At 40.4% G+C, this 144,179-nt stretch overlaps 4 protein-coding genes across 11 annotated transcripts; 3 read left to right on the top strand and 1 right to left on the bottom strand.

Annotated features, from left to right (window-relative positions):
• The first annotated feature begins 5,499 nt into the window (after nt 1-5,499).
• Nucleotides 5,500-21,765, top strand: PLP1 (proteolipid protein 1). Of its 2 annotated transcripts, none has more exons than XM_012436828.3 (7): nt 5,500-5,674; nt 14,354-14,540; nt 15,260-15,416; nt 16,595-16,763; nt 17,234-17,307; nt 18,417-18,482; nt 19,604-21,765. In XM_012436828.3, the coding sequence occupies exons 1-7, from the start codon at nt 5,671-5,673 to the stop codon at nt 19,673-19,675; spliced, it is 729 nt and encodes a 242-aa protein (XP_012292251.1). In that variant the 5' UTR covers nt 5,500-5,670; the 3' UTR covers nt 19,676-21,765. The 2 variants fall into 2 exon arrangements, with proteins under 2 accessions (XP_012292251.1, XP_012292250.1); XM_012436827.3 differs by having other exon boundaries at nt 5,501-5,674; nt 15,260-15,521.
• A 27,661-nt stretch (nt 21,766-49,426) lies between these two features.
• On the bottom strand, nt 49,427-116,937 carry RAB9B (RAB9B, member RAS oncogene family). 7 transcript variants are annotated; one of them, XM_012436870.2, is made up of 7 exons: nt 99,449-99,573; nt 89,026-89,165; nt 88,377-88,468; nt 87,942-88,009; nt 59,900-60,039; nt 54,078-54,153; nt 49,427-52,899 (listed from the first exon to the last, which is right to left on the bottom strand). In XM_012436870.2, exon 7 carries the CDS (start codon nt 52,855-52,857, stop codon nt 52,252-52,254), a length of 606 nt encoding a protein of 201 aa, XP_012292293.1. In that variant the 5' UTR covers nt 52,858-52,899; nt 54,078-54,153; nt 59,900-60,039; nt 87,942-88,009; nt 88,377-88,468; nt 89,026-89,165; nt 99,449-99,573; the 3' UTR covers nt 49,427-52,251. The 7 variants fall into 7 exon arrangements, with proteins under 7 accessions (XP_012292293.1, XP_064218131.1, XP_064218128.1 ...); XM_064362061.1 differs by lacking the exon at nt 99,449-99,573 and adding an exon at nt 116,801-116,937 and having other exon boundaries at nt 49,427-54,153; XM_064362058.1 differs by having other exon boundaries at nt 49,427-54,153.
• Nucleotides 86,515-87,494, top strand: LOC135268171 (histone-lysine N-methyltransferase SETDB1-like). The gene has a single exon (XM_064360133.1). It carries the CDS (start codon nt 86,515-86,517, stop codon nt 87,124-87,126), a length of 612 nt encoding a protein of 203 aa, XP_064216203.1. The 3' UTR covers nt 87,127-87,494.
• A 19,583-nt stretch (nt 116,938-136,520) lies between the features above and the next one.
• On the top strand, nt 136,521-140,007 carry LOC135268169 (thymosin beta-15A-like). Its single transcript, XM_064360127.1, has 3 exons — nt 136,521-136,718; nt 138,513-138,629; nt 139,536-140,007. The coding sequence occupies exons 2-3, from the start codon at nt 138,530-138,532 to the stop codon at nt 139,571-139,573; spliced, it is 138 nt and encodes a 45-aa protein (XP_064216197.1). The 5' UTR covers nt 136,521-136,718; nt 138,513-138,529; the 3' UTR covers nt 139,574-140,007.
• Nucleotides 140,008-144,179: the final 4,172 nt, after the last annotated feature.

Genomic DNA, 144,179 nt, shown 5'->3' with positions numbered 1-144,179 from the left:
GGAAGGTACCCCAGCCTCAATGTTAGACAATCTGCTCCATACGTGCCCAGCTTTGGGTTGAAGTGTCACCCACAGCCCACAGTGACACCTTTCAACCACGAAAGCAACCAGAGATGAAGGGGTTGGCCTGGTTTCTCTGAAAGGGACAGCATATGATGGTTACGATGATCATCATCATGATGATGTTGGAGGGGGTGGAATCACATCTCTAAAAGGCTGCTCTGGGCAGTGGCCTTGAAAGAAGGAGGCTTGGGCAGCTGCCAAAGTCAGACCTTTCAGAGACAGATGCAGTTCTCAGTCTTTGTGGGGTCAGTAGATGGGCAAGGAGGGGGCTTGTTCCCCTAGAAGGCTGCCTCTTGGGCTGAGAACCTTTCTGGCTTCCAAGGGCTCATCTGCCCTCCCACAAGGAGCAAAGCAAGAGCAGCAACTCCTCTTTCCCATCCAGCGAGGTTCCTAGGAGTCTTCTCCTTAGGCTAGGGGCAGCCTATATTTCACAATAGATCAGTGTTTCAGAGACACAGGCAGAAGGCGGTAGGCAGAGTGGATGTTTGTGTGAGGACAGTGGAGGCTGGCTAACCTGCCAGGGTGACAGCGTCACTCTCATAATCCACCTGAGGTCAGTGGATGACAATAGTAGACCCTGAGGGGCCTGCGGACTATTGTCACTCAACCCAGTCTGAAGGACTTTTCAAATGAGTTTTCAATAGAATAATCAGAAATTCATAAAATTACAAATTCCAACCATACCAAAGGGCATAGAGTGAAAAGTCTCCCTCCCACTCCACACCCCTAATTCCCTTCTCCAGAGGCAGTCAATCTTACCAGGCTATATGCATCCTTATAGAAATATCAGAGATTTATCTTGGAAATACATATATTTTTTCTTTCTTTCTTTCTTTTTTTTTTTTTTTTTGAGACAGAATCGCCCTCTGTGGTCCAGACTGAAATGCAGTGGCATGATCATAGCTCACTGCAGCCTCAACCTCCTGAGCTCAAGCCATCCTTCCACCTCATCCTCCCAAGTAGCTGGGGCCACAGACATATGCCACCATGCTCAGCTCTAATTTTTAATTTTTTTGTAGAGACAGGGTCTGACTATACTTCCCAGGCTGGTCACAAACTCCTGGACTCAAGCAATCCAGCAGCCTTGGCCTCCCAAAGTGCTTGGATTATAGGTGTGAGTCATTGTGCCCAGCCTTTTTTTTCCCTTCTGGATCAGCCTGATGCATAATTCTGATGGTTCCTCTTTTCTGTTCAATTATGCACAAATTACAAAGTAGGAAAAATAGTATAATAAACCTCCATGTACCCATCTCTCCCCTTCAATAATTAGCAATCTTTGACCAATGTTATTTCATCTAACCTTGTTACACTAAAATTTTCTGGAGTGAGAAAACCTCAGGTGTCATAACATTTTACCTATAAATATTTCTCTGTTCACATCTAGTGGATAATGACCCTTTTAAAAACATAATCACCATGTTATTATCACACCTAACAGATCAAAAATTCCTTAATATCATCTCATCTCCACTAACTTTTGCTGACTGATTTGGAATCCCGCTGATCTATAAACTGCAGGAAGTCTGCCTCTGCGCTGGATTTCAAACATGGGCCTCCTACTTCACCTGAGAAGTGTAGAAGGTTGAAAACTTGGGCTACATCAGCCCAAAGCCTATCCATTCTTCCCTTGGCCCCTGGCTATTCTTGCTCAGAGCAGAAGCTGTCTATTCACACATTCTTTCACAGCGGAACAACCTCCCAAGCAACTTCCAAGCAATTAAGGGTCTGGAGAGAGGCATTCTCTAGAGATGGCTCTGGTCTTTGCCTGCTAGATGCCATTGGGAAAGTTGTCTCAGTATCCCATCAGTCGGATTGAACAAATAACATTGGTTCCCCAGAAATAATACTAGTTTTATTTCTACTTTGCTCAGAAATCACATCAAACACGCATCTTCTCTGCAGGGACAACCCTGCAAAAATTGGCCAAGTTTTTATGGTGGTGGAGGTGGGTTCTGTGGACAGCTTGTTTCTTCACATTACTAGTAGCTATGTGCTAGTCCTCAGGCATTCTTTACCTGAGATTTTTCATGTATATTTTGGCTTCCAGGCTACTCTACTCCATCCCAAGCCACAGGCATCTCCCCCTCACAAATACGCCTCTTGGCCTGCCCCTATCCATCCTTGCACGGCTCCTCGAAGCTTCAGGAAAGGCGGAAGATCACTCTCCACTCTCTGCCCTCTGTCTGCCGTTTCAAAGTATATGACATCTCTGGCCCTCAGCCCTCGGTTCTCTTGGCCAGAAAGGCATGGTCTAGCCAATCGGCATGAAGTTGGGTGTGGAAAGTTCTAACCACAAGTACGTAGGACATAATATACTGCCTGCCAGCCAGCCAGCCTTCTATGCCAGGGCTAGGAAAGCTGTAAGAAACAACCAGTTGTCTTTTAAAATTTGGTCTGGGAAGACATTATCTTGGGAATGAGAAGCAAAGCCTCAGCTCTAGAAGCCCAAATGGTAGCAGGTGATTCCAGGCTTTTACTGGTACTGTACCTTCTCTCTTCCCCTTTACGATCTTCTCTGTGTTCAGGTAGAAGTGAGCCACTAGAGTGGGCACTCGAGCCCTTATTTAGTTTTTCCTGGGAGAAATTCACTGGACTTCCCTGAGTTTCAGACTTCGGTCTACACAGTGGAGCAAAGAGAACCCACTTGCTCTGTGGCCTTCAATAATCAGATACTATGGGATCATAGAGCGGAGAGTGGAGGTAATAGCCAACTGTTTTTGAGTTATTTGCAAGAAAGCTGCACAACCAAACCAAGCTATGATCAAGGGGGCCCAGATTCTCTGAGGTATCATCAGAATTGTATGAAGCAAATTGTTTACAAGTTTCATACAATCCTGCATTGTTCCCACAGGCACCCAGTACAGGCAGCAGGCTGCCACCAAGAAGGCTGGCAGTGCCCTCTTGAGGAATCCCTTGGCACTGCCAGGAGTACAGCTGGACTCTGGAGAATATTTTGCCAAGGGCACCCAGCAGAACCAATGGAAGCAGAATCACAGAAACAGGTTGGGGTGTATAGACAAAAAATGGCCTCTGGAAGACCTGGGAAGATACCCTATGAGATCTGCAGAGAGCTCTCAGGAAAGGTCAGCTGATGAGGTGCTGAGGCAGTGTCGGGGTGTACAGAGCAATGAGAACACACTAGATCCTAGGGAGCTGGGAACCTTAAGGCACTGGGATGAGTGAGACACAGTCACCTGGCTGGGTCCCTTTTCTGTCCCTAGGCATAAGAACAAGGAGAAGACAGGGAACGTGAGAGAAAAAGAAGGGAACAGAGAGAGACAGACACACAGAAATGGAGAAGAGACAGAGATTGAGACTTGGAGAGAAGATAGAATGAATATTAGGGCAGTGGAGATGGAGGAAAGGAGAAGAGACATGTGTGTTGGGGGATGTGGTTGGTAGATTGGCATCTGTGAGTTTATTGGGCACACATATTTTCTTCCCAGTAGCCTTGCCAACCCCAGGACTGCTGCTGAGAATCTAGGGGAAGCTTTGTGAGAGGGCTCAGTCGGAATTATGTCCTCTGTGTGCAGAGCTATCTCATCTATTCGAGCTATGAAGGATCTTTTCTCTCATCCTCTAAATCTGAACTCCCAAAGTTTGGGTTTACTCCTGCCATCTGATGAGCTGAGGGGACATATTTGGTGACTTCTTGCTCTTGGTCCTCCCCCTTCTCCAGAGCCATTCCAACAGTGACCATCCAGAAGTTTATTGCTGGCACAATCCTACAGTTGAGCTTCCAAAGCAGGCATAGTGTATGGCTGGCAAGCAGGGCTGGGGAGGGCAAAGGGTCCTTAGATCCTTTTCCATCAGTCATATGGCCTTAGTCTGATCTGCTCTGGAAAGCTACTATTATACCGTTCTGCAAGGGGCAGCATTTCCAGGGGTCCTTTCTTCTTGGGGCTGATATAAGAGCAAAGGATCTAGAGTTCTAGGATGCTAAGCAAGCCTCAAACAGTGCAGGATTTGGCCCCCAGTGGGCCCACAGGGGAATCTGCAGAAGACTCACCTACTTCCTAACAGCAGAGCCCAAGCCAGTAGCATGTCCAAGGTCACAGCCCAAAGAGAAAACTGTAAGACACAATTTTACCTCTCTCTCGCAACAGGATGGTACTAGTCTCTGCTCAATATCTCCCTCCTCTTCTCTCCTCTCCCAAGGCAAAACCACAGAAAAAGTTCCAGGAGACCATACCTTCCTTCTCCAGAGTCTTCCAACAGGTGCCACTCTTATTATATGCCAGCCACTATTTTTAAAGGCCATCCATGGGAGGACGCTGGCCTCTAGGTCAAGGGAGCTGTGAAGGGAGACACGACACTGACAAGGAGCCCAGACAGACACTGCTTAAGATTCACCTGTTCTGGAAAACCTTCCCAGGCTGGTCCCATCTAGCACTGGGCATTCAAATACCTTCGCAATCTTTAGAAATAACTTATTGCTAAGGCAGGTTTTATATAGTATTTCCCTGTTTTTGCTGCTTAGCCATTTTTGTCTTACTGCTTCTTTCTCTGTGGCAAGGACTATATTTTGTTTCTCCTCTCCACCCTCACTGCCACCTGCTGCTTCACTTCAACCCACTCCCTGCCTCTCGCCTGCCTGGCTTCAGCTCTCTGATGAAGACATTACATTCTCAGGATGGAATGTTGACTACCTGATTCCCTAATCGTGTTCTTGACTTGTCTCAAAGTTGATCATCCTCCTTGGAAATCACCCACATCTTCAAAGCTGGCCGTTTCTTTAGCATAGTCTGCGAACTTGCAAAGGTCTTCTTGTCCACTTCTGGGTCTCCATTATTGTAGCTATAAAATTATTACAATGCTAGCCTTCCCCAGCCTAATCACAATCTGTTCATCGAATCGACAGGCTGCATTTTGTCTGCATGCAGTTGAAACTGAAAAGGATTTGGAGGAAATTATCTTAAAAGACAATTTTTTCTTCTCTATTGTGTTCGTAGAGCTGGGTGAGGGGGAGGAATGCTTATTTTCCAAGAAGTCGGGGGAAGGGAAAGGTGGAGAGGTCCAAGGGCAGCTAGGAGTGAGGTGGGGAGCTGGGGCAGATTTGGAAGGACTTTGGGAGCTAACATCTAGGTTTTTGACTCTGAGCCCCTGTCAGGGCTCCCACTTGATGGCTTCTCACGCTTGTGCTGCACATCCCACACTATTAGACCGAAGGATCAGTTGGAAGTTTCCAGGACCTCTTCATTTTATTTCCACCCTCAATCCACATTTCCAGATGTCTCTGCAGCAAAGTGAAATTCCAGGCAAGCCTTAGGGAAAAAAGGAAAAACAAAGAAAATGAAACAATTGGCAGTGAAAGGCAGAAAGAGAAGATGGAGCCCTTAGAAAAGGGAGTATCCCTGAGGAGGTGGGGACGAGGGGAGGAGAAGGGGAGGAGGAGAGGAGGAGGAAAGCAAGCCTGTCCCTTTAAGGGGGTTGGCTGTCAATCAGAAAGCCCTTTTCATTGCAGGAGAAGAGGACAAAGATACTCAGAGAGAAAAAGTAAAAGACCGAAGAAGGAGACTGGAGAGACCAGGATCCTTCCAGCTGAACAAAGTCAGCCACAAAGCAGACTAGTCAGCCGGCTACAATTGGAGTCAGAGTCCCAAAGACATGGGTAAGTTTCAAAAACTTTAGCACTGAAGATTCAAGCAGACACAGGAATTCGCAAGAGAATTTCCAACTTTGGGGTTCGGGGGTTCCAATGGTTTAAATGAGTCGTGTTTTGGCACTTGTTTTCTTTTTAAATTCCTTAACATTCAGTTAGATTAACTCCTTCTTTGCTGTACTGAGCATGATGCTTTATTACCAAAGAATTCCAGCAGCACGTGGAGAGTCACACAGATCTCTGGAGAGTGCCCAGCCGGATGGATGTGGTCATGTGTCCTCCTACCCCCTCACTTCCCTCTATCTTCTCTTTTCCCTTGGTTCCAAGGCCCTGGTAACGGTTGGGTCAGCTTGCTCTCTTGGTTCTGCTGAAGGCCACTGAGCACTGTCTAGACCTCAGATGTACAAAATAACTGCTTGCTTGATGCAATCTTTGAACTACGTTTGACATCAGTAGGAAGCTGGGGGTCGGACGAGCTGGACTCAGGCTTGGCCATGGCTGAGGAGGCCATTGCCAGGTTCAGGAAATGAAATAAAGTCCTCAATGGCTTGACCATGGGAAACAAATATGGGTAGGAGTGTGTGTGTATGTGCTTTTGTGTGTGTGTGCACATATAGGGGTGACCATTTCTAACAAATATCACAGACATAGCTTTCCTAAGGGCTCTCTGCTGTGACAAGGAGGCTGCTGGGATATTAGGGCTCTTGCTAAGTTGGTTGAGTATTGAGGGCTTTTCTAGGTTCCATGAACAAAGACAGAAGCTATGAAGTTCTGGTGTTAGTTTCTACTCAGAGTAAGGTGTGCAGAGCACAAGGGTCTTTGTCCCTATGGGACTCCACAGAGTCATATAGAGATTGCTCACATTCGACAAAACAGATAGCAGCTTAAACACATCCTAAATGAAATGAGACTCAGTTGTCCCATGTATTCCCTGTCAAATGTAGCACCCAGTAGATAGCATCCACAGAGATCAATTTGCAATTAAATTGATCTGGTTCAGCCTTTAGGTGTTTCATCATGAAATACTGAGAGAACACTTTGAAGCATGTGTGAGGTAAAATAGGAGGGCAGAGCACTGGACAAGGAATCAGAAAAATCAGATTCAAATCCCAGATCTGCTACTTATGAACTGCGTGATCTTGGGCAGGTCACTGAATCACCATTTCCTCATCTGGAAAATGGAGATAGCAATAACTACTTTGTCTATTTTCAGGGTTGTAAGAATCAAGTAACAATAATGTGGAAGTCCTTTGAAAATGGGCAAGATCTATAACAATTGTAAATCATGATAACACCTACTATTAGACAATAATGTGTATACAGGCTGACTCTTCCTCTTTCTGGGATGGTTGGGTTTTCTTTGTGTGCTTAGATCAGAATCATTTGACCAATTAAGTGTGGCCAGGTGAGAGGTGAATGTTGGAGGAACTCAATTCCTGCCCTGGGTAACATCAAGAACCCTATCTAATATCAGCCCAGCTGATTGACTAGGTTGTGCATTAAAAACAGAGAGGGAGTAAAGAAGGATGTTGAATATTACTTCCTCAGAGGATGAAATCCCTGAGGAAAGGTAGGAACAAACAAGGTGACCACAGGGACAGTTACCTGTTATGGAGGCTGGGTGATTTCCTCCAGAGGAAGATTGCCACAGATAAGGGCACGATTGAGGATGCACATTGGTTCCCAGCTCCTAAGGGTGGATGATACTTGGGCCAGGTACATATGATGGAGCAGCCACTGAGTTTTCATTTATTCAATAACAGAGTGTCTAAAATACTTTGAATTATAGACCATCTCTAACAAGGTACGGGACTGCCACTACTTCTGAAGTGGAGTGCACTGCTGTTCAACAATTGCAGTAAACACATTGTATCATGGAATCTGAGATTGGAAGGAACTTTAGAAGTTGTCTGAACCAACCTTCAGTATGGGATTCATTTTTACAACAACTAATTAAACGTTTATACAGCCTCTGCTTAATCACCTCCAGAAACAGAGAACTTACTACCTCAACCATATAGAATCCCTTAGGATTGGAAGCAAAGAGGAACACTAATTCAGTAGTGTCTGCGCAAAAGGTTTATGGGGAAAATGATAGCTTATTAAATTTTGCCTTGATTGAAATGGGAATGTTCCAAGTGAGTCTTTGGGATAACGATGGAACCGGAAAGGAGCCAAAGAGCAGTAGCTGATTATTCTCTGTTCAGTAACACAATGCCATTATTGAACAGCAAAACGTTGTCTGTAAGCCTGTTGTCGTCTGAGAACAGTGGCTGTTACCCTGGTAACCAGACTGTGATGCCTTCATCCAAAAGTGGCTGTTTGCCAAGCAGTGTAGTTTTGGCTGGCTTGGAGTAAGTGGGTGTAGCCCAGGCAAAAAGTGTGGCAGCAGAGCGGGGGTCCAGTTTTATAAAATGCCCGAAGACTAAATGAATCCCATCAAAATGGCACAAATGCGCCAAGAATGCCAGGATCCAAAAATAAACCAGATCCAAACCACCATGTTCATGTTCATGTTCATGTTCATGTTCATGTTCATGTTCATGTTCATGTTCACTAGTCTTCCTGGAGACGCTGACTAAAATAATCAAGTGCAGCCTTCCCCACCTCACTTCTCTCTGGCTGTGCAGAGCCAGAGGAGCTCTTGGAGAGCCAGGCAGATTGAAAGATATACCCTGCTTTAGGGGGTCTTTGCCTTGGCTCTGAGCTAGGAAAGCCAAAAGTTTACTTAACAGCCTGACAACTAGAACTGCTCTCTCAGAGTGATCTGAGTAATAACACCCTCAACCCTGGGAGGTGGGTGGGAGGGGAAATATAGTCTTCAAACCCATTAAAGTAGAACTCCAGCCAGTAACATCACTTTTCCCCACTGCTTTTGTCTATCACCCTGAAGCCTTGAAAGCATCCCCTGGGTACAGCTCTTTGTCTTGAAAGAAAGCAACAGTAGAAATGCTTTCTCTGCCCACAGCACTTCAGGTCTAGAGAAGATCAAATGAGGACAGTGACATGATCAGGAAGGGTCACAGCAGTCATGGTAGGTGAATGGAACAGCTTTCCCTTCATTTTCTGCTTTCAGAGCCTACTCAGTGCCAGACCTACTTCAAAAGTGCAGCAAGTGCTGATTGATTAATCCCTCTTAGCTACTGCAAAATGGCCCTGAGGGTTATCTCTCAGCTCTGCACTGGCCTCTGAGCTGTCTGCTAAGCAGGGCTCTAGAAAAGAGTTCCAAGGAAGAGAATAAGGTTCCCCAGATCAGCTTCACACTGTAACCAAGGAGAGAGGGGGAAATGGTGGGAGAATGACCTGAGGAACAAGGTATGGCTACTATTATCTCTAGTACCAGTTACTTCTCTTTCATCTTCCCATTCGTGGGCAAGGTGGAGACAATGTGCCAAGGATAAGTTTTAAGAATCAAAGTCTTACCTCAGCTTCCCAATGCTTGTACATAAATTGGAATGTGTACATCATTCATTCTGTGTGTGTGTGTGTGTGTGTGTGTGTGAGTGTGTGTCTGAAGAGGAGTAGGGAGTATAGGAAACAAGATGGTCCAGATGCTGTTGCCGTGGTAATACTAAAAGGGGACCAAAGAGGAGGCTGAGATTCCTTTTTACTTAACCTTGTCCACATGACTTGACTGTCCAGCAGGCTTGGATTCCCAGGCCACAGAGGCTTTGGGACTCTTTTCCAGCACTTGAATGTGGTATATAAGTGCTGATATCACAAGGGACATGTAGGAAAGACAAGATTATAGGCAGGGCATTGTCTAACCAGGATGAGGCCAGAAGCAAAAGTCTTTGTTTGTCTCTGGCACCTCTTGATGATTATTGTTTTACTCCTAGAATCCACCCACTGATCCCCATCCATCCCTAGTACCAGTCACGGCTGCTCTAGCATTTCGGCCTTATCAACTGCTGTAGGCCCTGATCAAGGAGGCCTCTGTTCATGGGGTGAGGTTAAGGGGTGGGTTCTGGGAGGAGGGTAAGACTGTAGTGCAGATTCGAGACCTAGGGAGATGGGGCCACTTTCTCACTCAATGAGCCTGCCTGTTGTTTAGCTCTATTGTATAGGGTTCTTCTATCTCTCCCTTTGTCAGCTGGATTCAAGGGACAGGCTGGGAATTGTGCAGGGTACAATTGGTCTCTTTCTACCATTTCTTTCGATGAAAGCCCTTCCTCTCCTTCCTTTGATGAGTTCCCAGATTCACATTGAATTTCCATCATGGAGCTGGTACTTGAGGCGGGCCCAGGGCATGAGAAAGGAGGGAGGGAGAGTTGGGAGCTCTTGGCGTCTGTTTAAAGGGACAGCATCAGAATCAACACAGTCCCTTGATGAACGTGGATCTGTGTGAGTCTCATCAGTCCTGTTGATCTCTGTCAGACCCCTGCGAAGAGCACTGGTGAGAAGGGCTTTAAGTTCTGTCACAGATTGATTAGGCTTGTTTTGGAAGTTTGTATACAAATGTAGCCAACCATGATCTGATATTTTCCCTTTGCTTACCTTTTGCCCACACAACTTTATTATATCCATTTTAACACTTGCTTATAGGTAGCTTTGGGTTTTGATTCACAGACATACGTTTGTTCTCCCCAACAGGATTGCAAGTTTTCTAAAGAAAGGGACTGGCCTTTCAATTCCCTTCTGTTTCTCCTAGTGTCTGTGTCACTGCTAGAGTGCTTAATGCTTATACTGAATTCACATAAACAGAAATGAAAGGAAAACACTGGAGGGGATTGTTATTTTTCTCTATGACCTTTCATCAAAGTCAGGCGGTTTAATCTGATTGAGTTGCATTGGGAAATGTTATTACTATATGGTTCTTTTATGCCAACTCTACCATCTCACAGTCTGTACTTAGACTGGAAATGTGAGAATGTCTCTTGAGAGAGCCAAGGAACTTCTTCTCTAGAATCCCTTCCAGCCTTCTTGATCAAACTCACACCCTTTCAACCAGGAGGGGTTCTGAAATGGAGAACCTGTGGCTTTAGGCTACTGTTCACACATACCCAAGGACATTTCTTGGACTGTGAAAAATCAAAGGGAGCCCAATGGACCTTTCTCAGAATGCTTTGATTGCCAACTACTTTGATGAAAAAATAATTTCTTGTAGGCTCTGAGTTTTTCTCAGTTAGAATCTAAAATCTGATTTTTGCTTGGACAGACTGACTGAGACTCTTTACTTCTGCTGAATTTAAATGCCCCCAAAGTAAACATTTCATCTAGGCTGTGAAGAGATGGACATCTGATGCTTATGCTAATATTGCTGAATTGTTTATAGCTCAATAGTGATAGATTTATCTGAAGTCATTTATTTCAGACTCTACATTAGAAACTTATTAAAGCCTACTTCCTTTTTGTCCCTTGCTTTGAGCAGTAGTGGAGCAGAAAAGGGGATGCTAAGTTATTCAAATGCTAAGAAAATAGAGGAAAAATGGATGTAAAAAGAAAGGCTATGATCTGGTGACTCAGAATTGCTCCTAAGGCTTAGCCCTTTATCTTCCAGTAAGAACACAGTCCATGACACTCTCAGGTTATTTGGATGATGACTAAGGGATCAGATACACTCAAGAGGTTGTTTCCCTCTCATCTCTGCAACCCTAGAGGGGGCATCAGCTAAAGCTTAAAGTGGAATTCTCTTTTGACTAGCAAGAGTTCAAGTTCCTCCATCCCAGACCATACCTGCCCAACCACTTAGCCCTTCCCAGATGAAAATGCTGGGGTGAGTGGGTAGCCCCAAGATGGTCACTTGCTAGGGTGGATGGCTCTTCTTACCCTGTGCTAAACAAACAGTCCTGCCATTGTTCCCTGGGTCTGACCCCCTCCCCACCCCCAGGACTGCAGGCCCCTGTGGAATACCAATCAGGCTCCTGAGATCTCAGGAAAGAACAAGGCTTCTTTGTCCGGGGGAGCTATGGAGGGCTCTGTCCAAGCCCTGACCCTGTGCTGGGGAGAAAGGGAACAGTGGGGTCACTGACCTTCCTCCCTTCCTCTCCCCCCATCCCCAGGCTTCAGAGACGTTCTTTACTAGAAGAGTCTAAGAGTTTGGGGGTGGGGAGGAGTTGGATAGGCAGAGAAGGAAAATGGCAGTACTGTTTACTTCCAAGCTCCTTTTCTTGACTTATAGGATGAATCTTGTATCTCAACATATTAAGAAAGAGAAAGATCAATTTCTGGAATGTTTTCTGAGAGCAACAATCAATTTCAGTTATGTTTTTCTCTATGGTACACACGTGTGTATGTGCACATTTGTACACATGCATGCACGTGCATGTGTACACACAGAGACACACGCATGGGCCAGCTCTGAAAAGACACTCTTCCCAAGCACTTTTGCAAAGTTCATGCTGAGTAAACTTGAGTAAAGTCCAGCCTCCACTCACAGCACCACAGCTACAGATTGCTTCTCATAGAGGCCAAGTTTTCTGGCAGCAGTGCTTTAGTTCTTGGAAAAGGAAGTTCTGCTTCAAATGTTAGCTGCTTACTTTGTTTGGCTTGGGCTTCTGAGCCTCATCTCTGGTGTGACACACAAGTGTCTTTGAAGAAGAGGCTCTTTGATGGCCAGGGAAGGGCTGTCATTTCAGGATATGGTGGGTAATAGGACTCACTCCTTTTGTGGCTCTGAGAATAGAGGCAAATGCCTCTGCCTCAGTTTTCCTGTCACAGAGATAATTTGGTCTTTCCAAATCTGTTCACATTGATGCAATTCAGCCACGCAAATCACCAGGTGTTCAAGCTCTTGGGGCTAAAAACAAACTGTACTAATGTTAACAGAATCAAGCAAAGGAGTTCCCCTTCCCTGGTACCCTATAGACAAGTGAGTGTGGCTTGGAGAACTTGAATAAAAAAATCCAAGCCTAAGAAATTAGTACAAGTTATTTTTATTGTACAAGCTGTCACAACATGCTTCTTCAAAAATAGCAGCTTCCCAGCACATTTGCTGAGTATTTGTGTGTGTGCATATGTGTACTATGTTTATAGATATATAAAATCATTGAGCATATATATATACACACATATATATTTATACATATATACATATGCATATATATATATAAACACACACACATACATATGAATTAAGACATTTTTTCTGAAGAGCTTAACATTCTCATTTCTTTTTCATTTTAGGGATCTGGCTGAGAGGCCAGAGGAAGCCATTCTTTTCCCTATCTAGTCAGTCATCTACTTGGCATTTGCTAAGGTGCACTCCATATGACATCTTAGAGCATGGGACTAGTACTTGGAACACAGCTGCTTTCAGAGTCTGTGACTTCTTGTGTGCCTTTCCTGTTTCTCAGCAACACTGGCGTGGGGCCTGGGATACCAGGTCTGGGGATCTCAGGGACTCTTAGCACTTTAAGACACATGTGTTCCCAGGCCCTGGTGTGTTCTCCTAGTGCCAGAAAGATGTTTCATGCTTTGCTGACTTTGTATAAAGTCTGTTTGTAGCTGTTTTGACAGAATCTCAGTGTAGAACTGAGGGTGGGGACGTTAGCCAAGCTGCACTATAGGAGGACAAAACCACCATGCAAAGTGTCCAAAAATCATTAAGCCCATGTTTTTATTATTGTGAGTAAAGCAGTCCTCCCATTTTCATTTCTTGTCCTATGCTAGCTCCCTCTTGTTTGGACTGCTCCTCCCATATGTAAACTAAGAAGAATCAAGCATTCCTTGCAACAAATACACACGATGGCTCAAAAATATCCAGGAGCATGCAATTTCCAGTTTCCTTCACCTGGAATGCTCTTCAGGCTAAAATCCTGTCTGACAATACCAGAATCTCTGGCCTGCACTCATCCCTTCCTGGAACTGCAAGTGCATCTACCCTCTGTTACCACTTAGTTGGCTGCCTAAATTGTTAGTTGAAAATATTAGGTCTATCCAGCTAAATCTTCCTCGGGAAACTAAAGACTGCCATATGGCAGAGTCTGTGTCTTTTCTCTCTTCATATCCCATACAACACCCACCATAATGCTGGGCATATAGTGAGTATTTCATGAATAGTTGATGAATGACTAAAATAAGCAAGCAAACAAACAGACCAGAGCAATAAGAAAGGAGGGACTGATTTCATAATCTCTCTGACTTGCTATTTGAATTGCTGAATTATTATTGTTTGTTAAATATATTTTTTAAAAATTCTGGGAATTAAAGGTAAGGATTTATTTTCTTTCTTTCCTTTTTTTTTTTTCTTGAGACAGAGTCTTGCTCTTGTCACCCAGGCTGGAGTGCAATGGCGCAATCTCGGCTCACTGCAACCTCCACCTCCTGGGTTCAAGTGATTCTCCTGCCTCAGCCCCCTGAGTAGCTGAGATTACAGGCATGCGCCACCATGCCTGGCTAATTTTCATATTTTTAGTAGAGATGGGGTTTCACCATGTTGGCCAAGCTGGTCTCAAACTCCTGACCTCAGGTAATCCACCCTCCTTAGCCTCCCAAAGTGCTGGGATTACAGGTGTGAGGCACTGCGCCCGGCCAAGGATTTATTTTCATGAATGAAACAACATAAGGATTCTGGGTCGATCTCACATGCTGAAAGCCAAAACCCTTAGTTGCTCCTGCTTCTTGACTCTGGGGTGCCCACTATCTCCAAGGCTGTAAGTGCAGAGCCTGGCTGGCCTGGAAGAGAGGTTTGAGTGGCATGAGCTACCTACTGGATGTGCCTGACTGTTTCCCCTTCTTCTTCCCCAGGCTTGTTAGAGTGCTGTGCAAGATGTCTGGTAGGGGCCCCCTTTGCTTCCCTGGTGGCCACTGGATTGTGTTTCTTTGGGGTGGCACTGTTCTGTGGCTGTGGACATGAAGCCCTCACTGGCACAGAAAAGCTAATTGAGACCTATTTCTCCAAAAACTACCAGGACTATGAGTATCTCATCAATGTGTAAGTACTTGCCCTCCCACACAGACCCATCTTTTTTTTTTCCCTCTCTCCATCCTGGAGATACAGTACTCTAATATCTTAGTAACTAGGGGATGTGTGGAGCCAGACAGGATCCCTGAGTCTTCCCTCTGTGCAGATTTCTCCTGTTCCACATTCAAAGCCTCAAATGTGGGGAAATTGCCAGATTCAGAAAGGAGAGGTCTGCCTGCCTGCCTGCCTGCCTGACTGCCAGCCTCTCCCAGCCCCCTTGTTTTCTCACACGTGTTCTGACTTCTGCTACGTGTGGTTAATGTTGCCCAAGTTGGAGCCTCCACAGTGGTAGGTATGGAGAACCCAAGGGAGGCACTAAGCCTCTCCTGTTCCTAGAACAACTTAGGCTCCTATTCCTTCACCCACCTTTCTTCATACCTAGCTCCCCACTCCTGTGAGGTGGCGTGTCTGAAGGGTCAGGCAGGGAGAGTAGGTCCCTGGTTCTCCAGGTCACAGGGTAAGCAAGATGTGGTGGGAAGATCATATGTTTCCAATCACATACACCCTGTCTTCACTTATTTCAACAAAGATAAGGTAAAAGTATGCAGGAGGAACCTGGTGATTCCTCTAGAGAATCCCTAGCTTTGTTAAGGTGCCTGCTCTGGTGTATACCTCATTTATGTGGGTAAAGGAGCTGGGTCTTCAATTAATAAGATTCCTTGGTCTCTTTCATCTCCCTGTTAATGCAGGATCCATGCCTTCCAGTATGTCATCTATGGAACTGCCTCTTTCTTCTTCCTTTATGGGGCCCTTCTGCTGGCTGAGGGCTTCTACACCACCGGTGCAGTCAGGCAGATCTTTGGCGACTACAAGACCACCATCTGCGGCAAGGGCCTGAGCGCAACGGTAACAGGGGGCCAGAAGGGGAGGGGTTCCAGAGGCCAACATCAAGCTCATTCTTTGGAGCGGGTGTGTCATTGTTTGGGAAAATGGCTAGGACATCCCGACAAGGTGATCATCCTCAGGATTTTGTGGCAATAACAAGGGGTGGGGGAAAATTGGGCGTGAGTCTGTGGCCTCGTCCCCACCCAAGGCTGGGTCCTCTCTAGGGGCCTGGCATTTGAGTGAGGAAGCGATGGCTGCAGCCGAACGAGAAGATCAGGAAGAACGTGGTGCCCAGCTGGCTTAGCCTCACCTTTCAAAGGTTCCCTAAGCAAATTTCTTCTCAAAATGGAAAGCATAAGTTTTGTAGGATGCTTTGTACAATCAGACCATTTCTAAGCCACCTGTTGGTATCCCTTTACTCCCTTCCTAGCAGGGGCCACAAGAGTGGATATAACTGGACAAGAGTCTAAAATACTGCTCGTGAGATTGAGACTTGGGCACCTGATCTGAGAAGGAGGATCGATAATAAAAATTAAATAATTGACTCCAAGGTGAAATTTACCATATTCTGGGATCCTGCACTGTTGGAGGTCCCAGAGGAAATTGGAGTAGATCTGCATGTTCAATGTTTTATCGTTGTCTGAGGGTTATCCATGCTTTGAGTGGGGTGCACATTGGTTTTCAGTATCTGGAGTTAAAGATCCTTTGGGGGCTGAACATGTGTGGGTTCTAGCAATGTCTTTTTGTGGCCAGCAGTTAGCTTAGAAAGGTTTTGTATCTGAAATTTTAATCTCCTATTGGCTTTGTTCAATGACTAGGGAACAAAAATGTTCCTGTGGCAAGGAACATTTTCTAAGCTCAGCCTAAGGCATAAAACGGCACGACTTTCTTTCAAGATCTGTTTTGATTTCTTTACACCTTATCTGCCCAGAAACATCCCCTGAAGCCTCTCTAACCCAGGGATCCTCCTCACTCCTCCCCTACCTATTCCCCCCACCCTCCATCACACTTGGGGCCAGTTCTCTAGTAGATACTGCCAATGACCCTTGGCAGAGGTGCCCTGCTCACTAATTTAATTGGGGAGAGCCCTGGAATCTGGTTTTAATGTCTGGCACACGCCAGTCCAGGATCTCCCAGTTTGTGTTTCTACATCTGCAGACTGATACTGATTTCTAACCACCCCATGTCAATCATTTTAGTTTGTGGGCATCACCTATGCCCTGACCGTTGTGTGGCTCCTGGTGTTTGCCTGCTCTGCTATACCTGTGTACATTTACTTCAACACCTGGACCACCTGCCAGTCTATTGCCTTCCCCAGCAAGACCTCTGCCAGTATAGGCAGTCTCTGTGCTGATGCCAGAATGTATGGTGAGTTAGGGCACGGGTGCTTTGCCTCTCCTACCCACTATGGAAGCACAGTATGTTTGGTTATTTTCTTAGTGTAAGGAGGGTGGTGATTATGAGAAAAAGATAAGATGATGAATGCCTGGGTCTTAGTTTATTAATCCTTCCCTACTGAAACCAGAGAGGTTTATTCCCTGGGAAGGGAACTTGGAGGTGATGGGAATTTTCTCGGCCATTCACATTGGCCTACTCTAGTTAATTGCTGTTCTGAACCCCAAAGCAGCAAATTTCAATAACAAACACAAGGTTTAACCAGTGTTCAATACTGTCTTCTCTTTTTTGTAAACCTGTAGAAAAGAGGATCCTGATTGTTGGTAGAATCCAACTTTACAGCCAGGATAATTAGAGATGGAAGAAGGGCTCTGGGGGAAAGTCTCCATGTGGCCCCGTAACTCCATAAAGCTTCCCCTGGTTGATTTTTGTGTCTTACTTAGGTGTTCTCCCATGGAATTCTTTCCCTGGCAAGGTTTGTGGCTCCAACCTTCTGTCCATCTGCAAAACAGCTGAGGTGAGTGGGTTATTTGGGTTATTTTACAACAGAGTGGGTAATACCATAAAATTATACCCATAGCTTTCAATTTCAAAGACTAAAAGTTTCTCTTTGCTGGATTTTGAATTACCAGATTGCCTTCTACAAAATATTGGCTAAGTATGCCTGAGCCAATGATCATAGAAGGTAAAACACTTGTTTTCCCTAGAGCCCCATAGAAAGACTTCCTGTCTTAAAAGAGAAGTTTGTAGCTTTAGGTAAAGATAAAGCCTAATGGCAAAATCCCCTAGATGAAAATTTTCATTCCGTTAGTTAAACACCATATCAAGAAAATGAACTGTGCGCAGAGACATTCATAGGTTTTATAAAAACATTTTCAGTTTGGAACTTTTTTTTATCTCAAATGAGAGGTAAAATAAGTAAATTTGAAAAGGAAAGCACTGTACTGAGAATATATATTATATACAAATGAATCAGGGGCCGGGCGCGGTGGCTCAAGCCTGTAATCCCAGCACTTTGGGAGGCCGAGGCGGGTGGATCACGAGGTCAAGAGATCGAGACCATCCTGGTCGACATGGTGAAACCCCGTCTCTACTAATACAAAAAATTAGCTGGGCACGGTGGCGCGTGCCTGTAATCCCAGCTACTCAGGAGGCTGAGGCAGGAGAATTGCCTGAACCCAGGAGGCGGAGATTGCGGTGAGCCGAGATCGCGCCATTGCGCTCCAGCCTGGGTATCAAGAGCGAAACTCCGTCTCAAAAAAAAAAAAAAGAATCAGGACACTAAAAGTAAGCCCTGGGGAGAAAGACAGTAAATTATTTCTTTGAAAACAAAATGTTGACTTTAAATTTGGGCCCCTAGGCACAACTGTAGGGAACCAGTTAGTTATTGGGGAGCACCATACTATTTCATGAGTATTCTGTGTTCTGGGTGTTATGGGGCCAGGTGCTATGATGTACACTGAAAACTGGGAGGCCCACACTTAGGGAAGTGAAAACTTAGATAGAAATGTAGAATTTGCTTACAAGAAAGGTATCAACACATTCAGAAAGCTGTATTCATGATTTACAGTGGGGCATATTATTACTGTTGCAAGAAACAGTTCTTCCTCTTGCATTTTCCTGCAGTTCCAAATGACCTTCCACCTGTTTATTGCTGCATTTGTGGGGGCTGCAGCTACACTGGTTTCCCTGGTGAGTTGACTTTGAATGATCTTGGCAAGTAAATAGGCCTGAGATAGTGTGGGTACAGCTATTCTGAAAGGCAAGAAGATAGTCTGCTTCCATCCTTGAAATGCTGGAGAGAAGCTTCTGGGAAGATAGCAAAGGGTAGAGCCTCTGTACTTCTAATGGCATTGGCAAGGTGGAAAAACATAACAAATTAGATAGGAACAAGAAAAGTGGTATGAGGAAAGAGGAGGTAAGAGATTCATAGACACGAATGATAATATTTAGTATTTATAGACTGTGTAATGTTGCCAAGTGCTTTGCAGTCATAAATTATAGTTAATTCTGAATACATTGTGATCAGATCAGTGACAAAACACTGAAACATGAAACATGACTTGCTATAGCCTGGAATTCCATATACTATCAATATGAATCTACCTTGGATACTCTCCAATGGATTTGCTTACTCATGTGGAAATGCTGGGGGACCTCCTAACATTATCAGAATTGTTATGACTATAATACAATGCTATGTCCCAGGTCTTGCTGATAGTGTTACACTGACCTGTGAATGTATTGTGCTCATTGTGCAGATCAGAAACCTAAGGCACTGAAGGGTAAAGTGATTTATCTGAAGTCATTGTATAAACAGTGATCAGACAAGATGAGCTCACAGAATTCCTGGCCCCTACTGCTGAGGCTTCTATACAGACTTAAGTAATTTCTCACCTTGTAAAATGAATTGATTCATTAAGCAGGGGAGGGCTATACTGCATGATGTAGCTGTGTGTCTACAGCAAGCACCCTATGACTCCGAGTCACTCAGACATGTGGATATGGCAAAGCCCAAATACTGTTCACTTCCCCGATGAAAACTCAGTGCTAGACCAGAGGTGTGGAATAAATCTTTAGGATTTGATTCTCTGGGCCTGGGCCATCGGAAGGAAATGCCGCAGAGACATCGGACTTCCAGTCAAGTGTATATGGAGAAAGCCAAGCCTGGGACTTACTGCTTTTTGCAGAACATGGGTTTTTCCCTTATTTTGTTATGATTTTATTTCATCCTTCCTCATTCCCAAAGGGATTTGAGGAGGGAGCGTTGTCTTTTCTACTCTCATTAACATTCTCTCTTCTGTTCCCTACAGCTCACCTTCATGATTGCTGCCACTTACAACTTTGCCGTCCTTAAACTCATGGGCCGAGGCACCAAGTTCTGATCCCCCGTAAAAATCCCCCTTTCTCTAATAGCGAGGCTCTAACCACACAGCCAACAATACTGCGTCTCCCATCTTAACTCTTTGCCTTTGCCACTGACTGGCCCTCTTCTTATATGATGAGTGTAACAAGAAAGGAGAGTCTTGCAGTGATTAAGGTCTCTCTGTGGACTCTCCCCTCTTATGTACCTCTTTTAGTCATTTTGCTTCACAGCTGGTTCCTGCTAGAAATGGGAAATGCCTAAGAAGATGACTCCCCAACTGCAAGTCACAAAGGAATGGAGGCTCTAATTGAATTTTCAAGCATCTCCTGAGGATCAGAAAGTAATTTCTTCTCAAAGGGTGCTTCCACTGATGGAAACAAAGTGGAAGGAAAGATGCTCAGGTACAGAGAAGGAATGTCTTTGGTCCCCTTGCCATCTGTAGGGGCCAAATATATTCTCTTTGGTGTACAAAACAGAGAACTCACTCTGGTCTCCCTATTACCACTGAAGATAGAAGAAAAAGGAATGTCAGAAAAACCAGTAAGAGTGTTTGCCCAAATCTGCCTATTGCAGCTGGGAGAAGGGGGTCAAAGCAAGGATCTTTCACCCACAGAAAGAGAGCACTGACCCCGGTGGCGATGGACTACCAAAGCCCTAATTCAGCCAACCTTACTTACAGCATAAGGGAGCGTAGTGTCTGTGTAGACGAAGGGGGCATCTGGCCTTACACCTCGTTAGGGAAGAGAAACAGGGTGTTGTCAGCATCTTTTTACTCCCTTCTCCTTGATAACAGCTACCATGACAACCCCGTGGTTTCCAAGGAGCTGAGAATAGAAGGAAACTAGCTTACATGAAAACAGACTGGCCTAAGGAGCAGCAGTTGCTGGTGGCTAATGGTGTAACCTGAGATGGCCCTCTGGTAGACACAGGATAGATAACTCTTTGGATAGCACGTCTTTTTTTCTGTTAATTAGTTGTGTACTCTGGCCTCTGTCATATCTTCACAATGGTGCTCTTTTCGTGGGGTATTATCCATTTAGTCATCGGAGGTGATTTGAAGATCTTGATGTGTTTTAGAATGTCGCACATTTTGTGTATTCCAATTTGTTTATTACTTATTTGCGGTTGCATCAGAAATGTCTGGAGAATAATTCTTTGATTATGACTTTTTTAAAATAGGAAAATTGGACATTAAGCATTACAAATGATATTAAAAATTGGCTAGTTAGATGAACCTATTGCAATTTTCTACAAGTATTCTGCCTTTGCAGAAACAGATTTGGTGAATTTGAATCTCAATTTGAGTAATCTGTTTGATTGTTCTTTCTAGCTAATGGAAAATGATTTTACTTGCAATGTTATCTTGGTGTGTTAAGAGTTAGGTTTAACATAAAGGTTATTTTCTCCTGATACAGATCGCATAACAGAATGCACCAGTCATCAGCTATTCAGTTGGTAAGCTTCCAGGAAAAAGGACAGGCAGAAAGAGTTTGAAACCTGAATAGCTCCCAGATTTTAGTCTTTTCCTGTTTTTGTTAACTTTGGGTTTAAACAAAAGTCTGATTGGTTTTAATTGAAGGAAAGATTTGTACTACAGCTCTTTTGTTGTAAAGAGTTGTGTTGTTCTTTTCCCCCAAATTGGTTTCAGCAATATTTAAGGAGATGTAAGATCTTTACAAAAAGATACTTGATACTTGTTTTCAAATCAGTGTACAAGATAAGCTTCCAGGCTGCACAGAGGGAGGAGAGGGAAAATGTTTTGTAAGAAACCAATCAAGATCAAGGACAGTGAAGTAATCCGTACCTTGTGTTTTGTTTTGATTTAATAACATAACGAATAACCAACCCTTCCCTGAAAACCTCACATGCATACATACACATATATACACACACAAAGAGAGTTAATCAACTGAAAGTATTTCCTTCATTTCTGATATAGAATTGCAATTTTAACACACATAAAGGATAAACTTTTAGAAACTTATCTTACAAAGTGTATTTTATAAAATTAAAGAAAATAAAATTAAGAATGTTCTCAATCAAATATCGTGTCCTTTGTGTGAATTGTTCTATTTGACTTCACAATAAAAAGGTAATAATTGTACCTTGTTCAAAGAGCTTATTCATTTAACAGGTCATCCAAGTCATTCTCATAACATTTCTCTGAAATAAATAGTAGATGAATAGATTACTTCTATTTTTATAGTTAAAGACACTAAGAAATAGATGCAAAGTAATTTGCCCAAAGAAATCCAGTAAGTACATGTCTGAGCTTGTGTTAGAATGCAGATATTGATACCAATTTATTGCCTACTTAGGTTTCTTTTCTCTTCAAAGTTGGGTTTCAGAGTGTTCAGAGTCAACTATGGCAACTTTGTTAATACCATAGTGGTGCCCTAGTCCCTGGTGCATTTAGATTTAGATTTAGGCTATTGTCACCTTCCCTTTAAGGTGTTTGGATATTCCAGTAATGATCCCTTAGTACTTCATACGTGACTAATATTTAGTTTTATCTGGATAGTACTGGTTGGAAGATTTCATGTTTAAAGGACACAGCAGGTATGAAAAAGGCAATGTAAATGTAACAGGCTGTGGCAGGGCAGTACTAAAATAAATTAGTGACACCTACCACCCTGGATGGCCAGTTCACTAGCCCACTGGAGACAGCAGTAAAGCCCTTTCACAACCCTAGGTTAGAATTTGGCACCCTTGGATAGCACTCTGATGACCAGCCTAAAGAAAGCTGACTTAAAATCAGCTGCAGATTCATTGCCCCATAGTTGCAGCTGGCAAATGATTGGAGAGAAAGAAATCTTTAGTTGGTGGGGTGACAAGTCAGTCATCAGTTAAGAAGCTCCGTTCTAAAGCAGTTTCAATTTAATTTCCTGATTTCTGCTTAACCACAATTAATATTCTGCAAGTGAGTCTGGTTGAATGATTTTAAGACAAAAAGAATAAAAATATGACAAGGACTTATTTTGAGACACTGGCAAACAGGGACACAGCACCATATTTTGGAGAATTGATTCAGGGCGCTACAGAGTGAATGTATTTTTGCTTCAGAGGAACCGAAAGCCAGTTCCCAAGAAAGCTATGTTCTCCATCTGCCCTTATTTGGCTCTGCCCTCTGGGACGGATCTATAGATGGAGTTTCTAGGCTCTCAGAAGCTGAGAGCATCTCCAGTCTATGAATTGAGCCCATTGTTCTTAGCTCTCCCACACACCATAAACCTCCTTTTTTATAACTGAAAGAGCTCTCTTTGTGCTTACATCAGCCAGGGATCAAGATGCAGCAGTATAAACAAGAAACATTTTCTTATAGCACCAGTTGTATTGCTTTTCCTATCTCCAGGGTCAGTACTGAGTGCAGTTACGCAGAATGTGGAAGCTGCAGCTTTGTCCAGAGTAACATTCGTTCATTCCTTAATTCATTCTGTGAACATTCATTGAGAAACTACTAAGTATTGTGTTAAACACCAGGAAGTTCACGTTTGGGGGCTGTGTGTGTAGAAAGGTGATCAAAACTTGATATTACACTCAAGAATCTCTCTCAAATTCAGCCATAGCAGAAAGGTCTCCCAGGGTAAACTGGAGTGGAGGCAAGGAGTGTGCAAAAGGCAGTAGGACCGGCTGACTGAAGTGGGCATCTGAATTCTCCCCTCAGTATGTGGGAGAGGTGGGGGTTAAGGGCCTTGACTTCACATGGCTCTGGATTTTTAGGGCCCTGATACAAACAAAACTTCAATTTAGAGTCCTGACAACTTGTGACTTGCTCTTTCTATGTCACCCTGCTTCTTGCCTCACATGTGACAGCATTTATGCACACATTGGCACAATGCATGTGCGTGCTTCCACCCACTCAATCATTTGGAGAGTCAGAGGGCACATGAATCAAGATTGATATAAACACAAGCTATTCAGACTGGCCTTTTGTCTCTACCCAGGCTAAATCTGAGAAGCCAAGGAAGGATAATATAAGATACAAGGTATCAAAATTGCACTTGTACCCCCTAAATTTATACAACAACAACAACAACAGAAAAGATATAAAGTCTTTCTCTGTTTGGATTTCCTTAACTGTGAACACAGGTAGTGTGTCTATTTTGACATTAACAGTTAACTTGCTGAATATTAAGCAACAAAAGAAATATTCATTATTATATTTACAAAATCAATACTTGGCCATTCATACATCAATAAGCAGGTAAGGACTTCAAGTCAATATCTGTACATTGGGAATGATTTTCCTTGTTCACTCACTTGTTTGAAAGAAGCAAACATGTTTGTTGTATTTGTTGTCTCACAAAGTTTGGTGTCTATGTGCTCCTGTTCTGTCATTCTTGGATTGATTGACTTTATTCTAAAGGGAAAATATCACATAAGGTAATGAGTATTTTACTTGTTATGGATCAGTCCAAGGAAATCTATTCTTAACATTTTACTCAAACTCTCAAAAAATATTTATTTGATAAATTCTCTATGCCAAGTATTATGCTAAGTGTGCTATAGTGGTGAATAAAAGAGCTGGTCTCAGCCCTAATGGAGTTCAACTAAAGACAAAATGGGGTAGGAAGGGTGACAGGGAGCATGGTGAAGAATGAGGTTAACATCCTCCAGAAACAGTGGAAAAGATAGAATCAGGGAGAAACTTGCACAGTCCCATGAGAAACAAAGAGTCATGTTAAAAAAAAAAAAAAAGAAAAGATAGAGACATGCAAGTCTGTATTTAGATAAATGCAATGGTTGAAAAATGTTTAATAGGCTTGGACTATTTTGCTCCCCAATATGGAAAGTGATCCAGCTCCGGGTTCCAAAGGAACTAGCTTCATGGATCTTCTATATATTATGTGAAAACCTACCTTTCAAAAATCAAACAGGCAAACTACAAAGCGGGATGCTGAGGGTTACAATATTAAAACCAATCAAGTCAACTGATATTTGAAAATGTATAGATGGTTTTAATTCTAGTTGATGATGAATTCACATGTAGACCAACTTCAAAAAACAATAGGGAGGCCAGGAGCGGTGACTCACTCCTGTAATCTGAGCATTTTGGGAGGCCAAGGAGGGCAAATCACCTGAGGTCAGAGTTTGAGACAAGCCTGGCCAATGTGGTGAAACCCTGTTTCTGCTAAAAATACAGAAATTAGCCGAGCATGGTGGCAGGCACCTGTAATCCCAGTTACTTGGAGACTGAGGCAGAAGAATCACTTGAATCCGGGAGGCGGAGGTTGCAGTGAGCTGAGATGGCACCACTGCACTCCAGCCTGAGCGACAAGAGCAAAATTCCATCTCAAAAAACAAACAAACGAACAAACAAACAAAAAACCAAAAACAAACCCAATAGAGAAATGTGACTCTTGCAATCAAAGCTTCCTTCCATGTCCTCAACATGTACCAGATAGAAATTTGTTGAAATCTCATTTGACTCAAAATATGAAATCAGCCCACATTATCAAAAAAAAAAAGTGAACAGAAACATAAGAATTCTCCTATATGCAGATGACATTATTATCACAAGCTCAGAGTGGTCTTAGCAAACAAATGGCTCAGCTAATTACTGCTAGGAAGAAAGTATACATATCAGCTTTCCTAAAAAAAAATTAGTCATTTTAAGTAGATGTTCCCAACTTCCTGTTGGTGAATAGTGTGAATAATTCCATAAAGCAGGTACCTCAGGATATATTTTGCAGCTGGCTTATCTGAAAGGACAAAAGTAAATTACATTTCTCAAAGCCAGGTAATATATGTGTGCTTATGGAACTCCTACATGTATATTGTTGTTTGTTTGTCTTTAATAGCTTAGCAGGTTACAACTACTTTAAAATATTTGCAGGTTAAAAAATTTTAAGTCATGCTTTATGCTCTGTTTGTCTTGTTGTTAAAGAAGATCCAAAATAATTGTCTGGGCAGGGTGTGGTGGCTCACGCCTGTAATCCCAACACTTTTTGAGGCCAAAGAGGGCATATCACTTGAGCTTGAGGTCAGGAGTTCAAGACCAGCCTGGCCAACATGGCAAAACTAAAAATACAAAATTAGCCAGGCATGGTGGTTCACGCCTATAATTCCAGCCACTCAGGAGGCTGAGGTACAAGAATGCTTGAGCCCAGGAGGCGGAGGTTGCAGTGTGCCGAGATTGTGCCACTGCACTCCAGTCCAGGCAACAGAGGAGAGACCTTCTCTCAATAATAATAATAATGAAAATAACAAAAATAATTGCCTGAAGAGAATCTTGGTCCAGACCATGGGTGGCCTTTTACCTCCAACAATAATAACTGCACTTTATCAAGCACTTTGTCTGCAAATTACTTTACACATCTTATCTCATTTCATCCTCACATCAGTCTTACGAGGCAGAAGTAACTATTATCCTTCAGTTCCATGCTGGAGCATGTGGCCTTGTTGGTCACATCAGTTTACACATGAGCATGTTAATCCTATCCTGGCTCAGCTGACTAGCAAAGCTGCAGAGATGAGCTGCATTCAGGTATTTGTCAGGGAGCAGAACCACTATCATTGTAGCTCAGTACTGTGAACAAAATTTCTCTGAAAAGGGACTACAAAGTGAGACCTCACCTCTACTAAAAAAAAAAAAAAAATTTACTCCAGCATGGTACCTAGTGCCTGTAGTCCCAGCTACTCTGGAGGCTGAGGTAGGAGTATAGCTATAGCCCTGGAGGTTGCACCTGCAGTGAGCTGTGATTGTACCACTACACTCCATCCTGGGCAACAGATTGAGACCCTGTCTTGAATAAAAAACAAAACAAAATTATTAAAAATAAAAAGGAATTTGGAGAAAAGAGATTTTTCTTTTTTTACTTTTTTTTGAAACAGGGTCTCACTCTGTTGCCCAGGCTGGAGTGCAGTGGCACAATCTTGGCTCACTACAGCCTTGACCTCCTGAGCTCAAGTGATCCTCCCACCTCAGCCTCCAGAGTAGCTGGGACTACAGGCGACTGCCACCATGCTCAGGAATAATTTTTAATTTTTTTTGTAGAGACGATGTTTTGCCATGTTGCCCAGGCTGGTCTTGAATTTCTGGCCCACTTTGCCCTCCCAAAGAGCTGGGATTACAGCATAAGCCACTGCTCCCAGCCCCAAGGAAAGGGACTTTATTTCAGAGAACAGTTTGGACACCAGAGACACATAGACTTAGGTGTAAAATGAAGGTGTGATCCAGAGAGCAAAGGGAGGGTTCTACTTTTATAGCAAACGTTTATGCAAATGAAGTATTCAAACTCTACTAGTTCTGATCAGTTGATAGAACTGAGCTCTGATTGGTCAAGTCAACTGAGCCCTGATTGGTTGAAGGAGCTAAGCCATGATTGGTAAAGGCAGATGATCTCTGATTGGTTGGTTCAGGTGAGCTCTGGAAGTCCCAAAGTTGGACAGAGGTGTGAGAGTTTTGGAGGAACCTGAGACCTCCGACCTTTACTTGGCAGATGGCCACTTGGCTCTATTTAAAATTTAGACACACTTACCCACTCGGGATCCATCTTGAAGCATTGCCTATTTCAGATTCACATTTGTTCATAGTACTGAGAGAAACAGTGGTTAGAGGGGATAACCTGAATGAAGTGTACTCCGTCAATTCCCAGTCATCCCAAGTATTTTTTATTGTGCAATCCTATCAGTAAATCATGTTGGAGCCCATACCCCTCATAATCTTGCTGCTCTAAGTGTGATCTTAGAACAAGGATCACCTGAGAGCTAGCTAGAAATGCCGAATCTCAGCTTGACCTACACACACTGAATCAGAAACTGCACTTTAACAAGATCCCAGGATGATTTGTATGCATATGAAAATTTGAGCAGATTTGCTGTGTGTAATTATATAAAATGTATTAAAAATATATATTAAACATATCCTTTGAATATTGACATTATGTTAATGTACTGCTGTTCTAATATACACATTATAAAGCATGAAAAATAGAACATTTAAAAGTATAAGATAAATATGAAATATTTTAAAATATATTTTATTTGATTATATATACAATTTATATATTATTTGAAACATATTATTAATATTTTAGTGAGAATGATGTGACCGAATATGCCTCATTAATTTTGAAATCACAGTTTAACATTTTAGAATACTGAGTTCAGTTTAAACTGACCCTTGGCTTGAATGGATGTCATAGCTGAAAACAGTAACTTACAAAGAATCATAGATGTAAATGGATGCAGTATGACATTGGCAGTGCTCAATAAATTATGTTAATTTTTCAGTCTCACTTTGCAGTTATGCAAAAGTTTTTGTTGAAATTTGACTGTTAAATTTTCACTCTCCTTGCCATCGTTCAGTGGCCCTTGGAAACTAAAATATATATATATATTTTTGAGACAGAATCTTGCTCTGTCGCCCAGGCATATATATATATGGAAAAGAAGTGACAAACATAGTTTTCAGCAACAAAGTGACAAGCTGATGACGGTGTCTCCACATATCTGTTTTCAAATTCTCTTGGTATGACATATTTCCTTTGAAAGGCACTTACTATCACACTAATTGTTAAAAGGGCATATTTCCTTGACAGATCGATAGAGTGAGAATACCAGAGTCAATCTTTTTAATATTTATTGATATTAGATATTAATAAAACTTTTTTCTTAAGATTAAAAATTAATACAAATACTAGTTCAAATGGATCATGTTTTCATCACCACGGAGTGCACACACATCTCACATTAGAGGTCATACTGTGTAGCAGTTTCTCCAAACCATTTTGAGGATGGAAATCTCTTTCTAAGGTGATAACTTTTTCAGGCCTCTACCATAACAGGTGGAGGGAAGTATTACCCATTGGTTGAGAAAACATTTAAAATGTACGATCAATTCAATAACACTCTTTTAAAACTTTTTCTTACAGAAAATTTCAAACATACACAAGAGTAAAGAGGTTCCTTACATGCAAGGAGCCTCATGTAACCATTACTCAGCTTCAGTAATGATCAATATTCAGTAACATTTTAAAATGAATTTGTATTCTATTGATGTCCACACAGATGAAGACATATCATTCATTCATTTTACTGACAATCCTTGGTGTTCAGATGAATGCGGGGGGACTCCTTGAAGCAACACCTCTGTTTTCTACTCCACCCACAAGAGGACAGAGGACAAAGCTTGGGGATTGCTTTACTTTAGAGTCTAAAACATCTTCCTGATTTATGCCAGACCAATAGGTAGCAACATTTTACTTGAATTGTTTCATAGTGGCCATCTTGGAATTATTTTTACTAAATTGCTGTGTTTTTTCATGTCAATGACCTATATTAAGGGCCATTTTTTAAAACCCGTCCTACACAACTGGCTATATTTACTATGGGCATGTTTTTGTGGGCGTCATTCATTATACTATATTTACCCAGAAGGCTACAGGGGACATATTTCTCTTCAATCTGGTATCAAAACTAGTTGTGTTTTATTTGAGTGTTGAAGTAAGAGCAGACTGTCGTGATTCCTGATGTTTTGTTTTGGATATTTTGGAGGGGCAGAACACATTCATTGCTTTAGTAATTCAATCTTGCTGAGTTGTTGAAACCAAGTAAAGGTTCCAAAACCATCTCTCATTTTGTTGGGTTCTTTTTCTTTCTCTTTCCCCTCTCATTTCTGTGAAAGTGTGAAAGGTGGTCAGAATTGAAAGAAGAAAAAAGAAAACAGATATAGGTCCTTCTTCCATAACCCTCAATTCAAACTCTAGAGTTCAGAAACCCTTAAAACACTGAACTTAAATGTGGTTTTGTCAGTAAGTTAATGTTCAAGTATGGTGAATTAATATCTTCTCTCGATCAGACCTGTATACTCCAGCCCTAATAAGAACTCTAATCTCTTTACTCATTTTAATGTATCTGCATGAAAGAGACCTTGTCTGGCAAAAACTTGGAGAAATAGGTATATATTTGACTTTGAATGGCCCCATGTCAAAAACTTTTACTTTCAAAGGTAAGAAAGGCTTTTGGTATTGTTCACTGTCTTTTTTTCCCCACAATAAATCCTAGGGTAGCTAATTTTCATGGCTGTTTTCAACATGCTAGGACAACTCTAATTGTTTCAAGGAATATTAGGAAAATGATACAAATAAGATTTTAATGCAATTCAATTTTAAATGCATATACCATACAACTTTAGGAAAAGAGGATGAAATAAACTAAAATAAAAGAAGTGATAGTTTTCAATTCTAAAGTATTCGGGGTTTATTGCTTTAAAACAGGGTTACCAGCTAATTTTTTGTATTTTTAGCAGAGATGTGTTTCTCCATGTTGGTCAGGCTGCACTCCAGCCTGGGAAACAAGAGCAAAACTCCATCTCAAAACAAAAACAAAGAAGCAAGCAAACTAACGAAAACACGGTTACCAAAAAACATAGATCCATTGTAGGGTCTGCCTTGTTCTCTCCCCTTCTGCCTTCCTGGGCTTACAGTGGAGTACAGTGATTCTCCAGGACTGGGTTTTACTGTTACTGTGGACACTCATGACCCCTCCTCCACAGCGTTCCAGCATTCCATTCTCCTAGTCTGAGTACCTACCTTGTTTACCATTTATAGTAGGGTTGTCCCTACTTCAAATAACTTTACACTTATTGCTCCAGTCCCCTCTTAGGAGTGGCTTCTAGGCTCCTATCATTTGGTCCCACCACCTTCCCAGGTATGCTGTTCCTGCCAAGTGGTGACAGGCCTCCTAAATACCATGACCTAATGCTCTCTAGATTTGTTTGTCATTGGGCCTAGCATCTGCATTCCGTCCACCTTACTGAATGTGAATAAATTACTGTTTCACCAGAAAATCCTGAGATCCTGGAACTGACAACCTGGGAATTTAACAACGGCAAGCACATATAACTTTGATTATGTACTAGCATTGTTCTTAGTTCTTTGCAGATATTAACTCATAAAAGCCTCATAACAATCCAGAGGTGAGCACTATTATTAGTGTCATTCTAATTTTAAAGATGAAGCAACTGACGCACGGATAGGTCAAATGCATTACCCAAAGTTACAGGCTGATAAGTGGTAGAACTATGATTTAAACTTATGTGGTCACATTCCAGAGTCTCTTTACTTAACCACTGTTCTATGGTTCTCTTAGCACAGGGAAGCATTCTGTCACAGGGGAGGAAGTCTTTATAATGAAAGAAAACATTTTATATAACAAACTGTCCTGTTTGTCCTGGGAGAGGGGCATGTCAAGGACAAAATGAGATTAATGAGAACAGAGCACTCAAGGCCAGAACAGGCTAATCAGAACTTGGAACATGTAGTCTCCACCATGAGGGGAGTCAATGCCACTATGAAAATTACGTAACCACTAAATGGAGAAGAAATTTTATGAAGAAATTAACAGCTAAAAAATACATACTACATAAACACCAGCAGATAGCTTACAAGGATACCAGCATGTTTAAATACTATATTAAATACATCAAAGTGGGTGCCTGACATGGGAGAAGAAAATAGGGGTAGGGATCATAGAACAAGAAAGAGAGAGAGAGAGAATGAGAGAGAGACAGCGAGAGAGAGAGCAAGCGAGCGAGAGAGAGAGCAGGAGGAGAGAGAGAGGGACCTTGCCTGAAATGATAATGAAAATATCCTAAGAACTCAGAAATATGATCAACTCAATTTTCAGTCCAACTTAAACAAGCAAATTGTTGCCCTGGAATGGCATCCTTTGCTCTTGAGGGCACTGATAATTGTCCTAGTTGGATACATAGAGTTTCTGTTACATCTTAAAGGTAAGCAGGACTACAGTTTAGGAAGTGGCTACGTAGGAATGAACCTTGATGTAGCCTTTGCTTTACTGGGAAATGACTAAGTTATTCTTTGGCTCTGCTTTTCTTTGCAGTTACATGTGAAAACAAACTCATATCATGGGCTATCAGTATGTGACAGGCTTCTTTTTTACAACTTTATGGTTATATAATTCATATGCAATTGACCCATTTAAAGTGTGCAATCCAATGGGTTTTATTAATATTATGCTCACAGAGTTGTGCAACTATGACCACAATCAATCTTGGAACATTTTCATCACCCCCAAATGAAGATCCATACCCATTAGCAGTGATTCTCGATTCTCTCACCCCCAAAATCCCTAACACTAGGCAATCACTAATCCACCTTCTGTCTCTGTGGATTTGTTTATTCTGGGAGTTTCATGTATGTTTATTGCGGCACCGTTCAAAATAGTAAAGACCTGGAACCAACCGAAATGCCCGTCAATAATAGACTGGATAAAGAAAATGTGGCACATATACACCATGAAATACTATGCATCCATAAAAAAGGATGCTTTTATGTCCTTTGCAGGGACATGGATAAAACTGGAAACCATCATTCTCAGCAAGCTGACACAAGAACAGAAAAACCAAACACGGCATGTTTTCACTCATAAGTGGGCATTGAACAATGAGAATACATGGACACAGGGAGGGGAACATCACACATTAGGGCCTGTCCGGGGGTGGGGGGTAGGGGAGGGATAGCAGTAAGTGGGGGAATGGGGAGGGATATCATTAGGAGAAATACCTAATGTAGATGACAGGATGATGGATGCAGCAAACTACCATGGCACATGTTTACGTATGTAACAAACCTGCGTGATCCACACATATACTCCTGAACTTAAAGTATAACAATAATAAAAAAATCTTCGTTAACTTGGAAAAATAAATAAATAGCATCATATACTATGTGGTCTTTTGTGACTGGCTTCCTTTCTTTAACAGTATTTTTGAGGTTCGTTCATGTTGTAGCATATATCAGTACTTTGACCCCTTTTACTGCCAAATAATATATATTTCAATTGATGAATAATATATATTCGATTGTATGGATATGCCACTTTTTTTTTTTTGAGACAGTGTCTCACTTTTGTCACCCAGGCTGGAGTGCAGTGGTGCAATTTCGGCCCACTGCAACCTCCGCCTCCCAGAGTCAAGTGATTCTCCTGCCTCAGCCCCCTGAGTAGCTGGGATTACAGGTGCCCACCACCATGCCCAGCTAACTTTTGTACTTTTAGTAGAGACTGGGTTTCGCCATGCTGGCCAGGATGGTCTCAAACTCCTGATCTCAGGTCATCCGCCCGCCTTGGCCTCCCAAAGTTCTGGGATTACAGGTGTGAGTCACCACGCCTGGAGCCACATTTTGTTTATCTATTCTTCACTTAATGAGCACTTGAGGTTTACCCACTTCATTGCTATTATAATAGTGCTGCAAGGAATATTCCTGTATAAGGTTTTGTGTGAACATATGTTTTCAATTCTAATGGATTGATGCCTAGGAGTAGAATTGCTGAGACATATGTTAATTTTATGTTTAACTTTTTGAGGAACTGTCAGACTGTTTTCCATAGTGGCTGCAATAGTCTACATTTCCAACAACAATGTGTGACGGTTCTAATTTCTCCACATCTTTGTCAACACTTGTTATTATCTAGCTTTTTAATTATAGCCATCTTAGTAGGTATAAAGTAAAATCTCATTAAGGTTTTGTTTTGCATTTGCCTGATGACTAATGATGTTAAGCATCTTTTCATGTACTTATAGTCCATTTGTATATCTTTAGAGAAATATCTATTAAGATATTTTGCCCATTTTAATATTATTTGTCTATTATTGTGTTACAAGTACTCTAGATATTTAAGCCACCAGTTCCTTGTCAGATGCATTATTTTCAAATATTTTATTCTATTCTATGTGTTGTCTTAACTTTCTTGATGATGGCTTTGAAGCAAAAAAGTTAAAGTCCAATTTATCTATTTTTTCTTTTGTTGCTCTTGTTTTTGCTATCATATCTAAGAAATCATTACCTAATATAAGGTCACACAGATTTTCACCTATGTTCTCTTCTAAGAGTTTTATAGTTTTAATACTTACATTTACATCTATATTAATTTTGAGTTAATTTTTGTATACACTGTGTGGCAGCAGTCCAATTTCATTCTTTTCCATGTGGATATTCAGGCATTCCAGCACTGTTTCTTGAAAAGACTATTCTTTCCCCATTGAATTGTCCTGGCAGTCTTTTTGAAAATAGATTGATCACAAATGTAAGGATTTATTTCTGGGATCTCAATTCTATCCTGTTGATCTATATGTCTGTTATTATGTCATTACTACACTGTCTTGATTACTGCAGTTTTGTAGTAAGTTTTGAAATTGACAAATGTAAGTCCTCCAACTTGATTCTTTTCCAAGTTTGTATTAGCTATTCTGAGTTATTTGCATTTCCATATCCATTTCAACATCAATTTCAGCATCAGCTTGTCAGGTTTTGCAAAAAAAAAAAAAAAAAAAAAAAAAGGCTAGTTTGGATTTTGTCAGGGATTATATTGATTCTATAGATCAATTTGGGGAGTATTGCCACCTTAACAACATTGAGCCTTTCAATACATGAACACAAGACACCTTTCCATTTGTTTAGGTCTTATTTAACATCTTTCAATGAAGTTTTGTAGTTTTCTGTGCACAAGTCTTGCACTTTTTTGTTACACATTTTTCTAAGTATTTTTGATGCTATTATAAATAAAATTTTATTTTTAATTTTCTTAAAATTTTTAATTGCTCATTGCTAATTTACAGAAATATGACTGATTTTTGTGTGTTGATCTTATGTCCTGCAATGTTGCTGAACTCATTTATTAGCTGTAATAGATTTTTGGGGTTTCTTCACAATTTTTAATATATAAAATCATATCATCTGTGAATAGAGATTATCTTATATCTTCCTTTCCACTTTAGAGGCCTCTTGTTTATTGCCCCTGACTAAGTGACCTGGGTAGAACTTCCATTACAATGTTAAATAAAAGTGGAGAGTGTGGACATCTTGTCTTTTTCTTGATCATAGAAGGAAAGCTTTCAGTCTTTTCCCATTAAGAAGAATGTTGACTGTAGATTTTTCACAAGTGCCCTTTATGAGGTTAGGGAAATTCTCTGTATTTCTAGTCTATTGAGTGTTTTTATCAAGAAAGGGTGTTCAATTTTGTCATCCATTAAGATAATCATACACTTTTTTCTCTTTATTCTAATAATATGGTGTATTCTATTGACTGACGTTCATATGTGAAACAGCCCTGCATTTCTGAGATAAGTACTAGTTGGTCATGGTGTATGATCCTTTTTAGATGTTGCCTGAGTCAGTTTTCTACTATTTTGTTGAGGATGTTTGCACCTATATTTGTAAAAGTTATTGATCTGTATTTTTCTTTTCTCATTGTGTCTTTTACCTGGCTTTGGTATCAGGGTACTACTGGTGTCATAGAATGAGTTGGGAAATGTTCCCTCGATTTTTGGAAGAATTTGTGAAGGATTGGTGTTAATTCTATTTTTAAAAGCCTGGTGGAGTTCACCAGTTAAGCTATCTGGTCCTGGACTTTGTGGGAGGTTTTTTCATTACTAATTTAATCTCTAAGATTTTCTGTTCCTTCTTGAGTCAGGCTTGGCAGTGTCTGCCTGTCTAGAAATGTGTTTATTTCATCTAAATTATTTAATTTGTTTATGAGGTTTTTAAAAAATAGTTTCTTTTATAATTAAAAAAATTCTGTAAGGTGATATTTTATTCCTAATTTTTGTAAGTCAACTTTTGTCTCTTTTCTTGGTATGTATAGCTGAATTTCGTTGATCTTTTCAAAGAACCACCTTTTGATTTTGTTGATTTTTCTCCACGGTTTTTCTATCCTCTATTTCATTTGTTTACCTCTAATCTTTTTGTTTGCTTTTCAGAAACAGGGTCTTACTCTGTCACCCAGGCCAGAGTACAGTGGTGCAATCACAGCTCACTGCAACCTTGAACTCCTGGACTCAAGTGATTTTCCCACCTTAGCCTCCCAAGTAGCTGGGATTACACATGTGACACACTGCATCCCCTCTAATCTTCATTCTTTACTTTTTCTGCTTGCTTTGGATACTCTTATTTTCCTAGTTTTAAGATGAAAAGTTGGTTATTGATTTGAGATCGTTCTTCCTTTTAAATATAAGTGTTTACAGATACAGTATAAATTTCCCCTAAGCACTGCTTTTCCTGCATCCCATAAGTTTGGCATGTTGTAGTTTCATTTTTATTCATTTCATGGCATTTTATAATTTTTCTTATAATTTCTCCTTTTATCTGTTGGTTATTTAGGTGTGTGTTAATTTCCACATATTTGTGAATTTCCCAAATTTCCTGCAGTTGTTAATTTCTTATTTCATTGTACCATGATCAGAGAAAATTCTTTGGATAATATAAGGCTTTTAAAATTTTTTGAGGCTTTTGTTATTGCTTAACATATAAGCTATCCTGGGGAATGTTCATTCTGCACTGGAGAAGCATTTGTACACTGCTGTTTGGGGGTGGAGTTTTCTATAGATGCCTGTTAGGTCTGATTGGTATATAGTGTTATTCAAGTCCTTTCTTTGTTGTTTAGTTGCCTAGTTTTTCTACTCATTATTTCAAGTAAGATATTGAAGTGTTTACCTATTATTATTTTTGAATTGTCTATTTCTCCCTTCCATTCTATCAGCTTTTCGCATTATGTGTTTTGGGCTCTATTGTTATGTGCATATATGGGATAGATTTTTAAAGATTGTTCAGTTCCTGTTTATCCGAAGTGATAAAAGAATGTACTCACACCTCAGGAAGAGATTTAACCAGATTTCTTCATGTTAGTCTCAAGGATAAGACGGAAAAGCATTGACTATTTGATAATATAGTTATGTGTGCCTTAGCAAATAAGATCCTAGGGAAGGAAATGTTAAAAGATGGGGCAGGGAGGGGGAGGTCCTTGTGGCCCAAAGCCTGCCCTGTATTCCACATGCCAGGACATAGGCTGTCACTAGATTCCATGCTGGTGGGAAGAGTGGCTCATGGCTGCATTTTACTCTTTGATGTTCCACTCTTAAAATGACACATTTTAAGAGACAAATGAACAAATGAGAGTTTGCTCAGAAGACTGTGCTCAAAAACCAAAGAATCATTCTAGACTTTTCCTTCATGACACATACCTAGTTCTGTCAGTCCTATCTTTTTCCTGTCATTATAACTAAAACCAGAATGATTGAAACAGCCTCATCTGTGCTCCTCCTGCCCCTCTTCTAGCGCCAAGTCTGATCTATCTCCTGACTGCAGTCAGAGTACTCTTTAAAAAGGCAATTCTGATCTCCAATAACGTTTCTGTTTAAAACTTTTTACTGAAAGCAAGCACTGTCGGTGATTTCTGTGGGGCTTTCCTCCCCCTCATCTCTCTCTACTGCTGTCACCCCAGCCCCCACTCCTCCCATAATAAAAAGTAGACCTTCCTTGCCTCTCCCACTGTCAAAGGACTCTTAGCTGAAAGAATAACATTCCCTGGGCTTCTTCACTGAATTATTCATCTTTGCTGCTTTGGTATGGCAAAACTTCTTATTAAAAGCCCTGGGTGGGAGTGACCTACTCAGCGCAGCCCTCACAACTAGACTGACAGAAGCCAAGAAGAGGAAGAGATTCAGTGGCAGGGGTGGGAGGCTCCCCCAAAGGAGCTGTGACAGGGAGTCCCCAGAACCCAGGGACTTGGGAAGCTGAAGGATACCTCTAAAGACTCATGGTCATGGGGTGACCATGGTGCTCATTTGGGTTGTTGTCCTTCTCCACAGCTGTGGTCCAACCCAGAGGCCCATTTTCCACCATTGTTTCCCAGTTCTGGAATCTTCTGAGCACTAAGCAGTTATGGAAAATCCAGACGTGGGATAGAAGAGACCTCGGCTTTCTGTCTAGGTTGTTGGCATTCTGCTTGGCTGGGTAAAATGGGACGGGTTATCTCTATTGTACCTTGAGTGACTGAGGTCATGTCAGGAGGAGATCCAGAGTGGGGGAGAAGACCTCATTTCTAGTTCTAGCTCTGGTATTAACTGGCTGTGTGACCCCAGGGACATTGCTTGCCTTCTTTTTGAGTCTTTGTTTGCTTGTACACAGAAGGCAGCACACACGCTGCTGCCATGAAGATCATGGGCTCTACTGCCAGCCTGCCAACCTGCCAGCCTCTGCTTCTTCCAAGATATGCAACCCTGAAAAACCATTTAGCTTGACAAAGCCTTAGTCTCCTCATCTGTAAAATGGGGGCAACAATAGTACCTACCTCAAACGATTGTTGAAAATGCATGTAAAACACTCAGCACGTGGCCTTAATAAACACTCAATAAACATCAGTACTGGTCTCTTATCAGAGAGCCTCTTTCTCCAGAGCTTGGTTTGTTAAGCCATAAACTCTCAGGTCTATTTCTGGAAGGGATGTGACACTTTGGCCATATCATCTCCCAGAAGAGGCTGTTTGCAGGTAGCCTGAGCCATCCCTTCAGAATATGTTTAGATCGATACACATCTCACGTGATGTCATGCAACGGCACATGGCCCACCCCTCATTTTTTCTTCACCCTTGAAAACATTGCCTTGGAGCCCAATGGTCCTGAGCTTTAGAAGTCACCTGCCCATGACTCAGCAGTAAGAGAAACTTTGAGAGGCAGGAAGGCTGGGGAGCCAGAGACCAGGTGAGCTGGGGCCAGGGCAAGAGGGCCAGCAAGAACCAGAGCCTCCTTCCCCCTGGGCTTCAGGGATCCAGCTATCTAGCTAGAAATACACCTTTGCCCATGGCCTCTTGCCCAAGACCTGGCTAGCTTGGCTTTCTTGTCTGCTGTACAATTTGTGAGTGACTTCATAATCCTCCTAGAGACTAGAACCCATGAAGGGGCCCAGGCCCTTTCTTTGTCACCTTTCAAGCCTATTAATTGTTGTTATGAACTGAATGTCAATGAAATTCATACGTTGAAGCTCTAACCCCTAATAGGATGGTATTTGGAGAAGGGGCCTTTGGGAGATGATTAGGTTTAGATGAGGTCATGAGGGTGGGGTCCTTATGATGAGATTAGTGTCCTTATAAGAAGAGGGAGAGACCAGAGTATGATTTCTCTCTGTTATGTGAGGATACAATAAGGTGGTGGCCAACTGCAAGCTAGTAACACGGCCGTCTGGAGAGCCTGACCATCCTTGTCTTAGATTTCCAGCCTCCAGAACTGTAAGAAGTAAATTTCTGTTGTTTTTAACCATCTAGCCTGTGATATTTTTTATTGCTGCCTCAGCTAAGACAATGATGCTGCAAGAAACCTTGCCACCAGAGCAGCTAAGACGAGCCCCCATGGAGCCACTGCCACTCAGCACTGTCGTCCAAGCTGGGGCAGGCACCAGTGCCTCCTAATCCATTCTTTCATGTATTCATTCAATTTCTTTTTTTTCTCAGAGGCAGAGTCTCTGCTGCCCAGCTGGTCTCATACTCTTGGGATCAAATGATCCTCCCACCTCGACCTCCCAAGTAGCTGGGAATGCAAGTATGTGCCACTGTACCTGGCTTAATTAACAAATCTTTAGCTAGCACCTACCCTGTGCCTGGCCCTGCACTAGGTGCTGTGGGGTGCATAGCAGGCCCAGGCTGCAACCTCGTGGTGGTGCTTAGGGGCTAGTAGGGAGGAGCATCGCTGAAGAATAACACACATGAAAGTGAGACACAATAGAATTTTTTAAACCCCAAGATGTTGTGAACATCTATATGATTGGGTAAGGGCCCAGGAAAGAACTCCAAGGAAGTGATGTTTAAGTCTGGACACCAAGAAAAAGAAGGCACCAGCTAGGCAAAGAGTGAAGGGGAGATTGGTGCAGGTGGATGGATGAAGTGACTTCCTGCCTCCCAGCCAGGGCATTCCCAAACTCTTGTCTTGGCAGAGTGTGGCTCTCTGAGGTCTGTATGCCAGTTGGCTTCTACTGGCCTAACAAACTCTCTGACTACTGCCATCTGGGTTTTGCATCAGAGTCAACAGAAAAACTTGATAAGAGGCAGATGTCTGGGCTGCACTACCCTTAGAGACTTTAAGAAGCTCATTGTGGGGTCCAGGAACCTGCATTTTGACAGAGCCCCCAGGTGGATCTGCTACAGGTGGTCTGTTGTTCTGTGAACCCTTCCTTGAAGGCATTGGCAAGATAAAGTCTAAAGGCCATGACATAACCTGCGTGGCTCTTCAGCTTTTCCTATCTATTGTTACAGCCGTCTTGCTAGTCACCTTTCTCTAGGCTTCTCATGCCCACTCCCACCATACCTATCCTCCACAACATTTGAGTAATCATTCTCTTACCCAAACCTAAGCTTCCTACCCCTTTGCTTAAAACACCCTCTTTTATAATCCTTTGGATATATGCCCAGTAATGGGATTGCTGGGTCAAATGGAATTTCTATTTCTAGGTCCTTGAGGAATCGCCACACTGTTTTCCACAATGGTTGAACTAATTTACACTCCCACCAACAGTGTAAAAGTGTTCCTATTTCTCCACATCCTCTCCAGCATCTGTTGTCTCCAGATTTTTTAATGATTGCCATTCTAACTGGTGTGAGATGGTATCTCAATGTAGTTTTGATTTGCATTTCTCTAATGGCCAGTGATGATGAGCATTTTTTCATATGCTTGTTGGCCTCATGTATGTCTTCTTTTGTAAAGTATCTGTTCATATCCTTCGCCCACTTTTGAATGGGCTTGTTTGTTTTTTTCTTGTAAATCTTTTTTAGCTCGTTGTAAATTCTGGATATCAGCCCTTTGTCAGATGGGTAGGCTGCAAAAATTTTTTCCCATTCTGTTGGTTGCCGATTCACTCTATTGACTGTTTCTTTTGCTGTGCAGAAGCTGTGTATAAGGACACATACACACGAATGTTCATAGCAGCACAGTTTACAATAGCAAAGACCTGGAACCAACCCAAATGCCCATCGATGATAGACTGGACAGGAAAAATGTGGCACATATACACCATGGAATATTATGCAGCCATTAAAAACGAGGAGTTCGCGTCCTTTGTAGGGACATGGATGAACCTGGAAACCATCATTCTCAGCAAACTGACACAAGAACACAAAATCAAACACCACATGTTCTCACTCATAGGCGGGTGTTGAACAAGGAGATCATATGGACACAGGGAGGGGAGCACTATACATGGGGGTCTGTTGTGGGGGAGTGGGGGGGACAGCAGGGGGGTGGGGAATTGGGGAGGGATAGCATGGGGAGAAATGCCAGATATGGGTGAAGGGGAGGAAGGCAGCAAATCACACTGCCACGTATGCACCTATGCAACAACCTTGCATGTTTTTCACATGTACCCCAAAACCTAAAATGCAATAAATAAAAAAAATAAAAATAAAAATAAAAAAAAAAAAAACACCCTCTTTTATTCCTTGTTCCTTTCATGATAGGTCCCCACTCCTTAACATGGTATCAATCATGCTTCTCCCACTTCCCATTTACTCTCTTGATCTTCATACCTCAAACTGTGCCTGATGCTGAGTAGACACTGAGCAGATATTTATTTAATTGCTACAATAATGAGGGACTTAAATATGTTATATTTCACTGAAGGACATGGGGATATTTCAAGTCATAAAAATCTTGTCCAGGAGGGAAAGAGCTGTCTTTAGATATTGGAAGTCCTGTGTCATGTGGAATCCTTGTTTTGAGTGGCCCTAGGACCAAGCAGTGGAAGTCACAAGAAGTCAGAATTTACTCAATATAAGGGATCATGTGCCATTTTTGCAAGGTGTAATGATCTGCTTCAAAAAATGGTAAGTTTTCTGTCACCTGAGGTATTCCAGCATTGATTCTTTGGTAGGCATTTGGTGAAAATATTCAAGCATTGGATGGAATTTGGACAAAACAATCTACTAGCGAAATCATAGGATTCTATGGGGAAATAAAAGTGAAGAGGAGAAGAAAAGAAAACAATTTCTCCATTCCAGGGAAATAAAGTATTGTGGTTAATTATCATCTCACTACACAACATGCACGAAATGCTTATTCTCCATACCACAAAATAGACCTAATAATAATAACCCTTACTTTATCTTTGATGATCTGGAAATTAATGTGGGCTCTTGCAGTGTCTAGGAGTCCACATTATAAACATTAATTCTCATTATAGTAGAATGAGATTATATTCATTTGGAAATGCTTTTGTTGCCCAGGCTGGAGTGCAATGACGCAATCTCGGCTCTCTGTAATCTTCCCCTCCTGGGTTCAAGCAGTTCTCCTGCCTCAGCCTCCCAAATAGCTGGGATTATAGGCATGCGCCACCATACCTGGCTAATTTTGTATTTTTAGTAGAGACGGGGTTTCACCATGTTGGTCAGGCTGTTCTTGAACTCCTGACCTCAGGTGATCCACCCACCCCAGCCTCCAAAGTGCTGGGATTATAGGCGTGAGCCACCGTGCCCGGCCTTCAGCTGTAACTTTTTGAGACACTAAAAAATTTCATGTAAAATCAGTCGTAGTGTGTTGCTTAGGAAGCCAGAAAGCTATGCATGTTTTATTTTGCCTTTATGAGTAAAATGAAGTTGCTGTCTGGAATTTCCCCCAAGTATTTTGAGGACTATGATTAAGGTCAGTATCTAAACATTTAGCACCATCTCATAGTTTAAATCTATTTGATTCTGTTCAGTTTAAGAAAGTACATAGAATATATTATTATTGTGAAAATGAAAACATTCAAAGTGTGAAGTACTTTGCCCTCACAATCATCTGGAAGATATATATTGGCTTTTTCCATGACGATTTTATAGAACAGGTGTAAACATTCTAAATTCATTGACACCTTAAACAACTTAATTCTTCCTTATGGGTCCAAAGGAAATGGTGTTCTCATCATTTCCCTTGGGTCAGATCCATATCCACCTGGGCATAAATGTTAGCTAGAGGTATATTTAACTAATAATGTCTTCCTACTACTTTGTTCGTAAAAGTTATAGAAACATTGAACAAAGGGCAAATGCTGTAACAAATCTCAAGGTTTTGCTTGCAGCGTAAGACATCCTAAAAAAAGAAAAAAAAATTATCTGCCAGAATGTCATTCTGGCAGAGAATTTTTGACTCTCTCTGCCAGAATGTCAAATAAACATGCTTTTATTACTGCAACTAAACAAATATTCTAGAAAAAAATTAAAAAGTGTATCATGCAGAGACACAATAGCTTTCCAACTCAATTAATTATATACAAAAAAATTGCCTTAGTACAAAGAGCCATACCATCACAAGCTGAAGAATAACACTACAGATTAGAAGACTCATTTGGCTGAAATATAGCTAATAACAAAAGCTAATGTCTTAATCTTCTTAGGTTGCTACAAAAATACCATAGACTGGATGGCTTAATAATAGAAATTTATTTCTCATAGTTCTGAAGTCTGGGAAAGAGCCTTCAAGATCAAGGTCTTGGCAGATTCAATGTCCGGTGGGGCCCTCTTCCTGGTTTGCAGACAGCAACAGTTTTCTTGTGTCTTCAAAGCAGAGAAAGAGAAAGAGCAGAGAAAGAGAGAGAGAAAGAGAGGTCTCCTATCTCTCTCTTTCTCTCTTTTTGGAAAGCGGGAACAAGGAGTCTCTCTGTCACCCAGGCTGGCGTGCAGTGGCGTGATCCACCTCTTGGGTTCAAGTGTTTCTCGTCCTTCAGCCTTCTGAGTAGCTGGCATTACAGGTGCACCACGCCTGGCAAATTTTTGTATTTTTAGTAGAGATGGGGTTTCACCATGTTGGTCAGACTGTTCTTGAACTCCTGATCTCAAGTGATCTGCCTGTCCCAGCCTCCCAAAGTGCTGGGATTACAGGCATGAGCCACTGTGTACGGCTTCAGTTTTATTATCTATAAAAAGAAGGGATTGGATCAAAGTACTTTACAGTCTGTTCCAATATTTGACCTAAAATGGTACACATATCACCATATTTTCTGCACCTCATGCCTACACTGGAATCAGTCTTCCTTTTTTAGAATTCTTTTAAAAAGCCTGTTTGTTTTAAAGAGACCTTTTTGCATCTATTAAATACTGCAGTCTGTTGCCAATGATGTCACAAGAACTGTTTTTATGAAGTTATTTTTAATAATTTTTAAACCCCAAACACACTTAAAGTCTGGTATAAATCATGTCATAATGGTCATGACAAAGGAAATATCTACTCTGACATCTGTTTTTACTCTTATTGTCAAATAAATATATTATTACTACATGGGAGCAGCTGATTAACATCTTGAAAGACAGAAATAATTTATTCCTTATCTATTCTTTGTCAAGCATGTTGCTAGACACTTGTGCATATATTTCTCATAACCTGTAAAATAGCCTGGTGGAAGGCATTATTTTCTCCCTATGCAAACAGAAGAAACTGAGGCACAGCAAGGTTTCATAACTAGCCCAAGGTAACACATCTATTTAGTGGCAGTACTCGAATTTGAATCCATAAAGTAAAAATGTATGTGTTTACAGCATCGTGAATGTACCAGATGCAACTGAATTGTACACTTAAAAATGGCTAATGCCGTATGCGAATCTCACCTCAATTTTTAAAAGTAAAACAATTTAGGCCAGGCGCGGTGGCTCAAGCCTGTAATCCCAGCACTTTGGGAGGCCGAGACGGGTGGATCACGAGGTCAAGAGATCGAGACCGTTCTGGTCAACATGGTGAAACCCCGTCTCTACTAATACAAAAAATTAGCTGGGCATGGTGGCGCGTGCCTGTAATCCCAGCTACTCAGGAGGCTGAGGCGGGAGAATTGCCTGAACCCAGGAGGCGGAGGTTGCGGTGAGCCGTGATCGCGCCATTGCACTCCAGCCTGGGTAACGAGCGAAACTCCGCCTCAAAAAAAAAAAAAAAAAAAAAAAAGTAAAACAATTTAAAAATCAGAAAAAGAATGTGTTTACGGCTTGTGTCAATTTAACTAAATCACATTATGGTAAACCTGAGAGTGCTCATGACACAGCTCTCTGACTAGCCAGCTCTATGGCCTTGAACAAGTTGTTTAACCATTCCAGACTTCAATTTTCCCACATAAAGTAAGGAAGGGGGTTAGGCACCTGGTCAGCTTGAACAGGCTGTAGTCAAAAGGGTTAGGCTACGGCGTAACATTAGCCGGTCTTTATTGCCCCCGTGTGGTTGAAAGTGGAACTGTTTCTATCGCTGTATTTGTATTTAACACAAGGCTTCGGAATAATCTGTTTATTACGTCAATAAACTCAGTTCAAACCAGTCATTTGACATCAAGCAATTAAAGCATCTGGATGAATGAATATTTTTTATTTCTAGTGATTCTTTTATCATGCTGACAAAAGTTTAGATTTATAACCTCTTTGAACAAAAGTAGTCTCAAATATAATCAGGAACAAAGGAAAAATCATATAAGCATTTCTCTTTCTCTGGCCCACCATAGTTTTCCAATTTATCAGAACATAACCTTTTATATAATACCATAAGCAAAATGAAAGGGCAAGAGCTATGGGAGGGAATTGCAGAAAACCAGCAATGTGGATAAGATCAAAGGTTAATATCCACGATATAAAAAAAGATTTCCTTGGAATCAACCAGAAAAAAAACGAATGTTCCCCATCCCCATCTGGGTTCATTCACTAAAGAAAAAATAAAAATGGTTAATAAATAAATATATAAACAACAATTACTCTCAAACTGTTAAATAAATGTAAATGAAAACATGAGATAATTTTTTCACCCGATTGCACAAATGGGGTTAAAAAGGAAGATAATATTCTACACATTTGGGTGTCTGGAAAGATAGGTCTCCTCTTATTCTACTGGTGTTGATGTCATTTGGGATAACTGTCTAGAGGCCAATTTGCCAATATATATTAAAATTAATGAAAAATTCATACTCTTTGACCTAGAAATTTTACCAGTAGGAAATAAACAGAGGTGAGAATTAAGATTGATATTAGACACCTTCACTGCTGCTTTATTTTATGAAAAGAAGGCAGCTGGAAAACAACCTAAATGTCTAGCAATAAGTGTTTTATTAAATGTTTAGCAATATGGGTAATTGTGGTAAATCCTTCAATACAATATTATACCAACAGCAAATATAATCTTAGAAGAATATATGTCTTAGAAAAAAGTTCAGCACTATATACATTAGGTGAAAAAGATTACTACCAGTGTGTGCAGTATGACATCAATTTAAAAAATATGTTAAAATCTACACTAAAATGTTAAAATCTGCTTATCTCAGGGTAATAGGATTACAGATGACTTTAATTTTTTAATCTTGTTTTTCTATTTCTTTCATTCCCTTGTTTTTCTACTGTGGATGTGTATGGCTTTTGTAATCAGAAAAAAAAACAACATTTTTAAGACATTTATTGGTGACTCTAAGTTTTCTAGCAGGGAACAAATGGAAAAAGAGAACTCAGAGGCTACTGGCACTTGTTCACCTATCAACAGACTCTATGTTGAGCGATATATTATATGCCGTTTTTAAGGCAGCCAGGAACAATGTAAGAGAAAAGAGATGATATGAGCCTGTTTCTTGCTTCCTCATGAATGCACCACAGGAAGGCATGATTTGTATTTTTACTCTAATCAATATAGCTAATGTTGAACTAAGAGCTAGTTCTTTTATTAAGGCAGCTTTTCCCAATTCTTTTTATCAATCAATTAACTAGATGCAGCACAGCTTGGCAGGTCTGATTAAAATTCAGGAGCGCTATAGTGAGACCCATTACACATTTACCCATAGTTCATAGAGCACGAAAGGAACTGACAGATTACTTAAAAATACACATGCTTGCACACACAAAACCTACCATTTAAAAAGGCATTTATATATAACTGAATCATCATTCTCTGTGTTTCCTTGGAGAAGGCAAAGAGATTTATGAAGACACACAGATCACTGCGGCAGTTCCTGTATGCCTACAGGTGACGACGCCACATCTTGAGCTGTGAAGATGCTTATTTTCACTGGAAAAATATTAAGTAACTTTTAACCCCCTTAAAAAAAAAACCCTTTCACACACTATCACCACTACCGTCACTAGCAGAGTAAGAGATCCTTGCTCGCCAGTTTTTGCAAGCATATCCTAAGGAAACATTTGGTAATTTCTCTTTTATTCCGTAAACATGCCGAGCTTTTGTCATTATCCCTTCCTTCTCTTAAAGAGAAAGTAGTAAAGAATTAGAGCTCTGGCTGGGCGCGGTGGCTCATGCCTGTAATCTCAGCACTTTGGGAGGCCGAGGTGGGTGGATCACCAGGTCAGGAGTTCAAGACCAGCCTGGCCAAGATGGTGAAACCCCATCTCTACTAAAAGAACAACAACAACAAATTAGCTGAGCGTGGTGGTGGGCGCCTGTAATCCCAACTGCTTGGGATTGCTTGAACCTGGGAGGCGGAGGCCATTGCAGTGAGCCGAGATTGTACTGCTGCGACAGAGCCAGATTCCATCTCAAAAAAAAAAAAAAAAAAAATAGCATGAGAGCTCTATTGGTGATGGAAACTTGAGGAAATTAAAGTGACCAGTTTGGAAAAATAAAACATTAGTGAATATCTGAAATCATGCACATTAACGTTTTATCAAAATGTGTATGCCATGGTCTGAATGTTTGTGTCCCCCCAAAATTCATAGGTTGAAATCCTAACCCCTAAGGGGATGGCATCATAAGGAAACGGGGCCTTTGGGAGGTGATTAGGTCACAAGAGTGAACTCCTCATGAATAGGATTAGTGTCGTTATAAAAGAGGCCCAAGAGAAACCCCTTCCCACTTCCACACAGCTAGAAGGTGCTATCTGTGAACCAGAAATCAGGCCCTCACCAGACACTGAATCTGCTGGTTCCTTGATTTTGTACTTCTCAGCCTCCAGAGCTGAGAAATAAATTTCTGTAGTTTATAAGCTAGCAAGCTTATGGTATTTTGTTAGTCCAGCCCAAATGGATTAAGACAGTATATTACAGTTTATATGTCCTAAAATCAAGTGTAAGGAAAACACTGCACTGTATTAAATTTTACATTTCCACAGGAAGGAGAGAAAAAATCGAAATGATTATCTGGATCACTGAGGAAAAAAATAGCTGCAAGATCTACTTTAGGTAACTCAGATGAAAGTAGAGATGTCCATCCCACCTCCCATCTTGAAATTACTCAAATTGATGCCTCAATTTTTCAGGGTGTTTTAAAAATACAGTTACAGGATGGAAGATCAATCATGTATTGCACACCTTCCTCTTTCTGGAAGGACTATCGCCAAACCATTTCCAAAAAATGAGACCATACTAATTCTTAAGACCATCATGAGGAGATTTCCCATTGGGTTATGAATAAGGCAGAAAAACAGCAAGGAAGTTAGCCATCTGCTTTTAAAATATTGGTTATGGATGGACCCCAGTGTGGTGGCTCACACCTGTAATCCCAGCACTTTGGGAGGCTAGATGGGTGTATCGCTTGAGGTCAGGAGTTTGAGACCAGCCTGGCCAATATGGTGCAACCCTATCTCTACAAAAAATACAAAAATTAGTCAGGTGTGGTGGTGGACTAGGGAGGCTGAGGCATGAGAATCACTTGAACCCGGGAGACAGAGGTTGCAGTGAGTTGAGATCAGGTCACTGCACGCCAGCCTGGGCAACAGAGCAAGAGCCTGTGTCAAACACACACACACACATGTTAAGCTGGGCATGCTGGCGCATGCCTGTAATCCCAGCTACTCAGGAGGCTGAGGTGGGAGGACTGCTTAAGCCCTGGAAGTAGAGGTTGCAGTGAGCCAAAAATGTACCAATGCACTCCAGCCTGGATGACAGAGTGAGACCCTGTCTCAAAAAAAAAAAATCAGTTATGAATGAACAAATCCTTATTAAGTGGCCTATAAATCTATGGCTTTCTATATTCTAAAAGTTGCAACATTATAGACTACTCAAAATGATTTGGGGTGCTGCGTTTGAAGCATAGTCTGATAATTTGTTAAATTATAATCCTCAGAGATGGAAATGGTACATGTGGCAAAAAAAAAAATCTGTTTCCCAACAATTCCCCACCCCCAATTTCAACTGGCCAAAGTTGTATCAGGCGAAAGTAGACAGAGGGGAGAAGAGAGTGAAATCTGTGGCAGATGGAATCAATGTAATGAAACTATATATGCTGTGGAGAGACTTGTGTCCATAATTTTAAAATCACCATTATGTATTCAAGTCATTGGGTGTTAATATATCTTTAAAATCTAATATGTGAGAGGCAAAAGAAGAGAATATTTAACAAAATTATTCTTTGCTTTTCTTGTTTCACCTATATCTTCACATTTTCCTAAGGTCTGTACAATTCACCAGTCAAGAAAATAAAGGGAATATGTCTATTTATATTTTATGATGGTTTAACATTTATTTTATTTTTTATGCAACATTGTTTATTATATTTTTTTCTTCTTTTATTTGTATAGATTTAGGGGGCACAAGTGCAGTTTTGTTACATGGATATATTGTAGAGTGAAGTCTGGGCTTTCAGTTTACTCATCACCAGAATTGTGTATATTTTATCCATTAAGTAATGGTTTTAAATTATAATAAAGAAATAAAGTGGAAAGTTAAGATGCAATTTCCAGTCCCAATATATTTCCTGCACTAGAAAGTGGTTGAGCACCTGAGTTTGAGGCTCCTATGAGCCATGATTGCGCCACTGCACTCCAGCCTGAGCAACCGAGGGACCCTGTGTCTAATAATTAAATAAATAAATAGAAAGAAAGTGGTATAAAATAAAAAGGACCTCCCTGCCCCTATCTTTAAAGTTTGCTTCATAATCAGTACAGCAGTATCTGATCACTAGATAGTGGCTGCTTGGAGTACCACATGAAACGTGATCCAGAGGCCACATCCAGTGCAGCCTGAAAGAGTGACTTGATTGATAAGTACTGTCCATCACACCCACCAATTGCTCAACAAGAGAAAGGGAGGGAAGAAACACAAACGTTGTATGTTGGTTGTTCAAAATGCACTTTTTATTCACTTTAACACAGATGATTTTTTACAGTTGAAAGAAAATATTTGATACACAATTTTGAGTTTTTTTTTTTTTTTTAGCAGCACCTGCAACAAGAGGATTGTGGAATACCTCAGGGTAAAGTAGAGATGGCTGGGGCAGGCACAAATTAACCTGAAATTCATCAATCCACTGAAGACATATGGAATCTGAGGCCCCTGAAAAGTTAGCCAATACATGACAACAAACTAAATAAATATTCTGTATGATATTTTAACAGACCATTGAAAAACAGTATAGTCCTAATTAGAAATATATTATTCCAAAAATCTAGTGTTCTTTAAAAAAAAACCTATTGAAAATATTACACTGCACATTCTAGGGTACACAGTCAATTTCTAAACCTATATGCACAGTTCTTGGTACTCACAGATTTCAGCCTTTGGTGTTTTTTAATCTTACCCAAACTATATGTCAGCACCCCATGGAATGTTGCTTACCAAAATGCCACTGTTTATGTCACTTAATGTTAAGTGCTTTCATTAAGATATTGAGTGGTAATTTGGCAGAAAGCAATGGTATGACTAAGAGGAAAGGGGCTCCAGTTGATGGGTCAATAAAATTAACACTTGTCTTAGATGGACAGGATGTCTATGAATCTGATACCCACATGATTATTTTTACTCAAATGACTACATGCCACTCTAATAGAGACAAGTACTTTAGTGAGTTGATGGAGGTCATTATGATGAAGGCCTGAGATCTACAAATAGAAACTATTATAAGTAGAGTGCAAGTAGAAAGAGAAGGCCCCAGGTCTCATGCACTTAAAAATAATTAGCATTTAACAGTTCTGACGTACAGATTTTCACCCTAACATGATTGTAGCAAAATGATCATAGAACTTGGAAACCAGTGTGGCTGGCTATAGGCATAGGCAGGATAGGGACCAGTACTTAAGAGCTGTGGGGTCCCAGTTCTGGCTTTGACTTCTGGTGTCAAAGTTAATTGAACAGTGGGGTCAGGATTATATCTTAATTGGAAATATTGAGTATGACTGGGTTAAATACTGTCCTCTTCTTTTCTATTTGGTCAAAATGTCCCAGAGCTCTTAAAGCACAAAAGTCCTACATGTAAGTAAGGCTGATTCCATATGCGGCTACAATGGAGAGTTCTAGGCTGTATTCCTATGAAAGTTTCCACCCACTTCCTGGCCTAGGTCTTTTTTTGGGGTAATTTCTATCTGCCACTATTTTTATCATAGATGTTTTAAAGTACAGATTAAAATTTATGCAGGACAAAAAGATAAACCAACAAGAACCAGACTGCATATTCATAATACAGTATATAACTGGAAGTCATGGTAACCAAAATTGTCAAACCACTTTTATATTGTAACATGGGATCTTTAAAATGTTTTTATCAGGGCACATAAAGATTACTCAGAGCTCGAGAATTTTTCCTGCCACAGTGCAAAAGCAAAAGGAAGAGCTATGTAGTTGCCATTAAAGATTGATCACAGAATGGTTTGAGAATTTTTAGCATCCCTCTCCATAGTCTTACCGGTTATCATCAGATGAATCTAACTACAGCATGGCACTGATGTAGTTTATAGATTCATAGAACTTAGAGCCAGAAAGGACTTTATACTGAACATGTAGCCAGTACAGAAAATCTTTTTATGGTATTCTAACAGATGGTCATCCAGTGAATATTTTCAGAGGCAGGGAGCTCACTATTAAGGCAGTCCGTTCCACTGTTGGACAACTCTGATTATGGGAAATTCATTCTAACACTGGGTTAAAATCTGCTCTTCTGTCACTTTCAATGTCCTGATTAGGTCAGTTGAACATACAGTGCAACGTACAAGAAACCAGTTTCTTCTCCCTCAATAAATATTTGAGTTAAGGAACCTTGTGAGAAAAGTTCATTATCCCCCAATGTCTTCTGAAGCCTTCTCCATGAGCCCAGCATGGTGGATCGAAGGACCATCTAAATTATGAGCAGAGAGCACTGCATCCAAATTCATATACTAAGCAGCATTGTTAAATTGGTAAGAGGTTGTCAGAGAAGCAACATCTCTATGCAGCAAAAGTAGATTTAGGAAATAAAAGCAGATCAACCATTTATTTGCAAAGGTGGTTGGCATATTTAAGCATAATCCATTCACTAGTATCCTATGACTTCAAACACAAGAAGTATAATCAATTGCCAGTATCATTAGAGTACCTCTTATTGAGATGGTATTTTCCGAAAAGCTCAGATGGGAGCAAACCATACATAAGGATTTAAACAAGTCAGTGTACATCATTATACTTTTGCATTCCTAATCACTACAACCTCCTTATACTTCAAGCCTAGGAATCCTTGTTTGCATTATTATTTTTATTATAATACGGCTCAAAGTCTGATTTTTTTTCCCTTTGGCAGAAATGTCAGAAACTGCTTGGCAAGTCTGATAGTGACATTTATTAGTTGATTAATGGAACACACTTAAGAAATAGCTGTAGCTCTTTAACTCCTTCATGCGGCTGGGTTCTAGGTTTAAACTGTGATTTTAAAAATATTTAACTCTCTCAGGACTAAAACTTTCTTATATGTTCTGAGACACACAAGATAGCAGAAATCACGCAAAATACACTTGGTTTGATAAAGCTTTTTTTTTTTTGAATCGCTCTACACTTCAATTTGAAAGCCTCTGTTTCACAATTAGAACCTTATCTCTTAACCTCGTGTGTGTGTGTGCACTCTTAGAGGGGCACAGTTATTTTTACACTACTGACTGACCAATTTGGGGCATATTCTTAAAAGGCTACCTATCTTTAACAGCACGAAGACCCTGCTTTGGAGCCACTGTTCAAGTCAATGGTGTGACCCAACATGCAATGCTCCAACTGTTCCTCTACAGCCAACACCTGCCTGACAGCTTCTTCAAAGGCCACCGTCACATTAGTATCATCTTTGGCACTAGTTTCTAGATAAGGGTAATCCCCATTCTCCATGCACCAGGCTTGTGCCTCCTCAGTAGTCACTTGCCTATCCTCTTTGTCTACCTTGTTACCCAGAACTACAAAGGGGAAATGCTCAGGGTCCTTCACATCCGCATAGTAAATAAATTCTTTCTGCCAGTTACCAAGATTCTCGAAGCTCTGCCGATCATCCACGCTGAAGGTCAAGAGGCAGCAGTCTGCTCCCCTGTAGAAGGGTGTCCTAAGGCTCTTGAAACGTTCCTGCCCCGCAGTGTCCCAGATCTGGAGGGTTACAAAGCGTCCATCTACCTCCAGATCTCGATTTAAGAACTCTACCCCTATGGTGTGAAAAGCCTGGGAGTCAAATTTGTTGGTTACATAACGGTTCATAAGCGAACTTTTCCCAACTCCACCATCACCCAAGAGAATGACCTTTAAGAGCAGGGATTTCCCACTCATTTTTGCGGCACCAGAAGGGAAGGAGTTTGTAACCAAGAGAACCTGAAAATAAAAGGAAAAGTAGGAGGGAAAACAGTTAAACCTGAAACTGAAATCAACTTCATAGCAAATTTCTCTGAATTATGAGGACTTCTCATTCAACTTCTCTTGATTTATGGTCGTTAATTGATGTAGTACAGCAGAAGAAATAAAACCCATTTTGCATAAAGGGAAAAATAGGTGTTGTGTTTCTGAGGTCTTTTGTCGTGCCAGAAAAATGGCTGAGTGCCATTGGTAAATGGACTAGCAGATGGTCCTGTAATTTGGTTCAGTTCTGACCCTATTCTAGGAGAGGAAGCCTAGAACAGGAATGCCACTCAAATGTGTGACGACTTTAGCTTCCGGTTTGGACAGTTCAAAATAATAGGCAAATAGTATGAAATTGAATTGGGGTTTGAAGTCTGCTCCTGATGGATACAAGAATTACTGAGAAGAGAAAGCTACATAAACTGGATTCTTGATTCTGTCGGTAGAGGTCTGGGACAGAATCAGACAGGACCCCAGAATTCGAAAGAGAGAACAAAGTTACATTTCTTCAGGCATTTACCCCATTATACTTGCATTGATAGGAACACCCCCTCAAGTAAGGATCTTCTATATTTTTTTCTTCATGGAACAATGGCATTTAAGTTGATGACAACTGACCGATACCAATATAACAGCTGTTGTTAAGGAGAAAATCTTGAATAGCTTATTAGTTTTTGGATTTAGGTTTTAATTTCATAATAGCAACATTTGAAAACATACTGTAAAATTTAAAGTACTAATATTTATACAGTACCTTACTTGTTACCTCCACAACATGTCTACACACGGAATACCTAGAATGTGTCTTAAAATAAAAAGATCAAATGCTTACTGAACAAATACTAACGTTTGCTATATTCTGTTAGGTACTTTCACACTAGGTCTACTGTGGAAACTCAATAATGATAAGGTTAACTGGATGATATTTATACAATAGACCCAAAGGGAGGAAAACTAATTATCAATCAAAGGAATGCATGCAAAATAGTTTCTGGATGTGCACATATTTGAATATAATTTTACAAAATTTAGTAGCCCTTAAAATGATTTTGGAATGCATGTGTACTAGCTATATATTTTTCTAAATATTCACTTTTAAGAGATCAAATATTAAAACATCCCAAATCCACAGTATGCCCCCTTGAAATACCTACCCAGTGGGTTTGTTTTGTCACAATTTAAATATTTTCCTTTTTTCCTGTTGTTGCTTTATTCTTTCTTTTTAGGGTTCTATAAAATAGAATAGAAAACATTATTTTAAAAAATCTACAATTAAATAACGTTAAGGCTATAATTAAAAATACATTCAAGTCAGAAAAAAAAAAGAACCCATAGCAACCTCAGGTAACCTATAGAGGATGCTTTTCACAAATAAAAGTTTAAAATGTTACCAATGCTTAACATAAACAAAATATCTTTATTCCAAAAACTTTATCTTGTCCTAATTTGTACTTTGTATAATTTGTAAGTTTTATATTGCCTCTTCATTGAATTCTCCATTCAAAGTAAAAGCAAATCATAGAAAGTAGATGATATTCACAATAGATGACATTCAGGAAAAGGAAAGTACAGAGCAATCTATGATATGTTGAAATCCTAAGTCAGAGATGAAACTTTTTCCCTTTATACCTACCAACATTCCCATCTCCAAGAAAGTTGTTAGTGCACTCACCAGTCTGTCTCGAGGTTGTCTCTGTAACTGATTCCACATAATCAGAAAGCAGGAAAAAATTGTGTGTGTAGGCTTCCTGTTTACAATAATGTATATTCTCTTGGCTAATGATTTTATTCATTAGTTTGCGTCATCTCTCTTTTATATTTTTTAAAATTTGAGACAGGGTCTCATTCTGTTGCCCAGGCTGCAGTGCAGTGGTGCAATCATGGCTCACTGCAGCCTCCACCTCCTGTGCTCGTGAACCTCCTACCTCAGCCTTCTGAGTACCTGGGACTACGGGTGCATGCCAGCATGCCCGGCTAATTTTTGTATGTTTTGTAGTGATGGGGCTTCACCATGTTGCCCAGGTTGCTCTCAAACTCCTGGGCTCAAACAATCTGCCCGCCTCATGTTCCCACAGTGCTGGGGTAACAGGTATGAACCATCGCACCCGGCAGGTCATTTGTCTTAAACACCAGTTTTAATATTTAGCTGGTGTTGTTAAATGTAAATATACCTTCATTTAATATTATAATTAATTGTGGCAAGAGTCTTATTTAAGCAGCATCAAGAGTACTGGTCTAAGAAGAAAAACAGTTTCCAGATTTGTGTAGTTTTCTTTCTTACTGAGGAAGAAAGAAGCTTTAAAAATATATCTGCTGCTTAATAATCTCATGTTATTTTCTACGTATAGATAAAACTTATAGTAAGAATTTACTAGATATCTAATTCAGTAATTATGAATTTAAATAATATCCCCTAAATGGATAGGCTTTATGCTCCTTCTTGGTTTATATATACTCACAGAATTCTCAAGTTTCCTACAATTCCTGGTTTTTGTCCCCTCTGTTCCCCGCTCCCAAATTGCTGTCTTTAGAACTAGCTCAAGTAACAAACATTTCTTTAAATGGAGATGAAACAAGTGTTAGCACACTTCTTTATTTTTTTTTATACCAGTCTGTAGGATAATGTTACAGAGCAGAACTCTTGAACTCTCATTTTAAAAAGCAACAGAAGTACAAACTTGGGCATGATTCTGATGGCTAGTATTAAGGGTCCATGCCAAATGAGCTTCCTTAAGTTCCTAGCAAACAGGTGTTCACATCATTAAAAGACTCACTGACCCTACTTTCCCAGTTGCAGATAAACTCAGTAGACAGATCAAGGACTGAGTGAATATGGAAACCCAAATGCTCAGCTCCAGGAATAATGATGTTGTATTAATAACTGTCTGAGATAATGCTGCAGTTGCTTGTGCATTTCCTGTTTGGTTATGCGCACACATAACTTCTGGGCCTATAGTTTCTATGCCAAGGAAAAAAAAAACAGGAAAAGCAATGTGATTCAGTGTCAAGAGCACTAAGCTACCTGGCAGCAATCAGGATACCAGGGTCTTCATCACTGTTACACCATTTGTTCATTTTATGAACTTGGGCAGGTCATTTAATCTTTCTGTTTCAGTATCTTCGTACATAAAAATAGAGCAGATATATACCTAAATACCTACCTACCCTACTTAACAGGGTTTGGGGGAGAATGAATAGATTCTGAAGTTTGCAAAGATTCGTAAGCATTTTTTGAAAAATTTGGTTTGAGATTTTTATTCCTCTGGCTCCTCCACCTCCTTTCATGCACTAGTGGGGGCCTTGTGGCTCAGTATTAACCCTTCTCAGACAGGGCTAAGTATAAGAATTCTTCCTTTTGTCTTTCTTCCATATTTGAGAATGCCTTGTTCTTCAACAAGCTTGAACATCTGCATATGGCACAGAATCTCAGCATTGGAGGGACCTTCAGAGTTTTCTGGTCCAATTCTGCTACTGATATTTAAGAAAACACTGTAGTGCCTATTATGTGCTGTGTCCTTACTAAGGAGAGCGTCCACTCTCCTCTGCTGTCTTCAACTCCCATTTTTTTGCTAAAAGTAAAAATGAATACAGTTTAAATTTGTCTCCTTACCTTCTGAATCCTGCTGATTTTCCCTAGAAATAACATTTTCTAGTCCTGTGCTGCCATCCTCATTTTGGCTCACATCTCTTCGAATCTAATCTATTGTGAAAGTTCTTCTTTCCCTGCCTCTGGTTTCTCCCCACCCAATCTACTTAGCAAAACTTCATCACTCAAACATCCACTGGGTGTAGATACTGTTAGAAATTAATAAATGTTTAAAGCAAGGCCTTGCCCTCAGAGAGTGTACAAATTAACATGCAAGCTTAGGATCTCATAGTTTACAGTTGAAATCATATAGTTATACTTCCTTATTTTGTAAACAAACTTTTCCTGTCTTTCTTATATGATCAATTTTAAATTCCTGTATAGTAAGCTCACTGTTTGTGTACATCTTTGAAGTCCCTTCAGCATGCAGCACCAGGATCCTCCATGGAGATAATAAATATTTGTTTACCAATTAACTGATTAGGTAGGTACCCAGAATTAATGTTTCTGAATTAATACCAAGGTACAATAGATCCATAGTTCTGTAAGATGTCCAAGTACTATTATTTATAAGGTGACTAAAGAGCAGAAGTTATGAACTTGACTCGATCGTTTTCTGATTGGGACATAATAGGAATTCTACCTGTTGAAAGTCAAGGGAAATGCTCGAGTTTTCCTCCCCCTACTCTCACATTTTTAAAATAAGTATATACATTTCCTCGTTCCTACAAAAAACAAGAGCAGAATAATTATCTCCACTTGATGTTGTCAGTGGGTGCTGGCATCTCTGCAATCATTCATCATTGTTTGAAAATGAATGTGATGTCCTTTAGTACATACTTAAATTAAAAAGAACCAGTACAGTATAAAAGTAAATGAAATCATTTTTTCCTCCCCCAGAATATGCTAGATTTAATCCAAACCTTTAAACAAAGTACCATTAAGCAGTCAAATGAATTCTTGATGACGCTAAATATGTAAATAGGAAAGTCAAATGCCTTATGCATCCCTTATGGGTCTTCTATCAGGTGAGCATTTGGACCAAAACGCTTATTCTGATCTTGATCCCATTCAGAGAAATATCTGGCTCTAACTCAAATATGCGAGAGATGCAATTCCCCTTTCCTACCCCCACAAACTCATTAATCAGCATTTTCTAAGGATAGTTTATTCACTTTTTATCCCTATCAGGGTCTCAGTCTTGGACAGTGAGGGAAATTAGGAATTCACATAACCAGTACTCCCCAGCTCTTTGTTCTTTAACACACTTGAAATCTTCTGAATCTCCAGTGCTTGCACCCACACAGCCTCATTCAAATTATTACATTTAGTTGGAGATTCTTAGAGGTGAGGGTGGAGGTGGGGGAGGAAACAGTACAATGAAGAAAAAGAAGTTGAACCTTTGCAAATAGTACATTTTAGTATGATGATGGAGAGAAGAGAGGCAGAAAAGCAAATTGGCATCAGTTCGTTGCCGTGGAGTGGAATGATGCTCAAAATCTGTAGTGCAGATTGGTCAGAGGCAAGTCTTGAGAGGGATGTGTACTTCAGGGCTGGGTAGGGGAAGAGCAACTGGGGAGGGCTAGGCAGTGGATGAGAATGACATTGTTGGAAGTCTGTACAGGGGAGAAGCCATGATTGGACCTGTGGGGAAAGCCCATCTTGTGGTGACACAGTGGTAAGGGTTACTCAATTCACTGTTGAATGCTGGCACAATAATTGGAAAGATTGCACTGAAGAATTGGGCGCTGCTATCTTTATGTAAAATTCAACACGAATGAGAAATGATTGAATGTTTGAGCCCCTGTAACTTAAATGGTGTAGGTTGTTTCCTGTACAACCCAATACTTGGCGTTGGTGGTGGTGGTGGGTGCTTCATAGTGGGGAAGCCCTCTGACGCACTGGATTCATTCTGCAGAACTAACAGGTTATTAGCTATATCCATGCCGACTCCAAATGCCACAGCTGTCATGCCACTGAAACGCTATTCCTACATTCATGCCCACATTTATATCCTATATGCAACTCGCAGGGTCCAATGTGGAGTCTCACGTCTAACCTTTCACTCTTCACAACGACAACTCTAGGGCTATGAGCCCAAAGACACACTAGATAGCAATTTGGCAATGTCCCCAGGCCACTTTTCCCCCAGTAGACTGCCCAGAGACATAGGTAGATAAGGTTTGGATGACATCAAGCGAGCTGAACACAAGGAAAACAAGCTGCCTTAGGAGACGACAATGCTGGCATCTCTATGACAGGGGCACTGTTAGCATTAGGGACCTAGAAAGTGAGATGTCACGCATAGTCCCAACTACCTCCGGCCCAGGTCCTCTCACCTCACCTCCATCTCTCAGAGCGAGCGGGCTGTGGCGCATGCGCACTGAGCCACACCCGCTCCCCACGGAGCCCTGCGCCTCTCTGCCAGGCTCTGGCAGCCGCTCGGGATTACTCAGCAACGCCCCCCTCCACTGTCACCTGCCCCCAACTCCGACCCCAAGAGCGGCTCAGTACCTTTACCAAGCTACTAGTGGCCCCGGGGATCAACTAGACTTTCCTTTCTCCCTCTTCTCACAGGCCCCCCACCTCCCGGCCTTCCGGGTCCTCCACCCCCTAGCCCCTGTTCCTGCCCACGCACAGGCACCTTACCCAACACAATGGGAAGGAAACAGGAGAGGGCCGCGGGTGCCAGGCAGGTCAGCTCTGCATGCCAGGAGTCTGGCTCCTCAGCGACACTGTCACCGCTCCTGCTGCCTCCTCGTCCTCAATGGGGCAGCAAGTGCGGCTTGGACCTCGGTGGCCTGCCTGACAGCTGCCGCTCGCGCCCGCCGCTGCCGCCGCGCAGCGTCTCGCGCCCGCGCCCGCGCCCGCCAGGAGAGGGGGCGGGGCTCGCGCCGCCTCCTCGTGCCCCTTTCTTGGCTCTGGGGACCCCGTGTAGCCGCCTCCCGCCCTCTATGTGGCAAGCGCTCCCTGGCTCGCCCACTCTTCTTTCATGCTCATCGTCCAACCCTGGACTCCCTTGTCCTCCTTCTCCTCCCCTAGCGGATTAGTAGGCACCGCGGCAATGGACCGTCCAATATTGCTCTCCCACTTAGCTCCTCTGCAGCCTGGGGCCTAAGCCCTCAAGCAGGACTAGCCACAGCCCCACCTCCTGCAATTACCCTCTGATCTACCTCATTTGTCCTAGCTCAAAATCCTTTACTTTTCCCAAGAGGGTAGTACATACACCCTCTTATTTCAAATAACTCAGGAAAACACATTATCACAACACATTGCTAGGCTCTCTAGCTGGCTACTACTCATGAAATTCTCAAGCAGTCAAAAAAACAAAAAACAAAATGTCCACATCTATAGCACAGACATAGAGGACACACTGCCCTTTACCATTACCAGGTACGATTCCAGAGGGCCACACGGGGGGCATTACTTGAATTTCCCGGAATTGCTGCTGGGGCAGAATTCGATGTTCTCTTTTTGTTGTTTTCTGTAGCCCTCTGGTACCTCCAACTAGTTTTTGATTTTTTTTCCTCCTGGAATTGAAGAAGGACAAAGCTCCTGAGGTTATTTAGCCTGCACTCCACCTCTCGGTCAGGTGGATCCATCTCTGAAGCTTCCCCATTGTCTGAAACCTTGTGGCACAGGCCCTCATTCACCTCATGACCCCTCAAGGCCCTCACACATACCCACTCTCCCTCTATCTCTTGACAAAGCAATCATGCAATCAATTTCTGCAGGCCCCAGCTTAAATGTCACTTCTCAGGATAACCTTTCTAGATAACCCCAGAATAGAGATGGTTGGTGCCCCAGTTTATACTCTTATAGCCTCCTGTAACTTGCTGCATTTTTTCTTCATGACACTTACCCATTTTTGGTGGTATATTTAAACATATGATTATTTGGTTGACAGCTGTCTTCCCTACTAAACTATAGTGGGGAAGGACTATGAGGTCAAGGACAACGTTTATGTTCACTGTCATATGCCCAGAGCCTAGTGCAACGTTTGCTGCATAGGACATGCTCAGAAAATATTTGCTGAATATCAATGAATGCTGAATCACTAATAATTGTTATATTTAAATAAAATAAGTGGATCTAACTGAATCCCTTGTGCTCTTATTTAAACCAACACCATTTCCCACACATACACTCTAAAACACTCTTCTGATGAAGAAGGGATTCCCACAATCCTATAAATCAATTTTTTCTCATCCATTTTAATCTATTAAAAAACTATTGAGCATGGGCCCCAATATATGTATATGGATTTATAGATATACTGGCATCTGTATATCTATATGATATACTGGCATCTGTATATCTGTCTGTATATCTATATATGGCATCAGTATATGCCAATATATGATATGGATTTATAGTATACATGTACTACTGAACATGTATACATTACACATTACTTTATACATTTTAATGAGTAAACATTAAAAATACTCCAGCACAGAAATTTTAAAAGAATGAGAAAAATAAATATATTGATATTTCAATGTTTTCTTTCTGCACTCCAATAAATAGTTTTGTGAATGCTTTAAATAACAGTCCTTCATATCAGAGTATCTCGTCTTTAGGTGTAAGAAATCTAGACTACTTTTTCATTTTCTCATAGATGCTATTTTCCAACAGTTTAATCATCTTTGAGAACCTCCCCAAACCTACTGGCAAGTTTTAAGGACCTTTTAGTTTCTAAGCTACCTTGTTCTGTAGTCAGGATCTCATAACTGCTGAAATCATCACACATTTAGTGAACTTTGGAACACCTAACGGTAAGAAAAATCCTTTCTTAGATCAAAGATTCCTACATATAAATCCTATATTAAAGAGTCTCTAGAGGCCACTTAAAAAGCAACTACTACTGTCTGCCTAGAACGGAAGCAACATGACTAACACTAGTTGTGAGGGATCAGCACAAAATGAACAGCACAAAGATTCAAAGTAACAGCTGTGGATGGTTTTGTGGCTCTCAGATGGGACTATTCCCAATGATCAATCATTGAGATCTGTCAAATCATGCCCTCAACACATAATAAAAAAAATTTCTATCTTTATAACACAGTTACACACACACACACACGCACAAACTCTTCAACATTCAATGAAGAAGATTAATTATCTCCCAAAGTCTCACCCTGATCAGTTTGAAATACATTGACCTTCAGGAAGACATAGTTGGAATGTGATTAATTTAAAAGAATAGCCTGGTCCAGCATTCACAAGATGTCATGTACAAAAGTGTTCCATGAAGCATTGAAATAAGTATATAAACACTGCATACTATTTCCCTTCCTGAAGAGTCATGATGCATATTAAAACACTAACATCTCTGGGAGTCTTGAAGTAAAGAAATCTGTTGTGTTTTTTTTTCAATTCAACATTTCCAAAACTTTTGTGAACATGAATTTCTTTTGTTTATGGAACATCTATTAGCAGGACTGGAATAGCTCAGGACCCAATTTAGCAACTGCTTTCCTAATCATTAATATTGGACATGCTCATAGGCCAATGTATTTGTCATCTTTGGCCTAGAATATTTATGTGGCAACTATACATTTTATATTTTCCAGACAGTCCTGATTTCAAATACTTTGTCTTATTGTCCTCATTTTTACAACAATATTGATGAGATCATCTAATGTTTTACTCAGAAGTTATGGCAGCCATAGGTATGTAAAAAGGAAATTAGACAGTAGGAATTTGTCAACTATTTACCTATCATTGTCCAAGAGCAAGTCACAGTTTCTAGTGGATACAATATTTAAAAAAAAAATCATTTGACACAGAGATAATATTATGGAATAGAACTACTTTGCCAGATTTTTAATAGCCTGAAGGAAAGATCTCTTAAGATTATCCAATTATGGAAGTCATCAGTATAAACTCAGTTTTGTCATTTTAAAAAAGATTTTTAAGCTCTGTCCACTAAAAATACTTAGAAACAATGAAAATCTCAGTGTCAAGGTTCACCTGTAGTGCCCATAGGATGGTTCTAAATGCTATTTCCCAGTAAAAGGACCCAGAAGTACTTAAATAAATAGCTGACTTCAATATGTGGCAAGAAATGTCCAAGAAGAACATAGAATATCTTGTCACACCAAATAGCAAGGAAGCTAAAAACGCTACTAGAGTTGAATCAAAAAAACTTGGGAGCCAACTTGAAGAGGCTGTTATCAGCCAAACATGGGGCAATTTGAGCATTAGTAAAGATCCTTACAATGAATTGAAATATATTAAATATGTTTAAATATACAAATTCATAAAAATACTTAAAAACATAACTGCTCAACTTGGCAAAACCTAGAAAACTACCTCATTATTTGGAAACTGGTAAAGAGAATGGCTCAAGCATTTAACCTGCTTTTTAAATACAAACTCTTCCTTGGTGTAATGAAGGAGTTGGTGAGGAAAGTATTTTAAAAAGATTTCTAGCTAATAAATTATGAAAGTATGTTAAAATTATAACCTTTAATGAATTAATGGATCTAGGTAATAATCATTCATGACTTCTAATATTACAAAAAAAGCATTAACTATATATCATATGCCTCTTGATGGAAAAACACAGTAGCACATAGAAAGTATTTTTTTTTGTCAAAAAATGCAATTTGGATCTGATCAAGCTCCTAGATATAACTATGAATTTTTAGAAAAATACAAGGAAAAAGTTGTTAACATTGTAGGTATGTAAGCAACAACATCCAGACTTAGGTTTAGAGTGCAGGGTGTGTGTGTGTGTGTGTGTGTGTGTGTTGAGGGGGAGAAACTCTGCAGAAAAACAACATGGTTTCTTCAACAAATAAATTTTAAGAGAGAATCCAAAAATGAAAGTTAAAAAGAATGCATTTACAATGATGTCAAAGAGAATGAAGTATTTAGAAGTAAATTTTTAAAAACAAGTGCAAAAGTACACTCTTAAAAACGTGAAACACTGTTGAAAGAAATTTTAAAAAGATCTAAATAAATGGAAAGACATATCATGTTTGTGGATTGAAAGACAATATTTATAAGGTGAAAATACTCTTCAAATTGATCTACAGATTCAATGCAATTCCTTTCAGAACCCTAGCTGGTTTCTTCGTAGAAATTTACAAGTTGATCCTCATATTCTTATGGAAACTCAAGGAACCTAGAATATTCAAAACAATCCTGCAAGAGAACAAAGTTGTAGGACTCATCCTTTTCCATTTCAACACTTACTAAAAAGTTACAGTTACCAAAACAGTGTGGTGTTGGCATAAGGCTAACATGTCTATCAGTAGAATAGAATTGAGATTCCAGAAATAAACCCATGTGTCTGTGGTCAATTGATTTTCAACAGAGGTGCCAAGGCCATTTAATGGGGGAAGAATAGTTTTTTCAACAAAGTGTGCTGGAATAAAAGGATAGCCACATGCAGAAGAATGAAGTTGAACCCTCACCTCACAGCACATACAAAAATTAACTAAAAATGCATTACGCTATAAAATTGTTAGAAGAAAGCAGTATTAAGTCTGGTCTTGAGTTAGACAATTAATTGTTTGATATGACACCAAAGGCAAGGGCAACAAAAGAAAAAATAAATAAATTGGACTTCATGAAAATGATAAACTTCTGTGCTTCAAAGAACACTGAAAAATGTAAAAAGACAACTCACAAAATAAGGGAAAATATTTGTGAATTATATACTTGATAAGGAACTTATCTACAACATATTTTTAAAAATCTTACAACTCAAATATAAAAAGATAACCCAATTAAAAAATGAGCAAAGGATCTGAATAGACTTTTCTTCACAGATGCACAAATGACCAATAAGCACATAAAATGATGCTCAGCATCATTCGTTATCAGGGAAATGCCAATCAGAACCCCAATGAGATACCACTTTACACTTATTAGGATGGCTATAATAAAAAAGTTAGGTAATACCAAGTGTTGGTGAGGATATGGAGGAAACGAGAAGTATGAATTTCAGACATTTCTGATGGGACTGTAAAAATGCTGAGCCACTTTGGAAGAGTCTGGCAGTGTTTTAAAAAGTTAAGCATAGAGTTGCCATAAGATCTAGTAATTGCACTCCCAGTTATATATGCCAAAGAAGTAAAAACATATATCTACACGTAAAAAAAAGTGATTGTTTATTGCAGCATCATTCATAATGTCCAAAAGGCGGAAAAATCCCAAATGTCCATCAACTGATAAATGACTAAATAAGGTGTAATATATATGTACAATGAAATGTTATTCAGCCTTAAAAAGGGATGAAGTATTGATACATGCTATAACATGTATGTATATTCAAAACATTACACTAAGTGAAAGAAGCCAGTCATAAAAAACTATACCTTATGTGATTCCAGGTATATGAAATGTCCAAAATTGGCAAATATATAGAAAGAGAAGTAGATTAGTGGACAGGGGACAGGTAGACAGGGATCCTGGGGGACTGAAAGCTAAAGAGTATGGAGTTTCTTTCTGAGGTAATGAAAATGTTCTAAAATTGATTGTTGTGATGGTTGCATAACTTTGTGAGCATACCAAAACCCATTTAATTATATATTTAAAAGCATCGATGGTACAATATGTGAATTCTATCTCAATAAAGTTGTACTAAAAGAATTGTAAGAAGGAAAATAAAAAATCTGGAAGTGGAGCCTATAGACAAATCTATAGGTGAAAAGAAACCTAAATAATTCCCTAGAGTTCTCATTTAAAGCTAGACTGAACATTGCTTCTCCATTAAACTCTATAAATCATTAAAACAACAACAATAACTATACAACAACCTAAGAGACACATTCACCAATTGCAATGTTATTTCCTTTCCTCAAGAGTTCTAATCCATATTTATGTATGGATCAAACAGGCTTAGAAAAAAGATAGGAAAATTTGAACACTGGGCTGTATATTTTATTATATTAAGTAATTGTTCATTTTCTTTCATTTGTGATGAAGGTATTGTGGTTATGCTTTAGAAATAATTCTTATTTTTCAGAGAAACATACTGAAATGCTTGTGGATTAAGTGATGTGGTATCTTGGATATGGTTAAAATAATCTGGTGACTAGTGATCAGGTAGTAAAGGCAAGCCTGGACAGGTGTCGTGCCAAGTTTGTCCTGCAGACTATGGCTGAGCGATGGATGAACAGAGTATGCAGACACAGGTATCTTGCCTGTCAGCACGGGTAGGGGACTCCTGGCAGAGTGAGCAGCAGCAGCCTCGATAAGCCAGCAACACTTGCATTTATTTAGTACAAATTTAATGACAAAGGCTTTGAGCAAACACAGTTTGTGGGTAACAAACACTATCAACCTTCCAAGGAGAGAGCAGTCCTGCATGTGAATAATCAAAGGTCACTTTTAGGACACGAGTAAGCAAGCGATTTAGATAAACTTCCCTACATTCCTTTGTACCTACTCCTCGCCCTTTGCCCCAGGGTAAGAACAGCTGCCTTCAGCTCATTCTTCCCAAAAGCTTTGCAAAACATCCCAGCCTTCCAAGAAGGTTTGTATCTTTCCTATAATTTCTCCTACCACCCTGATCAGTCTCCTACATCTGCCCCATTTTTGTTTTCTTTTTGCATCAGGTTTTGTTGATTGAAGAATACTGATGTATGCAGCAACAGGTTTGTCAGGCACCACAGTTATAAGTCGTGTTCCAGCTTTGCGTCCTAGAATTAGTAAATAACATAAGACAAACATGAGTATAATCAGTAACATTCTTTTCCAATCAAGGAGTGACCTTTAGTGTTACTTGGCACCTCAGTTCACCATATGCCATTACTGAGGGATCCCACCGGGGTATGTTAATTCCTCCTAGCCATGCAGTTGCTTTGTTAGAGGCTGGGAAGGGAGTGTCTGGCTAAGTAACAGGTGGAAAAAAGGCAATTTAGAAGATGGGCTCAATAGAGTGTAGCAGGTACAGGTAGCAAGCAAAGTGAGAGAATAAAAAAGGAACAAATTATCTGGAGTCAATGGTGTTTGTGTTTGGAGCAGGATTAACTCAGCCACCTTAGTTGTTTTCTTCAGCATCCCCCAGGTAATGTCTGGGGCCTGTGTCATACAAGGAAGCTGCATCACATGGATCTGTGGGTCCTGCAGGATCATTTCCTTCATTTCTGGTACCGGGTTGGGTCCTAGCCACGCCATGGTATGGTTTGATGCATTGTGCTGGAATCCAAAGAGGACCTGAGGGGATGTGAACACAAGCATTTCCTCTTCCCCACGTTAGCAAATCATTTGGACTACACCATACATTACTATCCACATCTTTCCATAAAACTGTGGGTTTTATGTCTTGAGAGGTTTTAGCAAAGTGCTTTTCTATAGCTGATTGAAATTTATCACTTCAATTTTAAAAATTAAGGGCAAATAAGGCTTGTGCTAGTAGTGTTACAGGCTCCTTACTTATATTCCCCTTTTTTGTTTTCTGAGCATATTTTTAAGGGTGGAGTGGGCACATTCTACTATGACCTGTCCTTGGGGATTATATGGGATGCCTGTAGAATGTTGGATGTTCCATGTGTGACAAAATTATTGAAATTGTGAGCTGGCATAAGCCAGGCCATTATCAGTTTTAATTTTTGTGGGCCATCCCATAAATGCAAAAGTTAAAAGAAGATGTTTAATAACATATCAGGTGGACTCTCCAGGAAGAGCATGTGCACTAATTAGGTGAGAATTGGTATCAACAGATACATGTACATATCTTAGTTTTCCAAATTCAGGGACGTGTTTAACATCTCTTTGCCATAACTGATTAGGCTTTAGTCCTCGAGGGTTAACATCTGTTGAAGGAGGGTATGTGCCTGTGAGCTTGCAATCTGGGCATTGCAGGATAATTTGTTTAGCTAGTCTTTAGGTAAGCTGAACTTGTTTAGATAAGTTTCTCCAATTTTGGTGGAAAAATTGATGTGATTGGGTGGCTTGGTCAAGCAGTGATGTCATAACTTGTAGGGTCTGCTTGATCATTGCCATAGCTGGTGGGTCAGGCATTGAGCAGTGGGGCTCAAATATGTGTGATAAAAATAGGATGCATACATTGATCTAGCAATTGCTGAAATTGAAGAAAAAGAGCACACAGGGTGGGCTCAAGAGTAGATTTAATGGAGACTGTCTCAATGTTCTACAGTAAATAAACAGAGTAAGCAGTGTCACTAACAATATTGATGGGCTGAGCGGAAACGGTTTCCAGGACTAATATTAGGGCTCCAACCTCAGTTCTCTGAGTGCTAGTAAATCCAGATCACATAAGGGAATTATGTGGTTTCCAACAGACAGCCGCTTTTCCATTTTTACCAGAGCTACCGATAAAAAGTGTTAAAGCATTAGGTATGGGGGAGTGAACTACTATTGTAGGCAAAACTACAGGAGTACAAGATAAGAACTGAAGTAGTTTGTCAGCAAGAAGGGCATGCTCTATATGGCCTGTATAATCAGAGAGTGCTATCTGAAGATCTACAGTTAGGGGCAATACTACTTTGAATTGTTTTAAAAATTGTGTTGGCTAATATAAAACATACAAAGTAAACTTGTGCAAGTTTTGTTAAAGAAAGGATTGTGTTCAAAGCCTATAAAAGGTCAGTTTATCTAGATACTAAAGTTGAAGTTAAGATAAAATTTCATTTTCCTATTGCCTTGGAAATAAAAATGGTTTTCCTGAATTTTATATACAGTATAAAAGTTTGTTGCTTAATTAATCTTTGACAGTTCCACCTAATTTACCAATTTACATCAATTGATATGTACTGCCTAGATTACAATGGGAAAAATGTTGTGATATCTGCTGTGGGGATAGGAGTGGGATGGGTGCAATCTGTACATCATCTACTAACCAATGCAATCTCTCTACAACATAACAGACCTCCAAATATCTGGGTTGCTCTCACACACCCTCTAAGTTTTCTGTTCCCTAGGTTAAGCATCTGCAAGTCCTTTAACCAGTCTTCATGTGGACCTGGTTTTTAGATAGTTCATTTTTCTCTTCCCCACCAAATACCCACAGTTTTGTCACTCTTCCTTTGGAAATACAGTGCCTAAGCATGAAGGCAATACAAATATGTTTTTACCACATTTATAGTATTAACAATCATTTCTGAAAGGTTACTTGTCTTGCCTTGTCAATGCTTGTTTTGTTTCATTTCCGGTCATTTCTCCCATTTGTCATGGTCACACAAAATTATTACTGTGTTTTTTAAAACGCTAGCCTCCTATCCTAATTTGGTTTTATTCACAAATTTAGTGAGCATTTTGTTTGTTTGTTTTGTTTTGTTTTGTTTTTGAGATGGAGTTTCACTCTTGTTGCCCAGGCTGGAGTGCAATGGCATCATCTTGGCTCACTGCAACCTCCACCTCCTGGACTCAAGTGATTCTCCTGCCTCAGCCTCCTGAGTAGCTGGGATTACAGGCATATGCCACCATGCCAGGCTAATTTTTGTATTTTTAGTAGAGACAGGGTTTCACTATGTTAGCCAGTCTGGTCTCGAACTCCTGACATCAGGTGATCTGCCTGCCTCGGCCTCCCAAAGTGCTTGGATTATAGATATGAGCCACTGCGCCCAACTAAGCATGTTTTTTCCCATCATTTAAGTAACTAATTCATCCACCTAATCAAATTTGAGTACCTATTCTGTGCCTTGCTCTGCTCTAGGATCTAGGAGTATGATGGTGAACAAAAACAGCCATGGCACCTGATCTCCTGAGTTTATAATCTGGTGGATGGAAATCTAAATGCCATAATGTGTATAAGATATCAACAACATCAAATAACATCAATTATTACAATGAGGAAGCTGGGGCAGTGCTGTTTTGGAAAACCATAAGAGTGCTTTAGAGAAGACGCAGTTCTGTTTAGATGGGAAGTGTTTTTATTGACCTGTAATTCACTGTAAAATTTAAACTTGCTGAAAAAAATATTTTACTTCCCCATCAAAGAAAATGTATTCAATCTTCTGTCAGTACAATAATCTAAACACTCAAGCATTCAGTTCCTAGAGTAGGAAATACTATGTACAAATTCTATGCTGTAGATAAACAGCAAATCTACAATACATTAAGCCAGAGACTGGAATGGATGCTGAGGGATTCATAGATATTGTTAGCTAAATTTATTAAAGGGGCTAGGATAGAATATGGGTGAAATTTGTTTTTATTAACTACTTGGAGGAGGCAGTTGACATCATGAAAAGTTCATGGAACCACTTGTCAGCATGCCTGGGTATTGGTGCTGGTTAAGTCTGTCATATAGGATATATGAGAACTCTGCTAAATCACTTGACTTCTTGGCCACAATTTCTTCATTTATAAAATGAGACTAATATTACCTACTCTGACATCATTATTATGTTACTGGGAGCAACTAACTGAGACAAAGTCCACTAAGTACCTTGGAAAATGAAAAGCAGTATGAATATAAATTTTTTACATTAATTAGTCATTGTGTTTTAATTCTAGACAGGGTAGAAAGATGCCGTCCCCATCAAAGAGTTCTTTAATTCTTCCATAAGAAGAATTTCCTATATTACAATTTGTATAATGCTTTAAAGTTTCCAAAGCTATTTTTGAAAAAAATCCTGACCCTCTACCCTCTGAAATCATGCCAACATATGATCAAATGAAGAGCAAGTAGAAATAGTTATTTTTCTAATGAGTTTCATGAAAGGTAAAATAAAGTAATAAAAGACTTTATCTTTTGAAATAGCTCTTACTGTATAATCATTCCAGTTTGTAGGAAAAGTGTATGTCCTGATCTTTTTGTTAGTATTTTATGTTGTCTATACACTTCTGATGCATGTGTTTGAAGGTTTTCTAGGGCCAACATGAACAGAAATATCACATGAGTATTTTTTGAAATAAAAACAAAGTTTAACATAATATCACTGATTAGGGGAGGACACCTGGAGGTACTGAAATTACTGAGGATGAGTAAGCTCATGGAAAAACTGTCTTCAAAAATAATGAAAAGCTTCAAGGTTTAGAAGATATAACCAGTGGCCTTCAAATACATTTCTTTTTTGAGATGATCTGTCTTTAGCATTCTGAGTTATGAGCTCAATGCCTTATCGGTCACTTACAAGGTATCAGACAACAAATTTCAGGAAATATGACATTGTTTTCAACTTGTGCATTATATGGTATTAGTATTGGTGATGATGCCAACAGTTAGAAATACACTTCAGGTGCACCCACTGTCCCCTTCTCTCTTTTATCCCCCACTGCTACCACAAGATAGAAGAACTAGCATACTAAGACAAGCAATGCAGACTTTAAAAAATGATAGCTATAATCTGAGCCAGTGGTCAACATCAGCCTCGCTTAGAAATTAACCAAGGACTTGCATCAATTCACAGAGCATTTATTAGAGAAAATCATCTGAATCTCAGTAAGACCAGGGAGCTTTCTTGCATTTTAACTAATTCTATTCCCATTCTCTCTCCTCACTTCTATGGCAACCTTGAAAACCAGTAACTCACAATCACACTGAAAACTAGCAGTCTTGCAGTCACTGGAGTGGTCAGAATGGGATTAGAACACTTCCAAAGCCTCATCCCCAGAGAATTGTCATTATTTGACTGGTCTGGCAGTTTCCTGGAAACCCCCAGTCACAGAGTTTCTCTTTAATTCACCTGACTTTTCCTCAGAGCATTTGTCTAAAACAACCAGTAGCAATTGTTTAACATTGAAGTTGCCTGTGGCAATGATAACAATGGGCGAAAACAATAAATTCACATAAAAACATGAAAGGAAAAGCTCAGGAGTGAGATGTCTATAGGTGGCATTCATCATTTCAGTAGGCACAGAAAAACTAGTTGGCAAAATCCAACACCTTTTCCTTGATAAAAAAAGTCACAAACTAAAAGCATAAAAGAAATTCCTCAATCTGTTAAAGGACATATGTGAAAAATCCACAGTTAGCATCACACTTGAGGATAAAAGACTAGATTCTTTTCATTTGGGATCAGGAACAAGACAAGTATGTCCACTCTTGTCTCGTATTTAACATTGTATTGGAAGTTGTTGCCAGGGCCATTAAGCAAGAAAATGAAGTAAAAGGCATCCAGATTTGAAAGGAAGAAGTAAAACTATCTTTATTTACAGATTACATGTTCTTAAATATAGAAAATCATAAGGAACCTATTAAAAAATGACTAAATCTTGCAACGAACCTGAACAGACATTTCTCCAAAGAAGAATAGACATTTCTCATAAGAAAACATAAAATACCTAATGTAAATGATGGGGGGATGGGATGCAGCAAACCACCATGACGTGTGTATACCTATGTAACAATCCTGCACAATCTGCAAATGTACCCCAGAACTTAAGGTATAATAAAAAAAACATAAAAATGGTCAACAGGTATATGAAAAATTGCTCAACATCACTAATCATCAAAGAACTGCAAATCCAAAACACTATGAGATATCACCTCATACTCACTAGGATGGCTATAATAAAAAAGATGAGAGATAACAAATTTTGGTGACAGTGTGAAGAAAGGAGAACCCTTGTATACTGTTGGTGAGAATATAGGTTGGTGCAGCCATTATGAGAATTGGTATGGAGATTCCTAAAGAAATTAAAAGCAGAACTACCATGTGACCTAACAATCCTACTCCTGGGTATTAACTCAAAGGAGATGACATCATTACATCAGAAAGATATCTACACTCTCATGTTCATTGCAGCATCTTTTGTAATAGCCAAAATATGAAAACAACCTAAGTGTCTATCAATAGATAAATGAGTAAAGAACATGTGGTGTGGTCGCTTCGGCAGCACATATACTAAAATTGGAACGATACAGAGAAGATCTGGCTAGCCATATGCAGAAAGCAGAAACTGGACCCCCTCCTGACACCTTACACTAAAATTAACTCTAAATGGATTAAAGACTTAAACATAAGACCTAACACCATAAAAACCCTAGAAGGAAACCTAGGCAAAACCATTCAGGACATAGGCGTAGGCAAGGACTCCATGACCAAAACACCAAAAGCATTGGCAACAAAAGCCAAAATAGACAAATGGGACCTAATCAAACTCCACAGCTTCTGCACGGCGAAAGAAACAGTCAATAGAGTGAATCGGCAACCAACAGAATGGGAAAAAATTTTTGCAGCCTACCCATCTGACAAAGGGCTGATATCCAGAATTTACAATGAACTAAAACAGATTTACAAGAAAAAAACAAACAAGCCCATTCAAAAATGGGCGAAGGATATGAACAGATACTTTACAAAAGGAGACATACATGAGGCCAACAAGCATATGAAAAAATGCTCATCATCACTGGTCATTAGAGAAATGCAAATCAAAACTACATTGAGATACCATCTCACGCCAGTTAGAATGGCGATCATTAAAAAATCTGGAGACAACAGATGCTGGAGAGGATGTGGAGAAATAGGAACACTTTTACACTGTTGGTGGGAGTGTAAATTAGTTCAACCATTGTGGAAGACAGTGTGGTGATTCCTCAAGGACCTAGAAATAGAAATTCCATTTGACCCAGCAATCCCATTATTGGGTATATATCCAAAGGATTATAAATCGTTCTACTATAAGGACACATGCACACGAATGTTCATTGCAGCACAGTTTACAATAGCAAAGACCTGGAACCAACCCAAATGCCCATCGATGATAGACTGGACAGGAAAAATGTGGCACATATACACCATGGAATATTATGCAATCATCAAAAACAATGACTTCATGTCCTTTGTAGGGACATGGATGAACCTGGAAACCATCATTCTCAGCAAACTGACACAAGAACACAAAATCAAACATTGCATGTTCTCACTCATAGATGGGTGTTGAACAATGGGAACACATGGACACAGGGAGGGGAGCACTATACACTGGGGTCTGTTGGGGGAAGTGGGGGGGACAGCAGGGGGTGGGGAGTTGGGGAGAGATAGCATGGGGAGAAATGCCACATATAGGTGAAGGGGAGGAAGGCAGCAAATCACACTGCCAAGTATGCACCTATGCAACAATCTTGCATGTTTTTCACATGTACCCCAAAACCTAAAATGCAATAAAAAAAAAATAGAACATGTAGTACACATACACAATGGAGTACTATTCAGCCATAAAAAAGAGACTCTGCCATTTGCCACAATATGGATGGTACTGGAGTACATTATGCTAAGTGAAAGAAGCCAGACATAGAAAGAAAAAATATTGCATGATCTCACTTATATGTGAAATCTTTTTTAAAAAGGTCAAATATATAGTGATAGAGAATAAAACAGTGGTTACCAGGGGTGGGGAGATATAATTCAAAGGATACAAAGTAGCAGACATATAGGATGAACAACTTGAGATAGTGAATATACAATATAAAAACTATAGTTAATAAAATTGTATCATATTAGAGTTTTTATTAAATAAATAGATTTTAGTTGCTCTTGTCACACAAACATAAGAGTAACTACGTGAGATAATAGGTATATTAATTTGCTTCACTATAGTAACTGTTTTTCTATCTATACATATCCCATAACATTATGTTTTATATCTCAAATGTAAGCAATAACATTTATTTAAAAAACTATTAAAACTAATAAGTGAGTTCAGAAAGGTTTTAGAATAAAAGCCAAAATATAAAAATAAATTGTGCTTCCATAGATTAGTAATGAACAATCCAAGAGGAAAATAAAGAAAACAATTCCATTTATAACAGTGTGAAAAGGAATGAAACACTTAGAAATAAATTTAACAAAAGTTCAAGATGTGTACACAGAAAGCAACAACACATCATTGAAAGAAATTAGAGGAAGATCTAAATAAATGGAAAGACATCCCATGTTTATGGATTGGGAGGTTTACTATTGCTAAGATGGTAATACTCCCCCAACTGATCTATGGATTGTACACATTCCCTATGAAAATCACATCTGCCTCCTTTTTTTAAAACAGAAATTGACAAGCTGATCCTAAAATTTATATGGAAATACAAGGGACCAAATTAGTTAAAACACTTCTAAGAAAGAAAAACAAAATCGTAGGACTCATACTTCTTGATTTCAAGGCTTACTACAAAGCTGCAGTAATCAAGATAGCATGGTACTGACATAAAATAGACATATAGACCATATGAAGTAGAATTGAGAGTTCGTACATAAATCATAAGATTTATGGTCAATTAATAATATTCGCCAAACAGAAAACTTGAAAATACCAGGCATGAGGGTTTCCTTTAATATATTTGGCAGTCCAGCTTAACAGAATCTATCAGGAGAGAGAACATGGAAGACATAGGAACTTGTGATAGTAAGCTCAGTCATCTAAGCAAGGAGTATTACTTCCTCGACCCTCCCTACTTCCAAGGAGATTCAGCATTGCTCTATTTAGCCAAGGCCTTTTAAGGCCTGTGGCAGAGGTTTTTAGCTTGGGGTCTATGAATAGGATCAAGTGGTTCATAAAATGTCTACAACACCAAATAATAATTTATGAATATATTAATATCTGCATTTTTATATTCTACAGCTTTCATCAGATTCTCAAAGGAGTTCATGACCAGAAAAGTCATAATCATTCACTGAAGGGTCCTTCTCTGGGATTTGGGTCAGCCAGCAGTCCTGAAGTGCCCTAATTGAAATATAACTGCATAACTTAGTTGAAGCAACTATTTCCTTAGAGCTTTTCTTGGTGCTATGAACAGATGTGCTTGAGCCTCCCCTGGCTTTGGGGCACCTTTTTAGTATTATATAACTTACCTAAATCCTACTTAGTCATGCTTTGCTGCCATGACTTACGCGGACCTGATATTGCCCATTACTATGATGGTTGTTTCCTGCCTCATCCTGGATCCTGACTAGATCTGTGGCAGTATCACTATCATGCTAATGTCACTAGCTCAACCTTTTTCTGACTATTCTGTCAGGACACTTCAGTCATCCTAGATTGATGGATTAGGAGAATTATTATGTCATTGACAAAAAAATATATATATAAAGCAGGAATGGAGTGAGAACTGCTTCAAAAGAAGTTGCTGGGTGGCTGGGCGTGGTGGTTCACGCCTATAATCCCAGCACTTTGAGAGGCTGAGGCGGGTAGATGATGAGGTCAAGAGATTGAGACCATCCTGGTCAACATGGTGAAACCCCGTCTCTACTAAAAATACAAAAAAATTAGCTGGGCACGGTGGCACACACCTGTAGTCTCAGCTACTAGGGAGGCTGAGGCAGGAGAATTGCTTGAACCCAGGAGGCGGAGATTGTGGTGAGCCGAGATTGGGCCATTGCACTCCAGCCTGGTAACAAGAGCTAAACTCCGTTTCAAAAAAAAAAAAAAAAAAGAAGTTGCTGAGTTTCTTTGTAGATGTATTAAATGAAGGTGAGACATATGAGTAGAAACCACCAGCAGATGCTGAGTCATTTATGTCTACTGCCTGGCCCTGTGAGAACTTGAGTTTGTGAGCACTGGCTATAACTGAATCATTGGGAAAACTCCAGTTAGGGGACTGGAGGAGAAAGAGGATTGCTTGAAGAAGATCAAGAAGAAAAAGTTATATAGGTGAGATCCTAAAAAAGGAGACACTGCAATAAATCTTGGATAAGGGTCCTAGAAGTAATGAGATAAGAGCATGAGTGAAACAATTAGCTTTGGATAAGAGGAAGAAAGTTTCCAGTATCTAATTAGATACAGAGACTCTTGGAGTTCCAAAGATGCCTAACTCATCACTGTTATTTTACAAGCTCATGGTATATTAAAAGAAAATAATAAAAACATGTCAAATCACGGACTTAACATTGTGAGATGTTTAAAATGTTTATATTTAACATACTGACACTTCTATCACCATCAAAAGTTCCACATTATGTAATATATTTACAAAATAAAATATTTTTAATGTAACCAGTAACATTTTTTATTGTCTATGGTTTAGTAACAATACACAAGTTTAAAGTTGTCTAATAAATATCATTTTCTTTAATCTTGCCAGTTTATGTATGGAGTTAGGACTATACTTTCTGAATGTACAGTTTTTCTGAAAAAAACAATTAAAAGTCTAAATAGAGGTCTTCAAGAACATGACACTGATCAAAATGGGTTTTCCCTTTTTAGAGATGTGAGACTTCTGAAATAGTAGGAATGAAAGGGATGAGGGAATGAGAATGCTAGTCTTTTTTTCAGATATATGATTTATGAACACAGTATATAGATTTTTTAGATCTTAAAGGAACCTTAAAACATGGTAATCAAAGCTAAATCTGATAATTCAGATTCTCATTTTATTATAGACAAGGAAACTCAGAGAACTTCTATAAATTTTTGTTACTAGCCTAGACTCAAGATGAGAAATCAAGTCCTCTTCAGAGTTTTCCAAACTTGCCTGATCATATGAATCACCTGGGTGCCTTGTGAAATATGGATAAAACAAATTCTATACACCCTGACGTACTAAATCATAATTTTGAGGCTTGGTGCCTGGGAATTCATATTTTAACAAGGCTCCACAGCAACATGAGTGTAGTAATTTTGGGGGACATTGCATCTGGTTTACAACTCACTCATCTTTCCATCTTGACACTTGCCCCTCACAATTGCCACAATTTATGGCATTTTAAAGATCAAAAATATTCACATTTTGTAAAATTAGGCAGAGGGTTTTGAATAGTGAATAAAGGCAAAGTTGTGGACTTAGCCTTAATCATCCAATTTACCCTAATTTATGTTCAATTTGAAACACTTCAACTTTCAGTCTGTGTCAAATTATTCTGAGGCTGATTTTCATAAGAGTTCTTCTTAGCATGGCATTGGGTTTCTTGAAATCTGAGGATCTCTGGGCTGCAGTTAACCCAGTGTATGCTCAAGAACTTATTATTGGAGAATGTAAACATTCCATTATTCGGTCACCTTTGAAAAAAGACCACTTTCACCAAAGTAGAGACTCATAATTCTCATTGTATAGATGATAAAATGGACACCCAAATAAGCTAACTGATTTACCCAAGTTCATATAGCTGTACTGTGGCAGGGCCAAAGCACAAACCTATTCATTTATCTTGTGTTGATTGAGCACCAGCTTCTCCTGGGAAATACACTCACTGATGGGGATACAAAGGTGCAGAAAACTTGGTCCCTGCCCCAAAGGAAGCCTGGGTCTTCAGATTGCTGAGTCAGACAGCCTGAAGATGCTGGGCCATCACTAATGTCACTTGAACTTCATCAGAGCAAGTAGCTTTTAATTTTGAATCCCATATTTATTAAAACAGTCCTTGGGACTGTTGCAGGAGAAAGAGACGTTGCAAACTGTTATCCCAGAGACTTGCTTTGCTTGGTCTGATTATCCTTACATATTTTTAAATTGTCAGCTAAAAATTGGGAAAGCTGACTTTTTAAAAATCTAGATTTCTGGATTATCTTAAAAAAAAAAAAATACCAAAAACCTCAAGATCTGTCCTTACTGGATCAGTGTTCCTTTGCTGTGATAATTCTTTAAAGGTAAGACACTATTGCTTACTTTATTTGGGTTGGTGCTAGCCAATTCAACATAGTTCCTAATCAGCACCTTTTACTCATTCCTACTGCCTACCCAATTCCTAAATTATTTAAGTTTGCTAAGCCTGGCAACTAACTTGTGGGGCCACCAGTTACTGTCTGAACCATGCTTGACAGCAGGTGGCAGCAGTAAGCTGTATTATTACCATTTCTCTTCCAAGTTGGAAGGATGCACTGAAGCACCAATCAGCTCCAGGGATTTTTCTTCTATTCCTCTGGAAACAAAACAAAAAACCCAAGGTCATCAGGTTTTAGTTGAGTCATATTTTGACAAAGTTATGAAAAAGAGATTTAGTGTTAGTAGTGAGAAAAAGCCCTTTGTGTGCAATAGGCATGTACCAGGAAAAAAAGCTGACTGGCTACCAGGAAGAAGAGTCCTAAAGCCGAGAGATAGTGCAAGTTGGCTCGCAGCCGTTAGTTGGGGAATCTCTTTCTCACACTACATAATAAAAATTAACTCAGGTGAGTCATAGACCTAAATGTAAGAGCTGAAACTTTAAAACCTTTAGAAAAAAAACATAGGAGTAAATATTTGTGACCTTGGATTAGAAAATAGTTTCTTAGATATAACACAAAAGTACAAGTAACAAAAGAAAAAAAATTAGGACATCAAAATATAAGACTTTTGTGTTTTAAGGTACATCATCAAGGAAAAGACAGCCTCCAGAATAGGAGAAAATGTCTGCAAATCATTGATTTCATAAAGGACTTGTATACAAAATATATAAAGAACTCTTATAACTGAACAATAAAAAGAAGACTGACCCAATTAAAAATGGTTAAAAGATCTGAATAGACATTTCTCCAAAGTATACAAAAAGCTAATAAGCATATAAAAAGATGTTCAACGTCATTTATCAACAGAGAAATGCAAATCAAACAATAATGAGATACCACTTCACTCCCTGTGGTTAAGGATGGCTATTTAGGATGACTAAAATACAGACAATAACAAGTGCTGACACTGATGTGAAGAGAACCTTCATAACTGCTCATGGAATTATAAATGGAACAACTGCTTTGGAAAACATTTTGGGAATTTCTCAAAATGAATGATCCAGTAATTCCATTCCTTGATATACAGCCAAGAGAAATGAAAACATGTACACACAAAAGAGTCATACATGGAGATTAATAGCAGCTTTATTAACAATAGCCAAAAGATGCAAACAACATGTTTATCAATTGGTGAATGGATAAACAAAATGTGGTAAGCAGTGCCCCCTTATCTGCGATTTTGCTCTCTATGACTGCAGTTACCTGTGTAAACATCAGTCTGAATATATTAAATGGAGAATTCTAGAAATAAGCAATTCATACATTTTAAATTGCATACCATTCTGAGTGTAATGAAATCTGGTGTCATCCCATTCTGTACTGCCTGGGATGTGAATCATCACTTTGTCTAGCATCTCCACACTATATGTTACCTACCTGCTAGTCACTTAGTAGTTGTCTCAGGCATCACAGTGCTTATGTTCAAGTCATCCTTATTTTACTTAATAATGGCTCCAAAATGCAAGAGTAGTGATGCTGATTCAGATATACCAAAGAGAATCCATCAATTGCCTCTTTTAACTGAAAAGGTAAAAGGTATCATTGACTTGATACAGAAAGAAAAAAGGTTGTATGCTGAGATTGCTAAGATTTATGAGAAGAATGAATCTTCTATCCATGAAATTGTGAAGAAGGAAGAAGAAATTTGTGCTAGTTTTGCTGTCACACCTCAAACTGCAAAATTTACGGCCACAGTGCCTGTTAAGTGCTTAGTTAAGGTGGGAAAGGTATTAAATTTGTGGGTAGAAGACATCAATAGAAAAATGTTCTGACTGATGGCAATTGGGTTCGGTACTATTGAGGTTTCAGGCATCCACTTGGAGGCTTGGAACATATTCTCTCCAGATAAGAAAAGTCTACTGTGTATCCATACAATGGAATATTATTCAGCCAGAAAAAAAAAGGAATTTTGATACATGCTACAACATGAATCAACTTTGAAAACATTAAAATAAGTAAAGGAAGCCAGCCATAAAATAATTCTATTGATAGGAAATGTCCAAAATAGGCAATTATGACTGCCACCAAGATGGCCAAATAGGAACAGCTCTGGAGCGCAGTTCCCAGCTAGAGTGACACAGAAGGCAAGTGATCTCCACATTTCCAACCGAGGTACCAGGTTCATCTCAATGGGACTGGTTGGACAGTGGGTGTAGCCCAAGGAGGGCAAACCGAGGCAGGGTGGGGTGCTGCCTCACCCGGGAAGTGCAACGGGCCAAAGGACCCACCCTACCCAGCAGAGGACATCGGGGACTTTTCTGGCCCCTCTGGCACTCTGGTTCAAATACTGCACTTCTCCCATGGTCTTTACAGCCCACAGACCAGGAGATTCCTGCCACACCTGTAAGCGCTATGGGTTTCCAGCACAAATCTGGGCAGCCATTTTAACTGGTGCCTGGAATGCCTGTGAGACAGAGCCACCCATTCCCCTTAAAAAAAAAAGGGGGGCTGAAGGCAGGGAGCAAAGTGATCTGGCTCTGTAACTCCCACCCCCACAAAGACCAGCAAACTGAAACCCACTGTCTTGAGAGTTATGCAGCCAGCACAGCAGTTTTACCTGGGATGTTTGAGCTCGGTGAGGGGAAGTGCATCTGCCATTACTGAGGCAGTCCACCATTACTGAGGCAGTCTGCCATTACTGAGGCATTCTGCCATTACCGAGACAGTCTGCCATTAGGAAGGCAGGTCTAACCTTACCTGTGTAAACAAAATCACAAGGAAGTTTAAACAGCATCTGGGCAGAGCCCATGGCAGCTCAGCAATGCCTCTGCAGGCAGACTGTGACTAGACTCCCTTCTTGCTGTGCAGGGCATCTCTGAAAAAAGGCAGCATCCTGTCAGGGACTTATAAATAAACCCCAACTTCCTGGGATAGAGCACCTGGGAAAAGGGGCGGGTGTGAGTTCCACTGGACCAGACTTAAATGTCCCTGCCCAGCAGCTCTGAAGGGAGCAATGGAGCTCTGAACTCAGCACTTGAGCTCTAATAAGGGGCAGGCTGCCTCCTCAAGCAGCTCCCTGACCCCCATATATCCAAAGAGACACCTTATACAAGAGAGCTCTGGCTGACATCTGATGGATACCCTTCTGGTACAAAGCTACCAGAGGAAGGAACAGGCAGCAATCCTTGCTGTTCTGCAGCCCCGGTGAGTGATTCCCAGGTAAGCAGGGTCTGGACTGGACCTCCAGCAGTCCTGCAGCAGAGGGGCCTTACTGTTAGAAGGAAAACTAAAAAACAGAAAGAAATGGCTTCAACATCAACAGAAAGGACGTCCACTTAGAGACCTCATCCTAAAGTCACCAACTTCAAAGACGAAAGGTAGATAAATCCATGAAGATGGGAAGAAACCAGCGCAAAAACGATGAAATTACCAAAAACCAGAATGCCTCTTCTCCTCCAAGGGATCACAACTCCTCATCAGCAAGGGAACAAAACTGGATGGAGAATGAGTTTGACGAATTGACAGAAGCAGGCTTCAGAAGGTGGGTAATAACAAACTTCTCTGAGCTAAAGGAACATGTTCTAACCCAACACAAAGAAACTAAGAATTTGAAAAAAGGTTAGACAAAATGCTGTCTAGAATAGCCAGCTTAGAGAAGAACATACATGACTTGATGGAGCTGAAAAACACAGCACGAGAACTTTGCGAAGCATACACAACTTTCAATAGCTGAATTAATCAAGCAGAAGAAAGGATATCAGAGACTGAAGATCAACTCAATGAAATAAAACAAGAAGGCAAGATTAAAGAAAAAAAAGTGAAAAGAAAAGAACAAAGTCTCCAAGAAATCTGGGATTATGTGAAAAGACCTAATCTACATTTGATTGTTGTACCTGAATGTGATGAGGAGAATGAATCCAAGCTGTAAAACATTCTTCAGGAAAGTATCTAGGAGAACTTCCCCAATCTATCAAGGCAGGACAACATTCAAATACAGGAAATACAGAGAACACCACAAAGATATTCCTCAAGAAGAGCAACCCCAAGGCACATGATCATCAGATTCACCAGGGTTGAAATAAATGAAAAAATGCTAAGGGCAGCCAGAGAGAAAGGTCAGTTTACCCACAAAGGGAAGCCCATCAGACTTACAGTGGATCTCTTGGCAGAAATCCTACAAGCCAGAAGAGAGTGGGGGCCAATATTCAACATCCTTAAAGAAAAGAACTTTCAACCCAGAATTTCATATCCAGCCAAACTAAACTTCATAAGTGAAGGAAAAATAAAATCTTTTATGAACAAGCAATTGCTGAGAGATTTCGTCACCACCAGGCCTACCTTACAAGAGCTCCTGAAAAAGGCACTAAACATGGAAAGGAACAAAGAGTACCAGCCACTACAAAAACATATCAAATGGTAAAGACCGTCAACACAATGAAGAAACACTGCGTCAACTAACGGGCAAAACAACCACCTTGTATCAAAACGGCAGGATCAGATTCACACATAACAATATTAACCTTAAATGTAAATGGGCTAAATGCCCCAATCAAAAGACACAGTCTGATAAATTGGATAAAAAGTCAAGACCCATCAGTGTGTTGTATTCAGAAGACCCATCTCATGTACAAAGACACACACAGACTCAAAATAAAGGGATGGAGGAAGATTTACCAAGCAAATGGAGAGCAAAAAAAAAAGCAGGGATTGCAATCCTAGTCTCTGATAAAATGGACTTTAAACCAACAAAGATCAAAAGAGGCAAAGAGGGACATTACATCATGGTAAAAGGATCAATGCAACAAGAAGAGCTAACTATCCTACATATATATGCACCCAATACAGGAGCACCCAAATACATAAAGCAAGTTCTTAATGACTTACAAAGAGACTTAGACTCCCACATAATAATAGTGGGAGACTTTAACACCCCACTGTCAATATTAGACAGATTAACAAGACAGAAAATTAACAAGGATATCTAGGACTTGAAGGCAGATCTGGACCAAGTGAATCTAATACACATCTACAGAACTCTCCACCCCAAATCCACAGAATATACATTCTTCTCAGCACCACATTGCACTTGCTCTAAAATTGACCACATAATTGGAAGTAAATCACTCCTCAGCAAATGCAAAAGAACAGATATCATAACAACCAGTCTCTCAGACCAGAGTGCAATCAAATTAGAACTCAGGATTAAGAAACTCACTCAAAACACAACTACATGGAAACTGAATAACCTGCTCCTGAATGACTACCAGATAAATAATGAAAGGAAGACAGAAATAAAGATGTTCTTCGAAATCAATGAGAATGAAGACACAATGTGCCAGAATCTCTGAGCCACATTTAAAGCAGTATCTAGAGGGAAATTTATAGCACTAAATGCCCACATGAGAAGCAAGGAAAGATCTAAAATCAACACTCTATCAACACAATTGAAAAAGCTAGAGGAGTAAGATCAAACAAAATCAAAAGCTAGCAGAAGACAAGAAATAATTAAAATCAGAGCAGAACTGAAGAGATAGAGACACAAAAAAACACTTTAAAAAAATCAATAAATCCAAGAGCTGTTTTTTTGAAAAGATCAACAAAATAGACTGCTAGCTAGACTAATAAAAATGAAAAAAGAGAAGAATCGAATAGTTGCAACAAAAAGTGATAAAGGGGATATCACCACCATTCCCATAGAAATACAAACTACCATCAGAGATTACTACAAACAACTCTATGCACATAAACCAGTAAATCTAGAAAAAAACAGATAAATTCCTGGATACTTACACCTTCCAAAGACTAAACCAGTAAGAAGTTAAATCCCTGAATGGACCAATAACAAGGTTTGAAGTTGAGGCAGCTATTAATAGCCTACCAACCAAAAAAAGTCCACATCCAAACGGGTTCACAGCCGAATTCTACCAGAGATACAAAGAGAAGCTGATACCATTCCTTCTGAATCTATTCCAAACAATACTAAAAGAGGGGAATCCTCCCTAACTCATTTTATGAGGCCAACATCATCCTGATACCAAAACCTGGCAGAGACACAACTAAAAAAGAAAATTTCAGGCCAGTAGCCAGGATGAGCACCAATGCAAAAATCTTCAATAAAATACTGGCAAACCGAATGCGACAGCATATCAAAAAGCTTATCCATCACAATCAAGTCGGCTTCATCCCGGAGATACAAGTCTCATTCAACATATGTAAATCAATCAACATAGCCCATCACATAAACAGAACTAAAGACAAAAACCATATGATTATCTCAATGGATGCAGAGAAGGCCTTTGACAGAATTCAACAGTGCTTTAGGCCAAAAACTCATAATAAACTAGGTATTGATGGAATGTATCTCAAAATAATGAGAGCTATTTATGACAAACCCACAGCCAATATGATATGGAATGGGCAAAAACTGGAAGCATTCCTTTTGAAAACTGGCAACACACAAGGGTGCCCTCTCTCACCATTCTTCTTCAACATAGTATTGGAAGTTCTAGCCAGATCAATCAAGCAAGAAAAAGAAATAAAGGGGTATGTAAAATTGTCTCTATTTGCAGACGACATGACTGTATATTTAGAAGACCCCACTGTCTCAGCCCAAAATTCCCTTAAGATGATAAGCAACTTCAGCAAAGTCTCAGGATACAAAATCAATGTGCAAATATCACAAGCATTCCTATACATCAATAACAGACAGAGAGCCAAATCATCAGCAAACTCCCATTCACAATTGCTACAAAGAGAATAAAATACCTAGGTATACAACTAACAAAGGACGTGAAGGACCTCTTCAAGGAGAACTACAAACCACTGCTCAAGGAAATAAGAGAGGACACAAACAGATGGAAAAACTTTCCATGCTCATGGTTAGGAAGAATCAATATTGTGAAAATGGCCATACTGCCCAAAGTAATTTATAGATTCAATGCTATGTTTATCAAGCTACTATTGACCTCCTTCACAGAACTTAAAAAACCACCTTAAACTTCATATGGAACCAAAAAAGTGCTTGCATAGCCAAGACAATCCTAAGCAAAAAGAACAAGACTGGAGTCATCACGCTATCTGACTTCAAACTATACTACAAGGCTACAGTAATCAAAACAGCATGGTACTGGTACCAAAACAGAGATATATACCAATGGAACAGAACAGAGGCCTCAGAAGTAACACCACACACCTACAACCATCTGATCTTTTCAAACCTGACAAAAACAAGCAATGGGGAAAAGATTCCCTATTTAATAAATTGTGTTGGGAAAACTGGCTAGCCATGTGCAGAAAGCTAAAACTGGACCCCTTCCTTACACATTATACAAAAATTAACTCCAGATGGATTAAAGATTTAAACAGAAGACCTAACACCATGAAAACCCTAGAAGAAAACCTAGGCAATACATTCATGACAAAGGCATAGGAAAGGACTTTATGACTAAAACACCAAAAGCAATGACAACAAAAGCCAAAATAGACAAATGGGATCTAATTAAAGCTAAGAGCTTCTGCACAGCAAAAGAAACAATCATTAGAGTGAACCAGCAACCAACAGAATGGGAAAAAAATCTTTGCAATCTACTCATCTGACAAAGAGCTAATATCCAGAATCTATAAAGAACTAAAACAAATATAAAAGAAAAAAACAACTCCATCAAAAAGTGGGCAAAAGATATGAACAGACGCTTTTCAAAAGAAGACATTTATGTGGCTAACAAACATATGAAAAATTGCTCATCATCACTGATCATTAGAGAAATGCAAATCAAAACCACATTGAGATACCATCTTATGCCAGTTAGAATGCTGATCATTAAAAAATCTGGATACAACAGATGCTGGAGAGGATGTGGAGAAATAGGAATGCTTTTACACTGTTGGTGAGAGTGTAAATTAGTTCAACCATTGTGGAAGACAGTGTGGCGATTTCTCAAGGATCTAGAAATAGAGGTGCCATTTGACCCAGCAATCTTGTTACTGGGTATATACCCAAAGGATTGTAAATCATTCTATTATAAAGACACATGCACATATATGTTTATTGCAGCACTGTTTACAATAGCAAAGACTTGGAACCAACCCAAATGCCCACTAATGATAGACTGGATAAAGAAAATATGGCACATATACACCATGGAATACTATGCAGCCCTAAAAATGGATGAGTTCATGTCATTTGCAGGGACATGGATGAATCTGGAAAACATCATTCTCAGCAAAGTGACACAAGAACAGAAAACCAAACACTGCATGTTCTCACTCACAAGTGGGTGTTGAACAATGAGAAAACATGGACACAGGGAGGGGAACATCACACACTGGGGTCTGTTGGGGGTGGGGGGCTAGGGGAGGGATAGCAGGGGTTGGGGAGATTGGGGAGGGATAACATTGGGATAAATACCTAATGTAGGTGATGGAGGGATCACCTTAATGAAGGGAATAGGTGATGTCATAAAGATTCCTTATGTTTCCATGAGAGATCAGAAACTGGCCTGATAATGATGGCTTCTGCTCAGTCCAACCCTGATGATGTCCTGACACTGTCCAGCAGCACAGAAAGTGAGGGGGAAAGTGGGACCAGCCGAAAGCCCACTGCTGGTCAGACTTCGGCTACGGCGGTTGACAGTGATGATATCCAGACCATCTCCTCTGGCTCTGAAGGGGATGACTTTGAGGACAAGAAGAACATGACTGGTCCAATGAAGCGTCAAGTGGCAGTAAAATCAACCCGAGGCTTTGCTCTTAAATCAACCCATGGGATTGCAATTAAATCAACCAACATGGCCTCTGTGGACAAGGGGGAGAGTGCACCTGTTCGTAAGAACACACGCCAATTCTACGATGGCGAGGAGTCTTGCTACATCATTGATGCCAAGCTTGAGGGCAATCTGGGACGCTACCTCAATCACAGTTGCAGCCCCAACCTGTTTGTCCAGAATGTCTTCGTGGATACCCATGATCTTCGCTTCCCCTGGGTGGCCTTCTTTGCCAGCAAAATCCGGGCTGGGACAGAACTTACTTGGGACTACAACTACGAGGTGGGCAGTGTGGAAGGCAAGGAGCTGCTCTGTTGCTGTGGGGCCATTGAATGCAGAGGACGTCTTCTTTAGAGGACAGCCTTCTTCCCAAACCTTCTTGAACTGTCTTTTCCTCAGGAACTGGGTCTTCCTGTTTGTTGAATCCTGACCCAAAGTCTCTGGTCTAGCTATTCCCCCTAGCTCCTAGTAGATAGAAATGGGGGTTCTGGACCAGATGATACCTTCCAGTGTGGTGCTAGCAGGCAGGATCCCTCCTCCACCTCCAAAGGCCCTAAAGGGTCGGGGAGAGATCACCACTCTAACCTAGGCCTGACATCCCTCCCATACATTTGTGCAAGTGTTCATGCTTCTAACAGACTTTATTCTTGGAATGGAGGCTGTGTATCTACTATCTTGTTTATATTATTTCTTGAAAGTCTTTTAACAATATGATAAAATTTAAAAAAAAAAAAAAAAAAAAAAAAAATGCTGTGTCCCCTTCCAACAGGGACACAGCATTAAAAAGTATGAGTTTCAGCAAGGGAAGGGATAGGCAGGTCTTAGTATTAAGGCTTGCCTGAGCAGAATTTTCTTCATTCATGCTAAATCCACTGAGTACACATGCATGCACACACCCACACACCGCAGAGAGAGAGAGAGAGAGAGAGAGAGAGAGAGAGAGAAACATTTGGCATAATGTTTCATGGTGGTCAAATTAATCACTTGTTGGAGAAAATGATGGCATAACTCTCAGCAGGCTGCAGCAAAGTTAAACCTAAAGCATCAAGACTCAATCACCGAGGCTGCAAACCCTGTTGTCGGATGGCCCTCTTCCTTCTCTTGGGCTCTCATCCACATCTAGATAGTCATGACAGTTTGTTGGTTTGTTTTTTTCTCATCTAATGTACCTCACATGTGTCCCTTTATTTTCAATCCTTTTAGAACTCTATCAGACCAGGAGCTCATCAATTCACGCCTGAAAAGCAACACAAACAAACTAATGGGTAGAAAATAAAAGTGTCAGTTTAAGAGCTAAATAACTATTCATTCCCTCTTACGTGAAGAATCTGTGTTTGTTTAGTTAAACACCTTAATGGGCCATTTTGATTGCTCAGAGATTGTCCTTGGGGCATGGTTGGAATAAACCTAGAGCTAAACTGCTCTGCTTGAGAAATTAGCAGTAATGGTTTGGTCTGGGGATTTGTAATCTGAGAGAAAGTATGGAGAAGATCAAAAAAGAAAGAATGAGAATTGAGCAACATCGGGGAAACTCAAGCCCTAGTATAATGCCTAAGGGACTTTTAAGGTTAGAGATGCCCACTATTTAATTTCAAGTTGTTTACCATTTCATTGCAAGTCCAGTCATCCCTTGGTATTGTGGGGGATTGGTTTCAGGTCCTTCTGTGGATATCAAAATCTGTAGATGCTCAAGTCCCTGATACAAAATGGCATAATATTAGTATATTACCTATGCACATCCTCTTGTATACTTTAGTGCTCACCTCTACATGATTTACAATACCTAATACAATGTAGTTACAACGTAGTTTTTATACTGTATTGTTTAGGGAATAATTACAAGAAAAAGTCTGTACATGTTGAGTACAAAGGTAATATTTTTGAATATTTTTGATCTGCGGTCGATTCATGAACAACAGAATCCACAAGTATGGAGGACTGTACTTTGTCCTTCCGTAAAATCTGTGCACACACAGTTACTGGTAGTAAATGGGGAAGTGGAAGGAACAAGGAGTGAGTGGGAGGCTGACACTGTGCAAAAAGGGACTCACATACCCAGAAGGCATGAGAAGGTAATAAGAACATGATGGAAGTAGAAACTCACAGATAGAAGTAACCAACAGAAATATAAGCATCAAGCCTTCCCCAGAATCTCCTAAATTCTAAGGGGCATGATGACCCCAGCAAGCCAGAAGGCTTGGGGCCAGGCAGGGCCTAAAATCTCAATCACCGCATTGATTATCAGATACTTACCTATTGCTCTTCCACTTTTGTTCTTCATCCTTCTCCATACTTTTCCTCATGCTTTGTGCCCTGGGAAACTGACATCATTAATGGTCTTTCTTATAGCCTGTCTTCCTGTGTTCCACCTTTGAGAAGTCCTGGCAGGAGATCTGTGAGAGGAAGGTGAATGAGGTCAGGGTGTTTATTCACTCAGCTCACTCCCTTCGGGGTCTCTGTGGGATGGCTAAATTCACAGTACTTAATAGATGACTCTCTCAATATCTCCCCCTCCCATCAACTAACTTTGCCCACTTCCTCTCCTCCTTCCTACAGGACTAGGAGTAGTAATAACCTCACCATTATTCATCTGGGGTCCTCTACTAACCCTTGTGATTTTCCTACACCCTACCCACATCTTTCTTAATAATCCTTTTATTAAATTTTTCTAAATTGCCTAATATGAATGTGCCATCTGTTTTTTGCTACCACCCTGACTAATACACTCATTAGCCTTCAAATCGATTATTAATTTGTTAATTCTCACCACAACCTTATGAGGTAGATATTGCTATTAATCCTATCTTACAGATTTGCAAAAATGAGACAAAGAGAGTTTAAGTAACATGCCCAAGGACCTTCTGACTCTAGAGCTTTGGCTTCAATACACTATATGGGTTTGTTTCCTTTTTTTTCCACTCTGGTTGTTCCCCTGCATCCAGATTCCAAGCAATCTGATACACTTTGACTAGTTTATTCTTCCTAAAACATTGATCCAAGGCTCTCTAGGATCTGGCTCCTGTCTATTTTTATCTCCCCCTGCTTCTTCACTGTACAAGTCTTCCAGTCAAGCTAAACTGAGCTATTCAGTTTTCCCTGAACGCACCTTATTAGTCCTACCTCATTCTTGTACTCATAAGGTGCCCCAATCCTGGATTTCCTTCCTCACCCCAATGCCATGTTCTTCTCTGCTGTTTTCAAATTTTCCTTTTACTTTGAGGTCCAACTGAAATCCTCCTTCTTCCATAGAGTCTAACTAATCTTTTTTTTTTTTTTTTTTTTTTTGAGACGGAGTTTCGCTCTTGTTACCCAGGCTGGAGTGCAATGGCGTGATCTCGGCTCACCGCAACCTCCACCTCCTGGTTTCAGGCAATTCTCCTGCCTCAGCCTCCTGAGTAGCTGGGATTACAGGCACGCGCCACCGTGCCCAGCTAATTTTTTGTATTTTTAGTAGAGACCAGGTTTCACCGTGTTGACCAGGATGGTCTCGATCTCTTGACCTCGTGATCCACCCGCCTCGGCCTCCCAAAGTGCTGGGATTACAGGCGTGAGCCACCGTGCCCGGCCTGAGTCTGACTAATCTTATTCTGCTACTTTCTAGTAAGTGACCTTCAGCAAGTCATGCTAACCTCTCTGAGTCTCAGAGTCTTTGAGTGTTAAATTCATATCAGTTGTTGCTCCACTGATCTCAAAATACGGATATTTACTGATCTCAAAATGGCCACCTACCTAGGGACTCCTCTTCAACAATTTGTTTAAGTTTTCACATTGTTTCCTTGTGTTAAATATCTGCATATCTTTTTATGGTTGCATAATATATGAACCCCTTTCCAATTTGAGGGAGTTGTCCATTGCATACATCTTGATGGAAGAAAAGGCCCTGCCTCTCACTTTAGAGGCCAAGAGGAGCCAAACATTCCTACTCCCTGCTCCCAACAGATGGGATACAGGCACGTGACCTAGGTTCAGCCACATGACCTAGGTGTTTAGCTCTTTCCCAGGACTTTGAATATGGAGGAAGTGGATACAGGGGCAATTGGAAATTTCTCACTAGCCATAGTCTCACCATCCTCCCCAGGCTATAGCACGATTTAGTTTTAATAGTTTGAGAACTTTAGTGTGCAACAGAAACTCCTTGGCATGATGGACATGTGTGGGGTGGGGGTATGGGGAGTGTTTTTGTTAAAATACAGAGTCTTGATGATGCTGATACCCACTAAAGTTTGAAGACTACAGCTCTAGGAGATCTGTAGATAATATATTATTTGAGTCATACTCATGCTTTCCTTCTTTACCTGTAGCTGTCCAGTATCTTTCATTATCTGCTTCTACAGAAGACTGGATCTATTTTCTCTTCAGAGTCTTTTGCTTTATTTTTTCTCTAAGAATACTCTGTCCATAACAACCCCCTCAATATACATTAAATACCCTTCCCCACACACACACATCCTGCTCTGACATGGTCAGAGGTAAACAGGGCTTACATGCCATCAATCATTCCTCTTATTTCTAATTCCTCTAAGAGCAGGAATTTTCTCAGCTTACATAAACCTCTTCCAAGTTCCCAGTCTTGTAAGAATTTAATTTACATTCTTGCCACAGCATAATTGGAAATGATGACAACTTTCAGTGCACTTTGCAAAACTTTTGTTATTTCTTTCACATAAATCCTATCGATTTTATGGGCATCTTTAATTTTTTGGTTTAGTGTGAACTGGGTTGATGGTATGAATTTATCTCAATCAGTGCTTCCAATCCTTTATCATACTAATGTTAACCACCTGGTTTCATAGGTCATTCTGATTACTTCTCTTTCCCAAGGCATTTGAAAATCTCTCCACAGTCCCTGATCTTTCTTTATATACTGGAGAAAGACATTACTGTCTCTGCCATAGATATTTTCAGGGGCACATGCATTCTTCATAAATTGGATCGTTTATCACTTTGAATACAAAACCATATTCAGATATCTTCTTGCCACACCTCATGTCTTTTTGACATTTTTATTAGAATCTTGGGTAAGTTAAAAATTAACATGGGTCTCTGTTCCTACTCTAAAAGAAGAAGATTGAAATTAAGGCTCTCTAAAGGACCTTCTAGATCGTTTATCCCTACAAAGCACTGGGTAGTTAGACATCAAAACTCAGCACTGGGAAGCAAATAAGAAAGTTTCAGCAAACCAAAGCATTCTTGAATGTTATAGAGCAAGGTTTATAAAACTTGCCTCATACCAAGGATATGCTTAGAAGATTGATTTTTTAAGTGATGATTCTCTGCACTCCCCCATGCACATAGATTCTGATTCAGCAGGTCTGGGATCAAGACTGGAAATTCACATTTTTAAACAAGGGCACCAAGCAATTCTTATAATCAGGTAAGTTTAGGAGACACTACTAAAAGAACAGAATATGCTGCAGAGTTCTGTTTATAAGCTTTATTTTTTATCGAAGTATGACATACATACAAATTGCATTTTTACGAAGTGAACATACCTGTGTAATCAACACCAAATCAAGAAAAAGAACAGTACCAGCACCCTAGAAGTTCCCCAATGTGCCCATGCGCCTTAACTACTTCATCTAATAGTTGCCACAATCCTCATTTCTTCCATCCAAGTACTAACCAGGTACTAACTATCCAAGTACTAACCGACCTTGCTTAACTTCTGAGATCAGATGAGATTGGGCACATTCAGGGTGGTTCAGGGTGGTATGGCCATAGACAACACAATCTTCATTTCTAACAGTGTTGATTGCTTTTGGCTGTTTTTGGACTTTCTGTAAATGGAATAAAATACCATGTACTCTTTTGTGTTTGATTTCTTTCACTTACTGTTATTTTTGTGAGATTTGTGTTCCTCCCTGAATGACAGTTGGTTATTCTTATTGCTATTTTATTGTGTGAATATACTACCATTAATTTATCCATCCTATTGTTGAATTGTTTCCATTTTGGGGTTACCATGAATAATATGACTATAAACTTTCTTGTACATCTCTTTTGGTGCACAAATCCACTCATTTCTTTTAGGTATATACTCAGGAATGGAATTGCTGGGTCACTGGATATGTGCATTCTTAGCTTTAGTAGATATTGCCAAACAGTTACTCAAAGTGGTTTTTCCAATTTTCACTCCCTTGTGCAGTGTATGAGAGTTCCAGTTTTCCCACCTCTTTGCCAACACACGGTTTTGTCAGTCTTTGATTTTAGGCATTTTATTGACTGTGTAGTGGTATCTAGTCATAGATTTAATTTGCATTTCCTCGATTACTAATGAAGTTGTTACTCCAGGGTTTTAAGGCCTAAAGAAAACTAGCCAAGATAACAGTTTGATGAGCATGTCATTAATCAAATTTTGTTTTCCTGACAGTTAGTAGAGTATATGCCACACATGAGATGTTAAATAAATATTTGTTGGATGAGTGTCCAATGAATAAAAATAAAGAAAAGATGCTTAACTACTGCTTATAGCTCTTCAGTTGCCTTCACCAAGCCTTCAGAGCTTTGTTGAAGGGAACAGTTCTGGAAAACCATTATTTGATGATGTAAATGATCACAGCTCTTCAGCAATTCAGTTATTTATATGAAGGAGGCTATTAGGCTTTAAGGTAAGTTATTAATAATTAAAAGGCCAGATTGGATAGTGAAGGATCAGTCGAGAATTACAGTGGAGAATTATTAAGTAGGGACTAAAATGTAACCTTCTTGTTTACATTTATTTAAATTGTTCCATGTACTGTGTATATTTCATATGTATAATTAGAGGCTAGTGAATACCAGAATTTTAGTCATTTTCAACAGATATTTATTGAACACCTACTACATACCAGATATTGTGTTAAATCACGGTAAAATGGAAAGGGTATAGGCTTTGGACATCAGTACACCTGGGTTTGAATCCCTGATATTCTGCAAGTTATTTAGCCTCTCATAGACTTAACTTCCTCATTTATAAAACAGAATTGTAATGCTTATCATGCAGGTTGTTGTGAGGATTAAATAAAGGAAAGCATGTAAACTGCCCGGTACATGAAAGGCACATAATACCTTAGTTTCCTACAGCACTTATCAGAGTGTGATTTATAGTATCATAGTATGCATTCTTCCTTCCCCTTAAGATTGTGAGTTCCTTAAGAGAAGGGAGAATCTCACTCATCTTTGTAGCTTTCAGGCCCTAACAGAGTGCTTGGCATGTACTATAAATTAAATAAATGTTTGCAGAATTAAAGATCCACTCCCTTCTTCTGTCCAGAAACTTATAAGCCAATAGGAGAGCTAAGAGATTCACATAAAATATAGTAGAAGGCAGAATGTAATGACTAGCATGTGAAAGGTACAAGCAAAGTGCTTTGGAGGTTGAGAAGAGGGAATCAAAAATGTCTGAATGTCTGTGTAGATCAAAGAAAGCTTCATGGAGACACCCTGAAGGATCAGTAGAATTTTTAACAGACAAATATAATAGGAAGGACATTTCAAGCAGAGGGATCACTGTTAGCAAAGATTATGAAGTATGTTAGAATAAAATATAAGCTTTTTATTTTAAAAGTTTTACATTTTCAGAAAAATTGCAAAGCTAGCACAGAGAGTTCCCATAGACTCTGCACCCAGTTTTCCCTATTTTAACATCTTACACTAGTATGATATATTTGTCACAATTAATGAACCAATATTGATACATTATTTTGAAATAAAGTCCATACTTTATTCAGATTTTTATGGTTTTTATTTAATATTGTTTTGCTGTTCCAGGGCCTCATCCAAGAAACCAAAAAACATTGAGTTGCCATGTCTAAATGTTGGGCTCCTCTTGACTGTTTTCTCTTAGGCCCCAGGGATCAAAGAGAAAACCTTCTTTGACTCTGTGGGTATTAAAGACAGTGTCTCTCTTGGGCATTCTACTTGGTCCTTCATATTAGCTACCCTCCAAATCAGCATCCTTTGAGTGGAGCCCAAGCCAAAAGGCTGAATTGGAATCTTTTCATCAAGCTGTGACGTGCTCTCTATCTCTGGGTCCTCACAACCCTAATGACCCCTTTAAGCTACAAGTCTCTGTGACTGATTATTTTTCCAATCTGACCATCTGGGAAAGGGAGGCAACCTCTTACCTCTTGGAGATTTGAACTCACTGTTCCCCTGATAAAGCTACCTCTCATGCTTCTTTCGAAAAGTAGCTATTAGCTTGCTACTGGGCTCTTGTCAAAATTGAACACCTGACTCAAGGAGGCCTTGTGACTATCCTGACTGATATTTCCACTTTGGAGTGAGTCAACTTAGACTCAGTGACTAATAAAATAAGAAAAATTCAATAAGCCTCACTTTTCAAATAGAAAAGGTGAATTCAGGAACACAGCCAGCCTAGCTCCAGCAGCATCATGGCTTTACATGACAGAATGACAGCTATCCCTGAGGGGGAAAATTTATCCCTCACTCTGCCATCTGAAGCAAAGCCACTGGTTCCATGGAACCCTCAATTCACATAACTTTCCCAAATTCCTGGGCCTGATTCACTTACCCTTACACTAATCTGAAACCAATAGTGTCCACTGGTCTGTGACAACTGTTAAACCTCAGGTTCTGCTATGCAGAGCTGAAAATGGACACTGTCACTCTGCTCAAAGGACAGAACTCAGGGTGGAGTCTTTTAAGAATAGGGCTAGGAGAGCGTGTAGCTTCTGGGGCATAGTTGGAAGGCAAAAACGGATTTTGAGAGGGATCTGTCTGTCTCTAATTCTAGGGTTTCTATGAGGAAAATAGAGATTTTTCTCAAAATGGGATCTGTGGTACCTTTTCTGTTTTCTCAAGGAGACTTAGGCCATCACAAGTTATCTTAGGGCCTTTCATGTATGTACCAAGAGTGGCAAGACAGAGTGGAGAAAAGTCACTCAGTCAACTGAGAAAAAAAACTTTTCCAGAAAAAAAAGATTTATGAAGAAAAAACATAAAGACCTTTTGAATATATCTATAGTTTGGATATCCACTTTTAATTGAGTGTTTTTTAAGAAAATATTTCTTATTAATTAAAACTTTACAGATAATATAAACAGTAATTCTTATCATTTCTTCTATCAGTTTGTACCATTACCTGTTCACAATTATGTTCAGGTTCTCTACTTTCTTCTGGGAGAAAGTGGCTCGGTTTAGACAAGGGTAAGTTTTCAATTGGACTGTGGATTTCTTCTTGTAATAAAGTTTGATATTTGAGAAGGTGATTGTTAGAGAGACTTCTTTTAAAGTCCTGTTATATTGTCTGTGGTGTAAGTTATTATTCTTAAGTTGGTGGCTTCTGGCACCAGTAAAGTCACTGTTGTAACTGTTTGGGGGCAGGTTGGCCATCTTTTAGTCATCAAGTCAAGTTTGTTGTTTAAATAGTCTACTGGTTGTCGAACTGGATTTCGGTTTTACTTAAAACTTTTCTTTCTGATATATAGAGATTAAATATCTTCCCTATTGGAAGACTGAGGGCTGATGTTTTAAGTAAGGCTTTTTTAACTGGTTAAGGTTTTTTGAGTTTTAGGGAGTGAGTTTTAGATGTCTGAAGGTTTACTTTTTTATGAGACAGTATAAAGGGTGAGTTATTTCACCATACCCACATACCCATAGTTTGTAAAATCCAGTAATGTCTAAGAATCCCCTGAATTGTTTAAGAGTTTTGGGAAAGGGAAAGGAGGAAATGAGCTTAATTTTTCTCTCACCTGGTGTTCTGGTCCATTCTGATAAGACTAGAACTAGGTATTTTGCTGAAGTTTGACAGAATTGAATTTTAGATTTTGAAACCCTATATTCTCTTTCAGTTAAGAAATGAAAAAGAGTTTCAGTGTTTTTTTGAGACATCTTTGGTTGGGGCACAGAGGAGTGCAATTTATATGCTATGAAGTTTTAACTTGAGGATGAGAAAAATCAGAGAGATTTTTTGACAGGGTCTGTTTCTGTAACTTCTTTATGATATGAGGGGTTGTTTGAGTAATAAATCTGTTCTTCACTGAATTTGTAGACAGGGAGATGTGTTTTATTAAAGCTTTTCTCAGCCTTTCCATAAAGGCTGAGGGATTTTTATCTGGTTTTTGATTTAACATAGACAATTTAGAGTAATTATGATATTTGGTTCTGGTTTTTTGTAAGTCTTTTAATATGTACATTACAAAGTATTTTTTTCTTTCATTTATTTATGGAGTCACTAGGGCTCTAATTAGGGTTTTCAAGGGGCACTGTTTCTCTTCCTATTGGGAATTGGGATCCTGTCTCTTTTTCATCTCTTTATCCTTTTGATTGGATTTTTTTGGACTTGTTATAGGAGACATATTGTTCATCTCTGAATGTTTCTGTTGTCTGTAGGGTTGTCTGTTTCTCAGTAGTAGTTAGGGTTTGGCTTAGGGGTAGTATACTATCTCTCCACGTAAGATTAAACACTTGTGTTGGATTTTGGAAAGCCTTTATATATCTATCATGGTTATCAGAGAACTTATCTTGGTCCCCCTTTATTTGTCTAAGGTCCTGTAATGAGAAGGGAACTTGAACCTTAGTAGTACTATGTCTGCTGGGCATTTCTTGTAGAGATAACAGTGAATTTAGGGGTTTCATGGGTGGCACAACTGGAGGAGCTGATGATATGACTATTGGGGGCCCTGGAAAAGGGGGTCAGGGAGGGTACCTAGAAGTTGTATTTGTCTCTCTGACTTTGGGGAATTATCTTCTGTAAGCTTGTCTGATATGGTTGTTAAGAGGGCAGGGTTAATTTTACTCTGCTTATAAAGATTTGGGTTGTCTTGCAGAGCAAATAAAGTTTGTATATAGGGAAACTTGGACTATTTGTCCTCCCATCTGTAGAAAAGATCTAGTTGGATAGATCTAGTTTTCTGAGGCGGCCAGGTCTCCTGTCTGTCTTGTAGTTGGTAAGATGATCATGCCCTTGTATAATAGAATATAATTTGTTTTTTCTTCCAAGTCTCAGGGTCAAAAGAGTTCCAGTGTTTCAGAATGTACTTGAGAGGAGTGTAGACTGTAGAAGTTTTGTTATACATCTAGCAAGATAAGGGAGACAAAGACATCCTGTAGTCTTCTCTTTCCCTTCTGAGTGACTTAGGGTGGAGAGAAAGAGAGAAAGGGCATCTTCCTTCTCCTCTTCCCTGCCTTGTCCTCTGGGTCTTAATAACCAACATAGGTTCCACCCATGGATGCAAGTGTGATCTTCACCCATGTATCTGGAGGACCTAACTGGGAGCACTAGTCATGTTCACCTGTGTAAGGACCTAGTTTTCTGCCCTGCTGGTTTTCTAGACCCACTCAGCCCAAAAGGCTTCCAGGGTACCCCAGGGGCCTGGGAGAGATTATGTTGTAGTTGGATTTGGGCAAGAGTCTTTAATGGAGAGAGTATCTTAATACTATCTCTGGCTTCCCTTGTTATGGTCCCAGTGAAACACTGGAGTTCCAGAGAATGGAACCAATTGACTTCTAAATGTAAAATCCTTTTTTTTTGTTGTTGTTTAAATTACAATGCAGTTGGATGTAGAACAGGTGCCTCAAGAGAACACAAGGATTGAATAGCTGGTGTTTCTTTGACAGGGACAGTATAAAGGCTAAAATCTGTGTTGCCAGGATGGCTTCCTCCCAGCTATTGAAAGTGGAATTTTGTTAACTACAAATAGGGCATGGGGCCTGATCACTGACTGAAGGACGTAAGAGAGAAAAGAATTGGGGAACTTGAGGTTTGGAGCAAAGGGTTGACAAGGCTCCCCATGGAGAAAAATCCCATCCCTCTGGGTGGAGCTGTAAGGTCTGAAATGTTAGGTAAAAATTCTAACTAAATTCTTTTCAGGCAAAAGTTAAAAAGAGATGTCTGGGGCTTGATAGGCTGTCTCCACAGTATGTCTCTCAGTAGAAGAAAATTAACTTGTTTCATAGAAAGGCTGTCTAGTTCTGTTGAACAGTGTTGGCTATTCATATGGGAAAAGAAAAAGTTTAAATGAAGGGGGGATAACTGTGGGAGAAATAACCCCTCGTCTAACCCCATTAAATATTATCATTGGGAGATGAATAGGTCTCCAGATCCAGGTCTTGGAATTTCCTCATTTCAAGGAAACCACAGAGACCATAATTCATTGAATTGCATTTCTGATTACTAAAGCACTGGCTGACTTTACCCAACAAGACTATATCACCAGGTTGTGAAAACACCCATATCATTGTATACAAAGAAGGGATAGGAGACATGATAGTCGAGAAAAGAAAGGAAGAAAATGCAATAGAAAAGTCTGGAAGTCCTGGCGCTAACACCTGATGGGGTATCAAGGACTGGAGTTAGTCCAGAGGCCTTCAGGTAACACTAAGCTGTAGCCTTGGCTAGAAACCTTCAGTTGCCGCAAGACCTCCTTCCAGCCCCATGTGACAGCTAGGCCCTGTGTGAAAGGAAACTGGATTGGAACAGAGCCAACATTTCCAACACCTGAGAGCAATGAGGATTGACAAAGTTCTCTCCAACAAGTCTGTCCCCTGAGTCTTAAGGTTGGAAGCAACCCCATCAGTCTTTTAACTGGCTGACAGGGACCCAGTGTTTTTTGTTTGTTTGTTTGTTTGTTTTTAATTGAGAGAAGAGGCACTGGCTGACTTTTCTTGAGAGAAAAAAAGCGGAGGACAAGCCTCCAAAATGAAAGTAAAGAGTTAAATGTCCACTCTTACTTACCCTTTAGATGAATCCCTTTCTTTCTCAGCCAATGCACCAAAATATGCTGTAGTCTTGTCATTGTATTAAAATATGTAGTAGTCTTTTGTTGTTTGAAATAGTTTCTGAAGTTTCGTGTCTCACATCTAAGAAAATTAAGGAGTGTGGACCAAGAGTCAGATTGGAGTGAAAGTTTAGTAGGTGAAAGAAATAAGTTCTCCATAGTGGAGATGGGGAGCATATGGGTTGTTCACTATGAGACTGGGGTCTGGGGTTTTTATGGATTGGGAAGGGGAAGGAATGTGTTTAGTCTGTGTGCTGTCTTGGAGAGAGTATGATTCAGTTTGGCCTGGAATCTTGGCCTGGGACCAATCAGGAGTTGAAGTAATGATTCACAGGAGCTACTCAGTTTGACCCAGGACCTATCAGCAATTGAAGTGATGATTCGTAGAGGCTAGGTTCACAGTTCAAAAAGGAAAGGAAAGTGTTTACTGGAACTCACCATGTTCATGCCCACAAAAAAAGAAGAAATATTTTCCTAGGAGCCTATTGATTATATAAAGGACAAAGGCATTTCTATATCAGGCCCTCTTTCTTTATCTGAGTGGGTTGGAAGTTTGTGTAAGTTTTTATCTGAATGGGCTGGAAGTTCTCCTATCTGTGTAGCTATGGGCATGTCTTTAGACACAACCACCTCCCCAACCTTCCCACTCCCCACTGTCCCTCCCATAGCCTCCCCCAACAAACCTCAGTGTGTGATGCTCCCCTCACTGTGTCCATGTGTTCTCACTGTTCAACATCCACCTATAAGTGAGAACATGCAATGTTTGATTTTCTGTTCTTGTGTCAGTTTGCTGAGAATGATGGTTTCCAAATTCATACATGACCCTACAAAGGACATGTCCCTTGGCAGCTTGCTTAATTTCTCTGAGACCTAGTTTCCTCATCTGTAAATTGAAATGGCCCACATTTACCTTAGCAGGACACAGAAAAATAACTTGGGGATTCTCTCTAACCCCACTCCGACAGTCCTTCAAGGAGACCCAGCTTCCATGAGGCCTGTTTTTAATTCTCACTGCAGAGAGGTGCTGGAATTTGCCAGCTCTCTGTGTATGCTGAGCAATTAAATGCTGCCTCTTAATCAAATGCTGATTGTATACTTATTTCTTTCCAGTGCTGGAAATACAAAGCAACATCAATGGGTTACATTTCATGAGAACTTACTAAATTTTGGGAATTGTATAGACATTTATTTTTTATTTTTATTCTTTTCTTGAGACAGGGTTTCACTCTATCACCCAGGCTGGAGTACAGTGGCACAATCATGGCTTACTGCAGCCTCAAACTCCTGTGCTCAAGCAATCACCCTGCCTCAGTTTCCTGAGTAGCCATGACTACAAGTCTGCACTACCACATCTGGCTACTTTTAAAAGACAGGGTCTTGCTATGTTGCCCAGGCCAACCTTGAACTCCTGAGCTCAAACGATCCTCCCACCTTGACCTCCCAAAGTGCTGGGATTATAGGGGTCAGCCACTTTTCAGCCTATTTACTTATTTTAATCTAACAAACACATAACGCTTACACTAGGATTGCTTCCAAGGAACATTTAATATATACTAGAATATTCCTAAGCACTCTAAAGGTATTAACTCATACAACCTTCATAATAAGCCCACTTACAGATGGGGAAATTAAGGCACATGAAGCTTAAGTTGCTTAACATCACTTAGCTGGTAAGTGGTAGAGCATGGATTTGAAACCAGGGCATCTGGCTTTAGATTTTGTGCACCCCATCACTACACTGTAATGCCCCTCACTTAAGCTTAACAACAACCCAGTGAAGCAGGTACTGTTATTATTCTTATTTTTTGCTTAAAGTCACATGGCTAGTAAGTGGTGGATGAGGTTTGAACCAGGTTTGTCTGATTCCTAGGCATTTTGACAGCATGTTAACTAATCATTCCACTAACAGTTTGATCCTTTTTTGTCATATGTGCATATCACATATGCGATTATTTATTTAATAAAGCTATTTTAATTAACTGATTTTAAATAATGTTTTTGTATTTTGTAAGCAATAATATCTATGGATTTGCAGATAACATGTTATTTACATATTTTCAATTCACACTAAACTGCATAACATTTTTTTCTACTACTATACATGAAATATCTTTTTTATTGATTATTTAATCCAAATTTAGGATACTTTTTAAAATACTTTAACTTCTGAGGTACATGTGCAGAATGTGCAGGTTTGTTACACAGATATACATGTGCTATGGTGGTTTGCCACACCCATCGACCCGTTATCTACATCAGGTATTTTTCATAATGCTATCCCTCCCCCCACCCCAACCCCCTGACAGGCCCAAGTATGTGATGTTCCCCTCCCTATGTCCATGAGTTCTCATTGTTCAACTCTCCCCATCAGTGAGAGCATGTGGTGTCTGGTTTTCTGTTCTTGCATTAGTTTGCTGAGAATGATGGTTTCCAGTTTCATCCATGTCCCTGCAAAGGATGTGAACTCATCCTTTTTTATGGTTGCATAGTATTCCATGTGTATATGTGCCACATTTTCTTTATCCAGTCTATCATTGATGGGCATTTGGATCAGTTCCAAGTCTTTGCCATTGTGAACAATGCCACAATAAACTGTTTTTAAACATCTGTGTACCTCCATGGACACAGAGTGTGAAATAATAACATTGGAGATTTGGAAGGGTGGGAGGAGGGTGAGGGATCAGAAATTTCTTAATGGGTACAATGTACACCATCTGGGTGATGGTTACACTGAAGGCTCAGACTTCACCACTGTGCAATATATCCCATAGTGTATATGTGCCACATTTTCTTTATCCAGTCTATCATCGATGGGCATTTGGGTTGGTTCCAAGTCTTTGCTATTGTAAACAGTGCCGCAATGAACATACATGTGCATGTGTCTTTATAATAGAATGATTTATAATCCTTTGGGTATATACCCAGTAATTGGATTGCTGGTTCAAATGGTATTTCTATTTCTAGATCCTTAAGGAATCGCCACATTGTCTTCCACAATGGTTGAACTAATTTACACTCCCACCAACAGTGTAAAAATGTTCCTATTTCTCCACATCCTCTTCAGCATCTGTTGTCTCCAGATTTTTTAATGATCGCCATTCTTACTGGCCTGAGATAATATCTCAATGTGGTTTTGATTTGCATTTCTCTAATGGCCATTGATGAGCCTTAATTTTCTTAATTGCCTACCTTTCTCCTGTTTTGATTTGATGCAAGAGGCAAGACACATGTCTTGTTCCCAGCTCTGGATTCATGTCCTTAAATCACCAGGATTAAAAACAAGTAAGTTAACAGTCATAGTCAAAGAACTGAATCTGTATATCATCAACCTCAAGGCTGAATTGCACAAGTAAGATCTTAATGCTTTAGCCCCAGCAACCGTCCTACATTTTGGGACAATAGCTGTGGTTTAGAGGCTGCAGGTCTCTCATTGGCTGAGCTTGCAAAGACTGGGACTCAGGCTGTTATCATTGGACTGTCCCATCATCCATGCATAATTGCACACCTTACATTTTAATTCTAAACAATGAAAGATTACAGGCTTGAAAAGTCAAGAACTGGACAAACGTGAATGAAACAAAACAGTAATTTGAGACTCTAAATTCCTGTAAAAGAAATGGTTGCTTTGAACAGAAATTGTTTCTTGAAAACTTGATTTACCTATTTCTGTGTTTCTGTCTTCCTGATAAATATAATCTATTACCCTAAGATAAGTTGAAAAGTTCGATTGGGAATTTCGTGATTCTCATATGTGTTTTTGTACTTTATATTTTGCATTCAATGTAAAAAAAAAACCCCTCTGGATAATTATACTGTAAAAGTGTGAAGGACTGACATAGAACAAGTTGAATGACTTTATTATGAAAACAATTGTGACATGACTGATCCTACTAAAGGGTAATTTAGAAATGTAACTGACAGAAATGACCATGCATGTAGTGAAGAGATTAAATGAAAAATCACTAAATGGAATGAATTATTTTCCACAGAAAAACTGCACCACATATATAGACTGAAGCAGAGTTGATAACGTTTAATTCTTGGGGAAAGAATGCATGAAAAATCGTCAGGACGCCACAGGCCACCTGCTATCCTTCCCCACACACAGCCCCCAAGTTGGAAGGGCACCACACACTCCCACCTTCCAGCAGGCCCCTCCCTTGGTGGGCTACACGTCTTTCAAGCCAAGTGTGGTGGCTCTGAAATGAGCCTTTGGGTTTCACTGCTTAGGTGCTCCTTAGGCAGCTCACTTGCTCCTGGCGTAGCAGAGCACAGCCTTGGAGGCCCTGGACTCGGGCATGCTTGCCCATCTCTGCTGCGAGCATCAGGAGAATGGTGGTCTGCATCTTGCAGGAAGCGATGGTCATGTTCTTGGTGTAGTGGGCCAGGTGGCTGGCATTGGTGGCTATGCACTCCAAGATGTCGTGAACGAACAAATCTATGACATCCACTGCCTCCCAGGAAAGGCTGAGGCCCTTGTGAACCTGCTTTAGTGCCTGGGGGTAATAGGTGGCAAAGTTGTCCCCCAGCAGTTGGGGCAATGGCACCGTGCTTCTTCTGCTTGTGAGCTGTCATGACATCAGCCACTTTGGGCTCCTTGGTGCTCTGGCCTTCGTCGGAAGTCATCTCAGAGGAAGGGCTCAGCCATCTTGGAAGCAGCTGCCAGTGGATGGGAGGAACAGACAATGACTGTTGATCACCAGTGTGAGGGCCTTTTGTAGTCACTGCATGGCTGATGTCACAGGCCAGCTTGAGGTCTGACTGGATGAAGTGACAAGCAGCCCAGCCTTCAAGGTGATTGGATGGTCCTGTTGCTTGGCATCCTATCAAACAGTCACAGTGGGCATTGGCTGACCTAAACACCTTGCCTCCTTTTCTCCCTCAGAGAAAGTCACACAGATAGATGCCCCACAGGGCAGAAAGCTCATCTGTCCCCCATGCCCCCAGCTGATCCTTGCTATACCATGATCACTTTGAAGGGTAGCACTGAAAACTCTGAAGGGTAGCACTGAAAACTCCCAAAGAGGCAATTTCAGCTTGTGCTTCTTGAAGAGAGCCTGATCTCCAGAGCCCAAGTCCATTATGCCAGAGGAATGACTATGGCTAAGTGTGAATCATTTCTCACCCATCTCAGAATCTACTTTCATCCTGGGCTAAGCCACCCTGGCTTGAGCAGGAACTCTCTGGCATGGCAGCTGAGGGCTCCTGAGCATAAAAGGACCTGGCTGTCTTCAGTTCTGATCAACCCCTTCAGTGAATAGGGATAAGAAACAATGACCAAACCACAGTCTCCAAGCAGACAACACAAAAAGAAAGGAGCTTTGATTAAAAACAATATAGGAACATTCAACATTTACCAAGATTAAAACTTCATTCTTAACAATATTTAGATGCTTTTTAACAAAATGCCCTAAATGTTAGAATTGGCAAATAGACATAACAGCTACTGTATTATTCAGATTCCTGAATTTTTTACAAAATTAATTCTCAATGCAACCTCCTTAGAAAGTAAAAATATATCAGTAAATGGAAACAACATTCAAATGATTTATAATATTACTTACAAAACATTTCTTAAATATATCTACCTCAGAATAAGTTGTAGCAATTGAACTGAAGACAGGACTTAAGAACTTAAGTATTAAGTGTAATGGAAATAATGCAGCATGCCAATGACATGTCATTCAAAATGGCCAGTCATGGCAAGGTCAAACCACTCAGGTAAAGCAAATCCTCCTGGTCATACAACGAAGTCAGTAAAATGGTCCCAGATTATGATGGGAAATAAAGTCTTTTTTACCTAAAAGTATATAATATGAAAAGAAAACCAGTGAGGTAAACACACACACATAAACTTCTGAACAGTCCTTTCTACAAATTGGGGTACACAAATTCTACTTGAAATTGTAGCAATCAAATCCTGCTCTTGATTGGATGTAGGAGGCAAGGGGCATATCCATACATTCTGTGAATTAATATTCTCAAATCGCCATCATTAAAACATGCAAACAAACAAACACCACACAAACAAACACACCAATCTCCTCCTCTATGCCCCAGCTGGAACAGCCCAGATGGGATCTTCTTGGTTCATCCTGTGTCTTGAACCATTTTGTGTCACTATAACAGAATGCTGGAGGCTGGGTAATTTATAAGGAAAAGCAGTTTATTTAGCAAATGGTTCTGCAGGCTGGGAAGCACAGGGGCAGGGCCCTGGCTCCTGTGGGGGCTTTCATGCTGCTTCATAATATAGCAGATAAGATCAAACAGGAAGAGGACAAGTGTAAAGATAACCCAAGAGGTGTCCTGGCTTTGTAACAACCCTCTCTAGAGGGGAGGACACTAATGCATTCCAGAGAGAATGAATCCAGTCTCTCCAGAGTGAAAGCTAAGTCACCACTGGAAGAATGGCACCAAGCCAATCATGAGGGATCTGCCCCTCATAATCTGCCTACATCAGCTGCATTGGGGATCACACTTCAACATGATTTTAGGTGGGGACAAACAAATTGTATCCAAACCACAGCATCCTGGGTCATCTCCTTACACTTTGGACAGTGATTGTGGCTCAGAGACTGTAATTCCATCATTGGCTGAGCCAGTGGAGACAGACAGGAGTGTGAACAAAAGTTCTCTGAAAAGGAATTTGGAGGACAGAGCACTTGTGCCAGTGAACACTTGGCAACACTGAGAGAGGCTGTCTTGGGTGTGAAACCAATTACATTGAAGGAAGTGGTAGGATTTAATAGTGAACGTTCCCTCCGAACTTCCTAATAAAGCCCATTTATGCAAAGGATTGAAAGCACTGAGTTCTAACTGGCCTGCACAGCTGAGCTCTGATTGGTCAATGCCACTGAGCCCTGATTGGTTGATGGAGCCTAGCTCTGACTGGCTCATTCTGGTGTGTTCTGGAAGCCTCAAAGTTGAACAGAGGTGTGAGTTTTCTGGGAACTCAGAGTACATGTGTGACCTCTAGTCAGCAAATGGCCGCTTGGCTCCATTTGAATTTAGGCCCAGTTAGCCACTTTCATTTGAAGTAGATTTTTTCTTTTTCTTTCTTTTTTCTTTTCTTTCTTTCTTTTTTTTTTTTTCTTTCTGAAATTTTTGGATCCATTCTCCAATTCACATTCTAAAATATGTGTAGTGGGTGGAAATGCATAGTACAAAAGTTGGTAATTTCCCCCATTACCTTTGTGGCCTATAAAACTGGAAATTAATGAAGAAAAAAACCTTCTGATCAAGTTTGAACCCTCCTATAGAAACGGTCTGAACAACTGGGTGGCAGAAGAAATTCTAGCAATTAAATATGTGTAAAACCCTTAGATAGACAGCCTGGACCTGCATGGAGAAGTGCATTACCCCAACCTCAGCTTTGAGATGATGGAACTGGATCCTGAATGATACTGAGGTCATTCGCTAGGTTACCATCACCAACTGCAGCCCCTTGGTTGTGAAGTTCCGCTGTTCTTCTTGGTGAATGATGAGAAAAATCAGATAAGGTAGCACTGGCATAGAACTCCTACAGAACTCTGCTGTTCATTTACTTTCTCTTTCAGTTTTTCACTGGGTTTTCTGTATTCTGTATTCTGGTCACTCATGAATATTTTCATTTTTGACAACTAATCACTGACAGAATTATCAAGGAGCTTAAAATCATGGTGCATTCTATATTTTCTAACAGGAAACCTAAATAAAACATCTTTGAAAGTCCCAATCATCACCGAATTAACAAAGCAATATCCATAAGCCCACTTTAATTTTAAATCTAGTGGTAAGATCATAGAATTACATTACTAAAAATAGTCTTTGTAGAGATTTTTAAAAAATACCTGTATTAGCAGAGTCTTCACATAGCACAAGTTAAGTGAGTAGTGTGAGAACACAGTAATAATTGCTAATATGCATATAAAATGCATCAAAAGTTGCCATGAGTAACAATGAGATCACCCATCCCAACCCCTCCCCACTGAAAACTGTATGACCTCTTGCAGAATGTCAGTGTTCCAAATCTTAGCATAACTTGAGATAGTAGTGTGCTGCCTGGTTCCTTTCAATTTTTTTTCTTATTGACAGGTTCAGTTTTCCTACTGTCAAAGGGAGATTTCTGTCAGCATCTCAATGCGTTTAGTTCATTTCCCACTGATACATGGGATAGGTAATTTATTTCCAGTAAGTTTGATTGTTTTCTTATATATATTAAAATGTTTTAAAGTCTTCTTTGGCTTTTCTTGATGAATTCCCTTGTAAGTGCTTATGTCAGTACTACCACTCATAGTCTGAAGTCCATGGCGGGGCTGTCATTTTATTTCTCACATGTCACTAGTTCTTCTGTTCTTATAGTTAGTTACTTAAAGGACAATAGCAGAAGGCTCACTGACAACCACTACTTGGGTCACTGCCTTTTTTCATCTGCTGTTTCTCTTCTACCAGCTGCAGTTTCCACATCATGTTTCTACTGGTTTTCCACTGCTTCTGATTTAACCTTTTATGACTGCACTGATAACTCCAGGAAGAGTCTGGCCAGATGCCTGTTGAGTAGGCAGTTATAATATCATTGCAGGTGTATCATGCACTATTGAAACAGTGGTAAGTGCTCTCACAGCCAGGGGGTTTCCAACAATGTTAATGATTTAGTCAGATTTGGCTTTGTCTGCTGTTTTCAGTGTGCAGACTGGAATGTGTAGCTAGGATGGTAATGAGTTTGGCAGGCTGGATGATGATTTTGTCTCCATTTGCAGTAGAAGCTGGCATCCCAGTAGGGTGTGCCTTAATTATTATATTTGGCGATGCTGCTGCTGTTAGACTAGAGGTGGTTTTTAATGATGCACCTGCATTAACTGATTCAACTGCCATATTTGAAATTTTCTGATGTCATGACAGCAGGTACTTGCATTGCCCCAAATACTGTCCTTGGAGCTGTTACTGTTGCTGATACAGATTTAGTAGTAGTAGGAGACCTGGAGGAAGCACGCTGACCAGTTGTGAACAATATTCACAACTCCAGCTACACCCTTCTCTGCTCTGGAGCAGTTTATAGAAGATGAGTTATTTCCAGCACGAACAGAAGTTGCTGCTTTCAGGACATTTTCTGCAGACAGTGACATTCATTCTAATGACTTGCATTAGAAGATCCTGCTGAACCTTCATTACAGGTCTGGCATTTGTCATCATCTATGACCACTCTGTTTGAGGGCACATCCTTGCAGTGATATACAAGCCTCTGTCCTTCAGCCTTTGCAAAAATTTCCCTATGGTAGTAGGATCTCAAAGCTCATTCCCTAGCTTCATAATTCATGTCTGGCTTGTTCTTATACTTTCCCCAAAGATTACAGATAGTGTTTGAACATGGAGGCTTAAATATGCCCTTTTCTCCCTGAGTCCATGTAATATAACTGGACAAGCACTTTTTTGACTTTGAGGCTTTGCCAGAGCACACCAGAACCATTCAATCAGAGCTAGGCTCTATCAACCAGTCAGGGCTCAGTGGCATTGACCCATCAGGGCTCAGCTGTGCCAGTCAATCAGAACTTGGCAATTTCAATCCTTTGTTTGCATAAATGTGCTTTATTAGGAAGTTTGGAGGGAATCTTCGCTATTAAACCCTACCACTCCCTTCAATGCAATTGGTTTCACACCCAAGGTAGCCTCTCCTGGGATTGCCAAGTGTTCACTGGCACAAGGGTTCTTTCCTCCAAATTCCTTTTCAGAGAACTTTTGTTCACACTCCTGTCTCCACTGGCTCAGCCAATGACAGAATTACAGTCTCTGAGCCACAGTCACTGGCCAAAAGTGTAAGGACGTGACCCAGGATGCTATGGTTTGGATATGATTTGTTTTTTACCCACCCAAAATCATGTTAAAGTTTGATCCCCAATGCAGCTGATGTGGGCACATCATGAAGGGCAGTGATTTTAGTGACTTAGCTATCACTAGAGAATGTTAGTTCTCTCTAGAGAGGGTTGTTACAAAGCCAGGACATCTCTTGGGTTATCATTACACTTGTCCTCTTCCTGTTTGATCTTATCTGCTGTATTATGAGGCAGCACGGAAGCACTCACAGGAGCCAGGACCATGTGCAGAGCACCCTCTGTTACACCAGGAGCAAGTGCCTCAGGAGCATCTAAGCACCACAGAAATCCAAAGGCTCTTTTCAGAACTAGGGCACTTGGCCTGAAGGACTGTAGCCTGCCAAGGGGAATGGGGGGACCCGCTGGAGGGTGTGGGGATGGGTGGCATCCTTCCAATTTGGAGCTGGGGGGTGGGGGCAGGTAGCATGTGGTGTATGGTATCCTGCCCATTTTTCATGCATCCTTTTTTGTGAACCAAACATTGTCAGCTCTCATATATATAGAGCACAGTTTGCTCCAAGAGAATATGGTGGATTTTCCACAGTTGTGGAGCATTTATTCAGTTTCCTAAATAGTCATTTTTATTAGTTATTTTTCTAGGTTCTCATTTATGGGCATTTTTTCATGTTACTCATTTTTTCCTTTTTTGCTCTCATGCTCTCTGGAGTGTACGGTGAGGTTTCTTCGACTTTCATTGTGTGTGATGTGTCAACAGATCACATCCAGAAGCTAATCCAGCTGACTTTTCCTAGGTAAGAGGTTTAGAGGATTTTCAATTATCTAAAACAAAGTCAATCACCACTCTATTGCTTTAGAAAAAATATTTTTCATATGCATTTGTAATTTATGTTAACATTATGTGATGGGTTTTTAAGTATTACTTTAAAGTGGATTTTAAAATAAATTCATCAAAATTTCTGTTCTAATAATTTTGAAGTAAGTATTGGCATATGTAAATTACAGAAAAGATTTTGGGGTTCCTCCTAGTTTTTAGAAGTGTAAAGTTGTCCTAAGGAAAACTGTTCTAGATATGTAATCATTTGCAAGACAATCAGATCAGTTGAAAACACTTAGCCTCCTTTTCAGTGATTAAGCCTTTTTAAAGTCCAATGCCTAATATTCATCAAGACTTTGAAATCATACCACTGATAGAAAGCTTTTTTGTCACCTTCCTGACCCTTATAGGAATGACAGTGGCATTTCATCTTCAAACATGGTGTTGGGCTTTTGTTTGAGGTAGTAGCATCTTTTCTTTTCTAGGCATTTTAGGTAACATAAGGGATACCAAATATTCACACATGCCATTTTAGCAATCTTTGAGATTTACATTTTTAAAAAAATTTCTTGGTTTATATATGTAAATCATGTTTATAGATTTTCTAATATTAAATCATACTAGTCTTCTGGAAAAAAAATCCTTCCTGTGGGGTGGCTTCTCTGGACATTAATTAGGTCCCTTCCTATGCCTCCTCATGGTGAAATTCTTGACTGTGCACAGTCGTCAAGTGGTTAAGCTCGAGGGTTTCACATGATTTTCATACCCTTGGCCACTTGCTTCCTTCAAAAGTCCCCAAGGCACTGTTGTGTCCTGGGGGGCTTCAGGTTCCCAGAAGCAGCCTGGACCCCAGGCTCAGCTGGGCTCCCTCTGCAGAAAGAACCTGGACTGTGATGTGGGACAAAACAGGGGCTAGGGAAGTGCATTTGACCCCTTGAAGGGTCTTTCCTCCACCTGTTTTTGTCTGAGTCTCCAACTCTCCACATCGCTCATATTTCAGGCACAGTTGTGCTGAGAGAGCAGGCTGTGGTCAACCCTGCCTACCCCCAACTATGGCAAGCTATGCATTCCAGGCATTCTTCCACTCCTTGAAGATAAAACCACATATTTGTACCACCAAATTTTCTAGGGTCTCAGATTCTCAGCTATCTACACACAATGGCCAAAGGGCCTCATAAGCTTCCACCGCAAATGGAAGAAGAAAGGAAATCAAAACTTATTCAAGGAAGGGAAAAGGGTCCATGAGAAATCAGCACTCCTCAAAAGTCACACAAACATTAAACCGAGAGGGGATGGTTTCCTGACCAGGAATGTAACCCATGGCATCAGGGTGAAAGCACAGAATTTGAACTCAAAGGCCGAAAGGTGGAGTGGCCTTTGTTGTTATTCCCACAGGGGCAGTTTGAGCAGACATAGGAGTTTAACTTTGTTCAGGTCAGATTTTTGGTTCCTTTGCCAAGAAGAGTTTTAAGGCTAGCTGTCACACTATTATGTGTCTTTTTACACATTTAACCTTTTTATCAATTGGTTAGAATAAGAAATTTGTAAAATCCTTTTAACAAAACTTAGGAGGCTAATTTAAAGGATCGATCTTTTGGCCATTGACAATTAGAATTCTCAATAGTGCCACAGCGGGTGGATCACGAGGTCAACAGATCGAGACCATGCTGGTCAACATGGTGAAACCCCGTCTCTACTAAAAATACAAAAAATTAGCTGGGCATGGTGGCACGTGCCTGTAATCCCAGCTACTCAGGAGGCTGAGGCAGGAGAATTGCCTGAACCCAGGAGGCGGAGGTTGCGGTGAGCCGAGATCGCGCCATTGCACTCCAGCCTGGGTAACAAGAGCGAAACTCCGTCTCAAAAAAAAAAAAAAAAAAAAAAGAATTCTCAATAGTGTACTAAATTTCAATAGCAACTGGATGCAATAGCCTTCTCAGAGAAGAAGTAATCCCAAAGACTACTCCTGTTCTCCTACGTAGGCTAAGATAACAAATGACTCCCAGGATTGCAGTTTGCCAGCACTCACTAGCTAGACCAGTGGTCCCCAACCTTTCTGTCAGTTTCTTGGAAGACAATTTTTCCATGGACTGCATTATGGGGATGGTATTGGGATGATTCAAGCACATTACATTAATTGTGCACTTTATTTCTACTATTATCACATTGTAATATATATTGAAATAATTATACAACTAACCATAATGTAGAATCAGTGGAAGCCCTGAGCTTGTTTTCTTGCAACTAGACGATCCCATCTGAGTAACGGGAGAGGGTGACATATCATCAGGAATTAGATTTCCATAAGAGTGTGCAACTGAAGATCCCTCGCATGTGCAGTTCACCATAGAGTTCTCTCTCCTGTGGGGATCGCTCCAGCGTTGAGACCACTCGGTGTCCCCGCCATAATGGAGCTTGAGCCCGGACACGTTTCCCACCCCCTGGAAGCAGTCGAGACCAGTGAAAGAGAGATTTAATAGAAGTTTGAGTTTGCAGAAGCCTATTTCTGGTCCACTGACCTAAAATGCTGGGTGAAGGCTGTGTGGTTTTACTAGGCATTGTTTCTTGAAGTACCTGCTCTGGGCTAGTTTTATGACTTTGTTTACCCTCTATTGATGGGTCCCATGCTTGTTCCTGTGACTGCTATTTGCAAAGTTAATGGGTCTATAGCCTCTCTGACTTGCATAGATCATTAACATTTTAACTATAGGTTTCCTCACCCTGATAATGAGACCCACCTCCATGACTTGATTGTACCCATTGTGTGACTTGATTGTACCCATTGTGTGTTTTCCGCTGCCTAAGCTTGTAGCTGGATGGCTCTCTCTTCCCTTTATTAAGATAATGGCATCTGTTCTGATAATTGAGATGGGACTAAGAATGCTTATGTAAATGAGGTGGGGCAAAGAATGTTCCTGTAAAATGAGGTAGAAAAAGATATATATACTAATTCTGTGTACAATAAAGTTGCTGGTTTTAGGGCCAGCCCTCCAGACTCCAGCTGTCCTGTCTTTTCTTTTCTTCTGCGCACTCTCTCTTCCAGGTATTGGGACCCTCTTGCAGGCCAAGAGACCCCGGCAGACGTGCCGCTCTCACCGGCCCCCAACACTCTCCTATGACACTGTAATGCTGCTGACCTAACAGGAGGCAGAACTCAGGCGGTGATGCCAGTAATGGGGAGTGGCTGTAAATATAGATGAAGCTTCTGTTGTTCACTGATGCACACCTCCTGCTGTACGGCCCGATTCCTAACAGGCGATGGACCTGTGCCAGTCCCTAGATTATGGGTTGGTGATCCTTGCCCTAGCAATAAAGTTTGAGATGACAAAAGCCCCTTAAGGATGGGACTTCTAATGACAAACTCTGCCGAGAGCTTGGCACATTCTAAACAAAATAAGATCTCTTTGCTTCCCAGCGAAGAGATTTGTTAGACCAGACGCCTGCCGCCATGACCCAATAATCACTTGTCCTGGATGGTGGAGATCAAGAGGGAGTGCTTCCTCTTGCTCACAAATAAAGCCCTCAAGAACATAGATCAAGACGAGAGGGAACTTTATCCTATAACCCTCTATGAACAACACAGAAATACAAAGACGAAGGAGTACACTGCTTCTGGCAGGAAAGGGATCAGAAAATATGAATATTCACACCACCAAGTAGTGTAAGGTGTAACAGAGTTGCTACAGCCAGATTAGTCACACAAAAATCTTTTTTCTCTCAGGCGTAATACCTTGTAAAGGAGACAAACAGAGAGATTTGTTTTGTACCATTTGCCTGACTGGGTTGTACAGAGAGAGAAACTGAGAGTCTGACTGGTAAGAAATTCTTACCCTTTTGCCAGCTTGTCAGGTTCCTGCATTCCCTTAACTGGAGGTTCCAGAAGAGTGGAGTGGCTTTGGTGACCCTGCTCGCTATACCAAACTGTGTGAAGGTTTGCTGAGAAATCAACTCATGAAAGGCAGATTAACGGGAGAAAAGGCATACAAATTTATTTAACATATATGTATGGCAGCCTTTGGAGCAAAAGCAGAAATATACAAGGGAAATTGTTTGCATGCTTAGTTCAACAAAGTGTGGGTAGCCCTGTAGAAATATGATGGGACAAAAAGGCTATGATCTAATGCCAATCTGGCAGGCCTGTCTGTCTAGACTGTGATTGGTCTCTCTGAACACACATTTCTTCCTCCTGGGTATGGGGCAGGACCCTCTCTGTGATGGGGGTCTTGTGACTTGCAGTCAAACAAGGTAGGGTAGGTCATTTCTTTATGGCCACTTTTACACAAAAAAGGTGGAGGAAAAATTAGAAAATTATTTTTAGGTTTTGTGACTATCTTTAGAAAAAAGGGCTTCTGGTTTCTAGGACCCTCCTTGGGGAAGAGGGATTCTGCTCTGTACAGTTAGCTCCTAGGGCAGAATGGGACTGAGAGACAGGAGGACCCAGAACATCAGAGAAAGCCCTTTACATCTGAGACTACTACTGGGCCTTCATTTTGGGGCATTTTGCTCTGAGCCCAAACACTAGAAGTCAACTGCATGTGCAAATTCAACACTTACAATTTCTACTTTCCTCAAGAAACACAATAAAGCCCAAGAACACAATACAGCCCAATTTTTGGCCATGGTAAGACTAGGATCACCTTTCCTTAAGCTTCCAATAACATCTTCCCAGTTTCCTTCTGAAAACTCACCACAAGCACCGTTAACAGTCATAGTTCTAGCAACATATTGATGACCATGACATATGTATTCTCTAATTCAGAGATCCTTTCTTTACATCAAATAATTATTTTCTTAACCCTCACTTGAATTGCATTTGGCATCCATATTTCCCCCAGCTGTCTCCTAAAGGCACTCTACGCTTCTTGTGTCATGGACGTCAAAATGCTTCCAGCCTCTATCCATAACCTAGTTCCAAAGCCGCTCCCACTCTTTCAGGTGTTGGCTATCAGCTCACTCCACGGCTTAGCAACAGAATCCCTATTAGTTTGCTGTGTTATCCCGACAATATACCATAGACCCAGTGGCTTAAACAGCAGAAATTAATTGTTCACAGTTCTGGAGACTGGAAGTCCAAATCAAACTGTCAGCTGGGTTGGTTCCTTCTGAGCAGTAAGAGGGAAGGATCTCTTCCAGGGATCTTTCCTTGGCTTGTAGATGGCCCACTTCTTCACAGGCCACTTCACATTTTTTTCCCTGCCCGCATACCTCTGTGTTTGAATTTCCCCTTTTGATAGGCACAATGCACGCTAGGCATTTTGGGTTAGAGCCCACCCTAATGAATGTAATTTCACTTGAGTACCCCAGTAAAGAACCCATCTTCATGTAGAAGAGGGGCAAGAAGTCAGGAGTTCATAAGATGTATTTGGTGGTGTTGGAGGGGAGGGACACATCTGAACCCATAGGACACAGGAATCCTGAGTTGTAGGTGGGAATATCTCTTGCTTCTTCCATTATTTTAAGAGAACACTGGTGACTGATGAAGGGATACAAGGTGACTCCTACCCATCTTTTTTTCAAGACTACTTGAATGTTGAGTAATTTTATACACACACACACACGCGCACACACACACACACAAATCTGGTTTATTCCATGAAGTTCTCTAGGTATAACAAGAGTGAAAAAGCTAATAGACATTGTTAGAGATACAATGTTGATCTGACTAATCCTTATAAAGGAAAACCTAGGAATATGAGACAGAAATGACCATATAGTAAAGGGATTAAACAGAAAATTATTAAATGAAAATAATTACTGTCCTTGATGCAACTTGAACTATAGATATATTAGAGTTGACAATGTTTAGTTCTCGGTGAAATAATGCATGAAAAGTTGTCAAGGCGCCAAAAACCACCTGCCCCTCCCCTTTATTACCTCCTCCAACGAGGTTATAATAACCCATTAACCTCATGGCCTCAGGTCTCAATCACACCCCCTTGTCAACGTTTCCCCTGTTATTTCTCAGATTCTTACATGAGCTTGGAAACTTTTACTTGCAGCCTCTCAACAGGTGCCTGCCACGAGAAAATTAGCCTCTGGGGTACGGCCGACTTTTGTTCACTGGGCGTCGCAGATCCCAGTCCTCAGGGCCTCAAGACTGGGCCACAAAGGAAGAAAAGGAAGGATTGGAAGCAGCCTCATCCGAAAACCTGATACTTCCCCCTCCACCGCCTCCACTGTCACCGGCGGAAAATTCCGTCTCCCATCTTCTGAACAGAAGCCAAAGTGCCTCCTGCCCACCCCACCCCCCGACCCCCTTACATTTCCTCGGAGAAACCGTCCGCCTACCAGCTCTGCAATCAGTCGCACAGAATTCAAGTTCGGATTTGGCTTTGATGGTCTGGCAGGGAGAGAGACTAGAAGTTGGATAACGTCCCACCCCCCATATTCCTTCCCACGAAGAGATGAGGAGATGCACAAGGGGTTCAAGACAGCTTCCGATCGTCCCCTCCCGACCCTTGCCACGTCCCCAAACACCACGCCCCACCCCGACCCCCAACAACACCGCCGCCCACCTCAATCCAGGCAAATCCTAAATCCTACCCAGGTGAACCACAACTCCTTCCTCAGCGCAACCAGGCCATGGGAGTGCTCCATCCTCCGCCTCGCAGTTACGGCTCCTCCAAACAGGGGCGGCGCTTCCCCGACCCCTCTCCGCGCAGGGCAATCGCGCGCTCTTTCTTTACCTGCGCTTCACTGGTGGGCAGCCTGTGCTCCCGCGTCGACAGCTCTGTTTCAACGCCTTGCGGTCCCCGTAGCTCTCCGCAGGGGAACAGGATCGCTGGCGCCTCCTCGGCCGCTAAACGACCCGGGGTTGCCCGACCCAGCGAGTGCTTCGCAGGACCGCCCAGCGAGGGGTAGCCGAGTCGAGGCAGCGCGGTTCCCAAGGCAGCCACGGCTGCGCCCACCCTCCAGTTCGGCCCTCCGGGCAGCCCGGTTGCTTTCAGTCTCTGCCCATTGCAACAAAAGAGCGTGAGAGCGTGACGAGCCGGGCGGCGCGGCCAATCAGTGGGGCGAGGGGAAGGCCTCCTCGCGCAGCCTCCGGCCCGAAGCTACGGCTGGCTAGAGTAGGGAGCTGGGAGCAGGCGGGCGGGGGCTGCTGCAGACAGGCGCGGGAGCCGGCACAGCGTCAAGTGCAAGTCGGACGCACGGACCGGGCCCATTCCCCTTTCACCCGTGAGTTTGCTGCTACCCCGTCGTTTCCCTTCTCCCCATCCCCTTCCACCTTGGCGCTCATCCGGGCTTTGAGACCGGATGCCTTAAACACGAGGTGGGTCAGAAACCAAGTGAACAATGAGAGTTCCTCACCTTTGTATAGGGGGAGGTGGGGAAATAGCGTTTCCTGTGTGCTTTCTGTGTGCAGATGCGCCTGCAAGGGCATCTTCTCAGCAGCTGTGTGAAGGAGGTAGCAATGTGCCCATTTAACAGGAAAGGACTGAAGCACCCAGCCAGCACAGTTAGGAAGTGCAGAGCTAAGAGCTCACGCCCAAGTCAACATGTCTGACTTCCAAGACTGCCCCTTGCCAACACTCCTCTATTCTGTCAGATTAAGGGTTAGTGGGGAAAAACTAAAGCCAGGATGGGAGGACCAACTTGGGATTGCATAGAATTAGTGAGCAAGGACTGTTATTTCCATTTCACAGACGAAGAAACGGAGCCAGAGAGAGAGAGGTTACGAGTCTTGCCCTGTATCTTGCCCTGAGTTAAGCATCCAACTTAGCACCCCTCTGTTGTTCTCTAGATGCTAATTCTTTGCCCCGCAGCACTGCCTGGAGAGCATTTTTGCACAGGTAGTCTCAAACCATCTCAATAGCAGTCTCAATGTGATGATAGTGGTGAGGGAGAAGGTGAGGAGGTAGTGGGGAGAGGGCTGAGGGCAGATGGAGGCAGCCTTTATGGTGGGCATTGTACAGAAATGGAAACTCTTCTTGGCACTTTTCTTTCTTTCGTTTTTTTAATACATTTAAACACACACACACACACACAACGACAAGCTGCCTGTTTTATAAAAGCAACATGATTTCTACAGTCCTTTGCAAACCCAAAGGAGGCAAGGCTCAGAGAGGTAAAATGATTTGTCTGAAGTTACAGGGTGAAGCCAAAATTTGGACCTAGTCTCGGAAGCCAGAACTCATGCTATTAATCAAAGTATGAGTACAAGGTGGGCTGCCTCAGTCATTTTGGAGAGCTTGTAATAAATGCAGATTCCCGGGCCTTCCCCCTGGGGGATTTTGATATACTAGGACTAGGGGTGAAGAGTGTGATTTGTAGTTTTAACTAGTTCTGTAGTTGATTCTGAGGTGTCGGGAGATTCGTGAACCACTGTTCTAAACACCACCTGTGTTGTTGAAGGTTGTAAGTAAATGGGCCTGCTGTTGGTGTATTTGTCCATGGCACGTCTGTCACGACATGTAACTCCAGAGCACAGGTTCCTACCCGAGGTATTTCCTAGAATTGTATGCAAAGAATCTGGCCTCCGTGCATTTTTCTGAGTCCACAGTTCTGTAGATTTTCAAATGGGTTTGTCATAACGTCTTCCTTCTTCAAGTCATGCTTGAACAAGAAGTGTGAGGAATAAAACCCCGTTTGACCTAAGCCCCAAACCACAGCTGTCTGTCACTGATACAGCTCTTTCATTTCCTGGCTCAAGGACAGGTTGCTAGGTTGCCCTTCTGTGAGCTCTTCAGGGGACTTCTCCTGTGCTGGATTTGGCAGCACTGGCCCCAGAGAAGGAGCAACTCCATGGAAACGGCATGCAGGGCTGTCCAAAGTGAATGACCATGAAGGCAGTGGCTGGAAAACTGCTCCATTTTTCTCTGGCTTAGAGAGCAGGTATTACTTCCTTTATGTACAGTGTGTCTAGGAGGCTCTTGTGGGGCTTGTTCTTGACTTCTGATACTTAGAAACAAGTAAACAGTCTGATACCTTCGGCTGCTGTTAGCTTCTTCTTCAGCCTGCCAAGGTACTTCACTTTCTCTTTTCCGCCCTCTTACTTACATCACCAAGATCAAGAGTTCCTTGGAGTAAACATTACAAATTTGGAGATGAATCACCTTCCATCTCAGGATCAGGGCCTGTGAATGGAACAGTGGGGTAGTGCTGGTGGGGGGAAAGTGTGGATGTATGGAGAAGGCAGGTTGCTCACCTCGCACACTCAGGGGTGATGCTGGCAGTAGCTCTTAGGTTTCCTTCAGACTTTTGCTTCTGCTCCCCTGTCCCGTCACATCTGACTCTCACCTCCCAGAAGACTCCTGTTCAGTGTTTAAATTGGCTTCATCACCAAATTAGGTATTTGCTGCTGGACTTGGTAGGGGTGGAATCATATAAGACAAAGAATAGATCTCAGAGCTCTGACAAAAGTAATGACAGGAAATGGATTGTGTAAAGGTGCCAGGGCTGGGCTACTGGAACAAAGCGAGGGACTCTGTGTAGGGATGGGGGGAGTATTTGCAGCATGGCTCCAGCTGGATACAGGACATCCAATCTCTGGCCTCATGTGTATGAGTATGATCCAATTGATGGCTTTAGTGAGACCACATTTTCTAATTTCAATAAATAAACCTTAAAAGCTTGAAGGTTTGGAGATAAAGCTTTCAGTTGAAACAATAATAGCTGCCTTTGGCTGCCTGCCTCCTTTGTGCCAGAAACTTTCTGTTATCTCATTTAAGCTTCTCAGCAACCCTGTTGAGACAGACAGTGTATCCCATTTTCAGATAGGGAAACTAATTTTCAGGAATGTTAAGTAACTTGTGTAAGGCTTCACAACTTGTAAGTGGAGGCATTGGGACTTCAGGCCAGGGATGTCAAACTCCAAAGCCCATGAAAACTCTATTTTGCTGCCTTCCAAACAAGCAGTCTAAAATGCATTCTGTAAATGACCCAGCTCATTAGACCAATTACAGCATTTACAACAATTTAGTTGCTATCTTGCCTTTATTCCAATTATCTCATTTAAAAAATCACTAATATAACTTATGGAGCAACTTATATACCAGGTGCTAAGCACTTTCTGTACTTTTTCTCATGTTATCTTTCATGACAATCATTTTGCATATAAGGATAGTGAGGATCAGAGAGGTGAAGAAACTTCACCTGGGATTTTTAAGGATTTCTAAGATGACATATGTTATAGTTTTCCCCTACAGATATTTTAATAATGCCCTCCACTTGCATCTCCTTACTGAACCAAATTTGTCCTTTATTTGTCTTATCTGGTTGTAGATTTAGCAGTGAGAACTTCTCACTGGATGCCACAGAAATTAAAGACACAGTTGTTGGAGGTATGATGTCAGGGAGCATTTGCCACCAAGGTTGGCAGAAAATGGCTATTCCAGGAGAGCTGAAGATGAATTTCCACATCTGCAGATCTGGATGTGTTGGGACAGTACTCGACTTGTGGAGTCAAGTAAGTACGAACACAGGGTCTGCATAATAAAAGGAAAAAGATGCATTTATCTCCCAAGTACATGGTTGATTTCCATTTATGTCACTGTGTCCATCCATGTCCCTTTCTTTTACTTCTTATTTAGAAATAATTTCAAACACATAAAAATGTTGCAAGCATAAATAAAGCTTAAAGAACACCCATGTGCCCTTTACCCAAATTCACCTATTATTCACGTCTCCCCATTTGTTTTATTATTCAAGTGTGCCCTCTGTCTATGCATACACAGGATATTTTTCCTTGAACTATCTGAGAATTGCATACATCAAATTTCAATATTCCTAGATTCAATGTTTGTAGATTAAAATTCTTTTTAAAAAGACTGTTTTATCTCTATGACAATGGCATAGTTACTACAGAATATTATAAAATGGAAACTCACATGGTATATTTGATACTGTGGGGGGTGGGGGCCTAGGGGAGGGATAGCAGGGGGTGGGCAGGTTGGGCAGGGATAACATTAGGAGAAATACCTAATGTAGGTGACGGGGAATGGAGGCAGCAAACCACCATGGCATGTATATACCTATGTAACAATTCTGCAAGATCTGCACATATACCCCAGAAATTAAAGTAAAATAAAAAACAAAAAAATAAAAAAATCCCAAAATTATAGAAAAAATAAAAACTAAAAAAAATAAAATAAAAAGAGGAAATATATCCTTGCTCTTCGATCCTGTTTCCTGGCATACAACTCCTAAAATCCTTAGAATTTCCAAAGTGATATCTTCTTGTATGCTGATGATTGATTGATGGCTGGCAGCCCATGGTTGCTTCAGGATGGGAACTGGTCACCAGAAAGACCAAGGCATCATTAGAGGGTTGGGACATAATGACCTTATTCCCGACCTCCAGGAAGGGGAAAGGGGTGGCTGGTTAAGCTGATTTACCAGTGGCCAATGATTTAATCAATCATGCCTATGTAATGAAGCGTCCATTAAAAAATGCAAGGGACTGGGTTTGGATACCTTACAGATAGCTGAATATGTAGAGGTTCCTGCAGGGTGGTGCCCCAGGGAGGGCATAGAAGCTCTGAGCCCCTTCCCCAGTACCTTACTCTATGCATCTCTTCATCTGTATCCTTTGATATATCTTTATAATAAACCGCTCAATCTTAGGCATTTCCATGAGTTCTGTGAGCCTTTCTGGCAAATTATTCAAACCCAAAGAGGGGGTCATGTGAACCCAAACTTGAAGCCCATTGGTCAGAAGTTCTGGAGACCTGGATTTGCGACTGGTGACTGAAGGGCCTGGGAACAGTCTTGTGAGACCTAGTCCTCAGGTATCTCCAGGTAGATTGTGTCAGAATTGAATTGAAGAATACCCAGCTGGTGTTTGCTGCAGAACTGATTGCTCATTTAGTGTGTGGGAAAACCCCACACATTTGAAAATGGAAATCTTCTGTGTTGATTGTCGTGAGGTGAGAGCAAAGGAAAAAGTTTGTTTATTTTCCCCTCAGAGCGTATTTTAAAGCTAAATTGGTAATAATTGCTTAAATTTACTATATTTGCCTTTATAAAAACTTTAAATTTACATTATGTTTGTTGAAACTTGAAGCTATGCAATTAATTATAATATAAACATGGAGTTACAACCAAAGCATGTTATAATCTAAATAATTGAGTTTTACAGATCGGTTCATATAAAATCCTAGGCAATATTGCAAAATTATACAGACCTGTCAAATTTTTCCATTTAAATCTTCTGAGCAAAATTTAAGGGTATAGTAGTTTTCAAGTAATTGTAAATGCCAATATTTAGTTTGGTGATGTTAATGTGGCTATATTTTCTTATATTAAAAATGACTTTTAGGAGTTGAGATCAATAAAATAAGGAGGTAATAAATACCTATATCTGTTTAAAGACATAAAATATACAATTATTACTAATTGTTAAAATATACAATTACAAACACTAAAGCTACTTGGTATAAAAAGTCAAAAGAAAAAGAATAAAAAGTCATCATGCAACACAATATACGCATGATATATATTTTTGTCTAAATACAATCAGTTTTTTAAAGCTCAAGTTGAAATAATAAATAACTAATGTTTTGTGACAAATCATTATATGGTTTATTTAGACTTAATTTTGCTTTTACGATTTATTTTAAAACATTAAATAGTGTTATAATTTTACTGGGATAACTACATATAGTATAGTATATTAAAGTTATATATAAAATAATGTTGCATATGAAAGAAAAAGCATAAAAATCAGAAACAATATAAAAAGCTTTTGTAAAAGAATAAGATTAAAATACCATATTTCTCTAGTCTGTTCACTCTCTAATGTCTCTTGTTCTTTCATATCATTTTCCTTTCCTCAAATCTTTTAATACTCCCTCCCTCATTACTTCCAACTAGTGAACTTGCTTTCTATTTCTTTAAGAAGGATACATTCAGAAGAGAACTGCCAGTTTAAAGAATAATTATATAGCCATCACCCATGTAATAACCAGCCAGGGCAAGAAATGGAAATTTTTAATAAACTACTCCTCTCCCCCAACCACTGATGACATCCCTCCCTCCATCTTAGGGGTAGCCCCCATGCTGACTTTTGTGATAATCATTTCTTTGCTTTTGTTTATAGATTTTCTTCCTTATAAGCATCCCTAAACAACAGTTTTGTTTTACAGATGTTTGAACATTAAATGCTTTTTAAACTTGGAATTGTGACGATCTTGTTTCACTACACATTGCTTGTGAGACTCATCGATACTGCAGATAGCTGTAGTTGATCTATTTTTATTGTTGCACAGTTTACCATTGCATAAATATACCATAATTTATTCATGATAACTTTGAGGGACATTCTGGTTGTTTGCAGGTTTTATTTTTACAGTTTATTAGTTTTTTTTTTTTTTAAGAAAAAAAGGAAGAAAGAAAGAGAGAAAGAAAAAAAAAGAATGAAGAGGAAGAAAAAGGAAGAGAAAGAGGGAGAGAGAACAGGAGTATTGCTTTACTGCCCAGGCTAGAATGCAGTCTAAAAATGGGAATTGAAAACATCTTTTATGCCAATAATTGTACTTAACAATGGAGACAGGAAGGAATAAGGGAAGAAAATAACAAACAAGCAGCCAACCAATATTTCATTTAAACCTATGAAATGCTATGCAATTACTGAGTGATTTACTTCCAATTATGTAGTCACTTTTGGAATAGGTGTGATATGGTACTGATAAGAATGTATGTTTTGTGTATTTGAAGTGGAGAGTTCTATAAATGTTTATTAAGTTTACTTGTTCCAGGTCTGAGTTCAAGTCCTGGATATCCTTGTTAATTTTCTATCTCGTTGATCAGTCTAATATTGATAATGTGATGTTACAGTCTCCCACTATTATTGTGTGGGAGGCTAGTCTCTTTATAAGCCATTAAGAACTTGTCTTATGTATCTGGGTGCTCCTGTATTTGGTGTGTGTATATATAGGATCGTTAGCTCTTCTTGTTGCATTGATCCTTTTACCATTATGTAATGTCCTTCTTTGCCTCTTTTGATCTTTGTTGCTTTAAGGTCTATTTTATCAGAGGTGAGAATTGCAACTCCTGCTTTTTATTTGTTTATTTATGTTTGCTCTCCGTTTGGTTGGTAAATCTTCCTCTGTCCCTTTGTTTTCAGTCTTTGTGTATCGTTGCATGTGAGATGGGTCTGGATACAGCGTACCGATGGGTTTTGGCTTTTTATCCAGTTAATAATATATATGAGTTTAATACTGCCATTTGATGCTAGCTGGATATATTTTTGGAAAGGCTGATACTGGTTGCTCCTTTATATGTATAGTGCTTCTTTCAGAAGCTTTTGCAAAGCAGGCCTGGTGATGGTGAAATCTCTAAGTACTTGCTTGTTTGCAAAAGATTTTATTTTTCCTTCACTTTTGAAGCTCAGTTTGGCTGGATATGAAATTCTGGGTTGAAAGTTCTTTTCTTTAAGGATGTTGAATATTGGCCCCCACTCTTTTCTGGCTTGTAGGGTTTCTGCTGAGAGATCTGCTGTTAAGTCTGATAGGCTTCCCTTTGTGGGTAACCTGACCTTTCTCTCTGGCTGCTCAGTATTTTCTCCTTCATTTCAACGCTAATAAATCTGACGATTATGTGCCTTGGGGTTGGTCTTCTTGAGGAATATCTTTGTGGTGTTCTCTGTATTACCTGGAGTTGAATATTGTCCTGTCTTACTAGGTTGGGAAAGTTTTCCTGAATAATCTCCTGAAGAGTATTTTCCATCTTGGATTCATTCTCTTCGTCACATTCAGGTACACCTATCAAACGTAAATTAGGTCTTTTCACATAGTCCCATATTTCTTGGAGAGTTTGCTCATTCTTTTTTATCCTTTTTTCTCTAATCTTGACTTCTCGTTTTACTTCATTAAGTTGGTCTTCGAACTCTGATATCCTTTCTTCTGCTTGATCAATTCGACTGTTAAAACTTGTGCATACTTCAGTGAAGTTCTCGTGTTGTGTTTTTCAGCTCCATTAATTCACCTATATTCCTCTCCAAATTGTCTATTCTCGTTAGCATTTTGTCAAACCTTTTTTCAAAGTTCTTAGTTTCTTTGCATTGGTTAGAACAAGTTCTTTTAATTCACAGAAATTTCTTATCATCCACCTTCTGAAGCCTACTTCTGTTAATGGAATGCACTCGTTCTCCATCAGGGCTTGTTCCGTTGCTGATGAGGAACTGTGATCCCCTGTAGAGGGAGAGGCATTCTGTTTTTGGGTATTCTCAGCCTATTTACGCTGGTTTCTTCCCATCATTGTAATTTTATCCACCTGTCGTCTTTGTGATTTCCGACTTTCAAATTAGGTTTCTGAGTGGACATCCGACTTGTTGATTCCCAGCGCCGAAATCTGAGCAATCCACTGTGCCGGCCAAAACAGTGGTGTTAAGATTGATGGTGCTTTTCTGCCCAGGAGTCGGCCAAAAGGGGAGCCAGTCCCGCTCACTCTGCACCAAGAACTGCCGCGCTGAGGCACCAACAAAACCGCCGCACCGGCCACAAGAGTCGCGCTGGCGACCCGTGGGGCTCCTCTGCTGGGAATCTCCTGGGCTGTGAGCAACAAAAATTCGTCTGAAAGTGTGGCGTCCTCTCGTTCTCTGCACTTTCACTGGGAGCTAAAATCCCAAGCTGCTAGTCTCTCTCCTACAGTTTATTAGTTTTATTGATGCGTAATAATTGTATATGTTTCTGGGGTACATCTGATATTTTGATAGATGTGTACAATATGCAATGATCAAATCAGGGTAATTGGTATATCTATCATCTCAAAAATTTGTCATTTCTTTGTGTGGGGAACATTCCAAATCTTCTCTTCTAGCTATTTTGAAATACACAATAAATTGGATACTGTGGTCACTCTGTTGTGCTATTGAACACTAGAGCTTATTCCTTCCCTCTAACTGTAGTTTTGCACGCATTAACCAATCTCTCTTCACTCGCCCCTCTGCAGCACCCTTCCCAGCCTCTGGTAAACACAGTTCTACTCTCTGCCTCCTTGAGATCAACTTGTTTATCTCCCGCATGAGTGAGGACATGTGATATTTGTCTTTCTATGCCTGGCTTATTTCACTTTACATTTCACTTCACATAATGTCCTCAGAGCTCATCTATGTTGCCACCAATGACAGGATTGTATTCCTTTAAGAAAAATACTTTAAGTTCTGGGATACATGTGCAGAATGTGCAGCTTTGTTGCATAGCTATACATGTGCCATGGTGGTTTCCTGCCCTCTTCAACCCATCATCTACATTAGGTATTTCTCCTAATACTATCCCTCCCCTTGCCCACCACCCCCGACAGGCCCCAGTGTGTGATGTTCCCCTCCCTGTGCCCATATGTTCTCACTGTTCAACTCCCACTTATGAATGAGAACATGTAGTATTTGGTTTTCTGTTTCTGTGAAAAAAGTCAACGGTAGCTTGATGGGAGTAGCACTGAATCTATAAATTACTTTGGGCAGTTTGGCCATTTTCGCGATATTGATTCTCCCTATCCATGAGCATGAAATGTTTTTCCATTTGTTTGTGTACTCTCTTATTTCCTTGAGCAGTGGTTTGTGTACTCTCTTATTTCCTTGAAAAGGTTTTCCACATCCCTTGTAAGTTGTATTCCTAGGTATTTTATTCTCTTTGAAGCAATTGTGAATGGGAGTTTGCTCATGATTTGGCCCTCTGTTTGTATATTATTGGTGTATAGGAATGCTTGTGATTTTTGCACATTGGTTTTGTATCCTGAGACTTTGCTGAAGTTGCTTATCAGCTTAAAGAGTTTCTGGGCTGAGACAATGGGGTTTTCTACACATACAATTATGTCATCTGAAAACAGAGATAATATAACTTTCCCTCTTTCTATTTCAATACCCTTTATTTCTTTCTCTTGCTTGATTGCCCTGGCCATAACTTCCATGTTGAATAGTAGTGGTGAGAGAGGGTATTCTTGTCTTGTGCCAGTTTGCAAAGGGAATGCTTCCAGCTTTTGCCCCTTCAGTATGACAGTAGCTGCAGGTTTGTCATAAATAGCTCTTATTTTTTTGAGATATGTTCCATAAATACCTAGTTTTTTGAGTGTTTTTAGCATGAAGGGGTGTTGAATTTTATCAAAGGGCTTTTCTGCATCTATTGAGGTAATCATGTGGTTTTTTTTCATTGATTCTGTTTATGTGATGGATTAAGTTTGTTGATTTGTGTATGTTGAACCAGCCTTGCATCCCAGAGCTGAAGTTGACTTGATCATGGTGCATAAGCTTTTTGATGTGCTGCTGGATTTGGTTTGCCAGTATTTTATTGAGGATTTTCACATCAATGTTCATCAGGGATACTGGCCTGAAATTTTCTTTTTTTGCCATGTCTCTGCCAGGATTTGTTATCAGGATGATGCTGGTCTCATAAAATGAGTTAGGGAGGAGTCCATCTTTTTCAATTGTTTGGAATAGTTTCAGAAGGAATGGTACCATCTCCTCTTTGTACCTCTGGTAGAATTCAGCTTTGAATCCATCTGGTCCTAGGCTTTTTATGGTTGGTAGGCTGTTAATTACTGCCTCAATTTCAGAACTTGTTCTTGGTCTACTCAGGGATTCAACGTCTTCCTGGTTTAGTGTTGGGAGGGTGTATGTGTCCAGGAATTAATCCATTTCTTCTAGATTTTCTAGTTTATTGGTGTAGAGGTGTTCATAGTGTTCTCCGATGGTAGTTTGTATTTCTGTGGGATGAGTGGTGATATCCCCTTAATCATTTTTTATTGTGTCTATTTGAGTCTTCTCTCTTCTTCTTTATTAGTCTGGCTAGCAGTCTATTTTTTTAAATTATACTTTAAGTTCTGGGGTACATGTGCAGATCACACAGGTTTGTTACATAGGTATACATGTGCCATGATGGTGGTTTCTTGCATCCATCAACCCGTCATCTACATTAGGTATTTCTCCTAATGCTACCCCTCCCCATCTCCCCAGCCCCTGCTATTCCTCCCCTAAACCCCACCCCCCAGGCCCCGCTGCATGATGTTCCCCTCCCTATGCCCATGTGTTCTCATTGTTTGACACCCACTTATTAGTGAGAACATGTGGTGTTTGGTTTTCTGTTCTTGTGTCAGTTTGCTGAGAATGACGTTTTCCAGATTCATCCATGTCCCTGCAAAGGACATGAACTCTTCCTTTTATGGCTGCACAGTATTCCATGGTGTATATGTGTCACATTTTCTTTATCTAGTCTGTCATTGATGGGCATTTGGGTTGGTTCCAAGTCTTTGCTATTGTGAACAGTGCTTCAATAAATATATGTGTGCATGTGTCTTTATAATAGAATGATTTATAATCCTCTGGGTATATACCCAGTAATGGGATTGCTGGGTCAAATGGTATTTCTAGTTCTAGATCCTTGAGGAATTGCCACATTGTCTTCCACAATGGTTGAACTAACTTACACTCCCACCAACAGTGTAAAAGCATTCCTATTTCTCCACATCCTCTTCAGCATCTGTTGTCTCCAGATTTTTTAATGATCAGCATTCTAACTGGCATGAGATGGTATCTCAATGTGATTTTGATTTGCATTTCTCTAATGACCAGTGATGATGAGCTGTTTTTCATATGTTTGTTGGCTGCATAAATATCTTCTTTTGAAAAGTATCTGTTCACATTGTTTGCCCCCTTTTTGATGGGGTAGTTTGTGTTTTTTTGTTGTAAATTTGTTTAAGTTCTCTGTAGATTCTGGATAGTAGTTTTGTGAGATGGGTAGACTGCAAAACTTTTTTCCCATTCTGTTGGTTGCTGGTTCACTCTATTGATAGTTTCTTTTGCTGTGCAGAAGCTCTTAAGTTTAATTAGATCACATTTGTCTATTTTGGCTTTTGTTGCCATTGCTTTTGGTGTTTTAGTCATGAAGTTGTTGCCCATGTCTATGTCCTGAATGGCATTGCCTAGGTTTTCTTCCAGAGTTTTTATGGTGTTAGGCCTCATGTTTAAATCTTTAATCCATCTAGAGTTAATTTTTGTATAAGGTGTAAGGAAGGGATCCAGTTTCAGCTTCCTGCATATGGCTAGCCAGTTTTCCCAACACCATTTATTAAATAGGGAATCTTTTCCCCATTGCTTGTTTTGTCAGGTTAGTCAAAGATCAGATGGTTGTAGTTGTGTAGCATTCTTTCTGAGGCCTCTGTTCTGATTCAGTGGTCTATATCTCTGTTTTGGTACCAGTATCATGCTGTTTTGATTACTGTAGCCTTGTAATGTAGTTTGAAGTCAGGTAGGCTGATGCCTCCAGATTGGTTTATTTCACTTAGGATTGTCTTGGCTATGCGGGCTCTTTTTTGGTTTCATCTGAAGTTTAAGGTAGTTTTTTCTAATTCTGTGAAGATCCATTTGTAGCTTGATGGGGCTAGTATTGAATTGAATGTATAAATTACTTTGGGCAGTATGGCCATTTTCATGATATTGATTCTTCCTAACCATGAGCATGGAATGTTTTTCCATCTGTTCATGTCCACTCTTATTTCCTTCAGCAGTGGTTTTGTAGTTCTCCTTGAAGAGGTCCTTTACCTCCCTTTTTAGTTGCATTCCTAGGTATCTTATTCTCTTTGTAGCAATTGTGAATGGCACTTCACTCATGATTTGGCTCTCTGTTTGTCTATTATTGGTGTATAGGAATGCTTGAAATTTTTGCACATTGATTTTGTATCCTGAGACATTGCTGAAGTTGCTTATCACTTTAAGGAGATTTTGGGCTGAGACAATGGGGTTTTCTAAATATACAATCATGTCATCTGCAAACAGGGACAATTTGACGTCCTCTCTTCCTATTCAAATACACTTTATTTCTTTCTCTTGCCTTATGGCCCTAGCCAGAACTTCAAATACTCTGTTGAATAGGAGTGGTGAGAGACGGCATCCTTGTCTTGTGCCAGTTTTCAAAGGAAATGCTTCCAGTTTTTGTCCATTCAGTATCGTATTGGCTGTGGGTTTGTCATAAATAGCTCTTATTATTTTGAGATACAATCCATTGATGCATAGTTTATTGAGAGTTTTTAGCATAAAGGGCTGTTGAATTTTGTCGAAGTTCTTCTCTGCATCTATTGAGATAATCATGTGGTTTTTGTCTTTAGTTCTGTTTATGTGATGGATTACATTTATATATATATGCAGATGTTGAACCAGCCTTGCATCCTTGGGATGAAGCCAACTTGATTGTGATGGATAAGCCTTTTGATGTGCTGTTGGATTTGGTTTGCCAGTATTTTATTGAAGATTTTTGCATAAATATTCATCATGGATATTGGCCTGAAATTTTCTTTTGTAGTTGCATCTCTGCCAGATTTTGGTATCAGGATGATGTTGGTCTCATAAAATGAGTTAGGGAGCATTCCCTCTTTTTGTATTGTTTGGAATAGTTTCAGAAGGAATGGTATCAGCTCCTCCTTGCACCTCTGGTATAATTCAGCTGTGAACCCATTGGGTCTTGGACTTTTTTTGGTTGGTAGGCTACTAATCGCTGCCTCAATTTCAGACCTTGTTGTTGGTCCATTCAGAAATTCAACTTCTTCCTGGTTTAGTCTTGGGAGGGTGTAAGTGTCCAGGAAGTTATCCACTTCTTCTAGATTTACAGGTTTATGTGCATAGAGTTGTTTGTAGTAATCTCTGATGGTAGTTTGTATTTCTGTGGGATTGGTGGTGATATCCCCTTTATCATTTTTAATTGCATCTATTTGAATCTTCTCTCTTCTTTTTTATTACTCTGGCTAGCAGTCTATCTATTTTGTTGATCTTTTCAAAACACAGCTCTTGGATTTATTGATTTTTTTGAAGGGTTTTCTTGTGTCTCTATCTCCTTCAGTTCTGCTCTGATCTTAGTTATTTGTTGTCTTCTGCTAGCTTTTGAATTTGGTTGATCTTGCTCCTCTAGTTCTTTTAAGTGTGACTTTAGGGTGTTGATTTTAGATCTTTCTTCACTTCTCATGTGGTCATGTAGTGCTATAAATTTCCCTCTATACACGGCTTTAAATGTGGCCCAGAGATTCTGGTACATTGTGTCTTCATTCTCATTGGTTTCAAAGAACATCTTTATATTTCTGCCTTCATTTCATTATTTATCCAGTAGTCATTCAGGAGTAAGTTGTTTGTTTCCATGTAGTTATGCAGTTTTGAATGAGTTTCTTAATCCTAAGTTGTAATTTGACTGCACTGTGGTCTGAGAGACTGTTATAATTTCCATTCTTTTGCATTTGCTGAGGAGTGTTTTACTTCCAATTATGTGGTCAATTTTAGAATAAGTGTGATGTGCTGAGAAGAATGTATATTCTGTGGTTTTTGGGTGGAGAGTTCTGTAGATGTCTGTTAGGTCTGCTTGGTCCCCATCTGAGTTCACGTCCTGGATGTCCTTGTTAATTTTCTGTCTTGTTGATCTGTCTAGTATTGACAGTGGGGTGTCAAAGTCTCCCACCATTATTGTGTGAGAATGTAAGTCCCTTTGCAGGTCATTAAGAACTTGCTTTATGCATCTGGGTGCTCCTGTATTGGGTGCTTATATATTTAGGATAGTTAGCTCTTCTTGTTGCATTGATCCTTTTACCATTATGTAATGCCCTTCTTTGCCTCTTTTGATCTTTGTTGGTTTGAAGTCCATTTTATCAGAGACTAGGATTGCAATCCCTGCTTTTTTTGCTCTCCATTTGCTTGGTAAATCTTTCTCCATCACTTTATTTTGAGCCTATGTCTGTCTTTGCACATGAGATGGGTTTCCTGAATGCAGTACACCGATGAGTCTTGGCTTTTTATCCAATTTGCCAGTTTGTGTCTTTTGATTGGGGCATTTAGCCCATTTACATTTAAGGTTAATATTGTTATGTATGAATTTGATCCTGCCATTTTGATGCTAGCTGGTTGTTTTGTCCATTAGTTGATACAGTTTCTTCATAGTGTTGATGGTCTTTACAGTTTGGTATGTTTTTGCAGTGGCTAGTACTTGTTGTTCCTTTCCATGTTTAGTGCTTCCTTCAGGAGCTCTTGTAGGGCAGGCCTGGTGGTGATGCAGTTGCTTGTCTGTAAAGAATTTTATTTCTCCTTTGCTTATAAAGCTTAGTTTGGCTTGATATGAAATTCTGGGTTGAAAATTCTTGTCTTTAAGAATGTAGAATATTGGCCCCCATTTTCTTCTGGCTTCCAGGGTTTCTGCAGAGAGATTTGCTGTGAGTCTGATGGGCTTCCCTTTTGATAACCCAACCTTTCTCTCTGGTTGCCCTTAACATTTTTCCTTCATTTCAACCTTGGTGAATTTGACGATTATGTGTCTTGGGGTTGCTCTTCTCAAGGAGTATCTTTGTGGTCTTCTCTGTATTTCCTGAATTTGAATGTTGGCCTTTCTTGCTATGTTGGGGATGTTCTCCTGGATAATATCCTGAAGTGCGCTTTCCAACTTGGTTCCATTTTCCCTGTCACTTTCAGATACACCAATAAAACATAGGTTTGGTTTTTTCACATAGTCCCATATTGAAGGCTTTGCTTGTTTCTTTTCATTCTCTTTAATCTTGTCTTCATGCTTTATTTCATTAAGTTTATCTTCAATCCCGGATATCCTTTCTTCCGCTCGATTGATTCAGTTATTGAAATGTGTGTATGCTTCACGAAGTTCTCATGCTGTGCTTTTCAGCTCCATCAGGTCATTTATATTCTTCTCTAAACTGGTTATTCTAGTTAGCAATTCCTCTAACATTTTATTAAGGTTCTTAGCTTCCTTGCATTGGGTTAGAATATGCTCTTTAGCTGGGAGTAATTTGTTATTACCTACCTTCTTTTTTTTGTTATTTATTTAATATTTATTATTATGCTCTAAGTTCTGGGTTACATGTGCAGAACGTGCAGGTTTGTTACATAGGTATACACGTGTCATGGTTGTTTGCTGCATGCATTACCCTGTCATCTCCATTAGGCATTTCTCCTAGTGCTATCATTTCCCTAGTCCACCACTTCTCTGCTATCCCTCCCCTAATCCCCACCCCCCAACAGGCCCCAGTGTGTGATGTTCCCCCCGCACCGCCGGTGTCCATGTGTTCTCATTGTTCAACACCCACTTATGAGTGAGAACATGCAGTGTTTGGTTTTCTGTTCTTGTGTCACTTTGCTGAGAATGATGGTTTCCAGATTCATCCATGTCCTGCAAAGGACATGTCCCTACTCATCCTTTTCTATGGCTGCATAGTATTCCATGGTGTATATAAGCCATGTTTTCTTTATCCAGTCTATTATTGATGGGCATTTGGGTTGGTTCCAAGTCTTTGCTATTGTGAACGGTGCTTCAATAAACATATGTGCACATGTGTCTTTATAATAGAATGATTTATAATCCTTTGGGTATATACTCAGTAATGGGATTGCTGGGTCAAATGGTATTTCTAGTTCTAGATCCTTGAGGAATCGCCACACTGTCTTCCACAATGGTTGAACTAACTTACACACCCACCAACAGTGTAAAAGCATTCCTATTTCTCCATATCCTCTCCAGCATCTGTTGTCTCCTGATTTTTTAATGATCAGCATTCTAACTGGCATGAGATGGTATCTCAATACAGTTCTGATTTGCCTTTCTCTAATGACCAGCAATGATGAACTTTTTAAATATGTTTGTTGGCTGCATATATATCTTCTTTTGAAAGGCAACTGTTCATATCCTCTGCCCACTTTTCGATGGGGTTGTTTTTTTCTTGTAAATTTGTTTTAGTTCTTTGAAGATTCTGGATACTAGCCCTTTGTCAGATGGGTAGATTGCAAAATATTTTTCCCATTCTGTTGGTTGCCAGTTCACTCTACTGACAGTTTCTTTTGCTGTGTAGAAGTTCTTTAGTTTAATTAGATCCCTTTTGTCTATTTTGGCTTTTGTTGCCATTGCTTTTGGTGTTTTAGTCATGAAGTCCTTGCCCATGCCTATGTTCTGAATGGTATTGCCTAGGTTTTCTTGTAGAGTTTTTGTTTGCTTGTTTGTTTGTTTGTTTGTTTTTTGTTTTGAGACAGAGTCTGGTTCTGTCACCCAGGGTAGAGTGTAGTGGCGACATCTCGGCTTACTGCAACCTCCACCTCCCAGGTTCAAGTGATTCTCCTGCCTCAGCCTCCCAAGTAGTTGGGATTACAGATGCCTGCCACCACACCCAGCTAATTTTTGTATTTTTAGTAGAGTCGGGGTTTCAGTGTGTTGGCCAGGCTTGTCTTGAACTCCTGACCTCCTGATCCACCCGCCTCAGCCTCCCAAAGTGCTGGGATTACAAGCGTGAGCCATCACACCCAGCCTCTTCTAGGTTTTTTGTGGTGTTATGTCTTATGTTTAAATCTTTAATCCATCTGGAGTAAATTATTGTATAAGGTGTAAAGAAGGGATCCAGTTTCAGCTTTCTGCATATAGCTAGCCAGTTTTCCCAACACCATTTATGAAACAGGGAATCCTTTCCCCATTGCTTGTTTTTGTCAGCTTTGTCAAAGACCAGTTGGTTGTAGATATGTGTCTTTATTTCTGAGGCCTAACACACACTTTCAATAGAAGACATACATGTGGCCAAGAATCATATAAAAAAAACCTCCACATCACTGATCATTAGAGAAATGCAAATCAAAACTACAAGGAGATACCATCTCACACCAGTCAGAATGGCTATTATTAAAAAGTCAAAAAATAACAGATGCTGTCAAGGTTGTGGAGAAAAAGGTATGCTTGTACATTGTTGCTGGAAGTATAAATTGGTTCAGCCATTGTGAAAGACAGTGTGACAATTCCTCAAAGACCTAAAGGCAGAAATACCATTTGACCCAGCAATCCCATTACTAGGTATATACCAGATAGAATAGAAATTGTTCTGTTATAAAGACACATGCACAGGTATGTTCATTGGAATACTATTCACAATAGTAAAGACATGGAATCAATCTAAATGCCCATCAATGATAGACCGGATAAACGAATTTGTGGTATATATACAGTATGGAATACTATGCAGCCATAAAAAAGAAAGAGATCATGTCCTTTGCAGGGACATGGATGGAGCTGGAAGCCATTATCCTTAGCAAACTGATGCAGGAACAGAAAACCAAATACCGCATGTTCTCACTTGTAAGTGTGGGCTAAATTATGAGAACACATGGATACAGAGGAGAACAACACACACTGGGACCTGTCAGGGGGTGGAGGGTGGGAGGATGGAGAGGATCAGGAAAAATATCTAATGGGTGCTAGGCTCAATATCTGGGTGATGAAATAATCTGTACAACAAACGTCCATGATTCAGTTTACCTATGTAACAAACCTGCACATGTACCCCTGACCTTAAAAGTTAAAAAAATACACTGGAAGCTACACATCACATTCAGGATAGGACTGCCCCTGGGGAAGTGGGAGGGGGAATGGAAATGGAGTAAAAGTCAGGGAAACCTCAATTTTTTTTTTCTGTAAAGGTTTCATTCCTTAAAAGAAAGACAAAGTCAATATACCTAAATGTTAACAACATTGAAATCTGAGTAGTGGAAACACTGGTGTTTGTTATATTTAATGCCAGGGACACTGTAGGTACTCAATAAATATTATTTGTTGAATGACTATGCCTTTTTGTTTTAAAAGTTTCTCCAACAAACATACACAATTCTCAAATTAACAGAAAGTGCTACAAAAGCAAAAAAAAGGTAATAAAGTGAGGCGGGAAAGCTTGAGAAATCCTTGTGGAAAGAATGACATTTGATCTATATAGATGTATACCAACATACATGAGGTGCAAGCTAAAGACATAGTTCTACCTCCATCTTAATGCTCTAAGGTTCTGGGTGAGTATCCAGAAAGTGATCTTGAACGTTTAGTCCTTTCAAATAAATACCGGGTCCTCAATTTTGTCTTCCAAAAGACACTGGGTGGTGCTGTTGTCAAAAAATTCCTCTCTATCATGGATTTATTACTTCAATCTATAGACATCTCCACAACTAGTGTGTCCTGTGGGCCAAAGTGCTAGGGACTGGGGATGTAAAGGTGAATAGCCTCAGTTGTTCTGTGGTGATAATAAACTGCTGTTGTGTTCAGTGGCTGAGAAAGTTGCAGATGTGACTTTTACATTTCATAGGAGAGTACTATGTCACAGAAATGACCAGTTGAATGGCCCTGAACCACCCATCCTCCCCATGAGAACCCTTACTCGACGACCTGGCCAAAGATTAGAGCAGAAAACACCAAGCCCCACTCCCAACCTACTGTTAGGTTGTCATAGTGTCCTTAGGCCTCAATGGCTATAAAAAGCCAAGAGAGACTAAATGCTGGTCATTCAGCTTGGACCTCCGTGTTCCAGATGTTCTAAGCTCACTGGGCAAGATGCATCTGCTTACCGCAGAGGCCTCCGTTGGGATGAAGGGAATGTGGACCCTCAGGACTAAAAGCAGTGGGAGAGGACTGGGAGGTGGGGCGTGGGTAGGCGGGGTCTGCTCTGACGTCACGAAGCCCCTGATGGTAGAGGAGACGGTGGGCGCAGGCTCTGGAGGCCCAAGCGGAAGAGGGGAAGGAGGTGAGCCCGGAAACCCTCGGCCAATGAGAGAGGGCTGAGGCGGGGCTGCTACGGGGCTTAGCACTGCGGGGCTCTGCGCGGGAACGCTAACCTGGTCCGGAGCCAGCCTCGGTCTCAGCCCCGCGGACGGCCTTTCCCGAGTCTTCAACCCTTCAGGTGAGGACGTGCGGCCTCGCGGAGCCAGAGGACCATGGAGACGGGAAGGCGTGGGGGTGGCGAGGTGGGGATGCCGCGCCTTCCGGAGCCAGAGCGGCCGGGGTTGGGGCTGCCGCTTCGCGTCTGCACCGCCGCCCGGCCCGGCGTGTCCGCGCCTTTGTCTTCCCCCGGGCGCCGCCCTCTGCGCGCGATGCCGAGCCCTCCCGGGGGTCCGGTCCCTGAAAACAAGGCCCCGCGGTGGGGAGAGGGGACGAACCCTTAAAGCGGCCCATCCGCGGTAGCTGCGGGTCTGAGGCTTAGAGGCTGAGGAGTTTGGGGGCCGCCGGGAATGGGCCCTCTGGGGCTGGGCCCTCGTTCCCTCTCCTCCCATGGCCGTTGGGCTGGGCGCCCGACAACGCTAATAGTTACTTGAAAGAGTATGCCAACCGCTCCTGACAGACTGGCCTCTGCGCCCGGCCCCGCTGTTATTTATTGGTTAGTTCCATTTCCCAGCGCCGAGCTTGGAGTCTGATCGCTCGGCAGAGTAGGGCCTTAGGGTAACCTCGACGGAATGGAGGCACGTTCGGCACTTGTGGCTGCTTGGGGGCCTCTCCATTCTACCCCGGGCACTAGACTAAGTGTCTTACTCCCCCAGGGTGGGGCCGGGCTCGCGCACCAGAGCTCTGCCTTGCGATTTCTGGGATATCCTATTGTCTCTTCTGGACAAACTCGGGACGCTCACAGGGCACCAGGCATTCCGTCAGGTCCACAGCCACGCACCTCTGAGCCTCATCTCCTTGCGTCTCTCTCTGCAGAGAAAAGATGGTGAAAGAAGACACACTTATGTTTGGTTTATTCCATTTTGCTGAAGTCCTGAGTCTGATCCTAGTTAGCTGTTCCTTCTTACAACGTGTACAAACCGATGCCACGAGGAGCTATTACAGGACGTGTATTGTAGTGCCTTAATGTACTGTCTTCTTTGGGGATTTAAAATAGAAATGAATTAGTACAACTTATGCCACTTTGTTGTGTGCTGCTCTCCTTGTCCCAAGAAAAATGCCAAAACCCAAAAGTAATAGAAAGCGAAGATGCTTAAATAGTGCTATCTCCTGTTACAAAATCATTACCTGGTTAAAGCCAGACTTTTTTTTTTTTTTCCTTCAATTCCTGTCTGGTCTTATGCTTCTATCACCTCCATTTTACCCTTGCTGTGATTTTAAGAGTAAGACATATTGGCTCTGGGTTTCTAGAGCATCTTGGTTTCTGGGGCGTTCTGATCCAATGGCATTTACTGCCTATCGGAAATGGCTAATGCTGTGGAGTTTAAATTATACTAACAAAAATATAACTATTCTAAGATCTGTTGTTGTTTTTTCTGTTGAAAATGAGCAGGTAGAATACACATTGATAGGAAATGTGAAAATTTTTGCTTGTGACCCCTTAGTCCAAAGATAGTTCTGCCGGGTAAGTTTTCTTAAAAATCTTTTTTCTGGCGGGGCGCGGTGGCTCACTCCTGTAGTCCCAGCACTTTGGGAGGCCGAGGTGGGCTGATCACTTCAGGCCAGGAGTTTGAGACCAGCCTGGCCAACATGGTGAGACCCCTGTCTCTACTAAAAATACAAAAATTAGCTGGGCATGGTGGTGCATGCTTGTTTGTAATCCCAGCTACTTGGGAGGCTGAGGCAGAGGAATTGCTTGAACCCAGGAGGCGGAGGTTGCAGTGAGCCGGTATTGTGCCACTACACGCCAGCCTGGGCGAGAGAGTGAGACCCTGTTTCAAAAAAAAAACGATAACAATTCTTTTTTTCTTTTCAGTCTATCTTCTATTCAAGATGAGTGATAAACCAGACTTGTCGGAAGTGGAGAAGTTTGACAGGTCAAAACTGAAGAAAACTAATACTGAAGAAAAAAATACTCTTCCCTCAAAGGAAAGTAAGTCATGGGGGGGGTTCTAGTGGAAATCAACATTAGAGAAAGTTAATAGGTTCGGCAAATCTTCTAGTAAAATTTTGCCACAAAGTAAGCAATAATTAGAGCACCATGGTATTTAATGCAATGGGTAAAACTATCAAATAGTTTTCTTCTGGTTCTCACATGATGGGCCTAGTAGTGATGGGACAATAAAAAACTAGTTTCTTGTTTGAAAATGATTAAAAACCACATTAAAACCAATCTTGGAATATTGGATGTAGCACTAAAAGACACTTAGATTTTGTCTACTTTTGGGTATTTGGTATTTTTCTACACTTAGAAATTTTAGTCCGTAATATTATCCTTAAAGAACCCTGTAGAATCTGCAGTTTTGACCTTCTATATATGATGACAAGATAAGGTGAGATAACAAATTTACTTCTGGGTATACTCACATCTCTCAGATTCAAGGGATCGGTTCTGCCCTTTGGAGTTACAGCCTGATGGAGAAACTCTAAGCATATTCACAAAAGCTGAGAGGCCCCTTTTGTTATATCAGTTTTATTTGAAAGTTGCAACGTTAATTAAAATTATCTGAAAGTGTATACTTTCCTAACTATATAGTGATAAGTAAATCTGAAGAAAGATCTGCGATTACTCCTCGGTCTTGAATAATCTGAAAAAAAAATGGCAACAGCATTTGGAAAAACAAACCCTACAGTTGATGTAGTTTCTACTTGGTAGTTCAGGTGGTTAATGTGCACACACATGCATGCACACACCACACTGTGAGTTTCGTGGTTAATGCCTTGGCATTCCAAATTTAAAGCATGTATGACAGCCTTCAATGACTTACAAAGAGTTCTTTCGGAAGAAGCTGAACTTAGGAAAATACTTTTGTAATTTTTCGTTTCTTTCCTCCCGTAGCTATCCAGCAGGAGAAAGACTGTGTCCAAACATCATAAAATGGGGATCTCCTCTCAAGAGCAGATTTCAACATTTCCTGACGGTCTTGGTTTTAGGCTTGTTTTTTTTTTTTTTTTTTTTTTTTTTGGTAAACCTATGTGTTTGTAGAGATTTCAGGCATCTTCTGATTTCTTCTCACCTACATTTCCTGGCTAAGAGGTCTGGGGTAGTGAATGTTTCCTTAAGTTCCTTTCTAAACTTCCCATTGGTATGTAAATTCCAAATGGCAGATGCCGTCAATAATGTTGCCATTGATGACAGTTGTATGCGTAGTCCTTCCACCTCATACAGGATAAGCCAATTTTAACCTTCTACAATGGGTGCCTCAGTTGTTTCATAATCTTCATGAAGTTGCATCCTTTGGCAACATCTTACAGTTTATTTTCACCTCCAATGTAGCAATAAAGTAATAAATATAATCATTATCATGTGACTCTTGTAGTTCATTCCGGTAGTATTCTAAGGAATGAAAAGTACTTAAGGCTACCTTTTCAGCCAAACAAAATGGTTGAAGGAAAACTGTTAGCAGATTATTCATGGGGGAAAACAATCAATTCTGTCCAGGTCCAGTGAGTCCTGACTTGGGGATGCTAGGTGCTCTTTCTTTAGAGTTGGAACCACAGAGTTACAGAACCTTGGGAGAGAAGGTCATGTGGACTAACCTCCATATCTCAGAACAAAGAGATGAAAACACAGGATCTCATGTGATCTGTTCAAGCTGAATAAGGGCTGGAGTTCAAGCTGGGCTCTCTTGCCTTCTGGAAACTTTTTCAGCTTAATGGGAGTTAATATCCAAGACTGAAGTTGGATGGAGAAAGGGACAGGAGGCACTTGCTAACAAACACCATATTAAGCACATCACATTTTCTGATGACCTGTAACACTGAACTTCTGATAGAGTTTTTCTACTGAACGGAATTTGCTGTTTCATGAAGTAAACATTTCTGCTATTCATGGTGAGCATAAATGCCATGAACTGAATTTTGTCACCTATGACCACCTGATTCATATTTTGAAGCCCTAATCCCTAGTGTGATTATATCTGGAGATAGACAGGTTGTTTCAGAAGTAATTTGGGTTATGAAGTGATAACAGTTAGGGCTTAATCCAATAGGACTGTGGCTTTATAAGGAGAGACAGACCAGCCTCCAACATGTGAGGACACAGAAAGTTGGCTGTCTATGTGCCAAGAAGGGAGCCCTCACCAGAATCTGACCTTGCTGGAAGTCAACTTGAGATTTCTAGAATCTAGAATTGTGAGCAAGTACATTTCTGTTAAGTCACTTAGTCTATGCTAATACAATAAGGAATATGTATAAATGCATGCATTTCAATTCCTGCCTTTGAACAATACTTTTATCCCTTTTTAAAAATTATTATTTTATTTTTATGGGACAGGGTTTTGCTCTGTCGCCCAGGTTGGAGTGCAGTGGTACAATCACAGCTCACTGCAGCCTTGACCTCCTGGGCTCAAGCAATCCTCCCACCTCAGCCTCCCTAGTACCTGGGACAACAGGCATGTTCCACTACACCCAGCTAATCTTTTTGATTATTCGTAGAGATGAGGTCTCGCTATGCCCAGGCTGGTCTTGAACTCCTGGGCTGAAGCAATCTGCCTGCCTCAGCCTCCCAAAGTGCTGGGATTATAGGCATGAGCCACCATGCCCAACCTACTTTAATCACGTGTATAAAAATGAATCACCTATAATCCCACCAAATAGAAGTATTAGGCATCCAGACTTGTGATCTATTAACGTACATATCTTCCTCCAAAGATAGATTATACCATTCATACCTATTTGCAACCTCAAGTATTATCTTACCTCCCCTTTTCTAAGGGCTCACATTCTTAAATAATCACTTGGGTTACATGAAGTGGAAGCCGTTTTCTCTGCTATAGCTTAAAGTTTCAAAAGCAAAACAGTAGGTGGGTCAACTTGGATCAAGTGCCAATGAGGTGACACAGTCACAGGGCTTAGTGTAGCCAGAGGATTTGAGGCTTGGGGGCAACCATGTTAGTCACCAATACCTTAACTCCTGCCTGAGGCTATTGTCCAGTAGAGTGGCTCAGCCCCTTGCAGTGATATGCTGCTTACATTGTGTCCAAACCTGCCTCCCTGTAATTTCTATCCAATAGTCCTGGGATTGTGTGCTGGAGACCTAGAGAGGGTAGTTAATCCATCCTCTAGAATTTGAAGTCAGCTGTTGTGTGCCTGCCCCTATACTTCCAAGTATTCTGCAGCTGACTCTTCTAAGATCCTTCAGACCCAAATTTCATAGATGGGAAACCATCCTGGTTGCAGATATGCTCAGATTTGCTCATTATCAGGTCTCTGGATCCTGATAATGATCCTATCATCCAACACATTTGCTCCCCTTTCTGTGTTGTCATTTGCACATTTGATAAAGATGGTATCCATCTATGATAGATTCAGCAACTTCTTCATTTGCAAACTAGTGCAGCTCAAAGGAAAGCATGAAGGTTGTCAGGTGACCTGGGGTTTAACAGTAACCCGTAGTCAGTTGCATCTGGTAGTTGTCCTTTTCATTAAAGACTTGGTATGCACCCTGTAAGTGTTAAACTGAGTTGGAGCAGATGAGAAGTGCATGGTAGGAGGTGAAAGACATGTAATTACTAAGTGAATGCTCATACAGAAACGAGATGGGAAAAACGGCAGTTGCTCATCCGCAGTAGTTTTGCCCCATGTTTTTCAATTATTTAATGTTGGGGTACTCTTCTAGTCACTGGGTTTACTCGTCTTTTCAATCAGGGTTAGATTTTTTTCCACATAAGCGAAGATTGAGATTTAGGTCCCTGAATTCATCTATTATCTACAAAACTGGCAGTACTAGGGCTTTGTTGTAGCAGCTGCATTTATAGGGGAAGTAAAAGTCTGAAATTAAATGATTGTCTTCCTTTATGCATCTACATCCTTAGAAAATCACTTGTCAGTGGCTTTACACCTTTATTCTGTCCGTGTACACAGGCAGATATGAATGACCTTAATTACTAAGAACAGAAAAGGATGAAATGTCGGAAAGAAAAAACATACTGAAAGTGAAAAGAGGAAAAGCAGCCAAATAAAATTTCATGCCTAATTCATCTTTACAAAGGATAAAAATGTCTCGTTTAGTATCATGGCTTAAAATTCCCATGAAACTGTACAGGCCAGTGAGTTTTAAAAACATTCTTAGAATTTAATCAATGCATGTTCATACCTAATAAGAATATCTTGGCTTTGGCATCTTAAATGTGTAGAAATATTTTGATTATTACCTTGATAATATTCTACCTATTTGAACTTGAGCAAGTGACAATCTTTCGTGGTTCAGTTTCTTCATCCATAAAAATGGAGACAATTGTGGTTCAGTTTCTTCATCCATAAAAATGGGGACAATAATTGTCTCCATTTTTATGGATGAAGAAACTGAACCACAAAAGATTGTCACTTGCTCAAGAGATCTTCTGAAAGGTAATTGAAGTGTTCCCTGTAAAGCACTTAGAACAATGCCTGGCACAATCACCGTTCACTCAGGGGTGACTCTTTATTACTACAGCAACCCCTGGTTTAATTGACATTAACCAATATGAGTGTCAGCTATATAGGTGGTAATGAAAGGGAGTGAAATAAACTGGCAAGGTCAGAAGTGGGGTAAGTTCATTCAATCTTCTGCTTAATATGTACCACGTGGACTCTACCAATGTTCAAGGGATTGTGATTTTCAGTAATCAAAATTGTAATTAAGTCCTTGACTTTACCACAGAACTGATTATGTTTTTGTCCACAGTCATATCAAGTGGTGAAGAGACATCTCTAAAGAGCCAGGAAAAAATACTGACATTACTGTGTAGTCACTAATTAAAGGCAAAGGTATTGATTAATGGTATCATGAACGTGTCTGATATATAACTGGATATTTTACAGATGTAAACAACACTCAGGTCTCTGTAGCAATGTTTTGGTGCAGAAAGCTTGTATTAGGGATTTCCAGAGAAATAAAACCAAGAGAACGTTCATCCATCTATCTATCGAGAGAGATTTATTTTAAGAAACTGGTTCATGTGGTTATGGAGGCTGGCAAGTCCTAAGTCTGCAGGATGGGCTGGCAGCCTGGAGTCTCAGGTACAAGCTGACGTTACACGTTAAGTCTGAAGTCCATGAGGTCGAAGACCCATGGGACAAACGATGTTGCAGTTCAAGCGTGAAGGCTGTCTGCTGCAGAATTTACTCTTGCTTGGGGGAAGTCAGTCTTTTTGTTCTATTCAGGCCATTATGGAGGGCAGTCTCTCTTACTCAGATCCGTTGATTTAAATGTTAATGTTACCCAAAAACACCTTCACAGAAACATTCACAATAAAATTTGACCACAAACCCAACCGAGTCGGGTTATATCACTCTATCAAGTCAGGTTACCTAAATCTCTATCCTTGCTTATTTGGGTAAAAAATCTCCCCCTGGTTGGGAAGACAGGAAAGACATAAAATTGTCCCATCACAGAGCTAAATGTGGATCATCAGGTAATGACTGTAGAACTCTAACCTGAAAAATTTCCCCACTTCCTGCTTCCCACTGTTTTCTCTCACCAGTTTGCAACAAGGTAAAC

This window comes from Aotus nancymaae, unplaced genomic scaffold (assembly GCF_030222135.1).
Source record: "Aotus nancymaae isolate 86718 unplaced genomic scaffold, 86718_ANA_hifiasm-v0.15.2.pri h1tg000004l, whole genome shotgun sequence".
Classification (NCBI taxonomy): domain Eukaryota; kingdom Metazoa; phylum Chordata; class Mammalia; order Primates; family Aotidae; genus Aotus; species Aotus nancymaae.
Note: the sequence above shows the minus strand (reverse complement) of the source record. Positions and strands in the feature narration are given on the sequence as shown.

Excerpts from the sequence above, each read along its gene's own strand:
- PLP1 (XM_012436827.3), top strand. Across the intron at positions 15,522-16,594 it reads GGCTAGGACATCCCGACAAG|TTTGTGGGCATCACCTATGC; the intron begins GTGATCATCCTC and ends CAATCATTTTAG. Across the intron at positions 16,764-17,233 it reads TGCTGATGCCAGAATGTATG|GTGTTCTCCCATGGAATTCT; the intron begins GTGAGTTAGGGC and ends TGTCTTACTTAG.
- RAB9B (XM_064362061.1), bottom strand. The coding sequence starts at position 52,857 with ATGAGTGGGAAATCCCTGCTCTTAAAGGTCATTCTCTTGGGTGATGGT.
- LOC135268171 (XM_064360133.1), top strand. The coding sequence starts at position 86,515 with ATGATGGCTTCTGCTCAGTCCAACCCTGATGATGTCCTGACACTGTCC.
- LOC135268169 (XM_064360127.1), top strand. The coding sequence starts at position 138,530 with ATGAGTGATAAACCAGACTTGTCGGAAGTGGAGAAGTTTGACAGGTCA. Across the intron at positions 138,630-139,535 it reads TACTCTTCCCTCAAAGGAAA|CTATCCAGCAGGAGAAAGAC; the intron begins GTAAGTCATGGG and ends TTCCTCCCGTAG.